The following is a 127,611-nucleotide window of genomic DNA, read 5'->3' on the forward strand; positions in this document are numbered from 1 at the left end:
GCCTTATACTAGAGAGTCTGCCTGTGGGGGGGTGCTGCCTTATACTACGGAGTCTGCCTGTGGGGGGGTGCTGCCTTATACTACAGTCTGCTTGGGGGGGTGCTGCCTTATACTACAGAGTCTGCCTGTGGGGGGGATGCTGCCTTATACTACAGAGTATGCCTGTTAGGGGGGTCTGTCTTACACTACAGGGTCTGCCTGTGGGGGTGCTGCCTTATACTACAGAGTCTGCTTATGGGGGGTGCTGCCTTATACTGCAGATTCTGCCTGTGTGACGGTGTGCTGCCTAATACTACAGAGTCTGCCTGTGGGGGGTGCTGCCTTATACTACAGGGTCTGCCTATGGGGTGCTGTCTTATACTACAGGGTCTGCCTATGGGGTCCTGTCTTATACTACAGGGTCTGCCTATGGGGTGCTGCCTTATACTACATTGTCTGCCTATGGGGTGCTGCCTTATACTACAGACTCTGCCTATGGGGTGCTTCCATATACTAGAGGGTCTGCCTATGTGGGCTGTCTTATACTGCAGAGTCTGCCTATGGTGGTGCTGCATTATACTGCAGTTTACCTATGGGGTGCTGCCTTACGCTACAGAGTCTGCCTATGGGGTGCTGTCTTATACTACAGGGTCTGCCTTTGGGGTGCTGTCTTATATTACAGGGTCTGCCTATGGGAGCTGCCTTATGCTATATAGTCTGCCTATGGGGTGCATTGTACAATATAGAGTAGGCCTATGGGGAGTGCATTATACTATATAGAGGACTATCTGGTGCATTATACTATATGGAGGCTATCTAGTGGACCATCATACAGTGTGGAGATTACAGTGAGGGGGTCATCTTACAGTGTTGGAGCCATCAAACAGTTTGGGGGCTACTAAGGGGTGAGTATACTGTGTGGATGGTACTATACAGTGAGGGGGCATTATACTGTGGATAAAAGAGCATCATACTGTGTATAGGGGAGCTGTACAGGGGGGGAGACTCGGGACATTATTAAATGTTACGGGGCACTTATTGTTATGGGGAACTCAGGGCTTACTGTGACTGTCAAAGGGGCACACAGGGCATTATTTTCTAGGGGGCAAAATGTGGGCACTGTTTTCTAGGGCACTTGCACCCGGCATTATTATATTATAGAGGGGTGCTTTAGAATTTAGAAGGCACAGTGAACTGCACAGTAGGTGCAGTAATAGGGACACATAAGGGAGCAACAGCTTCGTGTTGGTGTATCAGGTGCAGTAATAGGGACACATACGGCAGCAGAGTCTCAGTATCGGGGTATCAGGTGCAGTAATAGGAACACATACGGCAGCAGAGTCTCAGTATCGGGGTATCAGGTGCAGTAATAGGGACACATACGGCAGCAGCGGCTCAGTATCGGGGTATCAGGTGCAGTAATAGGGACACATACGGCAGCAGCGGCTCAGTATTGGGGTATCAGGGGCAGTAATAGGGACACATACGGCAGCAGCGGCTCAGTATTGGGGTATCAGGGGCAGTAATAGGGACACATACGGCAGCAGCGGCTCAGTATTGGGGTATCAGGGGCAGTAATAGGGACACATACGGCAGCAGCGGCTCAGTATTGGGGTATCAGGTGCAGTAATAGGGACACATACGGCAGCAGTGGCTCAGTATTGGGGTATCAGGAGCAGTAATAGGGACACATACGGCAGCAGCGGCTCAGTATTGGGATATTAGGTGGAGTAATAGGGACACATACGGCAGCAGCGGCTCAGTATTGGGATATTAGGTGGAGTAATAGGGTCACATACGGCAGCAGCGGCTCAGTATTGGGGTATCAGCAGGATGAGGAGTTTGTGCAGGTTGAGAATAGATGGTGACATGCTGAAAATATGAGATGGGAAACGTGTCTTTGTTGTATTCTCTGCAGACAAGTCCTTGCTGGAAAAAGTTGTCATGGCGGTCTGTGCCAGATGGAAAAGTGACGACACCATCAGAAAGAATGTCAGCAGTAAGTCATTTTCTGTAACTGTGCTGTGATCTGTTATATGTTCTGCAGGGCTGGTTGTTCTGTCCTCACTAGCTGAGGCAGGCTCATACGTAGCTATACAGTCAGCTAAACCGCTATACCGGGGTCCAATAAGGAGACTGTGGTTGAGTCTGTGCTTTATTAAACGTAGTGGTATATTGATGCGGTGAAACTGTGAACAATGATATACATAGAATCAGTACATGGCATAGAACAGATACATAATACACATGATATACATTATGCATAACATTTAGAAAGCTAGTGACTAAACTGGGAGTACAACTGGTTAAACTAAGCTAATATAGAGCAGGAATATCTATATGAAGCATAAAGACATACCGGCAATGCAATCGCAAGGGGGATGAAGTGAAGCGTCTTTCCTTGAAGGCAAACTGAAGAAAGTGAAAGGAAAAATGGAGGGAAATGGAGGCTGAGCTACCATAATGCGTTGCAAAGGAGGAGGAGAATCAGACATGGATAATACAAAAACAAGATTGAACTGCCAACATAACTCTGACCGCTAGAGGGAGCCAAAGCATCACAGATGAATAAAGGCATGAATATATCAATACTGTATACTGAGGAAACTGCAATTATGCAAGCAAATAATCGGAGGTAGCAAATTGGATGGCGGAGACAGAACACTCCCCGTCTGGCATCAACGGATGTCACTACTCCTTTCTTCCGAAGGCAACAATAGGACCAGTTCAGATACCGGTCTGGAAAATGTCTTAGGTTCATTCCCTTTGGTCATCCTTAGCTCAACTTTGCGGACGTTGCCGTCCTTGCTCGGGAACGTTGTGGTAACTAGACCAAGTGGCCACTGGTTCCGGTGAATCTGACAGTCTTTCACAAGAACAAGGTCACCTATGTTCAGATTAGGTTTAGTAGATTGCCACTTCGTCCGTGGCTGCAGGGTAGACAAATATTATTTGCGCCACCTGTCCCAGAAAGTATTTGCAAGACTTTGTACCTGTCTCCATTGGCGCTTGTAGAGGTTCTTCGCGTAGAATCCTCCTGGAGGGGCACTGGACAGTCCTGTTTTCTGGGTAAGTAAAGTAGCTGGAGTCAATAACAAGGGCTCCTCAGGGTCGTTGGGAACTGGAACCAGGGGTCTTGCATTGATTATAGCTGCAGCTGCAGCCATGAAGGTGATTAGGCTTTCGTGGGTAAGCCTCGCTGCTCCATTAGATTTTTCCATGTCACGAGTTCTGGTGGTCCCGAATGAGCGAGCTATATGAGTCAGGCAGGTAATGGCTCGAGTAAGTGACTTCCAACTTGAGAATTTGTCGAACCTGCAAGATCCAAGCTGGATAACAGAGGTCATTGTATGTAGTGTAGACACCTGAGGGCGGATTTCAGCATCTGAGTCCTCTCCTACAAGTTCGAAGGTGTCTGGAAAACATTCCTCAATGTACAATAGTTTTGGTCCAGAGAGCCACGTTGTGCTTCCTAGTCGACTTGCGTCAACTGCTCTAGTTGCATGATCTGCGGGATTCTGGTCTGTGGGTATGTAATGCCACTGCTGTGGGTGAACTGATCTCCTGATTCGTAGCACTCTGTTATTGACATAAACGTAGAATCGCCTGGTTTCGTTGTGGATATATCCCAGGACTACTTTGCTGTCTGAGTAGAACTTGGCCTGTGTCAGGTCGATATCCATTTCGGATGCGATGAACTCCGCTAACTCAACGGCTAAGACTGCGGCACAAAGCTCTAACCTGGGTATAGTGTGCTCTGGTTGTGGTGCGAGTTTGGCCTTTCCCATGACGAAACCAATGTGGCACTGACATTTGGAGTCTACAGTTCTGAGGTAGGCAACAGCGGCAATTGCTTTGACAGAAGCATCTGCAAATACGTACAGTCTTTGGCTCTGTATCTCAGTAGATGGCACAGGGGTGTATGGTCTTGGCATATGCAAGTTGGAGAGTGCCGCTAACGAGTTCTTCCACTCTTCCCACTGGATCCTCTTATCAGGTGGCAGAGGTGCATCCCAGTCAGATGTTTCCCTAGTTAAGTCTCTTAGTAGGGCCTTGCCTTGTATAGTAACAGGAGCTGCGAAACCCAAGGGGTCGTACAGACTGTTGATGGTAGACAAGACGCCTCTACGTGTGAAAGGCCTTTCTTCCTGGCTGACCTGAAAGGTGAAAGTGTCTGATTGTAGATTCCAGAGAAGCCCGAGGCTGCGTTGCATTGGTGCGGGGTCTGACCCCAGGTCCAGGTCTCTGAGACCATTACATAGGTCTTGAGAAGGGAACGCTTCCATGAGTTCTTGGCTGTTTGAGGCTATTTTATGAAGCCTAAGGTTCGAGCAGGCAAGCATGTCCTGAGCTCTTCTGAGAAGACTGATGGCAGTCTCATTTGAAGGCATGGCTTTTAGACAGTCGTTGACATAAAAGTCCTTTTCTATGAATTGTCTGACATCTGCTCCGTATTCTGGTTCTCCTTCCTGAGCTGACCTTTTGAGTCCGTAAATGGCGACTGCAGGTGAAGGACTGTTGCCAAAGATGTGCACTCTCATGCGATACTCTGTGACTTCTTTAGTAGGATCATTGTCTCTGTACCAGAAGAATCTTAGGAAGTTCCTGTCTCTCTCTCTCACAAGGAAACAATGGAACATTTGCTGGATGTCAGCGATGAAGGCAATCAACTGCTCTAGTTGCATGATCTGCGGGATTCTGGTCTGTGGGTATGTAATGCCACTGCTGTGGGTGAACTGATCTCCTGATTCGTAGCACTCTGTTATTGACATAAACGTAGAATCGCCTGGTTTCGTTGTGGATATATCCCAGGACTACTTTGCTGTCTGAGTAGAACTTGGCCTGTGTCAGGTCGATATCCATTTCGGATGCGATGAACTCCGCTAACTCAACGGCTAAGACTGCGGCACAAAGCTCTAACCTGGGTATAGTGTGCTCTGGTTGTGGTGCGAGTTTGGCCTTTCCCATGACGAAACCAATGTGGCACTGACATTTGGAGTCTACAGTTTTGAGGTAGGCAACAGCGGCAATTGCTTTGACAGAAGCATCTGCAAATACGTACAGTCTTTGGCTCTGTATCTCAGTAGATGGCACAGGGGTGTATGGTCTTGGCATATGCAAGTTGGAGAGTGCCGCTAACGAGTTCTTCCACTCTTCCCACTGGATCCTCTTATCAGGTGGCAGAGGTGCATCCCAGTCAGATGTTTCCCTAGTTAAGTCTCTTAGTAGGGCCTTGCCTTGTATAGTAACAGGAGCTGCGAAACCCAAGGGGTCGTACAGACTGTTGATGGTAGACAGGACGCCTCTACGTGTGAAAGGCCTTTCTTCCTGGCTGACCTGAAAGGTGAAAGTGTCTGATTGTAGATTCCAGAGAAGCCCGAGGCTGCGTTGCATTGGTGCGGGGTCTGACCCCAGGTCCAGGTCTCTGAGACCATTACATAGGTCTTGAGAAGGGAACGCTTCCATGAGTTCTTGGCTGTTTGAGGCTATTTTATGAAGCCTAAGGTTCGAGCAGGCAAGCATGTCCTGAGCTCTTCTGAGAAGACTGATGGCAGTCTCATTTGAAGGCATGGCTTTTAGACAGTCGTTGACATAAAAGTCCTTTTCTATGAATTGTCTGACATCTGCTCCGTATTCTGGTTCTCCTTCCTGAGCTGACCTTTTGAGTCCGTAAATGGCGACTGCAGGTGAAGGACTGTTGCCAAAGATGTGCACTCTCATGCGATACTCTGTGACTTCTTTAGTAGGATCATTGTCTCTGTACCAGAAGAATCTTAGGAAGTTCCTGTCTCTCTCTCTCACAAGGAAACAATGGAACATTTGCTGGATGTCAGCGATGAAGGCAATGGAATCCTTACGGAAGCGCATAAGTACACCCAGTAGTTTGTTATTGAGGTCTGGTCCTGTCAGCAGAACGTCATTCAGGGAGACATCATTAAATTTAGCACTGGAATCAAACACGACTCTGATCTGGCCTGGTTTCTTAGGGTGGTATACTCCGAACATGGGTAGGAACCAGCATTCTTCAGAGTCTTTGAGAGTGGGAGCTAGTTCTGCGTGACGGTTTTCAAAAATCTTTGACATGAAGGAGAAAAAGTGATCTTTCATCTCTGGTTTCTTTTGCAGATTACGAATGAGAGAGGAGAAACGTTGTAATGCCTGATTTCTGTTGTTCGGTAGACGTGGTCTGTGGGTTTTGAAGGGAAGAGGTGCGACCCAGCTGTTGGTCTCATCTTTAACGAGTCCGTTGTCCATTACCTCTAAGAACAACTTGTCCTCTACCGACATTGCCACTTGGTTGTCCTGCTTAGTTCTCTGGAAGACTGTGCCCCCTAACTGATCCTCATAGCTTCCCGACACTATACTGCTGTCGTGAGTAAAGTCTATTAAATGATCAGGTAGTTGGATGCTGTGTGGCAGTTCCCTGACATGGAACTCATTGTTACAAGGTTGAAACAGAGATGGACGTCCTTTCTCCAATGTATTTGTCAGCATGCTTGTCACAGAAGATGGGGCGTGCATGCGTCCCAAGCATACGTTGCCAATTATGACCCATCCTAGGTCTAGCCTTTGGGCATAGGGAGCATTGTGGAGTCCGTTGATATGACGTCTCACTTTATGAACCTGTAGGATATCTCTCCCCAACAGTAGAATTATCTGGGCCTGATGGTCGAGTTCCGATATGAGGTGTGCTATTTGTTTTAAGTGAGCGTGATGGATTGCTACATCTGGCGTAGGGATTTCAGATCTGTTGTCTGGGATCTGGTTACATTCGAGATCGTAGGTAGTGGTAGGCAGAATTGTCCGTCTAAAGACTCGATCTGGTAGTCAGTAGCTTTCCTGCCTGCTGTTGTCACAGTACCTGCACACGTCTTTAAGGAGTAGGGAGTACTTGGCCCTTTGATGTTGAATAGGTCAAAGAACGTTGATCTAGCCAAGGATCGATTACTTTGGTCATCTAAGATAGCATACAGTCTTACAGCTTGGTCTCTATGGCCCTTCGGGTATACTTTGACGAGGCATATTTTTGAACAGGACCTACTGTCTATTGTCCCTTTGCAGACCTCGGTGCATTGTGAAGTGATCTCTGGCGTAGCTGTATCAGTGTTCCTTTCCTCCCCGCCATGCTCACTGTCAGCTGGCGTGTTTTGTGTACTCCATGGAGCTGGGCCAGGGTGTAGAGCGGTGTTATGATCTGTGGTGCCACATTCTGTGCATTTTACACTGACCTTGCAATCCTTGGCGATATGAGCTGTGGACGAGCAGCACTTGTAGCAGATACCGTTTTCTTTCAGGAAGCTTCTGCGATCTGGCATAGATTTTCCTCTAAAGGCTCTGCATTTCAGGAGAGGATGAGGCTTCTGATGAAGTGGGCACTGCTTGTCAGGGTCCTGCACCTTTGTCTCTGATTGGGAGCAGCCAGCAGACCTGTAATTAGAACCTGGAGAAGAAACATAAGTCTTGTGTACTTCCACAGATGTTCTGCGTGGATTTGCAGGTGGTGACGGTGTGGCATATGGTATTGCAAAGTCAAAGCTGGGATCGTTTCTAATTCTTGCTTGTTGGTGTATGAAGTCAACAAAAACGGAGAAGGGAGGGAATGGAACGCTGTGTTTGTATTTGTACGTGGAACCATGTGTGAGCCACCTCTCCTGTAGATTGTAGGGCAACTTCTGGACTATAGGGTTAACACCTCTGGCTGTGTCGAGAAATGCAAGTCCCTGTAGGTCGTCCTCGTATTTGGCAACTTGGACTTCCTTTAGCAAGTCGTTTAGCTCTCTAAGTTTCTGGAGACCTTTGTTAGATATTTTAGGAAAGTCATCGATTCTTTTGAACAAGGCTCTTTCTATTACTTCTGCTGAGCCGTAACACTCATCCAGCCTTTTCCAGATCTCTTTGAGGCCAGTCTCAGGGCGGTTTATATTAATGTCTCTGATCCTTACTGCGTGTTTGACTGACTCTTCTCCCAGGTATTTGACTAACAGGTCTATCTCTTCCCTGTGTTGTAGCCCCAAGTCTCTAATGACATTTTGGAAGGAAGCTTTCCAAGCTCTGTAACCTTCAGCTCGGTCAGTGAATTTCATGAGTCCCTTGGCAACCAGTTCACGTCGTGTGAAGAACTTGGCAAATTCTGTCGTGAACCGGTTGTCAGCAGAGTATACTGGTGATGGGTCGCCCTGATAGTGATGTGCGTTCGTACCTGTTAGTGTCCTCATGGTGGCGCCAGCCGGTGTCGTATTGCTTCGGCCTGATGTACGGTGTGTCAGCAGGGTGATCCACGTTGGTTACCTGATGAGGGGCAAGGTAGTTATTAGCAGAGTTGTTTTGCCTCACATTTTCGAGTTTGTTTCTGTCCTGAGCCTTGTGACGACTCTCGCTCACTTCGCTGGAGGTGTCATATTCTGGTTTTGGTACTGGTTCAGGGTTATAGTTTGGATCAGGAAGGTCATTAACATACTGAGATGTGCGTTGTGGTGAGTCTTGCAGTGGAAACTCCAGACTCGACATACTGCTTTGGCTATGCAGCTTGGGATTTTGCGCGGCTTCTAGCGATTCTGCTTCGGCGAGGGCTGCGGCAGCTTCCCTTTTTGCTGCTAGGCTTTCTAAGGCGGCATCCACACGTGCCTTCTCTAACTGCGTTCTTCTCTCTTGGTCGGCTCTCTCTAAGCGTGACCTTCTCTCTTGCTCGTCTCTCTCTAAGCGCGACCTTCTCTCTTGCTCGTCTCTCTCTAAGCGCGACCTTCTCTCTTGCTCGTCTCTCTCTAAGAGTGACCTTCTCTCTTCGTCATCTAGGCGTGCTTTTTCTAATTTAAGTTGCATCTCTTGGTCAGCAAAGCTCGCTCGTATTTTGGCGGCTTCAGCATTTGCGCGGGCAATGGCGACCGCGCTGCTGATGGATGTTGTCTGTGAGGAGACGGAAGTAACAGATCTTGTCCTATGTGATTTGTGAGACATGGTGTCTTGGGAGAGTGCTTGGCTGTGCAGAGATTGCTGCAGCTGTATTCAGTCTCTGTGTAGCCGGTGACTTGAATCCCACTAGTTGGATGGCTGCCGTTTCACTGTTCTGTCCTCACTAGCTGAGGCAGGCTCATATGTAGCTATACAGTCAGCTAAACCGCTATACCGGGGTCCAATAAGGAGACTGTGGTTGAGTCTGTGCTTTATTAAACGTAGTGGTATATTGATGCGGTGAAACTGTGAACAATGATATACATAGAATCAGTACATGGCATAGAACAGATACATAATACACATGATATACATTATGCATAACATTTAGAAAGCTAGTGACTAAACTGGGAGTACAACTGGTTAAACTAAGCTAATATAGAGCAGGAATATCTATATGAAGCATAAAGACATACCGGCAATGCAATCGCAAGGGGGATGAAGTGAAGCGTCTTTCCTTGAAGGCAAACTGAAGAAAGTGAAAGGAAAAATGGAGGGAAATGGAGGCTGAGCTACCATAATGCATTGCAAAGGAGGAGGAGAATCAGACATGGATAATACAAAAACAAGATTGAACTGCCAACATAACTCTGACCGCTAGAGGGAGCCAAAGCATCACAGATGAATAAAGGCATGACTATATCAATACTGTATACTGAGGAAACTGCAATTATGCAAGCAAATAATCGGAGGTAGCAAATTGGATGGCGGAGACAGAACACTGGTATCTACCACTGACCATATGGCGGTAATATCCATGTTGGTCGTTATATAGAGATTATCTTCAGTAACAGCGCGGTCATCTGCTGAGGTTCTCCTCCAATATTAGGGGGCGTCATCCAGCTGTAATCAAGGTTACCTGGTTAGGGGCCCACTGAGAAGCTTCGCCCCCCCCCCCCAACCAAAACCCTAGCTACGCCTCTGTGTCTCCCGTTTAAAGGGAACCTGTCACCCCCAAAATGGAAGGTGAGCTAAGCCCACCAGCATCAGGGGCTTATCTAAAGCATTCTATAATGCTGTAGATAAGCCCCCGATGTATCCTGAAAGATGAGAAAAAGAGGTTAGATTATACTCACCCAGGGGCGGTCCCGGTACGATGAGCGTCGCGGTCCGGGGCCTCCCATCTTCATACAATGACATCCTCTTCTTGTCTTCACGCTGCGGCTCTGGCGCAGGCGTACTTTGTCCTGTTTAGGGCAGAGCAAATTCTTGCAGTGCGCAGGCACCGGGCCTCTCTGACCTTTCCCAGCTCCTGCCCACTGCAAGAATTTGCTCTGCCCTCAACAGGACAAAGTACGCCTGCGCCAGAGCCGCAGCGTGAAGACAAGAAGAGGACGTCATTGTAAGAAGATGGGAGACCCTGGACCAGACCGCGACGCCCATCGGATCGGACCGCCCCTGGGTGAGTATAATCTAACCTCTTTTTCTCATCTTTCAGGATACATCAGGGGCTTATCTACAGCATTACAGAATGCTGTAGATAAGCCCCTGATGCCGGTGGGCTTACCTCACCCGCGATTTTCGGGGTGACAGGTTCCCTTTAAAGGGAACCTGTCACCCCGTTTTTTCAAGAAGAGCTAAAAATAGCATTAAATAGGGGCAGAGCTGTGCTTTACATTAGTGTATTTTGGAGCCATAATTCCCCACCTATGCTGCCGAAATACCTTTGTAAAGTCGCCGTTTTGGGCTGTCACTCACGCTGGTCAGGTCATATGGGCGTGGTGACAGCGCTGTTTCTCCCCCAGATCTCCGTTGGTGGCGTAGTGGTGTGCGCATGTCCAAGTGGCGAATCCACTGCGCAGCTTCAAGGAAAATAGCGCGATCTGCGCTATTCAGCCGTTTATCGGTGGGCGCAGCCATCTTTGTGAGGCCGCGCGTGCGCAGATGGTTCTTCTCGGCTTCCCGGGGCTTCAGGAAAATGGCCACGGGATGCCACGCGTGCGCAGATGGAGATCGCAGCGGCCATTTTCCTGCAGCTGAGATGCGAACTTGGCTTCAGGAAAATGGCCGTCGAGATCTCCATCTGCGCACGCGCGGCATCCCGCGGCCATTTTCCTGAAGCCCCAGGAAGCTGAGAAGAACCATCTGCGCACGCGCGGCCTCACAAAGATGGCTGCGCCCACCGATAAACGGCTGAATAGCGCTGATCGCGCTATTTTCCTTGAAGCTGCGCAGTGGATTCGCCACTTGGACATGCGCACACCACTACGCCACCAACGGAGATCTGGGGGAGAAACAGCGCTGTCACCACGCACATATGACCTGACCAGCGTGAGTGACAGCCCAAAACGGCGACTTTACAAAGGTATTTCGGCAGCATAGGTGGGGAATAAAGGCTCCAAAAATACACTAATGTAAAGCCCAGCTCTGCCCCTATTTAACGCTATTTTTAGCTCTTCTTGAAAAAACGGGGTGACGGGTTCCCTTTAAGAACATGCTGGGAGTTGTAGTGCTTTCAGACCACACTTTTTTGGCAGTAACATAAGCCTCCATCTATTGCAGGTCTTTTAACATTGTTATTTTCATAGGGACCCTAGGGAGCTTTGGGCCCCCCAGGCTCCGGGTGTGATTGGAGCCGCTGTACCCACGGTAGTTTTCCTGCTACTGGGCGGACAGTGGGTGTGTGAGGGAAGGACACTGGTGACCGGGGCATGCCGGGAAAGCGGACGCCGCCATCTTGGACTTCCTGTCAGCAGCTGAAGGAGACTGTGCGGTCATGACGCTCATCAGCGGCGCCCGGTTCCTCTCGGTAAGGACGGGGCTCCATGTTATCTGCCTGTACACTCTGCAGCCGGGGGCGGCCATGTCTGCTGCTTGTCACCTATGCTGGGGTGTGGGGAGAAGGGCTGGTGGTCGCTCGGACCTCCCGGTGTGTATGGGGAGTAGTGCCCGGTGACAGGCGGCTCTGCGGCCCCGGCCCTGTGTGTGACTGCGGCGGGGCCGGGGCGAAGGTGACCCCGCTGTCCTGTGTGACATTACACATGGCCTCCAGCGGAGCGGGGACTACTGCTCCCAGCGGAGCGGGGACTACTGCTCCCAGCGGAGCGGGGACTACTGCTCCCAGCGGAGCGGGGACTACTGCTCCCAGCGGAGCGGGGACTACTGCTCCCAGCGGAGCGGGGACTACTGCTCCCAGGTGATGGCGGGGACTACTGCTCCCAGGTGATGGCGGGGACTACTGCTCCCAGGTGATGGCGGGGACTACTGCTCCCAGGTGATGGCGGGGACTACTGCTCCCAGGTGATGGCGGGGACTACTGCTCCCAGGTGATGGCGGGGACTACTGCTCCCAGGTGATGGCGGTGACTACTGCTCCCAGGTGATGGCGGTGACTACTGCTCCCAGGTGATGGCGGTGACTACTGCTCCCAGGTGATGGCGGTGACTACTGCTCCCAGGTGATGGCGGGGACTACTGCTCCCAGGTGATGGCGGGGACTACTGCTCCCAGCGGAGCGGGGACTACTGCTCCCAGGTGATGGCGGGGACTACTGCTCCCAGGTGATGGCGGGGACTACTGCTCCCAGGTGATGGCGGGGACTACTGCTCCCAGGTGATGGCGGGGACTACTGCTCCCAGGTGATGGCGGGGACTACTGCTCCCAGGTGATGGCGGTGACTACTGCTCCCAGGTGATGGCGGTGACTACTGCTCCCAGGTGATGGCGGTGACTACTGCTCCCAGGTGATGGCGGTGACTACTGCTCCCAGGTGATGGCGGGGACTACTGCTCCCAGGTGATGGCGGGGACTACTGCTCCCAGGTGATGGCGGGGACTACTGCTCCCAGGTGATGGCGGGGACTACTGCTCCCAGGTGATGGCGGGGACTACTGCTCCCAGGTGATGGCGGGGACTACTGCTCCCAGGTGATGGCGGGGACTACTGCTCCCAGGTGATGGCGGGGACTACTGCTCCCAGGTGATGGCGGGGACTACTGCTCCCAGGTGATGGCGGGGACTACTGCTCCCAGGTGATGGCGGGGACTACTGCTCCCAGGTGATGGCGGGGACTACTGCTCCCAGGTGATGGCGGGGACTACTGGTCCCAGCAGAGCGGGGACTACTGGTCCCAGCAGAGCGGGGACTACTGGTCCCAGCAGAGCGGGGACTACTGGTCCCAGCAGAGCGGGGACTACTGGTCCCAGCAGAGCGGGGACTACTGGTCCCAGGTGATGGCGGTGAGCTGCATTAACAATGCTGCAGCCTCCGGAGCTGCAATCTCTCCTGGGGGCTGAATATTAGTGGTTGATCTCTACCATCAGACCTGTGTGCTCAGCTGCGCTATTGGTCACTGTTACTAACCAGACTCCATGCAGGTGGACGGAGGACCCTCACTCGGCTGATCGGGGGGCTCACTGGAAAACCAGCACTATTGTCACTTGCTTGATGGGAGAGCTGCGTACCATGGCGGCGGCGGCCCCCCAGATTGTTGCGCGATGTCACCTAGTTGTTAATAACCTGTTATTTTGATAGTAAAAGCTGCGCAGTACGGCCGGATTCACACTGGTGATGGCATCAGTCGCTCCACCTGGACTTTGTGTCTGTGGCGCTGTACGTTTGGGTCAGTCTGGGCATTGTGGTCCGTGTACGGCCCGGGATATACTGATGTGCACGAGCTCAGGCTTCTTCCATGTTCATTGCGGGGCGCAGGGTATATTCTGCTACCACTAAGCAAACTCTCTATGTTCCCCCATGTATAATAACTCCTCTCCAGTGCCGGTGTGGGGATCTTGCCATTGTTCCAGCGGGCGATCCCTGCGGCTTCATTCTTCCCATCTGCGGACAAATCCCAGACATCTAGAAGAAATAAGCGCTGCTGCTCTCCGCTTCCTCTTGGGTGTATGTGATCCGTCCGGAGACTGGAGAGTGGGATGTAATAATACTAGAAGCTTTCCAATGACGCCAAGTAACTATCGCTGCTCTTTCTTCTAGAGACGGCTGTATTCTGCAACAGCAGCCGCAAAGTCCGAAGCTGCCGTAGGAGCGCGTCTTCTGCCCGAGGAGCTGGAGGTAAGTCATTGGTGACGACGGGTCACCTGTATAGTGCCCCTATAAATACCCGGCCTCCAAGTGTCCGCCGAGTGTGTTCCCACGTACGCTAAATATGTCTTTAACTCTGTTGTTAAAGGGGTTGTACAACATATGAAATTTAATCCCCCCCCCCCCCCCCCAAATACATAGAATTGGAACTAACCCTTTGATTGCTGGGACCCCTACTGACACAGAGAATGGGACTTTGTAGAGCTCCCCTCTTAGGGTACCGTCACACTATACGATTTACCTACGATCACGACCAGCGATATGACCTGGCCGTGATCGTAGGTAAATCGTAGTGTGGGAGCTGTCACACAGACAGCTCTCCAGCGACCAACGATGCCGAGGTCCCTGGGTAACCAGGGTAAACATCGGGTAACTAAGCGCAGGGCCGCGCTTAGTTACCCGATGTTTACCCTGGTTACAAGCGTTAAACTAAAAAAAAACAAACAGCACATACTTACATTCTGGTGTCCGTCACGTCCCTTGCAGTCTGGTTCCCGCACTCAGTGACTGCCGGCCGTAAAGTGAAAGTGAAAGCACAGCCGCTGTGCTCTGCTTTCACTTTACGGCCGGCAGTCACAGTGCGGGAAGCAGACGGCAAGGGACCTGACGGACACCAGAATGTAAGTATGTGCTGTTTGTTTTTTTTTAGTTTAACGCTTGTAACCAGGGTAAACATCGGGTAACTAAGCGCGGTCCTGCGCTTAGTTACCCGATGTTTACCCTGGTTACAAGCGAACGCATCGCTGGATCGCATCGCTAGATCGCTAGATCGGTGTCACACACACCGATCTAGCGATGACAGCGGGAGATCCAGCGATGAAAGAAAGTTCTAAACGATCTGCTACGACGTACGATTCTCAGCAGGATCCCTGATCGCTGCTGCGTGTCAGACACAGCGATATCGTAACGATATCGCTGGAACGTCACGAATCGTACCGTCGTAGCGATCGAAATGTTATAGTGTGACGGTACCCTTAATAGAGCTGAAGTAAAACATGAGCACCTCCCTATTCGTTGTGCTGGAGATCGCCGAGCCTTGAACCCATAGACAGATATTGGAGAACAAGTGACCGCTGCTCCTTTTAGGTAGTGTTGTGCAGAACCCCGTTCACTGGATCTGTGGGGTCCCAAAGGACCCCCAGTGATCAATATGTTATCTCCTATTCTATGTATAGGGGATAATTTACAATCTTGGTACAACTCCTTAAATTCTACATTCTTCACGAAATTACATTTTCTTTAGGTGTAAAAAAAAAAAGCATTGGTGTAGGTGAGTGTTTCTCAAACTACAGTCCTCCCGGCCCCCCCCCCCCCCACAGGTCACGTTTGAGGGTTTCCATAGGTGAGAGATTTCCTGATGGCTCAATGATACTTCTATAACCTGTGTAATGCTAAGGATATCATGAGAACATGACCTGGTGGGGGCCGGAGATTGGGAAACGCGGATCTAGGTGAATATTGTTCATAGAGAACTTCCGTTTTAATGGAGAGCAAATTACTGTCGCAGCCAAAAGGACAACAACCAGTCTGTCCGCTACCTCTGTGCTTTATTATATACTCAGCATAGGGACTTGTGGTCCTCACGGGGACTAGTCAGGTCCCGAATGTTATTACATACTCATGTGTTACCGTGCTGCTTATGTATAAAGCTGTTTTACTTGGGATTTTTAGATCACAAAGTTGCCAAATGGGCTGGTAATCGCGTCTCTAGAAAACTACTCCCCGGCTTCTAAAATTGGAGTATTTGTGAAGGCTGGAAGCAGATATGAAAGTGGCAACAACTTGGGCGTTAATCACGTGCTCCGCCTGGCATCAAACCTGGTAAGGTCTACTTTAAATTGGCTTAGTGTGAAGCATTTTGGGCCGCATACATTACGATTTGTTTTATATTGCAATATATACAGAAGAACTTTGCAAACATAAAGTGGAACCATAATGCAAAAAATGCATTAAGATGGTGTGAAAGATCTTTTGCAACTTTTTATGAAAAAAAAATGACAGAGGAAGAGATTATTTAAAAAAAAAAAAGTGTAACTTATCTCTCCAAATCTGCTGCAGCGCCCCATGCCGGTGGTCTCTACCAGCACCTGAAGAGCTGGCTGCTTGGACCACTGGTTGGGAAATAGTGTATTGTTAATCTGTCCTATTTGCCAAATACAAGTCTGTAAGTTCAGTAATGTCCGTGCTCAGAAGAGGTGAGATATTGCGGGAATTTTGAGGTCTCACATTCAGAAAGGTTATTTGGCCTCTGTATAATTTTTTGTTCCATTTTTTTTTCTCCTTACAGACTACAAAGGGAGCCTCTTCTTTTAAAATAACCCGAGGCATAGAAGCTGCAGGCGCAGGATTAAGGTTTGTATTTAGAATTTGTATTTATTCCCAGCATTGCAAGTTATCACCTCTCTATAAGATAAATTAAAACTTTCTAATCGATGAAGGTCCAACTGCTGAGATCCCACCTCCACCAATTTTGACAGGGCTTTGAAAAGTTCAGACTACTTAAAGGTCTATTTCCACCGATCACAAAGCCGTCATCTGTCTTGTAGACAGTCCATGACGATCAATGTTGGGAGTAACCGTTACAGCTTTGGTGCAGAGGGGGGAAAAATGTCTGTGTAAGGCTGCCGTCACACTAGCAGTATTTGGTCAGTATTTTACATCAGTATTTGTAAGCCAAAACCAGGAGTGGAACAAATAGAGGAAAAGTATAATAGAAACATATGCACCACTTCTGTATTCATCACCCACTCACAAATACTGATGTAAAATACTGACCAAATACTGCTAGTGTGACGACAGCCTGATAAAAATGAAGGAAGTTACCTGCAACAATTATCAAGAGCCTTTCACATTAAGACCTGCACCATGCTGTGAACTGCGATTTACACATGTAAAGCCTTATTTACACTTTCCCCCCCTCTTCCTTAAGGTACCTTCACACTGAGCGACTTAACAACGATATCGCTAGCGATCCGTGACGTTGCAGCGTCCTGGATAGCGATATCGTTGTGTTTCAGACGCAGCAGCGATCTGGATCCTGCTGTGACATCGTTGGTCGGAGCAGAAAGGCCAGAACTTTATTTCGTCGCTGGACTTCCGCAGACATCGCTGAATCGGCATGTGTGACGCCGATCCAGCAATGTCTTCACTGGTAACCAGGGTAAACATCGGGTTACTAAGCGCAGGGCCGCGCTTAGTAACCCGATGTTTACCCTGGTTACCATTGTAAATGTAAAAAAACCAAACACTACATACTTCCGGTGTCTGTCCCCTCGCCGTCAGCTTCCCGCAGTGACTGTGAGCGCCGGCCGGCTGTAAAGCACAGCGGTGACGTCACCGCTCTGCTTTACGGCCGGCGCTGAGACAGTGCAGGGAAGCTGAGGCCGGGGGACAGACACCGGAATGTAAGTATGTAGTGTTTGTTTTTTTTTACATTTACAATGGTAACCAGGGTAAATATCGGGTTACTAAGTGCGGCCCTGCGCTTAGTAACCCGATGTTTACCCTGGTTACCAGGGGACTTCGGCATCGTTGGTCGCTGGAGAGCTGTCTGTGTGACAGGTCTCCAGCGACCACACAGCGACGAAACCGCGACGCTACAGCGATCGGCATCGTTGCCTACATCGCTGCAGCGTCGCTTAATGTGACGGTACCTTTAGTTTGCTGGATCTATTTTGTATCCCTGTGTCCATCCTTGCAGTCCGTGGGGATTCGTTATTTTTTTCCTTATGAAAAATTGTTAGGCAATCCCTGCATGTGTTGTGGCTGTCAAACATGCAGGTACGGGTACTGTAACATATTATTCGAGCATGCCAAAGACACTCGGTTAGCTCCTGAGCATGCTCTTGTGACACCTGTTCCGAGCACATTCGCTCATCCTTAGTAATGAGGCTTTCATAGAAGAAGCTATCACTTGGTGACAGATGCTGATAGTGTTAGGAATCACAGAATAATTGTTTTGGATGTCTGTTTTGCAGTGTAACATCTACGAGGGAAAACATGGTGTACACCGTGGAGTGTCTGAGGGACTATGTGTAAGTATCTCTTGCATTCCCTTTGCCGTGCCCTCCTGCCCCTGCTTCAGTGGTTCAGGGTAAGGGAGATGCATAGTAGGATATTTTATGTAGATATGTTACTTAGCATTCACTTTTAAAGGCTCACATTTGACACACAAATCTGTATTTGAAACAAATGCTAAATATTTGTCTTTATTTGCTCCAGTGATACCGTAATGGAATATCTGATTAATGTCACTACGGCCCCTGAATTTAGAAGATGGGAAGTGTCTGACCTCCAGGGCCGAGTGAAGAATGATAGACTTCTGGCTTATCAGAACCCACAAGTCGGTGAGTAATTGGTCTGCCTCTAATTAGAGAACATTTACCACAAATGTTGTAACAACTAGACCTCATTTACACATCATTTTTATCCTATCTAACAATATGAAAATCTGACCTTGATTTTTTTTTCACACACCTATAGACTTGCAGATGATTTTGAACCCACACTGAGATCAGTCAGACATGTATCAGCGATTTTTCCATGGACCGTTTGGTCTGCGGAAAATTATGGATATGAGAATGACCCCATTCACTATTACAGGTACAAGTGCTATCCTTGAAATATATGGATGGCGCTCGTAAACAAACAAAAAAAATTAGGTCTTAAAATTGGCACAACACTATGTAAAAACCTAGGAGACATCGTCTGTATGTTGTAACGTGAAGGGTAAGATATTTCTAACACTGAGGCAATTGAACCTTGCTGTAATTCCCATGTATTTATTGCACAGACATACTTGTACTAAGTTTCTGAATACATTTATTCTCAGGTGTCTTGGAAAACCTTCACGCTGCATCTTACCGCAATACACTTGCTAACTCCTTGTTTTGTCCTGACTACAGAATTGGAAAAGTGTCGCCCGATGAGGTAGTGATTTACACTAAATGTCTGTTTTTATATGTTGTGAATCTGGTGTAGATTTTTTTTTATGTAAATGGATTGCGGCGTCTAAGAACCCCAGAGATTATATTTTTTTGTGATATGAACCATTGCTGTACGGTAATTTAATTTATCATTTTAAATTTACAAAAAATGTTTTGTCTTTTAGCTACATCAGTTTGTACAGAATCACTTTACAAGTGCAAGAATGGCCCTGGTTGGACTAGGTGTGTATTAATGGACGTATGGCAGAAATCAGGTTATGGTTAGGTTCACATCTCAGTTCTTGCTGCTGTCTAAAGAAGTATTTCATCACCTACACTTCTGACAGAAACCTAATGTACAACATCGACTACCACGGAATCAAAATAATTATGTATGGCCAGGTGCTGCAAGCTGTGCTTTCCTATAGAGTGGGGAAAAAAAGGTGTACGGACCCTGCATATACCGAAAAGTGCCTTGTTGGCTCATGGTAGAGTCAAACCAATTCATGTGAAAAGCGATTTCCACATAAATGTGGAATCTAACAATATATCGGCTTTTCCCCTCTTACTGACATTGGATTAGGTTGCATAAAAGATATTACTTTTGCATTTGTCCCTCATTCTTCTAAGAGCACCAACTTTTAAGGTAGAGCAGCACAGGAGTACCAAAAACAGCAGCGACACAGGCCTTTAGTAAACTCCTCAGTGCCCTGCAATCGTGTCCCGGGGAGGGAGCTGGTGACCGTGAGCATCAATAACGGCTCCGTTTATACGGTTAACAAGAGCGATTGGAACTCAGTTCTGGCCCCTGCTGATGCAGATACCATGTAACAGCTCCTGGGCTCCCCCTACTCATGGATACCCCAGCACTGATGTACCCACACTAGATTTTCCATTAGTGGGTAAGCTTGGGAAATAAAGCAATATACCAGTTCCTGGGGTGTTTGCCTTTAAAGCAAAATCCAATTGTTGCCACTTGAATCAACTAGAAATACAATGACTCGTACACAAAAAAAGGCATCAAATAATTCACCAAAAACTTACATTTTCTGCTGAGAAAAGGGCCACAAAACTTTTGCAAAAAACTGTATGAACTTTTATAGTGCAAAACTGACAGTGTCCTGTTTTAGGTGTCAGCCATTCGGTCCTGAAACAAGTCGGAGAGCAGTTCCTGAACATCCGAAGTGGCGCTGGTGTTGCATCTGTGAAAGCTCAGTATCGCGGAGGTATGATTGTGCATGATGATGATTTACACTTATTTCCATTACGTCCCTCAGGCCAGCACCCTGGAGGACGTCCTTCCTTGACCTATAGCGGGACAGGATCATAGAGAGGTTAAAAGGACCCTCCCACCTCCACCCTCCAGTGTTTTTCCTGTCCCTACAGGGACGGTTGTATGAGAGGTTGCTCCTAGAGCAAAGATAGCCTGTGGATTCTCTTCCCCCTGTCAAGTGGTCCGTGGCTGACACCTCACTGGGTAGAGGTCCCTCAGCTATCAGTGCTGTACTAGATGGACTCAGAGTTTGGGGGTCTCAGCCTTCCCTTTTCCTGGTCAGACGGACCATGGCTGACTCCTCTTTGAGAGGTTCCTCAGCCAACAGCCTGTGTAATGGGCTTAGGGGGATCGTGCGGCAGGTCCAATCCTTCCCCCTGTCAAGTAGCCCAGGGTGGAAACTCCCCGGTGGGGAGTCTCTCAGCCCCAGAGACCAGTCGAGCGGACGGGCTCCTGGGTAGAGCCGCCTCCTCCCAGTGGGGGGCTCTCGGCTCGGACGCCGACCAGCAAAACACCGCTACTTCCGAAAGTCATGTGGTGGCGAAGGCCATTGCGCTTCCAGTGACCGACGTCAGAGAGGAGTGCCGGCACTTAGGATCGGCGTGCGTTCCACGATGGAACACGGAAGGGGGCACCGGCAGTAATGCAGCATTTCTGACGGGACGCCGCTTCCTACCACGGTAGGCTCTCCGCGTTACCAGCTCCCCCTGTCTTCTAGCAGGTATGGAGCCAGCACAGGTGAGTGCATGGTTTAATGTTGCATTGATGGCCTGGGCCTCTGGGCTGACTCTAGTCTCAGGCCTTGGTGCCAAAGCTGTACCTGGAACCCATTTGCAGCTAGGCCTTGGACCTCTAGGCTGTGGTGAGGCCATACGTCCAGGCTACATCTCATGACTGGACTTGAGTTTGTTGCAGGTCTTGTCTGCACAGAGCCTTATGACTGGGCTTCAGAGTGACTTTTTGGAAGCATGCTTTCCATTCTCTGGTTCAATAAGCAAGCGTTTCACTTTTCTTTGCAACTTAACTACTCCATCCATAGGAGGACACAGGGTTTTAAATTGGCACATTGTCTCCATGAAGACTGCCCTCCAGCTGCGGCTCATTAATTAGCTCCTTCGGGTGGAGTCAGTCTGACAAATGAGATGTACTGTTCAGAGTGGAGATTTATCTGGAACTCTGATAGATTGCTCTTTTGCTTAAAAGTGTAAGTCTGGTCTCTTGTTTGGCACCTTCAGGCATGGCCTAGTCATACTGCTTCTATGCATCGTATTGAGTGCCTCCGTGCATAATACTGCATAATAGTGCCTCTATGCATTATATTGAGTGCCTCTGTGCATAATACTGCATCATATTGAGTGCCTCCGTGCATAATACTGCATAATAGTGCCTCTATGCATCGTATTGAGTGCCTCTGTGCATAATACTGCATCATATTGAGTGCCTCCGTGCATAATACTGCATAATAGTGCCTCTATGCATCGTATTGAGTGCCTCTGTGCATAATACTGCATCATAGTGCCTCTATGCATCATATTGAGTGCCTCCGTGCATAATACTGCATAATAGTGCCTCTATGCATTATATTGAGTGCCTCCGTGCATAATACTGCATAATAGTGCCTCTATGCATCGTATTGAGTGCCTCTGTGCATAATACTGCATCATAGTGCCTCTATGCATCATATTGAGTGCCTCCGTGCATAATACTGCATAATAGTGCCTCTATGCATTATATTGAGTGCTTCTGTGCATAATACTGCATCATAGTGCCTCTATGCATCATATTGAGTGCCTCCGTGCATAATACTGCTTCATAGTGCCTCTATGCATTATATTGAGTGCCTCCGTGCATAGTACTGCATCATAGTGCCTCTATGCATCATATTGACTGCCTCTGTGCATGATTCTGCATCATAGCACATCTATGCATCATATTGAGTGCCTCTGTGACATCATACGGCATCATACTGTTTCATAGTCACTTCATGTATCATATTACATCGTATTTCTTCATTGTTCCTATATGCATCATAGCGCTTCATAGTTACTTCATGCATCATATGGCATTATATTGCTTCATGGTTCCTATATCCATCAGGGTGCTTCATTGTTCCTATATGCATCATAGTGTTTTATATTGCCTTTCTGCATCATATTGCTTCATGGTTCCTATGTGCATCATAGCGCTTCATAGTGACTCTGTGCATCATTTTGCATCACTGTTCCTATATGCATCATAGTGCTTCCGATTGCCTTTGTGCATTATATTACAGCATATTGCTTCATGGTTCCTGTATGCATCATAGCGCTTCATATTACCTTTGTGCATTATATTACAGCATATTGCTTCATGGTTCCTACATGCATCATATTGCTTCTTTGTTCCTATATGCATCATAGTGCTTCAAGTTGCCTTCGTGCATCATATTTCTCCATAGTTGCTATATGCATCATAGCACTTCTCCGTAATTTTGTGCATCATATTGCTTCATTGCCTCATAGTTCCTATATGCATCATTTTGCATCATAGGGTTTCGGTGCCCTTTGCAGAGCAGGGGGTATCATTAGTGTGCCGGGCTTGGTGCCTTTTTTCGCCTCTGGCTGTGAGCCACTGGGTCAGACCTTCTGTCTGGTGCCTTGTTGTGTGGCCACACATTGTATCTTCGGCCTACAACTTCACATTAGTGTCTTGGGCCTCAACTCCGGATATGGAGTCCTTGTGTTTTCGGACCCAGATCCAGCTTCTGTTACTTCTTTCTTTACAACAGGGCTTAGTCAAGCAAACAGATATGCTTGAATTGGCTTAGTAAAATTTGCATTTCTTCTGTCTGGAACAGATCTCTCAGGTAGGTTCTACCTTGAGTGCTAAAGGCAAGTCTATTACATAATTAGCTTTATAAGATGACATATGTCATTTTGGTACATCCTATAATCCTATAAAGGGACATACTTCTGTCCTGGGAGCGGAAGATCCCACGAGTTGAAAGTAAGGATTCCTTCCGCCTCGGAATGCTTTGCCCTAAGATATTAGGACCATCTACAATTTGCATAGTTTTAGGCGCTCCCTTAAGACACATTTGTTCAGAGCGGCCTATCACGTTCACTAATAACAGTCATTTTATGTTTGTGTGTGTGTAGCCCATTCACTATCTCCATCTATCCCCCACCTCCTGAAGATGGCTGGCCATCATTGTAAATAAAATATTGTTGATACACACCTGTACTTTGTATCTTCCCCGCCTCATTGTAGATTGTAAGCTTTCACGAGCAGGGTCGTTTTATTTTGCTTTAATTATTATGTGGTTGTTACTTATGACTGTTTGAAACTGTAAAGCACTGCGGAATATATTGACACTATATAAATAAAGTTTATTATTGTTGTTATTATTAATCCTTCCCCAAACTCCACATTTGGCAATCGGACAGATTCTTGTCCCATAAGTCTGTTGCGTTATGTTTACCAGGGACATCAGCACTGCCTTCTGTACCTTGTGGTGAAGCAGCAGCACTGTGTCCTGTGGCAGAGGATCCCAATCTCGAGGCTCTTACAGCAGTCACGGCTCCTAAGATAAATGAATCTGTATCCAGGGCTCTTAAGGCCCCGTCACACATAGCGACGCTGCAGCGATACCGACAACGATCCGGATCGCTGCAGCGTCGCTGTTTGGTCGCTGGAGAGCTGTCACACAGACCGCTCTCCAGCGACCAACGATCCCGAGGTCCCCGGTAACCAGGGTAAACATCGGGTAACTAAGCGCAGGGCCGCGCTTAGTAACCCGATGTTTACCCTGGTTACCATCGTTAAAGTAAAAAAAAACAAACGCTACATACTTACCTATCGCTGTCTGTCCTCGGCGCTCTGCTTCTCTGGTCTGGCTGTGAGCACAGCGGCCGGAAAGCAGAGCGGTGACGTCACCGCTCTGCTTTCTGGCTGCCCGGCGCTCACAGCCAGACCAGAGAAGCAAAGCGCCGAGGACAGACAGCGATAGGTAAGTATGTAGCGTTTGTTTTTTTACTTTTAGGATGGTAACCAGGGTAAACATCGGGTTACTAAGCGCCGCCCTGCGCTTAGTTACCCGATGTTTACCCTGGTTACCAGCGAAGACATCGCTGAATCGGTGTCACACACGCCGATTCAGCGATGTCAGCGGGACCTCAACGATCAAAAAATGGCCCAGGCCATTCCGACACGACCAGCGATCTCACAGCAGGGGCCTGATCGCTGGTACGTGTCACACATAGTGAGATCGCTACTGAGATCGCTGTTGCGTCACAAAACTTGTGACTCAGCAGCGATCTCGCTAGCGATCTCGCTATGTGTGACGGGGCCTTTACAGTTAAGACCCCATAGTCTCACTGCCTCACAGTAGATAATCTCCCTCTGTGTTGAGGAAGAAACCTACTTTTCTCTAGCCATGTGTTATGGTTACTCCCACAATGGCAGTCTGAGTGTATAAAGATCCCTGAGAAGATTGCCTCTTGGGATATGTATATGCAGATATGGACAAATAAGTTGACATACGGTACTTATAATGTCTGGACCAATGACTCGTATAAATGCAGTTTCGAATAATTTCAAGTGTCGGAAGATTTTACTAGCACCACCTTCACCACCACCTTCATCGATTCAGAGTCCAGACTCCCTGTGTCTAACATCAGTAAAACAGAAGTAATGATCCACGTTTCTTTCAGCGCTTCTAAAGAGAAGCCCGACGTTGGTAATGGCAGGAGATATTACCTGCCGGATGGGTATTCCTTAGTTTCAACAATATATAACCCTTACTTGGGGTTAGACATCTAAGGATTTGGAATAGACGTGATCTCCTGGATGAGTAATGTGCGTACATCCCAATGCTCTGCCATTATCCATGTACTAACTGTTATTGGTTTGATCTTCCCGCAGTCCAGGGCCTCTGTCCTGCAGGTCTCCTTGTAGTATGGTAAGCTGGTCTGTAACCAAGGTTTAACCTGAGCCCAGAAGGACCGATGAAGGAACAGTCCCGTTATAAGCACATGGAGCTTATTATTGGTCGGTACAGTCCTCATGGTGTGGTGGCTGGGACTTTCACCATATTTTGCTGGGCAATAAGGTTTTCTAACCCTATTCTGGGGCTGTGATGTCTATAAGTATCTATCACAATAAATAACTTGCTGTGGTTCATTATTGGTATTGGAGTACAATGGGTGTATTTCACTCTCTACTTCTGATGCTTATTTCGTTTACCACATTTCATACTGAAATTGGCCATTATAGATGTATATCAGACATTACTGTGATTCTCTTTGCGGATCTCTTTAGATATCTATGGTTTTTCTGATCTTTCAGATCATTTATATATTATCTAGTCCAGTTTTTGCCTTGGACTTTGATTCCTGGCTTCTGTACCCACCCTGGGAGAGTTGCTTTGGTATTCTCCAGGGTGCTGGCCTGAGGGACGTAATGGAAAAAGGGAATTACACTTACCGGTAATTCGGTTTCCAGGTAGTCCCTCAGGACAGCACCCATAGTTCCCTCCCTTATGTTCCCTTTTTAGGCTTGCACGGGATTAAGCTACCGGCAGATCGTTCATCCTTTGGGTCACCATGGCTCGAAATTAAGATGGAGGCGTTAAAGGGTTTACTACACACGTGTTTGTAAGGGCATGTATAGACCATTTATTTCCATCCTTCGGTGGTACTTTGAAACAACACTGGAGGGTGGAGGTGGGAGGGTCCTTTTTACCTCTCTATGATCCTGTCCCGCTAATAGGTCAAGGAAGGACGTCCTCCAGGGTGCTGTCCTGAGGGACTACCTGGAAACCGAATTACCGGTAAGTGTAATTCCCTTTTTTCTCACTCTTTGTTTAGTACTTTCTGAATAATGCATTTTGCCACCCTTGGTATTTTGCCTGGAGCACCATGCTGTATTGTCCATGTATGTATTCTCGAAGTGTCAAAAAGGAAGGAGTTGTTTAGCAGGCACTTATGTAATATTTGGGCCGACGTGAATTCATGTGACCAAGTCTGAAGCAAGTGATAAATGCGTTGATCATACACCGTAAGCCCCTCATGCACATGCGGACTCTGTATACGGCCTGTACTTACTGCTTCCCTGCTCAGTCAGCTGCTGTATGTATGGAGCTGTCTCCGACCAAGGAAGAATACTTTAATTAAATATGTGGCATCTGATGGAGCAAACCTTTTTTTCTTGCAGAATCGCTTCTATGACCTTAGAGTTGCCAATGTTATGTGCACTAGACCTAAGGCTCTTTTACAACAAAGTATTTTGCATTTATTATAGTTGTCAGCCATGACTAGGCGAAGAAGTTATGTAGCGGAAAACTTTTAATGGAAAGACTTGCACTTTTTCTATGTTAGACCCACTCCTGATTTTTGCTTGCAATGCTAAATACTGATGTTTTACAGAACCCTTAATCTGTGGCTGCGGGTCAAGAATATCGATCTGATTTTTTTTTTTTTTTCCACCAGGTGAGATCCGAGAGCAGAATGGAAACGATCTTGTCCACGCTGCAGTCGTTGTGGAAGGAGCAACTGTCGGAAGCCCTGAAGCCAATGCATTCAATGTCCTCCAGCACATCCTGGGTGCAGGACCCTACATCAAGCGGGGAAGCAACACCACCAGCAAATTGTCTCAAGCCGTATCCAAAGCTACTAATCAGCCCTTTGACGTAAGTATAAAACTGAAGACGTGGGAGCTGTAATGATTCACTTACTTTATATTTAATTTTTTTTACTATTTAAAAACTTAAGATGTTTTCATTATTGTACTTTTGTCTTTTCCTCCCTTTGTTACGTGAGCCATAACTTTCTTTTATATATATATATATATATATATATATATATATATATATATATATATATATATATATATATATATATATATTTGTCAACATAGGGCTTCTTTTTTTCTCCTGTGCACTAGCTGTACTTTTGAATGATACAATTCATTTTACCATACTATTTACTATGTACCATACTATGTATGTTTACCATTTAATTTAATGTTTGTTTTTTCTGTAGGTTTCTGCATTTAATGCCAACTATTCAGATTCTGGACTTTTTGGAGTTTATGCTGTATCTCAGGCAGCTACAACAACAGATGTAAGCAAAAGAACAAACATTAAGTGTTGATGCTTAAAGCGGTTGTCCAGGAGTTCAACATTGATGACCTATGCTAAAAACAAGCTATCAATGTCTGATCGGTGGGGTGGATGTGCAGGACTTGGCTGTGAAGTCTGTATAGTCGACTGAGCTGTGCTGAGCAGTTCTGTCCGACACCGGGAACGGCTTAATGTCGGGGGTGGTGGCTGTCGCATCTCCGCCAATCAAACATTGACCTATCCTATAGATAGGATAGAAGTATTAAAGGCCCGGACGACCACTTTAAAATGTGTTCTGTAAGACCATATTCCCACGATGAGTATTTGGTGAGTTTCAATGTTTTCAGAATTTCTGCATGTACCAGGTAAATTAAATCAGCTTGCACTCATTAAGTTTGAGTGCGTTTTATTTTTCCTTGTGTTTTTATCACATTTCTGACCCTGTCTTTGTCTTTTTTAGGCTACGTTCACATTTGCATTGTTGGGCGCAGCATCGGCGACGCAACCAACAACGCATGTGCACAACGCTGCGTTTTGCAACGCATGCGTTGTCATAAGAAAGCACAGAGCAGGTATTTTGGCGCAGGAAAAACGCTACAAGTAGCGTCCTCTGCGCCCTGTCTGTGCGTCTATATGACGCATGCGTCATAAAACGCAGTACAACGCATATCGGCACATGTCCATGTGCCCCCCATGTTAAAGATAGGGGCGCATGACGCATGCGTCGGTATGCGTCAACGACGCTGTGCCCAAAAGCGCAAATGTGAACGTAGCCTTAGGTATATCGTATTTAAAAAAAAAAATTATCTGCTTTCGGTTTTGATATTCCTAATATCTGACTTTATTGATAGTCATGTGCGGATTACATTATTATTTATTTATATAGCACCATTGATTCTATGGTGCTGTACATGAGAAGGGTTACATACAAATTACTGATATCGCTTACAGTAAGCAAACTAACAATTACAGACTGATACAGAGGGGCGAGGACCCTGCCCTTGCGGGCTTACATTCTACAGGATGGTGGGGAAGGAGACAGTAGGTTAAGGGTTGCAGGAGCTCCGGTGTTGGTGAGGCGGTAGCTCCGGTGTTGGTGAGGCGGTAGCTCCGGTGTTGGTGAGGCGGTAGCTTCGGTAGTGATGATGAGGCAGCGGGGTCAGTGCAGGCTGCAGGCTTTCCTGAAGAGATGGGTTTTCAGGTTCCATCTGAAGGATCCGAATGTGGTTGATAGTCGGACGTGTTGGGGCAAAGAATTCCAGAAGATGGGGATATTCGGGAGAAGTCGTGGAGGCGGTTGGGTGAGGAGCGGATAAGTGTGGAGGAGAGAAGGAGGTCTTGGGAGGACCAGAGATTATGCGAGGGAAGATATCGGGAGATTAGTTCAGAGATATATGGAGGAGACAGGTTGTGGATGGCTTTGTAGGTCAGTATTAGTAATTTAAACTGGATACGCTGAGGGAATGGGAGCCAGTGAAGAGATTTGCAGAAGGGGGAAGCGGAGGAGTAGCGAGGAGAGAGATGAATTAGTCGGGCAGCAGAGTTAAGGTAGGACTGGAGAGGTGCGAGAGTGTTAGCAGGGAGGCTACAGAAAAGGATGTTGCAGTAGTGAAGGCGGGAGATGATGAGGGCATGCACAAGCATTTTAGTAAATTGACTTTTGAGGAAAGGACGGACTCTGGAGATATTTTTGAGCTGGAGGCGACAGGAGGTGGACAGAGCTTGGATGTGCGATTTGAAGGACGGGGCAGAGTCAAGGGTTACTCCGAGCCAGCGGACTTCCGGTACTGGGGAAAGCGTGATGTCCTTTAATGCGATAGGTAAGGAAGATTTATGAGATGGAGGAAAGATGATGAGTTCAGATTTGTCCACATTGAGTGTGAGGAAGCGAGAGGAGAAGAAGGATATGGCAGATAGACACTCTGGGATTCTGTACAGCAGAGCGGTGACGTCTGGTCCAGAGAGGTAGATCTGAGTGTCATCAGCATAAAGGTGATACTGGAATCCATGGGACTTTATGAGTTGTCCCAGGCCAATTGTATAGATTGAGAAGAGGAGGGGTCCTAGAACAGAGCCTTGGGGGACTCCAACAGAGAGAGGGTGGGATGAGGAGGTAGAGTGGGAGTGGGAGACGCTGAATGTGCGATTGGAAGAAGAGTGAGGATTAGTGGACAACACTGTAAGGGCATATGTAAAGATAATGGAGTAAGATGGGTTAATAGAAAAGCTAGATCCAAGTAATAAGTGCTTATTCAGCAGTAAGTATTTAATACAATGCAACAAATGAATTTAGCAAACAATCAGCAGGCACATTAAAGGACTTGTTGCAGGATGGTAGGCAGCAGTTGACAGGAAGCAGAGATTGTACCATTAAAAGAATGCTTTACACAGCAGAAACGCACTAAAAACACATGGATTTTTACCTGTTTATTTTCAGCATCTAATGAAAAGCTTATGGGGAAATTCTGCACATAAAACTCGGCGTACCCACAACAGAAGTTAACCTGTTGTGGATTTGAAAAACACACCTCAGGTTAGTTTATTCAGTGTAGAAAAAAAATACACAGTGGGCATAAGATTTCTATATATCCCATCCACTTGCTGCCACTGTAATACGTTGCTTTTTTTGTGGAGCAAAAATATGCTTCATCGAAAACTCATTGCGGATACTTAACCTAAAGGGATATTTGCTGCAGACATTTCTGCAAATGAAAATCAGTTACATTTATCTGAAGTGGGTTGTATCGGCGGCGATAAATCTTCCATCTTGTGAATTGACCCGACGTTCATTAATTTATTTCCTCTGAGCTTAAACCTATACACGGTGGGAGGTCGGTACAGGTGGTGGATCATGCACTGTGTTTCTTGTAATATTAGTATACACTTGTTCCCAAACTACTGTAACCTTCTGTTTTTTTTAGGTGATTAAAGCTGCAGTGAATCAGGTGAAGGTTGTTGCACAAGGCAGTGTCACAGAGGCTGACATTACAAGGGCCAAGTAAGTAATAAGAGACCCTCTGGATTACATCGGTATAATATCGGATGGATAATTCTAGGATTATCTTGTAGAAGATTAGTCTAAAATTTCTCACAGCAGCCATTTGTTAAATTCTGATGTATATTTATACATACTGCCAAAACGTTTCCCACCCACTCAGGCCAAGGACGGTATGATTTTGAAACAAAATTATCTGGCTATTGATCACTGCGGTTGGAGGGCATGTCAGCTACCTGCGGCCAGCCTCAACTTGTGGTTTTAACCTGTGGATGTGCTATACATGTCTGGGTTGGGAGTACATTAGAATTTGTGCAGGACTCGGTCCATCGGCCACGTCAGTAGGCTCTGACCGCTGGACCGAAGCCCCTGAGACCTGTCTTCTACCTTTTGGCATCTGCTGCTCGGCTGATGAGAAGAGCCGAGAGTTAACTGGCAGGTCTCGAGGCGACCATCCAGCAATCAAAGCCTACTGACGTGGTCGATGGACCGAGTCCTGCATATTCATTTGCACCAATTCTAGAGAATAATATTTAAAATGCTCCTGACTGAAAGGATGTAAAAATATGCAAGGCAAATTTCACCTGGATGTAATTTTCATCAATATTTTTTCATTAACATTAGAACGCATATATCTGATGATTTCTACTGCTTTTCTGTGTTTTTGGCTAAGATGTGAAAAAGTCTGTGCAAAGGTCCCTTACTTAAAGCGTAAAAAGCGTAGTTGATAAATGGTGTCCGCTCTTTTATAGCCTAAACAAATCCCCATCAGAAAGTGGTGTGTGTTCAAAATGGTGAGAATAGTGACCATTGTTGTTTCAGGAACCAGCTAAAAGCACATTACCTGCTGTCTGTGGAGAATTCCTCTGGGATGTTTAATGAGATTGGCACCCAGGCGTTGGCGTCCGGCTCCTACTCATCACCAGCGGCTGTCATCCAGAACATAGATGCCGTCACCAGTGCCGATGTAGTAAATGTGAGTCTCCTAGGGGTGATTTTTTTTTTTCCCTTTATGAAATAAAAGGAAACAAGCCACACCGTATATAGTGTATGGGCTGAAGGTATTAATAGCCTGTAATGAGCAAGACATACTGTATTTAAAATGTCTTTCGGCTACTTTTAGGTTATTTGGTAATTTTATTCCTCGTCTCCGTATCGGGAGGTGAGCAGGGTCGGTGGAAAACGTCTACAGGTTTCTGCCGGCGCTAGTGCTCAAGCGGCAGGTATTGATCACTTGTGGTTTTGGAATCTGTGAGCCGGCAGGTATCTGAGGCCGGTTTCACACGTCAGTGGCTCCAGTACGTGAGGTGACAGTTTCCTCACGTACCGGAGACACTGACTCACGTAGACACATTAAAATCAATGTGTCTCTGCACATGTCATCGTGTTTTCACGGACCGTGTGTCCGTTTGGAAAACAAGGAGACATGTCAGTGTTCGCGGGAGCGCACGTATTACACGTACCCATTAAAGTCAATGGGTCCGTGTAAAACACGCACCGCACACGGATGTTGTCCGTGTGCCGTGCAGGAGACAGCGCTACTGTAAGCGCTGCGCCCGTCCCCCCCGCGTGTGGTGCTGAAACCCCAATCATTTCTTCTCTCCAGTGTTTGCTGGAAAGAAGGAATGAATAATCTTTTTTTTTATTATTATTTATTTTTTATTTTTAAAATAAAGTTGCCGGTAATCTGCCCCTCCCACCCCCTGTGCTGGCATTAAAATACTCACCCAGCTTCCTCGGAGCTTGCATCCTCTCAGGGTCGCTGCTTGTCCTGTATGAGCGGTCACGTGGTGCCGCACATTACAGTGATGAATATGCGGCTCCACCTCCCATAGGGGTGGAGCCGCATATTCATTACTGTAATAATGAATATTATTAGATTACCGGCAACTTTATTTTAAAAACAAAAATAAATTAAAAAAAAAAAAAGATTATTCATTCCTTCTCTCCAGCGAACGCTGCTGGAGAGAAGAAATGAATGGGACTTCAGCACCAGGTGCAGGGGACAGCGCTTAACTGTAGCGCTGTCTCCTGCACGGTGCGTGTGGTACCCAGTTGGCACATGGGCGGCACACGGATGCCGCACGTGTGCCACGTGAGCACACGGACACGAATAATTCCGGTACCGATTTTTCCGATACCGGAATTATCTGGACATGTGAGACTGGCCTAAAGGAGACGTCACTTACCCCGCTAACTTTCCTATGTGAAGATTGTAACCAAACTTATTTTTTATATATTTTCTTAATTTTGATTTATTTATTTTTTTTAGGCGGCAAAGAAGTTCATTTCTGGGAAGAAATCTTTAGCCGCTTCAGGAAACTTGGAAAATACTCCTTTTGCTTCTGATTTGTAATGTCTGAGGAAGTCACCTGTGGAGAAGCCAGATCTCTTGCTAAGGCCGGGATCACACATGCGAGAAACACGGCCGAGTCTCGCATGTTAATACCCGGCACTCTGGAGCGGAGCGTGCGGTTGCATGTATTGCTATGCGGCCGAGCACTACGCTCCTGAGTGCCAGCTTTAGTGCCGGGTGTTAACATGCGAGACTCCGCCGTGTTTCTCGCATGTGTGATCCCGGCCTAAGAATGACAAGTGGACCCTTTGATCCACACCATGTAGCTGAACTTATTTATGACATTAAGCCATACATGTAAAATGCTGACTTGGAATCAACAAAGGCTTCAGAACGTAATATATTGGGGGATAAGCTCACATGTCTGTGTTTGCAGCATAACATACAATAAAAGATTTTACTATTTCTATCATTTTGCTGAACTATGTTGATATCTTGGGTACGATGAGCCCTCTACAATGAGAAGCCTTATCTTATATACCTGTAGTAAGATAACATCAGCACTGCCTTGATGTATTGAGGGAGGTTTCCAATCTAGGCTGAAGTATGGACGAAATTAACACACTTCAGAAATTTGCCTAAAGGTACCTTCACACTGAACGATATCGCTAGCGATCCGTAACGTTGCAGCGTCCTGGCTAGCGATATCGTTCAGGATCCTGCTGTGCCATCGTTGGTCGGCGCAGAAAGTCCAGAACTTTATTTTGTCGCTGGACCTCCCGCAGACATCGTTGAATCGGCGTGTGTGACGCCGATTCAGCGATGTCTTCACTGGTAACCAGGGTAAACATCGGGTAACTAAGCGCAGGGCCGCGCTTAGTAACCCGATGTTTACCCTGGTTACCAGTGTAAATGTTAAAAAAAAAAAAAAAACACTACATACATTCCGGTGTCTGTCCTCTCCGGCGCTCTGCTTCTCTGCACTGTGTAAGGCTGGGTTCCCATTGCGTTATGGGAACGCGCTTAACGGACAGCGTTGCACGGCGAAATTAACGCCGTGCAATGCGTCCGTTAGCGCACCCATTCACGGCAATGGGAACGCGCAGCACTAGCGCGTGCCATGTTCGGCACGCACTAGCGACGCGCCGGTGCTCGCAGCGTCCGAGGCGCGCCCGCGGTCCGTTCCCCGCTCTCGCAGATCGGGGATCTGCGAGAGCGGGGACGTTACCGCGACCCCAGGACGCGGCCCCATTAAAAACATTGCGTTAGCGCAACCCGCTAGCGCTAAACGGGTTGCAGTAACGCAATGTGACCCTAGCCTAAGCGCAGCGGCCGGAAAGCACAGCGGTGACGTCACCGCTGTGCTCTGCTTTCCGGCTGGCGCTCACAGTCAGTGCAGAGAAGCACATCGCCGGAGAGGACAGACAACGGAATGTAAGTATGTAGTGTTTGGTTTTTTTTACGTTTACGCTGGTAACCAGGGTAAACATCGGGTTACTAAGCGCGGCCCTGCCAAGAACTATGGCCTACGAGCACAGAATAATCCAGTATAGAGCACTCAGTGCGCATCGTTTACTTTGGTCTGATATATAAACAGGCAGTCAAACGATCTTTGGTCATATTGTGCCGCCTGTCACTGTGTAAACAGACCCTTAGTCTTACAGCAAAGACAATTCTGAGAAGACATGGACCGTGTAGGAATTGTCGATCACATCCGGGGAAGACGGACTGCAACTATAGAACCCGACTAGTCCCGGTGAGTTGGGCTAGGTTCAGATTGCGTTAATGGGGCCGCGCTAACGAACAGCGTTGCATGGCGAAATTAACGCCGTGCAACGCGTTGGCAGCAATGGGAACGTGCATCGCTAGCGCGTGCCACTTTCGGCACGCGCTAGCGATGTGACGGTGTTTTGTGACGCGCCTCGGACGCTGCAAGCAGCGTCCGCGGGGCGCCCGAAGTCCGTTCCCCGCTCTCGCAGATCGGTGATCTGCGAGAGCGGGGACGTTAAACGTGACCCCGAAAAAGACATTGCGTTAGGGCAATCCGCTAGCGCTTAGCGCTAAACGGATTGCCCTAACGCAATCTGAACCTAGCCTTAGGGTATGTTTCTGCGGTCAGGATTGCATCAGGATTTGACGCAGGTAAAATCTGCACCTGAGGTCACTGGCAGGTCACATGCGTTTTCTCTGGTCACCTTACACGACAGCCACTTTAGAGGTTGTCTTCCCCGCCCTAATAGGGGGCAGGAACACAAAGAGGTTAAATACCCCTCCCCTTCCTGCAACCACCAGTGTTTTCCTCTCCCCTATGGGGCATGAAGAGGATATGAAGGGGCTGCCGTGGCCGGCGATCGGAGCTCCACACACCTGACAAGCCGGGCAGCTGAGGTTGGAATTCCCCTCCTCTGACGCTGCTCCCGTCTCCTCGCTTCGGCGGGACTCTGGACCTTCCCGCCCCTCCTGCGCCTCCTCTGGGGGTAATGCAGGGAGGTGACGTGCATACCGGGGGCCTCCTGCAGCCCCCCGGTTTCCTCCTCCCATGCTGCACGCCGGAGGTGGCGCGTCTCGGCTGTGGCGTCTGCGTCGCCATCACTTCTGTGTGAACGCGCGTCACTTCCGGGTCGTCCAGTCTGTTCAACAGTGGAGTGTGCGCCGGCCAGCGTTCTCTAGGGGATGGGTCGGCTGGCCCGCTAAAGCAGCAATACCGGGACGTTCCTGATAGGATCCCCCAAATCGGGCGAGGCGGGGAGGAGGAGCACAATGACGCTGGCCCACGATCCTATTTAAAACATCCGGGTGGCAAGGTAAGCTTGTCTGACATTACTGTAATGGACATGGACGATGGCAAACTCCCTTGCTCTGCATCTGCAGAACCCAGCGTACCCCCTCCTACCGTAAGTAGCAGGGGTTGGGCCTAGCTATCATATATATATATATATATATACTCATATAAACTATATATAGAAACTCTGCCAACCCTGTACAGATGAGGTTCTACGCGCTGCTGAGCAGCCCTCTCTTATGGATAGCATCAGATCCCTCATTGAAGAAGAGGTCCACTCTTCCAACAAACCCCAGATAAGCAATGACGATGCTCCGGGGGTCGACTCTTACTTTTTTCACCCAGTGGCAGGTCCATCTCCACAAATCAGTGGGTCCTTCGTACCATACGAGATGGACTAAAAATAGAATTCGAGAGACCTCCCCCACAATGCTTGAGGATAACCTCTCTACATACTCCGCACCTCCAAAACTCCTTGTTGAAGGATCTACAAAATCGACTACAATCAAATGTGATCTCGCAGGTACTGAAACTAGAGGAAGGACGTGGCCATTATTCACGTCTCTAATAACAAAACCGTCGGGGAAGAACAGAATCATCATAAACCTGAAACCATTAAAAGAATCAGTCCGGTACAGGAGATTGAAAATGGAAACAGTCAGGTCGGTAATCCCCCTCATCGGACAAAATTGGGTAATGGCGACTCTGGATCTGAGGGATGCGTACTACCACGCACCAATCCACCCAGAACACAGAAAATTCCTTAGATTCGCAGTCTCCCAGGGGCAGCAAATCAAACATTTCCAATTCAATGTCCTACCCTTCGGCATCTCATCGGCTCCATGGGTTTTTACAGAAATTATGGTGGAAGCAATAATTTTCATCCATCAACAGGGAATATCCATTGTCCCGTATTTGGATGACTTTCTTATTATGGCGCCATCTACCCCCCGTCTGGAAACAGATGTAACAAAAACCCTGGAGATATTACAGTTCCTGGGCTGGATCCCGAATCTGGAAAAATCAGAGATCCATCCCTCCACAAGGAGAAAATTCTTGGGAATCCTACTGGACTCAAAAGAAAGGACATCGTTTCTACCCAGAGATCATCAAATCAACCTTGTCCGCAAGATAACCAGATTCGGGGACGAGCGAGCGCCGACCCTCAGAGAGTCAATGTCTGTGCTAGGTTCCCTGACCGCATGCATCCAAGCGGTCTCCTGGGCTCAAGCTCACACGCGAACCCTTCAGACTTACGTGCTTCTGTATTCCAGGAGACGGCAGACTCCATTGAATCAAAGAATTCTTCTCCCAGGCCACGTAAAATCGGGCCTGAAATGTTGGTTGGATTACCAAAATCTTCAGAAGGGGGTCAGCTAGGATCAGTTTCCCCTAAAAACACTCCGCTCAGATGCCAGCAAGAGAGGCTGGGGTGCAGTGGTAGAGGGTTTCCACTTTCAGGGATGATGGAAATCAAGCATCAACAGCAGTTCCTCGAACCTAAGAGAACTAAAGGCTGTGGAAGAAGCCCTAAAAGCGTCATCTACGCTGATCAAAAATCATCACGTTCGTATCTACTCGGACAACATGACCATAGTAGCCTATCTACGACACCAGGGGGGAACGAAGTATGCCGGTCTGAAGGAAATGGCAGCAAGAATTTTCTTCTGGGCGGAGAAAAACCTGTCAGTCACAGCAGTACATCTAAGAGGGCTAGACAATACTCAGGTAGACTTCCTCAGCAGGAAGGACATACATCCAGGAGAGTGGTGTCTTGACCAAACAGTAATCCGGTCCCTAACCTCAAGATTGGGAACTCCAGAGGTGGATCTGTTTGCCAACAGGCAAAAATGCAAAAGTGGAAACATTCTTCTTCCTTTATCACACAGATGGAGCGCAGGGAATAGATGCCTTCTCACAACCGTGGAGGTTCTAACTCACATATGCATTTCCACCCATCCCCATGCTGGCAAAGACGCTACAAAAGATCAGGACAGACCGAGTTACCACAATCTTAATCGCCCCACTATGGCCCGGGAGGAGTTGGTACAGTGCCCTGATAGACATGGCCCTGGAAGGTCCCTACCGTCTACCTCAATAATCGATCTCCTTCACCAAGGTCCCCTAATGCAGCCGGACCTTCGCAGACTGAACCTGGCGGCATGGCTACTGAAGCCAGAATTTTTAGAGCCAAAGGACTCTCGGATGAAGTGACCCAGACCCTCCAAAAAAGCAGGAAGCCTGTAACCCATTCCATCTATGCTAAGGTCTGGAAAAAGTTTACGTCCTGGTGCTCCCCAGAAACTCCAGATCCCTTCAATCCCAATATAGCACGAATCTTAGATTTTTCACATAAAGGTTTAGAATTGGGCCTTACCCCTAGCACACTCAAAGTGCAAGTATAGGCCCTTAGCACCTTTTTTTATTTAAATTTAGCCAGCCACTGCTGGATCAAGCGCTTCATGACAGCAGCATCCAGAATTCGTCCTAGACTCCATATTAGGGTGCCTTCTTGGGACCTCAATACCGTGATTAACAGATCCATTTGAACCCCTGGAATCTATGAACATAAAAACCTAACTCTTAAAACAGTCTTTTTAGTAGCAATCACTACGGCTAGACGTATTGGAGAGTTGCAGGCCCTGTCAATACAGGAGCCTTATCTGACTCATTGTACTAAAACTAGATCAGTCCTTTCTACCTAAAGTGGTCTCAAATTTCCACAGGGATCAGGACATTGTACTGCCCTCATTTTGCCCAAACCCCTCCAACCCTAAAGAACAGACCTTCCACACCCTGGACGTCCGCAGGGTGGTCCTATCTTTCCAACGACAGACTGAAGCCTGGCGAATTGATCAAAATTTATTCATCCAGTTCTCAGGACGAAACAAAGGCAACAAGGCGGCAAAAAACACTATTGCAAATTGGATCAAACAGTCTATTTGCCTGGCTTATTCATCACAGGGAATTGATCTGCAGCGCCCCAGAGACCTGGTCGTTGCAGTATGGCCCCAAGGCGAGTAGCGGTACATCCGATGGCACTAAAGAGTTCTCCTGACCAGGTATCACCAGAACACATTACACTTCACACTCCGGCCACTAGGGGGAGCAAAAGGCTTTATTTATTGGGCCACTCCTCACACTGGTAAAACTAGGGGCTGGGGAGGAAGTTAGTCAGAAGCTGACTGGGTTGGAACCAGGCAACATCCCGTGGCAGGGGGTGTTGCAGGGAGAAGACACAGGGGGGTCCCTGTCAGGCGTGGGAACCTGGCAGGTGCCTAGCGACAGAACAGAACGTAACGGAACCGCGCCTGCACACCTTGCGGCGGTATCCTAAGAAAGAGACAAAAGGGGAAGAATATTGTGGAACAGTGTAAACGAGATCAGCACAAAGGAGAGCCAGTAAGAGTCGTGCCGAGAGAGGAAGGCAACATCTTACTGAGGCGCGTAGTCGGTGGCCGGATCACCGTAGGACTGACTTCAGGCCTTACTTCAAATTCCGCTGGACAGTTGATTATAGGTTGGCTGTCTACCTTTTACACCTACGAAGACATAGGGGGCAACATTGGGAGAGGGGTGTCTCTAGGGTCCCGGAAGACCTCCAAGCCTTCCCGTCAAACGGGTGGCGTCCTAGCCATACTTTATCTGGGGGACATTAGAAACTAGCAACATCTGGAACCAAAGAACGAGAGAGAGAGCTGTAGAGAACGAACGAAAGAGAACAGCAGTTGTGAGGACTATTCCGAATGCTCAGCAGGGTAGGACTACAACACACAGGCACTATTGGTAGGCAACGATTTCCATCTGCGAGGGAAACTCTGGATGTGCCCATCGGACCGGCCGGTCTCTGATAGCCCGGTTGAACGTGCTCTGGACTGAGTGTACTGAAGCCTTCAGTAAAAGGTATAGAGACTGCAACCCTGTGTCCTCGTTATTGCCTGCACCTCACACCATCTCCATCCACACTACTGGGAAGCCCTGGGGATTTACTTCACCTGTGGGAAGGTATACCATCCGGCTGCTATTCCATCACTCCAGCGGACCCCACAGCAGCGTCGGTCACCCTGACCGAACACCACAGGTGGCGTCACGAACCCCTGACAGACTGTACTACCACTTTCATTGGACGCCCCTTAGCAGGGTCACGACCGGGTCCAGCCACCGTGACAACCGCAGAACCAAAGGAGAAGGGACCGGTACCGAGTGACTTGTGGCCCTGTGTCTGGGGGCGCACTCTACCCGGGCAATGGCAGCATCATGGGCAGATTGGGGGAATGCTTCATCAGAGCAGATATGCAGAGCCGCCACCTGGTCGTCCATCCAGAGGAAATAGAATTAGGCTCACCGGTAATTCGGTTTCTAGGAACCTTCCACGACAGCACTAATTTCCCTCCCTATCTGATGTTCTTATTGGATAATTCCTGTACTTTTGTGGTAACTATACATGCTACTGTGTCCAGGAAAACACTGGTGGTTGCAGGAAGGGGAGGGGTATTTAACCTCTTTGTGTTCCTGTCCCCTATTAGGGCAGGGAAGACAACCTCCGAAGTGGCTGTCATCAGTAGCGTAGCTACCGGGGGGGCAGAGGGGGCCATCGCCCCGGGCCCCGCGCTCTGAGGGGGCCCTCCCGCAGCTATGCTACTGTAAATGCATCGCGATGATGCAGTTACATTCTGCGGCAGAGCGGGGAGAATTGATCTCCCTGCTCTGCCGCTATGGGGCCCCTGAGCAGGTGGGAGGGCCCGGTGCCAGCAGTGGGCCCCCCGCCCGTCATCGCACGGTGTGCTGTATCGGCAGCCGATACAGCTCACCGCAGTGATGAGGGACGGAGCGCTGCGCTCCTCCCATCATCCCCCACACCGTCTGACAGCAGGCGCGATGACGTCACCGCCCTGCGCCCGCTGTCAGATGAGCGGGACCAGGAGCAGGAAGCACCGCTGGAACAAGGAGAAAGAGAGGTGAGTATTTATTGTGTTTTTTATGGGAGCTGCCTTATTCTACAGGATCTGCCTGTAGGGGGGGAGTGCCGCCTTATATACAGGATCTGCCTATGTGGGGGGGGGAATCCTGCCTTATATACAGGATCTGCCTATAGGAGGGGAGTGCTGCCTTATATACAGGATCTGCCTATGGGGGAGTGTTGCCTTATTCTACAGTATCTGCCTATAGGGGGTGGAGTGCTGCCTTATATGCAGCGCCCCATTGTCCTGGTCGTTGCAGTAATGTCATTATTCCACCAGGGGGAGTGATGTTACGTTTGAAGGCAATAAAGGAGATCACTTTGCCAGGTATCACAATCCATTCAACACACTTCACACTCCAGTCCACCAGGGGGAGCTATGCTCCTATTTATTAGGGCACTCTTCATATTTAGGTAAAACTGGTGGTCTGGATAGGAAGTTAGGCAGAAGCTGACTGGGTTTCACCCAGGCAGCACCTGTCAGGCAGACAGAGGAAAGGAGTAAGATCTAGCAGTTGCCGACAGAGGGTCCCTGACAGGGGTGGGATCCTGTCAGAGGCCTAGACAGAAGGCCACTGAGCTGCGACTGCCTACCAATGCGGCAGCATCCTAAGGAAGGACACGAAAGAGAATTGTATTGTAGAGGGTGAGAAACAAAGTCATAGCTAAAGGAGATGAAAACCAGAAGGAGTTCTGCCCTGCACAGGCTGCCTCCTTCTGAGTCGCAGGATCTGGTAGCTGGAAGACCGAGGGAGCAATCGTCTCCATGCCTTGCTCCAGAGACAGGCAGGACAGATAATTCCACGTTACCTGCCCAAACGATAACCAGGAGGCACGGTGGCAACTTGTGGGGCTAGGGCGTGCTAGAGTCCCTGTAAAAAGCCTCAGGCCATCAGTTATACGGGTTGGTCCTATCCATCTGGGGGACAGAGAGAGAGAGACATAACATCTAGAACACCACCAACAGTTGTGAGGACCTTATGAGAGGCTCAGCAGTAAGGTACTTCAACACCCAGGTGCTAGAGGAAGGCTACTGATTTCCACCTGTATAAAGGGACTCTGGATTTGCCTTCAGACTGGCCGGACTCTGCCTGCCCTGTGATCTGGTGCTCTGGGCTGTGGATGCTGAAGCCTTCAGTAAAAAGGTAAAGAGACTGCACCCTTGTGTCCTCGTTCTTCACTGCGCCTCACACCATCCACCATCTACACTCTGGTAAGCCCTGGGGACATACTTCACCTGTGGGAAGGTATACCATCTAGCTGCCATAACATCACCCCAACGGACCCCTATGCAGACGCTGGTCACCCTGACCGAATACCACAGGTGGCATCACGAACATTATCCCTTTAAAGACCTTTCCCCCTTCTACAATGGACGTCCCTAGGGCTACGGACCGGGTCAGCCACCGTGACATCCCCCTTGAGAACCGAAGGGCCCGGTATCGAGTTCCCCTAGCCCTTGGGGGAGCTCCATATATACAGGATCTGCCTATAAGGGGGGGGTGCTGCCTTATATACAGGATCTGCCTATGGGGGGAGTGCTGACTTATTCTACAGTATCTGCCTATAGGGGGGAGTGCTGCCTTATTCTACAGGATCTGCCTATAAGGGGGAGGTGCTGCCTTATATACAGGATCTGCCTATAGGGGGAGTGCTGCCTTATTCTACAGTATCTGCCTATAGGGGGAGTGCTGCCTTATTCTACAGGATCTGCCTATGGGGGGGAGTGCTGCCTTATATACAGGATCTACTTATAGGGGGGGGCTGCCTTATTCTACAGTATCTGCCTATGGGGGGGAGTGCTGCCTTATATACAGGATTTGCCTATGGGGGGTGCTGCCTTATTCTACAGTATCTGCCTATAGGGGGGAGTGCTGCCTTATTCTACAGGATCTGCCTATAGGGGGGAGTGCTGCCTTATTCTACAGGATCTGCCTGTAGGGGGGGAATGCTGCCTTATATACAGGATCTGCCTATAGGTTGTGTGCTGTCTTCTTCTACAGTATCTGCCTATAGGGGAAGTGCTGCCTTATTCTACAGTATCTGCCTGTAGAGGGGAGTGCTGCCTTATATACAGGATCTGCCTATAAGGGGGGGGGGTGCTGCCTTATATACTGGATCTGCCTATAGGGGGGAGTGCTGCCTTATTTTACAGGATCTGCCAATAGGGGAGAGTGCTGCTTTATATACAGGATCTGCCTATGGGGGGAGTGCTGCCTTATATACAGGATCTACCTATAGGGGAGTGCTGCCTTATTCTACAGGATCTGCCTATGGGGGGGGAGTGCTGCCTTATTCTACAGGATCTGCCTATGGGGGAGTGCTGCCTTATATACAGGATCTGCCTATAGGGGGGAGTGCTGTCTTCTTCTACAGTATCTGCCTATGGGGGGGAGTGCTGCCTTATTCTACAGTATCTGCCTATGGGGGGGAGTGCTGCCTTATATACAGGATCTGCCTATGGGGGGGAGTGCTGCCTTATTCTACAGTATCTGCCTATAGGGGGGAGTGCTGCCTTATTCTACAGGATCTGCCTATGGGGAGAGTGCTGCCTTATACTACAGGATCTGCATATAGGGGGGAGTGCTGCCTTATATACAGGATCTGCCTATGGGGGGGGAGTGCTGCCTTATTCTACAGTATCTGCCTATAGGGGGGAGTGCTGCCTTATTCTACAGGATCTGCCTATAGGGGGGAGTGTTGCCTTATTCTGCAGGATCTGCCTATAGGGGGAGTGTTGCCTTATTCTGCAGGATCTGCCTATGGGGGGGAGTGCTGCTTTATTTTACAGGATCTGCCAATAGGGGGGAGTGCTGCTTTATATACAGGATCTGCCTATGGGGGGAGTGCTGCCTTATTCTACAAGATCTGCCTATAGGGTGGAGTGCTGCCTTATTCTACAGGATCTGCCTATAGGGGGGAGTGCTGCCTTATATACAGGATCTGCCTATGTGGGGGAGTGCTGCCTTATTCTACAGTATCTGCCTATAGGGGGGAGTGCTGCCTTATTCTACAGGATCTGCCTATGGGGGGAGTGGTCAGGGCCGGCGTCAGCACCCGGCACAGCGGGCAAATGCCGGGGCCCTGGGGAGAGGGGGGGGGGCCCACTCATGCTGTCATAGATACAGCTGGGAGAGCAGAGCAGGAGATAACATGCTCTCTCCCCCCACAAAGTCACTGCTGGCTGCGTTCTCTTAACCCCTATGTGCCAGCTCTGACACAAGCATCTTCTCACTCAGTCAGTGCAGCCAGGCAGGCACACATAGGGGTTAACAGAAGGCAGCCAGTGTGACATTGTGGGCGGAGAGAGCACTTCTCTGCTCTCCCCCCTGGGTGGCTGCAGACAGTGCTGAAGTTTATCAGGCAGATTCCGGAGGAGCTCAGTCCTACCAGTGCCTGAGTGAGTGCAAAGGTATCCAGCAGTGGTTGCAGATGGACTTGTGGCTCAGTCTGCTGCTGTCTGTCTCCGCTGCCTAAAAATGTGGGTGATGTCTGGAGGAGCAGCTGGTGGGGTGCAGCCTGTAGCCGCCCAGCTCACCCAGAATACATGCATGCTGCACCAAACCTGCACCAGTGGGGTAGGAAGAAGCTTAACCCCTTCCCATCTGTATGAAGGTTATTGCTGAACCTTAAAGATAACAATCCGACCCGCATAAATGGGGTTAACCAGATGCCAGGAGGAAGGGGAGCTGCTGCCATGGATAAAACTGAGCTGTGGGCTGTACGTTGGGGCCCCGTGGCCCCAGGCTGGTGACTGGAGGGACTCTGCCCAGTGCTGGCATGTGGGTGATTTCTGCTCCGGAGTCTCAGCTTCTCTCCTCCACATCACACTGTGCAGTCACAGCAACATTGGTTGTCTCTGTCCAGGTCCCATCAGCTGCCACTGCTCCCACCAAGGACATGGCATCACTTAACCCTTCCCCTGCAGCCACCGGCAACAAATCCACATTATTCCTTGATTAAATCAGGTTCCAACCCAATAGAGGAGCAGACATTTCCTGCTGCCATTAGGGTCCGGGAGGGGGTGACATTGGCTGCCCTGCTACTCTGTAGTGGGGGGTGACAAGTGTAACATGGGGTAACGATGATGGAGAAATGCACAGGATAATAGTGAGCGCGACAGAGGGCAGTGTATGGTATGGAGCAGTCAGGGGGTGGGCTGCAGGATCCCCCCATACTGTACATGACTGCTCGGGACAGGGAGGCGTTTAATGAGCTTCTAATGACAGGGCACTAATTGGGTCATTAGGGTTTGTGGAAAGGATTCAGCATCAGGTCCCTCATTAATGCCCGAGCCGCCTGTTACTTTGTAGCACAGATCTGTTGGGGCCGCAAAACCAAACAACGTTGTTTATGTAGAAAAGTCTTTGTTTCATAGAAAAACTCAAAACAGAAAAGCACCTCTCCTGTATATATACACTGCACAGCACCTTTCCTCCTGTATATATACACTGCACAGCACCTCTCCTGTATATATACAACGCACAGCACCTTTCCTCCTGTATATATACACTGCAGAATCTACAATAGCTGTCACTCATGTAAGAAGTGAAATCTGGCATTGTACTATACATTTCTCTGCCGTATCTGTGCATCATAAATCGGGGTATGTGTTAAAGGGGGGGGCCCACTGAGACTCTTTCGCCCGGGGCCCTCGAAAACCTGGAGCCGCCCTGGGAGTGGTGCCTTATTCTACAGGATCTGCCTATGGGGGGGAGTGTTGCCTTATTCTGCAGGATCTGCCTATAGGGGGGAGTGCTGCTTTATTTTACAGGATCTGCCAATAGGGGGGGAGTGCTGTTTTGTATACAGGATCTGCCTATGGGGGGAGTGCTGCCTTATTCTACAGTATCTGCCTATAGGGGGGAGTGCTGCCTTATTCTACAGGATCTGCCTATGGGGGGAGTGCTGCCTTATATACAGGATCTGCCTATAGGGGGGGGGGGTGCTGCCTTATTCTACAGGATCTGCCTATGGGGGGAGGGCTGCCTTATTCTACAGGATCTGCCTATGGGGGGTGCTGCCTTATACTACAGGGTCTGCCTATGGGGGGGTGCTTTAAACTACAGGGTCTGCCTATAGGGGTGCTGCCTTGTGCTATATTGAGGACTATCTGACACATTATACTATATGGAGCTTATCTATGGGGCCATCATACAGTGTGGGGATTATAGTGTTGGAGCCATCAAACACTTTGAAGGCTACTAAGGGGTCAGTATACTGTGTGTGGGTGGAACTATACAGTTAGGGGGCATTATACTGTTTATAGGGGAGCTGTACGGGGGGGAACTCGGGACATTATTAAATGTAAAGTGGGCACTTATTGTAATAGGGGAACTCAGGTTACTGTGACTATCAAAGGGGCACACAGAGGGCATTATTACTTTCTAGGGGGCAAAATGTGGGCTCTGTTTTCTAGGGCACTTGCACCCGGCATTACTATATTATAGAGGGTTGCTTTAGAATTTAGAGGGTACAGAGAACCACAGAGTAGGTGCAGTAATAGGGTCACATACGGCAGCAGCGGCTCAGTATTGGAGTATCAGGTGCAGTAATAGGGTCACATACAGCAGCAGAGGCTCCGTATTGGGGTATCAGGTGGAGTAATAAGGACACATACGGCAGCAGCGGCTCAGTATTGGGGTATCAGGTGCAGTAATAGGGTCACATACGGCAGCAGAGGCTCTGTATTGGGTATCAGGTGCAGTAATAGGGACACATATGGCAGCAGCGGCTCAGTATTGGGGTATCAGGTGCAGTAATAGGGACACATACGGCAGCAGCGGCTCAGTATTGGGATATCAGGTGCAGTAATAGGGACACATACGGCAGCAGCGGCTCAGTATTGGGATATCAGGTGCAGTAATAGGGACACATATGGCAGCAGTGGCTCAGTATTGGGATATCAGGTGCAGTAATAGGGACACATACGGCAGCAGCGGCTCAGTATTGGGGTATCAGGTGCAGTAATATGGACACATACGGCAGCAGCGGCTCAGTATTGGTATATGAGGTGCAGTTATAGGGACACATACGGCAGCAGCGGCTCAGTATTGCGGTATCAGGTGCAGTAAGGCTACGTTCACACTAGCGTTATGCTAGTTTGCGTCGGGTTTGCGTCGGGCGACGCAGCGGCGACGCATGCGTCATGCGCCCCTATATTTAACATGGGGGACGCATGCGTTTTTGTTTGTTGCGTTGTGCGACGCATGCGTCTTTTTTGCCGCAAGCGTCGGACCAAGAAAACGCAACAAGTTGCATTTTTCTTGCGTCCAAATTTCGGCAAAAAACGACGCATGCGTAGCAAAACGCAGCATTTTGCGTGCGTTTTGGCGTGCGTTGTGCGTTGCGTCGCCGACGCAGCGGCGCACAACGCTAATGTGAACGTAGCCTAATAGGGACACATACGGCAGCAGCGGCTCAGTATTGGGGTATCAGGAGCAGTAATAGGGACACATACGGCAGCAGCGGCTCAGTATTGTGGCATCAGGGGCAGAAATAGGGACACTTACGGCAGCAGGGGCTCAGTATTGGGGTATCAGGTGCAGTAATAGGGACACATACGGCAGCAGCAGCTCAGTATTGGGGTATCAGGTGCAGTAATAGGGACACATACGGCAGCAGCGGCTCAGTATTGTGGTATCAGGGGCAGAAATAGGGACACTTACGGCAGCAGGGGCTCAGTATTGGGGTATCAGGTGCAGTAATAGGGACACATACGGCAGCAGCGGCTCAGTATTGGGGTATCAGGTGCAGTAATAGGGACACATACGGCAGCAGCGGCTCAGTATTGGGGTATCAGGTGCAGTAATAGGGACACATACGGCAGCAGCGGCTCGGTATTGGGGTATCAGGTGTAGTAATAGGGACACATACGGCAGCAGCGGCTCAGTATTGGGGTATCAGGTGCAGTAATAGGGACACATTCGCCAGCAGTGGCTTAGTATTGGGGTATCAGGTGTAGTAATAGGGACACATGCGGCAGCAGCGGCTCAGTATTGGGGTATCAGGTGCAGTAATAGGGACACATTCGCCAGCAGTGGCTCAGTATTGGGGTATCAGGTGCAGTAAAAGGGACACATACGGCAGCAGCGGCTCAGTATTGGGGTATCAGCAGGATGAGGGGTTTGTGCAGTTTGGGAATAGATGGTGATGGCTGGAATGTGAGAAGTGAAACGTGTCTTTGTTGTTTTCTCTGCAGACGAGTTGTAGCTGGAAGAAGTTGTTATGTCGGTCTGGGCTACATGGAAAAGACGGGTAAAGTGACGATTCCATCATAAAGGACGTCAACGGTAAGACATTATCTGTAACTGTGCTGTGATCTCTTATATATTCTGTAGGGCTGGTATTTACCACTGACCATATGGCGGTAATATCCATGTTGGTCGTTATATAGAGATTATGTTCAGTAACAGCGCGGTCATCTGCTAAGGTTCTCCTCCACTATTAGGGGGCGTCATTGAGTTGTAATCAAGGTTACCTGGTTAGGGGCCCACTGAGAAGCTTTGCCCCCCGTACCAAAACCCTAGCTACGCCTCTGGCTGTCATGGAAGGTTCCTAGAAACCGAATGACCGGTAAGCCTAATTCTATTTTTCATGCGGATTTGTGTGTGTTTTTGTAAGCTAAATAAAGTTATACAAAAAAAAAAAGAATTGTGATGTCATTTTTTGTCCAACCTCTTCATTTACATACTCCATTGAAGAATCATGTTTAGACACACAGATAGATACGATAGATAGAGCTATCTATCGTATCTATCTATCTATCTATTGCATCTATCTATTATCTATCGATATATCTATCTAGCTATCTATAGATATATCTATCTTTAGATAGATATATTTATAGACTGATAGATATATCGGTAGAGAATAGGTAGATAGACAATAGATAGATACAATAGATAGATAATAGATGATAGATACAATTGATAGATAGATAATACCAAGCCCGATGTTTAGTAATAAATATAATAAAATGTTAATAAAGAGTTAGGCCGGGATCACACATGCGAGAAACAGTGTGCTGTTGCATGTATTTCTATGTAGCTGAACGCTCCGGTCCGAGTGCCGGCAGCAGTGTCGGGTATTGAGGCGAGAGACTCATGTGAGTTTCTCGCAAGTGTGACTCCGGCCTTAAAAGTAATATTTGTTTAATTTAAAAAAAAATGTGAAAAAAAATGGCGTGGGCTCCTGTGCAATTTTCTGCGCCAGAGAGGGAAAGCCAACGACTGGGGGACTGATGTTTGTAGCCTGGGAAGGGGGTAATACCCATGGATCTTCCCAGGCTATGAATATCAACCCGCAGCTGTATATTTAGCCTTTACTGGCTATAAAAATAGGGGGACCCCCCAAAAAAATGACGTGGGGCCTCCTATAATTTATAGCCAGAAAGGCTACGCAGACAGCTGTGGGCTGATTTTCATAGCTTAGAGAGGGACCATGGATATTGGCCCCCCTCCGGCTACAAATACCAGTCCGCAGCCGCCCCAGAAATGGCGCATATGTAAGATGCGCCAATTCCGGTGCTTAGCCCCTCTCTTCCCACTCCCCTGTAGCGGTGGGATAAGGGGTAATAAGGGCGTGACATTAAGCCAGCTTAATAATGGAGACGCGTCAATAAGATACCTACCATTACTAATCCTATACTTGTGAAAGGGTTAATAAAACATACACACACATGCAGACTAAAGTATTTTAACCCCTTTACCCCCAAGGGTGGTTTGCACGTTAATGACCAGGCCAATTTTTACAATTCTCTCCACTGTCCCTTTATGAGGTTATAACTCTGGAACGCTTCAACGGATCCTGATGATTCTGACACTGTTTTCTCGTGACATATTGTACTTCAATTTAGTGGTAACATTTATTTGATATTACCTGCGTTTTTATTTGTGAAAAAAACTGAAATTTGGCAAAAATTTTTAAAATTTCCCAATTTTACAACTTTGAATTTTTATGCCCTTAAAGATATGCTCACAGATATATGTCACACAAAATACTTAAGAAGTAACATTTACCACATGTCTACTTTACATCAGCACAATTTTGGAACCAAATTTTTTTATTTTTGTTAGGGAGTTATAAGGGTTAAAAGTTGACCAGCAATTTCTCATTTTTACAACACCATTTTTTTTTAGGGACTACATCACATTTGAAGTCACTTTGAGGGGTCTGTATGATAGAAAATACCCAAGTGTGACACCATTCTAAAAACTGCACCCCTCAAGGTGCTCAAAACCACATTCAAGAGGATTATTAACCCTTTGGGTGTTTCACAGGAATTTTTGGAATGTTTAAAAAAAATGAACATTTAATTTTTTTTCACAAAAAATTTACTTCAGCTCCAATTTGTTTTATTTTACCAAGGGTAACAGGACAAATTGGACCCCAAAAGTTGTTGTGCAGTTTGTCCTGAGTACGCTGATACCCCATATATGGGGGTAAACCACTGTTTGGGTGCATGGCAGAGCTCAGAAGGGAAGGAGCGACGTTTGACTTTTCAATGCAAAATTGACTGGAATTGAGATGGGAAGCCATGTCGCGTTTGGAGAGCCCCTGATGTGCCTAAACATTGAAACCCCCCACAAGTGACACCATTTTTTAAAGTAGACCCCCTAAGGAACTTATCTAGATGTGTGGTGAGCACTTTGAACCACCAGGTGCTTCACAGAAGTTTATAATGCAGAGCCGTAAAAATAAAAAAATCATATTTTTTCACAAAAATGATCTTTTCGCCCCCAATTTTTTATTTTCCCAAGGGTAACAGAAGAAATCGGACCCCAAAACTTGTTGAGCAATTTGTCATGAGTACGCAGATACCCCATATGTGGGGGTAAACCACTGTTTTGGCGCACAGCAGAGCTCGGAAGGGAAGTAGCGCCATTTGACTTTTCAATGCAAAATTGACTGGAATTGAGATGGGACGCCATGTTGCGTTTGGAGAGCCCCTGATGTGCCTAAACATTGAAGCCCCCCACAAGTGACACCATTTTGGAAAGTAGACCCCCTAAGGAACTTATCTAGATGTGTGGCCGTGAAAATAAAAAAATCCTTTTTTTTCCACAACAATTATATTTTATCCCCCAGTTTTGTATTTTCCCAAGGGTAACAGGAGAAATTGGACACCAAAAGTTGTTGTCCAATGTGTCCTGAGTACGCTGATACCCCATATGTTGAGGTTAACCCCTGTTTGGGCGCAGGGGAGAGCTCGGAAGGGAAGGAGCACTGTTTTACTTTTTCAACGCAGAATTGGCTGGAATTGAGATCGGATGCCATGTCGCATTTGGAGAGCCCCTGATGTGCCTAAGCAGTGGAAACCCCCCAATTCTAACTGAAACCCTAATCCAAACACACCCCTAACCCTAATCCCAACGGTAACCCTAACCACCCCCCTAACCCTGACACACCTCTAACCCTAATCCCAATCGTAAATGTAATCCAAACCCTAACCTTAACTTTAGCCCCAACCCTAACTTTATCCTCAATCCTAACCCTAAGGGGAAAATAGAAATAAATACATTTTTTTAATTTTATTATTTTTCCCTAACTAAGGGGGTGATGAAGGGGGGTTTGATTTACTATTTATAGCGGGTATTTTAGCGGATTTTTATGATTGGCAGCTGTCACACACTAAAAGACGCTTTTTAATGCAAATATAGTTTTTGCGTCCCCACGTTTTGAGAGCTATAATTTTTCCATATTTTGGTCCACAGAGTCATCTGAGGTCTTGTTTTTTGCGGGACGAGTTGACGTTTTTATTGGAATCATCTTTGGGCACGTGACAGTTTTTGATCGCTTTTTATTCCGATTTTTGTGAGGCAGAATGAATAAAAACCAGCTATTCATGCATTTCTTTTGTGGGCGGGCGTTTATACCGTTCCGCGTTTGGTAAAATGGATAAAGCAGTTTTATTCTTCGGGTCAGTGCGATTACAGCGATACCTCATTTATATCATTTTTTTATGTTTTGGCGCTTTTATACGATAAAAACTATTTTATATAAAAAATAATTATTTTTGCATCGCTTTATTCTGAGGACTACAACTTTTTTATTTTTTCGCTGATGACGCTGTTTGGCGGCTCATTTTTTGTGGGACCAGATAACGTTTTCAGTGGTACCATGGTTATTTATATCCTTTTTTTTGATCGCGTCTTATTCCACTTTTTATTTGGCGGTATGATCATAAAGCGTTGTTTTTTACCGTGTTCACTGAAGGGGTTAGCTAGTGGGACAGTTTTATATGTCGGGTCGTTATGGACGCGGAGATACTAAATATGTGTACTTTTATTGTTTTTTTTATTTCGATAAAGAAATTAATAAGCGCCCCCCCAAAAGAAATTCATGAATAGCTGTTTTTTGTTCATTCTACCTCACAAAAATCGGAATAAAAAGCGATCAAAATATGTCATGTGAACGAAAATGGTACCAATGAAAACGACAACTCATCCCACAAAAAAGCAAGACCTCACATGACTCTGTGGATCAAAATATAAAAAAAAATCAGCTCTCAAAATGTGGAGACACAAAAACTATTTTTTGCAATAAAAAGCGTCTTTTAGTGTGTGACGGCTGCCAATCATAAAAATCCGCTAAAAAACCCGCTATAAAAGTAAATCAAACCCCCCTTTAAAAAATGTATTTATTTCCATTTTCCCATTAGGGTTAGGGTTGGGGCTAAAGTTAGGGTTTGGATTACATTTACGGTTGGGATTAGGGTTGGGATTAGGGTTAGGGGTGTGGTTAGGGTTATGGTTGGGATTAGGGTTAGGGGTGTGTTTGGATTAGGGTTTCAGTTAGAATTGGGAGGTTTCCACTGTTTAGGCACATCAGGGGCTCTCCAAACGCGACATGGCGTCCGATCTCAATTCCAGCCAATTCTGCGTTGAAAAAGTAAAAAACAGTGCTCCTTCCCTTCCGAGCTCTCCTGTGCGCCCAAACGGGTTTACCCCAACATATAGGGTATCGGCGTACTCAGGACAAATTGGACAACAACTATTGGGGTACAATTTCTCCTGTTACCCTTGGGAAAATACAAAACCGGGGGCTAAAAAATAATGTTTGTGGAAAAAAAAGATTTTTTATTTTCATGGCTTTGTGTTATAAACTGTAGTGAAACACTTGGGGGTTCAAAGTTATCACAACACATCTAGATAAGTTCCTTGGGGGGTCTAGTTTCCAAAATGGGGTCACTTGTGGGGGGTTTCTACTGTTTAGGTACATCGGTGGCTCTGCATATGCAACGTGACGCCTGCAGACCAATCCATCTAAGTCTGCATTCCAAACGGCGCTCCTTCCCTTCCGAGCTCTGCCATGCGCCCAAACGGTGGTTCCCCCCCACATATAGGGTATTAGCGTACTCAGGACAAATTGGACAACAACTTTTGGGGTCCAATTTCTCCTGTTACCTTTGGGAAAATACAAAACTGGGGGCTAAAAAATAATTTTTGTGGAAAAAAAAGAATTTGTATTTTCACTGGTCTGGGTTATAAACTGTAGTGAAACACTTGGAGGTTCAAAGTTTTCACAACACATCTAGATAAGGTCCTTAAGGGGTCTTCTTTCCAAAATGGTGTCACTTGTGGGGGGGTTTCAATGTTTAGGCACATCAGGGGCTCTCCAAACGCAACATGGCGTCCCATCTCTATTCCAGTCAATTTTGCATTGAAAAGTCAAATGGCGCTCCTTCCCTTCCGAGCTCTGCCATGCGCCCAAACAGTGGTTTACCCCCACAAATGGGGTATCAGCATGCTCAGAACAAATTGCACAACAAGTTTTGTGGTCCAGTTTCTTCTGTTACCCTTGGGAAAATAAAAAATTGGGGACGAAAAAATCATTTTTGTGAGAAAATATGATTTTCTATTTTTACGGCTCTACATTATAAACTTCTGTGAAGCACTTGGTGGGTCAAAGTGCTCTCCACACATCTAGATAAGTTCCTTAGGGGGTCTACTTTAAAAAATGGTGTCACTTGTGGGGGGTTTCAATGTTTAGGCACATCAGGGGCTCTCCAAACGCGACATGGCTTCCCATCTCAATTCCAGTCAATTTTGCATTGAAAAGTCAAACGTCGCTCCTTCCATTCCGAGCCCTGCCATGCGCCCAAACAGTGGTTTACCCCCATGTATGGGGTATCAGCGTACTCAGGACAAACTGCACAACAACTTTTGTGGTCCAATTTGTCCTGTTACCCTTGGTAAAATAAAACATATTGGAGCTGAAGTAAATTTTTTGTGAAAAAAAATTAAATGTTCATTTTTTTTAAACATTCCAAAAATTCCTGTGAGACACATGAAGGGTTAATAATCTTCTTGAATGTGGTTTTGAGCACCTTGAGATGTGCAGTTTTTAGAATGGTGTCACACTTGGGTATTTTCTATCATATGACCCCTCAAAATGACTTCAAATGAGATGTGGTCCCAAAAAAAAATTGTTTTGGAAAAATTAGAAATTGCTGATCAACTTTTAACCCTTATAACTCCCTAACAAAAAAATTTTGGTTCCAAAATTGTGCTGATATAAAGTTGACATGTGGGAAATGTTACTTATTAAGTATTTTGTGTGACATATCTCTGTGATTTAAGGGCATAAAAATTCAAAGTTGGAAAATTGCGAAATGTTCGCCAAATTTCCGTTTTTTTTCCCCACAAATAAACGCAGGTAATATGTTAGAAATTTTACCACTATCATGAAGTACAATATGTCACGAGAAAACAGTGTCAGAATCATTAGGATCCGTTGAAGCCGATCAGCTGATCGTGAGAAACAGACTAGTGACCGGAGATAACCCCCGGTCATGTGCACGGCAGTTCTCGCGGTAAGCCAAGATATCGCGAGAACTTAGCTTACCGCGAGAACTGCAGTGGACACGGGACTTCCGGCAGCGGGACAAGAGCTTATTTAAATTAGGAGACATGCGTAGTAAGCTGCCTTTACGCAGTTACTACTCATGTGACTATTCATTAGATGCGGTTTTACCTCATCTAATGATTATCTATGGGGACATTTATGGTGCCGCAACGCATTGACATGCTGCGTTCTGAAAAGACGCGCCGTATGTCCTTTTACGCGGGTCTGCCGCCTGCGTGCTTTAACGCATAGTGGAGACGGGATTTCATGAAATCCCCTCCACTATGCTCTAACATCTGGATGCTGCGTGTTTGACGCTGCGGCTCTACGCAGCGTCAAACACGCAGCGTTTCCTGAACGTGGAAACATACCCTTAAGGGTATGTGCACACGTTGCGTATTCTCTGCGGATCCGCAGCGTTTTTTGCAGTGCAGAAACGCTGCAGATCCGCAATTGATTTACAGTACAATGTAAATCAATGAGAAAAAAAAATGCTGTGCACACTTTGCGGAAAATCCGCTGCGGCAATGCTGCGGTTTAAAAGAAGTAGCATGTCACTTATTTTTTGAGAATCTGCAGTGTTTTTGTACCCATTCCATAATAGAAAACTGCAGGGGTAAAAACCACAGCAAATCCGCAAGAAAACCGCAGCAAAAATGCACAAAAAACGCTGCTGAACCGCACAAAAAACACAACAAATGAGCAGGTGCGTTTTCTGCCAGGAGAGGCAGAATCCGCACCAGAAATTCCTAAGCCTAATCCGCAATGTGTGCACATAGCCTAAATGCGTTGCCAGATTAGTCTGGTTTTTGGTAAGTGGCCCCATAAAAGTTCATTTTTCACAAATGTGTATTCACTCATTACTGGAATGCCGGAATAAAGTTCTAAAAGCTCACAAGGTGGTTGTGTTGGTGAACCTGTCCAGTTTCTTTTTAAAGTGTGATAATTGGTATCAGCGCGCCAATACAGTTAAACTCTGTTACAGAGAGGGGAGATATTATCTCCCTGATCTACCTGCAGCTTCGGTTCCAGGCCTCCTCACCCGTCACCCTTAGGCCGGCTTCACACTCAGCGTATGAAAATATTACGGTACGTTTTTTACGGCCGTAATACGCTGAAAAGTCCCCAAAATAGTGATCCGTAGCTCCTCCGTAGGCAGGGTGTTTCAGCGTTTTTTGCGCATGGCATCCTCCGTATGTAATCCGTATGTCATCCGTACTGCGTGTTTTTATCGCAGGCTTGCAAAACCAACATACGGCTATACAAGGGATCCATGTGTTAAAAAAAAAAAAACATATATACTGTCTATATATATATATGTCAGTAGACACATATATGTATATATATTAATATTTCATCCAGCGCGATATAGCAGAAAGCCGGTAATTCAATTACCGGCTTTTGCTTTCTCCTTCCTAAACCCGACATGATTTGAGATGGTTTGCATACAGTAAACCATCTCATATCCCCATTTTGTTTGCATATTCCACACTACTAATGTTAGTAGTGTGTCTATGCAAAATTTGGCCATTCTAGCTAGTAAATTAAGGGGTTAAATGGCGGAAAAAATTGGCGTGGGCTCCCGCACAATTTTCTCCGCCACAGTAGTAAAGCCAGTGACTGAGGGCAGATATTAATAGCCTGGACAGGGTCCATGGTTATTGCCCCCCCCCCCCTGGCTAAAAACATCTGCCCCCAGCCACCCCAGAAAAGGCACATCTGGAAGATGCGCCTATTCTGGCACTTGGCCACTCTCTTCCCATTCCCGTGTAGCGGTGGGATATGGGGTAATGAAGGGTTAATGTCACCTTGCTATTGTAAGGTGACATTAAGCCAAATTAATAATGAAGAGGCGTCAATTATGACACCTATCCATTATTAATCCAATACTAGTAAAGGGTTAAAAAAAAAACACACACATTATTAAAAATTAATTTAATGAAAAGATCACAAAGGTTGTTGTATTAATTTATTCTACTCTCAATCCACTCACTGAAGACCCTCGATCTGTAATTAAAAAAAAAAATAATAAACCAACAATATACATACCTTCTGAGGATCTGTCACGTCCAACGATGTAAATCCATCTGAAGGGGTTAAAATATTTTGCAGCCACGAGCTTTGCTAATGCAACGTTGCTCATGTCTGCAAAACCCCGGAGAATGTAGGTAAAGTAGGTCAATGACCTATATTTACCTTCATTTGCGGTGAGGCGCCCTCTGCTGGCTGTTCTTAGATCGTGGGAACTTTCCTAGAAAGCTCCCAGGCTCGAGATCATAAGAGGGCGCCCTCTGCTGGTTGTCCTCATATGAACTCGAGCCAGGGAGCTTTCTAGGAAAGTTCCCACGATCTAGGAACAGCCAGCAGAGGGCGCCTCACCGCAAATGCAGGTAAATATAGGTCAATGACCTACTTTACCTACATTTTCCGGGGTTTTGCAGACATGAGCAACGTTGCATTAGCAAAGCTCGTGGCTGCAAAATATTTTAACCCCTTCAGATGGATTTACATCGTTGGACGTGACAGATCCTCGGAAGGTATGTATATTGTTGGTTTATTATGTTTTTTTTTTTTTAATTACAGATCGAGTGTCTTCAGTGAGTGGATTGAGAGTAGAATAAATGAATACAACAACCTTTGTGATTTTTTCATTAAATTAATTTTTAATAATGTGTGTGTGTTTTTTTTTAACCCTTTACTAGTATTGGATTAATAATGGATAGGTGTCATAATTGACGCCTCTCCATTATTAATTTGGCTTAATGTCACCTTACAATAGCAAGGTGGCATTAACCCTTCATTACTCTATATTCCACCGCTACACGGGAATGGGAAGAGAGTGGCCTAGTGCCAGAATAGGCGCATCTTCCAGATGTGCCTTTTCTGGGGTGGCTGGGGGCAGATGTTTTTAGCCGGGGGGGGGGGGGGGGGCAATAACCGTGGACCCTCTCCAGGCTATTAATATCTGCCCTCAGTCACTGGCTTTACTACTCTGGCGGAGAAAATTGTGCGGGAGCCCACGCCAATTTTTTCCGCCATTTAACCCTTTAATTTTATAGCTAGAACGGCCAAATTTTGCATAGACACACTACTAACATTAGTAGTGTGGAATATGCAAAAAAAATGGGGATATGAGATGGTTTACTGGATGTAAACCAGGTCTCATATCATGTCGGGTTTAGGAAGGAGATAGCAAAAGCCGGTAATTGAATTACCGGCTTTCTGCTATATCGCGCTGGATGAAGTAATAATATATATATACATATATGTGTCTCAATGACATATATATATATATATATATATATACCTATTCTATGTGTACACATTTATTCTACCTATTCTAATGTAAGCTGTCAGTGTGATTTTTCTGTACACCGCACTGAATTGCCGGCTTTTCTCTCTAACACCGCTGCGTATTCCTCGCAAGTCACACTGCTGGTCCGTGTGTGATCCGTATTTTTCTGGCTTCCATAGACTTTCATTGACGTTTTATTTGCGCAATACGGTGACAAACGCAGCATGCTGCGATTTTTCTACAGCCGTAGAAAGCCGTATAATACTGATCAGTAAAATACGGCAGATAGGAGCAGGGGCATAGAGAATAATTGTGCTGTATTTTATGCGAGTTTTACGGACGTAGTTTCTGCGCTCTTACGTCCGTAAAACTCGCTAGTGTGAGGCCGGCCTTACAGTTGAAAGCAATGATGAAAGAGGGAACGTCAGCTGATGCTTCCTCCTCCATCATTCTTCCTCAGTGTCTGACGCCTCAGCTCAGCAGATGTGATAACATCACTACATGGTGCTCGGTACGCTGAGGTGTGCAGTGCTTCATATGAACGCTCGCTGCAGAGACTGGAGCAGCGGTGGAACAAGGAGGAGGCGTGAGGATTGTTTTTTTTTTTGGTCTGTGAGAAAATTGTGGTGGCCAGAATACTGTATAGAGGACTATGGGGAATGAATTATACTGTATGGAGGACTATGGGGAATGAATTATACTGTATAGAGGACTATGGGGAATGAATTATACTGTATAGAGGACTATGGGGAATGAATTATACTGTATAGAGGACTATGGGGGATGAATTATACTGTATAGAGGACTATGGGGGATGAATTATACTGTACAGAGGACTATGGGGTGCATTACACTGTATAGAGAACTATGTGGTGCATTATACTGTATGGAGGACTATGGGGTGTATTATACTGTATGGAGGACTAGGGGGAATGAATTATACTGTATGGAGGCCTAGGGGGAATGAATTATACTGTATGGAGGCCTAGGGGGAATGAATTATACTGTATAGAGGACTATGGGGAATGAATTATACTGTATAGAGGACTATGGGGAATGAATTATACTGTATAGAGGACTATGGGGAATGAATTATACTGTATAGAGGACTATGGGGGATGAATTATACTGTACAGAGGACTATGGGGTGCATTACACTGTATAGAGAACTATGTGGTGCATTATACTGTATGGAGGACTATGGGGTGTATTATACTGTATGGAGGACTAGGGGGAATGAATTATACTGTATGGAGGCCTAGGGGCAATGAATTATACTGTATGGAGGACTATGGGGAATGAATTATACTATATAGAGCAGGGGTCCCCAACTCCAGTCCTCAAGGCCCACCAACATGTCATGTTTTCAGGATTTCCTTAGTCTTGCCCGGGTAATAATTGCATCACCTGTGCAATGCAAAGGAAATCCTGAAAACATGACCTGTTGGTGGGCCTTGAGGACTGGAGTTGGGGACCCCTGATATAAAGGACTATAGGGAATGAATTATACTGTACAGAGGACTATGGGGTGCATTACACTGTATAGAGAACTATGGGGTGCATTATACTGTATAGAGGACTATGGGGTGTATTATACTGTATGGAGGACTAGGGGGAATGAATTATACTGTATGGAGGCCTAGGGGGAATGAATTATACTGTATAGAGGACTAGAGGGAATGAATTATACTATATAGAGGACTATATGGAATTAATTATACTGTACAGAGGACTATGGGGTGCATTACACTGTATAGAGAACTATGGGGTGCATTATACTGTATGGAGGACTATGGGGTGTATTATACTGTATGGAGGACTGGGGGAATGAATTATACTGTATGGAGGCCTAGGGGGAATGAATTATACTGTATGGAGGACTATGGGGAATTATATTATATGGACTATGGGGCACATTATGCAGTATGGAGGACTAGGGGGAGCACATTATAGAATATACAAGGCTACGTGGGGGCTAATATTTGGAGGGCTATGTGGCAGTCTTTAAACTGTATGCAAGCAATTATACAATGTGGAGTTTATGTGGGGTCCATCATATTAAGGCTGCTTCCAGACATCAGTTTTTTGCCGTCAGTCACAATCCGGGGAATTTTGAAAAAAACGGATCCTGCAAAAGTTGCCACCGGATCAGTTTTTTTTTCTCAGACTTGTATTAGCGATGGATGGTCTCACCTTTGATCCGTTTTTGCCGGATCCGTCAAAAATTTGTTTTCCAGCGGCCAGAGAAAACGGACATGCTAACGTTTTTGTGTGTGTCGAAAAAACGGACAGCGACGGATCCAGTGGCGTCCGGCGTTAGCTATAATAGAAGACTATGGCGCCTGATCTGTAAAATGACGAATCCGGCGATGGATTCCTTTTTTCTTTTTAAAGTAAGCATGCTTAGCGTTTTCCATTCTGGTTTCTCTCTCCCTCTCCGGATCAGCTAGTCGGATCCGGCGAAAATACTGATCCGTCGCATCAGGTTTTCACAATGTGCAACGGATCCGGGTTTTTTTCAAAGTTCTCCGGATTGAGTCTGACAGCAAAAAACTGATGTGCGAAAGTAGCCTTAGTGGAGGCCATTATATACAGTAGGGTGGAGAGGTTTAGGGGCAATTATACTGCATGGAGGCTTGTGTGGGGGTCACAGTTGGGGGGAATCATACTGCAGTGCGCAGGCGCCGAGAAAGGTCAGATAGGCCCGGCGCCTGCGCACTGCAGTACTTTGCTCTGTATACTGGGAATGAATTATACTGTATAGAGGACTATAGGGAATGAATTATACTGTACAGAGGACTCTGGGGTGCATTTATACTGTATGGAGGACTATGGGGAATGAATTATACTGTATAGAGGACTATAGGGAATGAATTATACTGTATAGAGGACTATGGGGTGGATTATACTGTATGGAGGACTATGGGGAATGAATAATACTGTATGGAGGACCATGGGGGTGCATTATACTGTATAGAGGACTATGGGGTGCATTATACTGCATGGAGGACTATGGGGTACATTATACTATATGGAGGACTATGGGGAATGAATTATACTGTATAGAGGACTATGGGGTGCATTATACTGTATGGAGGACTATGGGGAATGAAATACTGTATAGAGGACTATGGGGTGCATTATACTGTATGGAGGACTATGGGGTGTATTATACTGTATGGAGGACTAGGGGGAATGAATTATACTGTATGGAGGCCTAGGGGGAATGAATTATACTGTATAGAGGACTAGAGGGAATGAATTATACTATATAGAGGACTATATGGAATTAATTATACTGTACAGAGGACTATGGGGTGCATTACACTGTATAGAGAACTATGGGGTGCATTATACTGTATGGAGGACTATGGGGTGTATTATACAGTATGGAGGACTGGGGGAATGAATTATACTGTATGGAGGCCTAGGGGGAATGAATTATACTGTATGGAGGACTATGGGGAATTATACTATATGGACTATGGGTCACATTATGCAGTATGGAGGACTAGGGGGAGCACATTATAGAATATACAAGGCTACGTGGGGGCTAATATTTGGAGGGCTATGTGGCAGTCTTTAAACTGTATGCAAGCAATTATACAATGTGGAGTTTATGTGGGGTCCATCATATTAAGGCTGCTTCCAGACATCAGTTTTTTGCCGTCAGTCACAATCCGGGGAATTTTGAAAAAAACGGATCCTGCAAAAGTTGCCACCGGATCAGTTTTTTTTTCTCAGACTTGTATTAGCGATGGATGGTCTCACCTTTGATCCGTTTTTGCCGGATCCGTCGAAAATTTGTTTTCCAGCGGCCAGAGAAAACGGACATGCTAACGTTTTTGTGTGTGTCGAAAAAACGGACAGCGACGGATCCAGTGGCGTCCGGCGTTAGCTATAATAGAAGACTATGGCGCCTGATCTATAAAATGACGAATCCAGCGACGGATTCCTTTTTTCTTTTTAAAGTAAGCATGCTTAGCGTTTTCCATTCTGGTTTCTCTCTCCCTCTCCGGATCAGCTAGTCGGATCCGGCGAAAATACTGATCCGTCGCATCAGGTTTTCACAATGTGCGACGGATCCGGGTTTTTTTCAAAGTTCTTCGGATTGAGTCTGACAGCAAAAAACTGATGTGCGAAAGTAGCCTTAGTGGAGGCCATTATATACAGTAGGGTGGAGAGGTTTAGGGGCAATTATACTGCATGGAGGCTTGTGTGGGGGTCACAGTTGGGGGGAATCATACTGCAGTGCGCAGGCGCCGGGAAAGGTCAGATAGGCCCGGCGCCTGCGCACTGCAGTACTTTGCTCTGTATACTGGGAATGAATTATACTGTATAGAGGACTATAGGGAATGAATTATACTGTACAGAGGACTCTGGGGTGCATTTATACTGTATGGAGGACTATGGGGAATGAATTATACTGTATAGAGGACTATAGGGAATGAATTATACTGTATAGAGGACTATGGGGTGGATTATACTGTATGGAGGACTATGGGGAATGAATAATACTGTATGGAGGACCATGGGGGTGCATTATACTGTATAGAGGACTATGGGGTGCATTATACTGTATGGAGGACTATGGGGTACATTATACTATATGGAGGACTATGGGGAATGAATTATACTGTATAGAGGACTATGGGGTGCATTATACTGTATGGAGGACTATGGGGAATGAAATACTGTATAGAGGACTATGGGGTGCATTATACTGTATGGAGGACTATGGGGAATGAATTATACTGTATAGAGGACTATAGGGAATGAATTATACTGTATAGAGGACTATGGGGTGCATTATACTGTATGGAGGACTATGGGGAATGAATAATACTGTATGGAGGACCATGGGGGTGCATTATACTGTATAGAGGACTATGGGGTGCATTATACTGTATGGAGGACTATGGGGTACATTATACTATATGGAGGACTATGGGGAATGAATTATACTGTATAGAGGACTATGGGGTGCATTATACTGTATGGAGGACTATGGGGAATGAATTATACTGTATAGAGGACTATGGGGTGCATTATACTGTATGGAGGACTATGGGGAATGAATTATACTGTATAGAGGACTATGGGGTGCATTATACTGTATGGAGGACTATGGGGAATGAATTATACTGTATAGAGGACTATGGGGTGCATTATACTGTATGGAGGACTATGGGGTGCATTATACTGTATGGAGGACTATGGGCAATGAATTATACTGTATAGAGCACTATGGGGTGCATTATACTGTATGGAGGACTATGGGGAATGAATTATACTGTATGGAGGACTATGGGGTGCATTATACTGTATGGAGGACTATGGGGTACGTTATACTGTATGGAGGACTATGGGGTGCATTATACTGTATGGAGGACTATGGGGTGCATTATACTGTATGGAGGACTATGGGGTGCATTATACTGTATGGAGTACTATGGGGTGCATTATACTGTATGGAGGACCATGGGGGTGCATTATACTGTATAGAGGACTATGGGGTGCATTATACTGTATGGAGGACTATGGGGTACCTTATACTGTATGGAGGACTATGGGGAATGAATTATACTGTATGGAGGACTATGGGGTGCATTATACTGTATGGAGGACTATGGGGAATGAATTATACTGTATGGAGGACTATGGGGTGCATTATACTGTATGGAGGACTATGGGGTACATTATACTGTATGGAGGACTATGGGGAATGAATTATACTGTATGGAGGACTATGGGGTGCATTATACTGAATGGAGGACTATGGGGAATGAATTATACTGTATAGAGGACTATGGGGTGCATTATACTGTATGGAGGACTATGGGGAATGAATTATACTGTATGGAGGACTATGGGGTGCATTATACTGTATGGAGGACTATGGGGTGCATTATGCTGTATGGAGGACTATGGGGTGCATTATACTGTATGGAGGACTATGGGGAATGAATTATACTGTATCGAGGACTGCGGATCCGCAGCAAAATCCGCAGCGTGTGCACATACTCTAAATGTTTCACAGAATGTTTTGGTTCAACCCGTTCAAGACCTCTGCCGTACATGTATGGCACAATTTGGAAGCGGGTGTATGGAGCGGGCTCATGGGGTGAGCTCGCCCCATACCTGGCAGATCATGGTTGTAGATCACAGCCAGGACCTACCTCTAATTATTGCAGGTGGAGCGGATTATTAACCTGTTAAAGGCTGCTGTCAAACTCTGACAGAAAATTTGACACACTGCCATGGGGATACGTCATTCTGTGCGTGCGTGCGTGCGTTGACTGGGTCATGTCGACAATGTAAATTTTTCTTTCGTATGCACCATATTTTCTTTTGAAAATTAAAAAGAAACGGAAAATCCAGTCCTGTTGAGCAGGACTCCAATTTTTTTCTATTTTTCATTTAAAAAATGCAAAAAAATTTTTTATAAACATTTGTGCTTCTGAAAAAGAAATTGATGACACAAATTTATAGGACTGTGTAAAAGACAATAAAAAAAAATCAACCAATTAGATGTCAGTTCTCACTTTTCAACCGCTGTTTGGAAAATGAGAGCAGCAGCCTGATTGGTTGCTAAAGACAGCTCCTCCCCATTTCCTTAGCGTTACTATGTGAGGGAGAACAGCTGCACCGTGCAGCCAATCCCCCCTGTATCACGTGACACGGTCGTTGTTGCTAGGGAGAGGTTGTCCTGCGCCAGCTTCCGTAGTAACAAGGCGAGGGCGGAGCGGTCAGTATCGGTGGGAGGAACACTGCCCGCTGTTTACTTCCGGGGGTCTCAGGAGAGGGGGGTTTGAGTTCCGGGGCAGAATCCGGCCCGGTCCCAGCGCTGGGTTGGTGGTTTACGCGGAGGGATCGCCCCCCTCCGTCTGAGAGGGGAGCGGGCACCGGGAGGCCCAGCGGCGGCGGGGGGGAAAGATATGGATAAACTGACCATCATTTCAGGATGTCTGTTTCTGGCTGCGGATATCTTTGCCATCGCCAGCATCGCCAACCCGGACTGGATAAACACCGGGGAGTCCGCGGGTGAGTGAGGGCAGCGCCCGGTGAGAGGAGCGCACAGCGGAGGAGGGTGCGGGATACCGGGAGGCTGAGCCGGGAATTCCGGGAGGAAATCTCCCGGTAATTGTATCATTAGGGCAAATGACATTGTATGACCAGAAATCTAGAGAGATCACACCTCACCCCTGGCAGGATAGTACGGAGACACTAGGGGGCGACGTGGTGGAGATGTAGGGGGGGACGTGGTGGAGATGTAGGGGGGGACGTGGTGGAGATGTAGGGGGCGACGTGGTGGAGATGTAGGGGGGGACGTGGTGGAGATGTAGGGGGGGACGTGGTGGAGATGTAGGGGGGGACGTGGTGGAGATGTAGGGGGGGACGTGGTGGAGATGTAGGGGGGGACGTGGTGGAGATGTAGGGGGCGACGTGGTGGAGATGTAGGGGGGCGACGTGGTGGAGATGTAGGGGGGGACGTGGTGGAGATGTAGGGGGCGACGTGGTGGAGATGTAGGGGGGCGACGTGGTGGAGATGTAGGGGGGGACGTGGTGGAGATGTAGGGGGGGACGTGGTGGAGATGTAGGGGGCGACGTGGTGGAGATGTAGGGGGGGACGTGGTGGAGATGTAGGGGGGGACGTGGTGGAGATGTAGGGGGGGACGTGGTGGAGATGTAGGGGGCGACGTGGTGGAGATGTAGGGGGCGACGTGGTGGAGATGTAGGGGGCGACGTGGTGGAGATGTAGGGGGGCGACGTGGTGGAGATGTAGGGGGGGACGTGGTGGAGATGTAGGGGGGGACGTGGTGGAGATGTAGGGGGCGACGTGGTGGAGATGTAGGGGGGGACGTGGTGGAGATGTAGGGGGGGACGTGGTGGAGATGTAGGGGGGGACGTGGTGGAGATGTAGGGGGCGACGTGGTGGAGATGTAGGGGGGGACGTGGTGGAGATGTAGGGGGCGACGTGGTGGAGATGTAGGGGGGGACGTGGTGGAGATGTAGGGGGGGACGTGGTGGAGATGTAGGGGGGCGACGTGGTGGAGATGTAGGGGGGGACGTGGTGGAGATGTAGGGGGGGACGTGGTGGAGATGTAGGGGGCGACGTGGTGGAGATGTAGGGGGCGACGTGGTGGAGATGTAGGGGGGGACGTGGTGGAGATGTAGGGGGGGACGTGGTGGAGATGTAGGGGGGGACGTGGTGGAGATGTAGGGGGCGACGTGGTGGAGATGTAGGGGGGGACGTGGTGGAGATGTAGGGGGGCGACGTGGTGGAGATGTAGGGGGCGACGTGGTGGAGATGTAGTGGGGGACGTGGTGGAGATGTAGGGGGGGACGTGGTGGAGATGTAGGGGGGCGACGTGGTGGAGATGTAGGGGGGGACGTGGTGGAGATGTAGGGGGGCGACGTGGTGGAGATGTAGGGGACGATGTGGTGATGTATTGGGGCAGCTGTAGGGGGTGACGTGGAAATGTAGGGGCGATGTGGTGGAGAAGTAGGGGGTGACGTGGTGGAGATGTAGGGGGCAGCTGTAGGGGACGACGTGATGGAGATGTAGGGGACGACGTGGATATGTAGGGGACGACGTGATGAAGATGTGGGGGGCAGCTGTAGGCGACAACACAGTGGTGTAGTAGGTGGCAGCTGTAGGTGTTGACACGGTGGCGTAGTAGGGGATGGCTGTAGGTCATGACATGGAGACGTTACGGGATGGCTGCAGTTGACTACATGGTGGAGATGTAGTGGACGGCTGTCTGCAACCACGTGGTTTGGATGGCTGCATGTGACGAGATAGAGATGTAGGCGACGGCTGTAGGTGATGACACGGTGGTGTAGTAGGGGGTGATTGTAGGTCTCGACATGGTGGAGATCTTACGGGATGGCTGCAGGTCATTGTGTCATAGTGGAGGCGGCTTTAGGCGACATCATTATGGACGTGTATGTGGATGGCTGTGGAGAATGTCTGGCTCCATGAGATCACTACCGATCCATTCACAAAGTGGATCTTGGCTCCCCTATGTCATGATCAGTGGAGATTCCTGCAGTAAGCATACATTTATCACTGTGTATATATAGAATATAAATAATGTGTGTATATGGTTTCTTGTTGCATTGGGAGTTTTAGTTTGGCAATGACACTATGACTTGGGGGGCCGCTGTCACTGATCTATGATTCTCAATCATCAGACCCCTCTTCCCACTTTCAGTGATTGTTGTTGCCAAAATGTCCAGAAGGGCAAGTTGTTGAGGCAGTTTTGGAGGCAGCGTATGGTGGTACCTGCTGCCTGCACCCACTGATGACATCTGATGGATCTACTATATAATTGTCTAAGGGTCACTTCCGTCTGTCTGTCACGGATATTCATTGGTCGCGGCCTCTGTCTGTCATGGAAATCCAAGTCGCTGATTGGTCGTGGCAAAGCAGCCACGACCAATCAGCGATGGGCACAGTCCGGTGGAAAAATGGCCGCTCCTTCCGCCCCGCAGTTAGTGCCCGCTCCGTACTCCCCTCTAGTCAGCGCTCACACAGGGTTAATGGCAGCATTGACCGCGGTGTAACGCACTTGGTTAACCCTGTTTGACCAACTTTTTACTATTCATGCTGCCTATGCCGCATCAATAGTAAAAAGATCTAATGTTAAAAATAATAATAATAAAAAATAGTTATATACTCACCGTCTTTCAGATCAGGAACAGGCCTTCCCCGCTCCTCGCGACGCCCCGGTGACCGCTCCATGCGTTGCGGTCTTGCGAGATGATGATGTGCTGTCTCGCGAGACCGCTACGTCATCATCTCGCGAGACCGCAATGCACTCTTCAGACAGGAGCGTTGGTAACCGCTTCGATCCGGGGCAAATGGAGGATGAGTATATAACTATTTTTTATTTTAATTCTTTTTTTTTTTTAACAGGAATATGGTGTCCACATTGCTATATACTGCGTAGGCTGTATTATATACTACTACGTGGCTGGGCAATATACTACGTGGGCTGTATAATATACTACTACGAGACTGTGCAATATACTACGTGGGCTGTGCAATATACTACGTGGGCTGTGCAATATACTACGTGGGCTGTGCAATATACTACGTGGGCTGTGCAATATACTACGTGGGCTGTGCAATATACTACGTGGGCTGTGCAATATACTACGAGGGCTGTGCAATATACTACGAGGGCTGTGCAATATACTACGAGACTGTGCAATATACTACGTGGGCTGTGCAATATACTACGTGGGCTGTGCAATATACTACGTGGGCTGTGCAATATACTACGTGGGCTGTGCAATATACTACGTGGGCTGTGCAATATACTACGTGGGCTGTGCAATATACTACGTGGGCTGTGCAATATACTACGTGGGCTGTGCAATATACTACGAGGGCTGTGCAATATACTACGAGGGCTGTGCAATATACTACGAGGGCTGTGCAATATACTACGTGGGCTGTGCAATATACTACGTGGGCTGTGCAATATACTACGTGGGCTGTGCAATATACTACGTGGGCTGTGCAATATACTACGTGGGCTGTGCAATATAGTACGCGGGCTGGGCAATATAGTACGCGGGCTGGGCAATATAGTACGCGGGCTGGGCAATATACTACGTGGACATGCATATTCTGGAATACCCGATGCGTTACAATCGGGCCACCATCTAGTACTTGTATATTACAGCACGGCTATCAGCACTTTATACTCTACAGGGAGGTTTTCTTTTTCTTCCGAGCAGCCATAATTAGAAGTGAGGTGGTCTACACAGCGCTGGCAGCGGACCACCGCCTGCTCTCACATCATTCATGGCTGCAGTCTATGTGCGTTGCTTTTCCAGAGCGGCTTTTTTCTTTCTTGTAACCAAAGAATTAAAATTGATTTTGTATAGGAACTGAGTTATTTTGTTTGTTTCTCAGGCTTGGTATCGACCGGCCGGCTGCACCATTAGTGGATTGTTTAGACATCGCCTTTGTAAATGGAGATGGGAATTGTACCTGACTTTAGAACGTGGTTGATTTCCAAGTAAATGTCCGAACTTGATTTTTGCACATGTTCCTATGTATCCTGCTGGTGAGTCTGTGTGGCCTTAGCAGAAGGGGCCGGAGCCTCTAGGAGTCCGATAAAGTGGCTTTAATTTGTACCATTAATTGGCGTAAATAAGGGTTCTGGCGTAAGTCTAAGACTCTGTCTAAATAAAAAGGATTTTTAACTGTTTTGATGTTACTTCAGCGTCTATAGTGCGATAACAAAATAAACCTGCTCATGGTATTGTAGATCATTTCTTTTCCATTACAATATTAGTACAGTTTTTTTTTGTTTTTTTTTAATTTTTTTTAGGAGAGACTTTATTACGGATTACAACTTTTTACAAACCCCTATGAACGATGTATCCTAAGCCAGAATAAGAGACCCCATAGAGGCGATTTCCTGATCGCCATCCTCATTATATTGATAGGGTTTCAATAACTCTGTTCACATGTAACGGCAAATGTCTACGTGGAATTTTGGTGCTGCTGCGGCAATGGGTATTGTACACTGTACATTGACAGAAATCTGTTATTCAGTGGTGGGAGCAGGGTTACATGGAGCAGTTGACTAGGAGGCATGAGACATCTAGTCCTGTAGTGATAATCAGGGCTGTGGAGTCAGTCGGAGCCCATTTTGGTGGAGTCGGTGTTATGGAAATTGAGGAGTCGGAGGTTTGGCTTACCGTCTCCACAGCCCTGGTGATAATCTCCTGCTGATAAAACACTGATTTTTGTTGAAACAGCAGCAGAAGTGACACATCACTGGAATCGGGGTCTCTGCCTCAAAATTAGGCTGTTCCCAGATTACATAATAAAAATGTGCTGACAGACTCCCTTTACAATGCCTATACACTAGCTGTCGGGAATGCAAAAGGATGCATTTGCTCTGCTCTTTTTTTTGGCCACAATCACAGTAGAGCAACAACGTTTTTGCCGCAATTTTGGATAAATTGCTGCAATAATATGTATTGATTATGGGGAAAAACTGGAGCGCAGCCACATACAAATATGAATACAAATGAATGCTCGGCCTTGCTGTTCTGTCAAATGTTGTCAACAGAGAAAGCTCTGAATGGAGAACAAGAGGATGGGGGTTATTGAGTTAACTCCCCCATCAGCAACTGTCGGGGGCAGGTAGCATCTTTCTTTTTTTCCCCACATTGAATAAACGTACCTTTATAGTGGGATTATATGATGGCACCCGATGGGCTTGTACCATCTAACTCCGATGCTACCTTAGAATCTCGTAAAAAATAAGAACTTTTTAAGACTTTTAAATTAGATGTCTAATTTAATTATCTAAATCGGTTTGCATTTATTCCTCTGTTAACTGATCAGAATAGTACAGCCCAGTGGTATCCGCTGGACTGCAGCATTAATTGGATAAGCCAGGTCTGCCTGGCACCTCCAGCCTGACCAGAGTACCTCGCGGCATTGATCAGAAGACTGGAAAACGTCCAGATCTCCGACACTACAGATTGATTGTATTTTTGTCTAGGCCTTTTTAATTAATAGTCGCTTTGTGGGCGATGTATCTTGTCTTAATCATCGAAATTAAGCTTGATGCCGGGTGGCAGTCCGGAACATCAACCCATCTGGGTCCGAACAGATGAATATATTCATATCCCAACCTATTAAACCACAGAAATGCACATTTTTCAAAGATCAAAAGTCGTGTTATTTTGGCAATCTTGACATGGTTATTATGTGGACATATCAGAAGTTAACATGAACTGGAGCTTTTGAGCGAGGAGGATACTCATTGTTTTGCAGACTAATGGCAGGCCATCAGCGAGGAGGATACTCATTGTTTTGCAGACTAATGGCAGGCCATCAGCGAGGAGGATACCCATTGTTTTGCAGTCTAATGGCAGGCCATCAGCAAGGAGGATACCCATTGTTTTGCAGACTAATGGCAGGCCATCACTTGAGCGAGGAGAATACTCATTGTTTTCCAGACTAATGGCAGGCCATCAGCAAGGAGGATACCCATTGTTTTGCAGACTAATGGCAGGCCATCACTTGAGCGAGGAGGATACCCATTGTTTTGCAGACTAATGGCAGGCCATCACATGAGCGAGGAGGATACCCATTCTTTTGCAGTCTAATGGCAGGCCATCACTTGAGCGAGGAGGATACCCATTCTTTTGCAGTCTAATGGCAGGCCATCACTTGAGCGAGGAGGATACCCATTGTTTTGCAGACTAATGGCAGGCCATCACTTGAGCGAGGAGGATACCCATTGTTTTGCAGACTAATGGCAGGCCATCACTTCAGCGAGGAGGATACCCATTCTTTTGCAGTCTAATGGCAGGCCATCACTTGAGCGAGGAGGATACCCATTGTTTTGCAGACTAATGGCAGGCCATCACTTGAGAGAGGAGGATACCCATTGTTTTGCAGACTAATGGCAGGCCATCACTTGAGAGAGGAGGATACCCATTGTTTTGCAGACTAATGGCAGGCCATCACTTCAGCGAGGAGGATACCCATTGTTTTGCAGACTAATGGTAGGCCATCACTTGAGAGAGGAGGATACCCATTGTTTTGCAGACTAATGGCAGGCCATCACTTGAGCGAGGAGGATACCCATTGTTTTGCAGACTAATGGCAGGCCATCACTTGAGAGAGGAGGATACCCATTGTTTTGCAGACTAATGGCAGGCCATCACTTCAGCGAGGAGGATACCCATTGTTTTGCAGACTAATGGTAGGCCATCACTTGAGAGAGGAGGATACCCATTGTTTTGCAGACTAATGGCAGGCCATCACTTGAGAGAGGAGGATACCCATTGTTTTGCAGACTAATGGCAGGCCATCACTTGAGAGAGGAGGATACCCATTGTTTTGCAGACTAATGGCAGGCCATCACTTCAGCGAGGAGGATACCCATTGTTTTGCAGACTAATGGTAGGCCATCACTTGAGAGAGGAGGATACCCATTGTTTTGCAGACTAATGGCAGGCCATCACTTGAGCGAGGAGGATACCCATTGTTTTTCAGATTTGCAGTCCTGTTGATCTTCTAGTATGGCATTTACAATCACATTGATGGCAGGCCATCACTACTTTCCAACATGAACTGAATCGCTTCTATTCCTTTAACACTGCTCAGACATTTCAGTAACTAGATTGGACACGACATTACATTCCTACTATTTCACGTTGTAATGTGAGTACATGTAGGGAACTAACACTACTTCTGGCCATTATAAGACCTGTATCCTTCATTTTTTTTTTTACCAGTTCTTTAATTAGTAGTTGTCTCTGAGCTAGTGGGTTAAGACTCTCTGCTATGAGATCTTCCATATACAGCACTCGCATACCTGAGGGTTTTCTTGCTTTCCTGTCTTTATGTAGCATATGTTCAGCAGCAGTATGGAGAATATTTTACAACAGTACTGAGCAGTGCAGCTGTGAATCCATTGCTGGTGTGAGAAGAGAGGCTTGCTAGAAAGGAGCAGCACAATCTGTGAGTCTATGCCTCTGTCACTATGTTCCTTCCAGAACAATGGTAGTATAAGAAGGACAGCCGTAGAGCCTAGATCAGATGAGCAGGGCTGGTGAAACCACTTGCCAGTTTCTGTCCACCCACTTCTTTCTGGAATTGGGGTGGGCAGTTTGCATTTGTGACTGGCCCAATTATAACAAAGGCCGTTTGTGCTCCTCATCCTTAGAAGAACGTCTGCAGATTCAGATCGGACTGGTTGAATGTCTGATATATATGGGCGCTTTCCTATTCATCTATGAGGGATGATATGGGGGGTGGGGGGTGGTCAAGCAGTTGAAATGTAACCCTTTTTGGTATCCAAACAAATTTTTCAAATCTGACATGTTGCTAAGGGGTAACGTTTTTTCTTGTGAAGTGACAAGCCGCCAGGCCTGGCATGTCAGAGTGAGGAGACTTTTACGCCATGTATGCTCGCCTGGCTCAGAAAAGGCAATTTGCATACTTTGTATGATAAAGCGAAATGTGTCATGAAATTTTGTTAGTTGTAAATGTAGGTCGCCACGTTTTGCATTTATGTACGAAAGTCTTGGAAATTTGACAAACATTTAGAAAAATGAACAATTTTCAAACGGTGAATGTCTGTACTCTTAAGCCAGATAGTGATCCATGATAAGTTAATAAATAACATTTCCCATATTTCTATTTTACATCGGCATCGTTCTTCTAATATCTTTTTATCTTGTTAGGATATTAGATAGTTTAAAAGTTTAGCAGCAACTTTAACGAAAAAAAAAAATGTTTCATTCAGAGAAATTTACCAAACTTAATGTTTTGTTTTTAGAGGTCTCCTCCGTTTCAGTTGAAGTGGAACGAATCCAAATTTTTTTTTTTTTATTCTTTCCGATAAAATGTTGCTAACATCCTAATGGCGCAGTATAAATCGGAGCAAAATCGGAACGCAGCTGTATAGAAACGCATGAAGCTGTCATGCTTGGGTCAGGAAAGCTGCCGGCCAGCCCATGCACTGCGTTTCCGATTTGTGTGACCATCTGGCTGCCCTAACGGGACGTCATGGCTGGCTGACCCATGGCAAACATTGGGAAAACACAATCCTGATGTAGTGTGCAGCTGCTGCGCACGAGGTCTGCTGTAGCACGCAGCTGCTGAGTGCAGCGTCTGCTGTAGCGCAAAGCTGCTGAGTGCAGCGTCTGCTGTAGCGTGCTGCATTTTCACCCATTGGGGATGCTGTAATTTTAATTAAAAAGGTGTATTGGCGGTGATTAAGGGGTTAAACACCCGATCTCTTTGCTTACAGAGAGGGACCAGCATCTCTTTCCTCTCTGCTTATTGAAAACACATGAACGCTCGGCTGAGCTGATCATGCATCTGTATGGTGGAGTCAGGAGATTATTGGCTGCCAGCTGATATTTTATGTCTATGGCAGCTTCTGGGCTTTCTTCTCCAAGAGATGGGAACTAATGCTTTGTGATAAGGAACCCGTACCGGCGTGGTTTTGGCCGGCGTGGTTTTGGCTGGCGCTCTTTCTATCGATTCCCTGTTAGTTTTTTGCCGTTTTGTTCCTTTTGCACATTTTCTCCAGGAAGCAGCTGATGGCGTGAATCTCATTCGTGATCACAACCAGTTTGGGGGAAAAAAAAAAAGAAACTTTGAAAGACTTCCCCGGAGGACAACAGCGGCAGGATTAACACTTTGTCTTTCTAGTGTTCTTACCGTTAGATTTATCATCGGGGAATCTAATTAAGCTTCAGAGGAAAGGAGGCCAGAGGTAATGTTTAGCCCGGCTTCCTGTAAACAGCCGGAATATGGATTGTGGAGCGAGGCGAAACGTTAGAGGAGAGCGCCCCCGTCATCTGCCGCAGGTTTCCTAATAGACAGGATGATGGGAGCGTTAATGAAAGCCTCCATACCTCACTGTTATCTGTAGGAAACGGTGCGAACTGGCGTCAGAATCGAATAGAATTGGCAGCTTCCAATAGAAGTGAAATATTAATGCGGGGAACACACTGATAAAACCTGAATTATTAAAACATAGAAATTAAGCTTTTATTGCCTATTGACCACTGATGTGTGTGGGTTTTTTTTTTTTGGTCTTCCAAACGGTAAATTACACTGTGTGCAGAATTATTAGGCAAGTTGTATTTTAGAGGATTATTTTTATTATTGATCAACATCTATGTTTTCAATCAACCCAAAAGACTCATAAATATCAAAGCTTAATATTTTTGGAAGTTGGAGTGGGTTTTTTTAGAGTTGGCAATCTTAGGAGGATATCTGTTTGTGCAGGTAACGATTACTGTGCAGAATTATTAGGCAACTTAATAAAAACCAAATATATTCCCATCTCACTTGTTTATTTTCACCAGGTAAACCAATATAACTGCACACAATTTAGAAATTAAAATTTCTGACACGCAAAAACAAAACCCCCCAAAATGAGTGACCAATATAGCCACCTTTCTTTATGATGACACTCGACAGTCTTCATCCATAGATTCTGTCAGTTGCTTGATCTGTTTACGACCAACATTGCGTGCAGCAGCCACCACAGCCTCCAGACACTGTTCCGAGAGGTGGACTGTTCTCCCACCCTGTACATCTCACATTTTATGAGGGACCACAGGTTCTCTATGGGGTTCAGATCAGGTGAACAAGGGGGCCATGTCATTATTTTTTCTTCTTTGAGACCATTACTGGCCAGCCACACTGTGGAGTAGTAGGAGGCATGTGATGGAGAATTGTCCTGCATGAAAATCATGGTTTTCTTGAACGATACCGACTTCTTCCTGTCTGTACCACTGCTTGAAGAAGTTGTCTTCCAGAAACTGGCAGTAGGTCTGGGAGTTGAGCTTCACTCCATCCTCAACCCGAAAAGGTCCCACAAGTTCATCTTTGATGATACCAGCCCATACCAGTACCCCACCTCCACCTTGCTGGTGTCTGAGTCGGAGTGGAGCTCTCTGCCCTTTACTGATCCAGCCTCTGGCCCATCCATCTGGCCCATCAAGAGTCACTCTCATTTCATCAGTCCATAAAACCTTTGAGAAGTCAGTCTTAAGATATTTCTTGGCCCAGGCTTGACGTTTTATCTTATGTTTCTTGTTCAAAGGTGGTCGTTTTTCAGCCTTCCTTACCTTGGCCATGTCCCTGAGTATCGCACACCTTGTGCTTTTTGTTACTCCAGTAATGTTGCAGCTCTGAAATATGGCAAAACTGGTGGCAAATGGCTTCTTGGCAGCTTCACGCTTGATTTTCCTCAATTCATGGGCAGTTACTTTGCGTCTTTTTTGCCCAACATGCTTCTTGCGACCCTGTTGGCTATTTGCCATTAAACGCTTGATTGTTCGGTGATCACGCTTCAAAAGTTTGGCAATTTCAAGACTGCTGCATCCCTCTGCAAAACATCTCACTTTGGACTTTTCAGAGCCCGTCTCTCTTCTGACCCATTTTGCAAAATGAAAGAAAGTTGCCTAATAATTAAGCACACCTTATATAGGGTTCTGATGTAATTAGAGAACACCCCTCCTCATTACAGAGATGCACATCACCTGATTTACTTAATTGGTAGCTGGCTCTCAAGCCTGAACAGCTTGGAGTAGGACAATATGTATAAAAAGTATCATGTGATCAAAATACAACTTGCCGAATAATTCTGCACACAGTGTATAAGCATTAAAGCAATATCCTATCTGTGGCATATGCCGTCACTTAAGTGGAGCCTGCCGCCCTAAAAATGCATATTAAACTACAGTGCATGAGAAATGAGGAGGCTTCAGTGCACCATTACATCCCCTCAATTAGCGATTTGGGGACTTTCCTCATTTCTGATTGACAATGTTGGATTGCCCAGAGCGAGTGCTGTCTGATCTCGGCCGACGTGTCTTGCACACTGACACTGCCTGAGCCCAGCTGTGCCTGCAGGATCAATGATGGCAGTCAGACAGTGTGGGCAGGCGCGATCTCCACCCTGGTTCCCCTCTGTAGCGGCTGCATTGAGACACCTGTAAGCAGGGCTGTGGAGTCAGTGTCATTGAAAATGAGGGGTCAGAGGTTTGGCTTGCCCACTCCACAGCCCTCCACGAAGCGCCATCCCACACTATGTACTCGACAGGGATCAGGCAGTGTGTGTTGGAATGATCCTGCAGTCGTTCCTCCATACATCTGTCTTTCAATTCTTGCAAATAATGATACCAGGTGAAGGCCGCTCCCACAATCGCAGATGTAATCAAATTATCAAAAAAGTAACAGAAAAATAAAAATGTATTTAAAAACAACGCATTTCGGCTGTATGCAGCCTTCTACAGTGATCCAAACACCTGAAGAAGGCTGGATACAGCTGAAACACATTTTTTAATACTTTTTATTTATTTTATTCTTTCTTCTGCGATAGTGGGAGGACCCTTCACCTTGTATCTTCCTCTCTTGGGGGAATTTCCATCAGCACACCAGGTCGGCTGCACCTATTGGATTTATTTCATACATTTTTAGGAGTTGTGAACAAATTCCGTTTTGTTTTGTTTTTTTCATTTTTTTTTTTTTTATCTTTGCTCAGAAAGCCGCATTCTTTTTGTTTCCCATTAGTGGATTTTCACTGTTTTGCTAATATACATTTGAAAATTTGCAAAAAGTAGAGGAAAGATTGCTACTACGACCATACTCTTACCCATCTACTCAGGGTTTGTTTGTAGTCTGTTACCATGGAGATGCATGGATACTCTTACCCATCTACTCAGGGTTTGTTTGTAGTCTGTTACCATGGAGATGCTCTTAACCATCTACTCAGGGTTTGTTTGTAGTTTGTTACCATGGAGATGCATAGATACTCTTATCCATCTACTCAGGGTTTGTAGTCTGTTACCATGGAGATGCATAGATGCTCTTATCCATCTACTCAGGGTTTGTTTGTAGTTTACCATGGAGATGCATGGATACTCTTATCCATCTATTCAGGGTTTGTTTGTAGTTTGTTACCATGGAGATGCATAGATACTCTTATCCATCTACTCAGGGTTTGTAGTATGTTACCATGGAGATGCATGGATACTCTTATCCATCTACTCAGGGTTTGTAGTTTGTTACCATGGAGATGTATAGATACTCTTATCCATCTACTCAGGGTTTGTAGTTTGTTACCATGGAGATGTATAGATACTCTTATCCATCTACTCAGGGTTTGTTTGTAGTCTGTTGCCATGGAGATGCATAGACCTTCATCGGAGCTGTAGATGTAAAACGAGCAAAAATGGCTTTGTTTTAGATGCGCTACAGCAGTTAAATAAATAATTTGCTAAGGTGGTCCGTCATCTGCAAAATGACTGACTCCCCACAACCTACTCCTCAGGAATTGGCTTGGAATGACAGTCCCATGAGACGTGATGCTATGCGGTGCTAAATGCCATAGGTTTACCTTAAGGGAACGTGTCCTATGCATATGTATGAGCCCCATTTCCGTGCTGCCGTGTTACTAGCACACAATTAATCTGTGCGCACTCTAATAGAAAGGAAATGTCATTTGTATCCCTTCAGGGTTGGAGCAAGGAGACGAAAAAAAATGGCAAACGCAGTTTGTGTGTTGCTGATTTTTGTCTGCAGAGCGAAGTGTGATGACTGCAGGCTATTGGTTCTGGAAGCCGTCTTCTGTTTTATTCCAATATGTGCAGACACCCGGAATATTGGGCGTAGGGGCCAGCTTGGGAGAAGAGTATGACGGGCACATCTGTGCAGCCGGAGTCCCCGTCTGATATGAACGTACTCGCCCAGACCCGCTCCTGTGCAGTGGAATCGGTGGGCGACTCAGTGGCTGGACCACCACCGATCAAGAAGTTATCTTCTAGTCCAGTGGTCCCCAACCTTCCTGACCTAGAGAGCCACATTCCGCTTTGAGAGGGCGTCGCAAGCCACGTCTACCTCCCTCCCCCTCACAGTAGTGGCAACCACAGCCCCCATTAGGGGTATGATAACCAAAGCTTTTCCACAGAAATCACCCCGAGATCCAGCGATCCCCACAATATTCCCATTCGGTATTGTCCCACCACACTGTCCCATCCAGCTTCAGGCACCTCCTCTGACCGATGGTATCATCCTGTCTCCAGCATACCATACTTAAATTATCTCTATACCCTAAAGGTACCTTCACACTGAACTATATCGCTAGCGATGCGTGACATTGCAGCGTCCTGGCTAGCGATATCGTTCAGTTTGACACGCAGTAGCGATCAGCATCCTGCTGTGCCATCGTTGGTCGGAGCAGAAAGTCCAGAACTTTATTTCGTCGCTGGACTCTCGCAGACATCGCTGAATCGGCGTGTGTGACGCCGATTCAGCGATGTCTTCACTGGTAACCAGGGTAAACATCGGGTTACTAAGCGCGGCCCTGCGCTTAGTAACCCGATGTTTACCCTGGTTACCAGCGTAAACATAAAAAAAAAAAAAACACTACATACTTACATTCCGGTGTCTGTCCCCCGGCGCTGTGCTTCTCTGCACTGTGTAAGCGCCGGCCAGAAAGCAGAGAACAGCGGTGACGTCACCGCTGTGCTTTCCGGCTGGCGCTCACAGTCAGTGCAGAGAAGCAGAGCGCCGGGGGACAGACACCGGAATGTAAGTATGTAGTGTTTGGTTTTTTTTTACGTTTACGCTGGTAACCAGGGCGCGGCCCTGCGCTTAGTAACCCGATGTTTACCCTGGTTACCAGGGGACTTCGCATAGTTGGTCGCTGGAGAGCTGTCTGTGTGACTGCTCTCCAGCGACCACACAGCGACGCTGCAGCGATTGGGATCGTTGTCTAGATCGCTGCAGCGTCGCTAAATGTGACGGTACCTTAAGACCAGTATATCTGCATCCAGATCTGCTCTTCTCTGCAAGGCTATGCACAAAATTCACCATTTTTCGATTTTTCTCATATCTGTTTGCTAGACCTGCAGCTAATGCACCAAGCTGGCAGACAGCCGCGAGCCACAATTCATGGGACCATTAGCCACATGCGGCAGGCCAATGGGCGTTTTTGCCGGCGCTCCATTTAAATGTTGGTGTCAGAAGTTTATCTCCGGCTGCTCCTGCTTGAGACAGATGTTGGGTGTGCGACATGTCCGGAGCAGATCCTGAACCCAGACCATACAAGCAGACAACTACTAATAAAATCTCAGGCACTCAAAACAAGAAATAGTTCATTTATGCAAGAAAAAATTTTTATTTCAAAAAAACCTCCTTACTGAACGGTCACTGCCTCCCGGACCTCCACACCGGACACTCCTGCGGCGTTTATTCTTAAGTGGGAGTTCCACTACTGCTCCATAGGCGGATAAACAGTAATCTCTTGAAAAAGGCTTCACCAGCCGAAACGTTGAGCATTGTACATATACTGTTTACTACCAACCTACAGAGGATTTACATGTGGATTCCCACCATTTTTTTGAAATAAAAATTTTTTCTTGCATAAATGAACTATTTCTTGTTTTGAGTGCCTGAGATTTTATTAGTAGTTATATTGGACATTTTTCTCTTGGCACCTATACTCAGCAGTTGAGCACCCCCTTAATCGCTGTTATCATACAAGCAGACAGATATTTACGTATTTCTGCACAAAGGCGTTAAGGGAAGATGTCAGGCCACATTCACAAGTTCCTTTTTATCCTGAGGGTTCTCCCGCAGCGGATTTGATAAATCTGCAGGGCAAACCCGCTGCGGTTATCCCTGCAGATTTATCGCGGTTTGTCCTGCGGGTTCCGCTGCGGGATTTACTCCTACTATTGATGCTGCATATGCAGCAATATGCAGCATCAATAGTAGTGTTAAAAATAATAAAATCATGGTATACTCAGCCTCTGACGTCCCGATCTCCTCGGCGCTGCAGGCGGCGGTCCGGTTCCAAAGATGCTGTGCGACCAGGACCTTCGGTGACGTCACGGTCATGTGACCGCGACATCACCGAAGGTCCTGGTAGCATAGCAAACCTGAGACCGGACGGCCGCGTGCAGCGCTGAGACTTCAGAGGTGAGTATATCATGATTTTTTATTTTAATTCTTTTTTTTTTTTAATACAAATATGGTTCCCGGGGCCTGGAGGAGAGTCTCCTCTCCTCCACCCCGGGTATAACCCGCACATTATCCGCATTACTTCCCGCATGGTGGGCACAGCCCCATGCGGGAAGTAAGCGGATCAATGCATTTCTATGTGTGCAGAATCGCTGCGATTCTGCACAAAGAAGTGACATGGTCCTTCTTTTTTTCCGCAGCAATTCAGCGCGGTTTTTTTCGGGTTTTTCCGCATCATGTGCACTGCGGTTTCTGTTTTCCATAGGGTAACATTGTACTGAACCCTGCATGGAAAACAGCTGCGGACCCGCAGCGGCAAAATCGTGGCGGTTCCGCAGTAAAAACCGCATAGTGTGAACATGGCCTCATACTAACCATTGAAACTGACCAACACAACTTAATGTGTCTCATTGGAAGTGACACTCTAGCCTAGGGTTACTCCCACCCCTCTGTAGAGATATCGGGGGGCTCACTTGCTCTTCCAGATCATGAAGTCATTATCTTCCACTCAGACCAGTTTTCCTATGGGTAAAGTTGTTCCGGTCACTGCCAAGACCATCCCTATCCTATTAGAAGAGAAAGCCGCCAAGTTAGCCAGTGGTTATCGAACACTAAATGAACCTCTAGAGACCAAAAATAATTAAACCTCTCCCAGCAGATAGAAAGGCTTTGGTTGCAGCCATTTGTTTTGTCAGGTGAGACATCATGGTTAATATTCCCACAGCTCCTGAATGGTCGGATTTGCCAAAGTTTTGACACTTTGGTGGCAATATTTGCACAAATTTAAGATTATTTTGAATTTCATCTGATAATCTATATATTTCATTATGTTCGTGTGTGTATGCATGTAGATAGAAGTGTGTGTGTGCGTGTGTATATGTAGAGATATATGTATATTTGTGTGTGTATATAGTATGTGTACACACACACACACACACACACACACACTACAGACCAAAAGTTTGACACACCTTCTCAATTAAAGATTTCTCTGTATTTTCATGACTATGAAAATTGTACATTCACACTGAAGGCATCAAAACAATGAATTAACACATGTTGAATTATATATTTAACAAAAACTTGTGAAACAACTGAAATTGTGTCTTATATTCCAGGTTCTTCAAAGTAGCCACCTTTTGCTTTGATGACTGCTTTGCACACTCTTGGCATTCTCTTGATGAGCTTCAAGAGGTAGTCACCGGGAATGGTTTTCACTTCACAGGTGTGCCCTGTCAGGGTTAGTAAGTGGGATTTCTTGCCTTATAAATGGGGTTGGGACCATCACTTGTGTTGTGCAGAAGTCTGGTGGATACACAGCTGATAGTCCTACTGAATAGACTGTTAGCTGCTCTTTTCTTGCCATAATACAAATTCTAAGTAAAGAAAAACGAGTGGCCATCATTACTTTAAGAAATGAAGGTCAGTCAGTCCGAAAAATTGGGCAAACTTTGAAAGTGTCTCCAAGTGCAATGGCAAAAACCATCAAGTGCTACAAAGAAACTAGCTCACATGAGGACTGCCCCAGGAAAGGAAGACCAAGAGTCACCTCTGCTTCTGAGGATACATTTATCCGAGTCACCAGCCTCAAAAATCGCAGGTTAACAGCAGCTCAGATTAGAGACCAGGTCAATGCCACACAGAGTTCTAGCAGCAGACACATCTCTACAACAACTGTTAAGAGGAGACTCTGTGCAGCAGGCCTTCATGGTAAAATAGCTGCTAGGAAACCACTGCTAAGGACAGGCAACAAGCAGAAGAGACTTGTTTGGGCTAAAGAACACAAGGAATGGACATTAGACCAGTGGAAATCCGTGCTTTGGTCTGATGAGTCCAAATTTGAGATCTTTGGTTCCAACCACCGTGGCTTTGTGCAAAGCAGAAAAGGTGAACGGATGGACTCTACATGCCTGGTTCCCACCGTGAAGCATGGAGGAGGAGGTGTGATGGTGTGGGGGTGCTCTGCTGATGACACTGTTGAAGGCATAATGAACCAGCATGGCTACCACAGCATCTTTCAGCGGCATGCTATTCCATCCGGTTTGCGTTTAGTTGGACCATCATTTATTTTTCAACAGGACAATGACCCCAAACACACCTCCAGGCTGTGTAAGGGCTATTTGACCAAGGAGGAGAGTGATGGGGTGCTACACCAGATGACCTGGCCTCCACAGTCATCAGACCTGAACCCAATCGAGATGGTTTGGGGTGAGCTGGACCGCAGAGTGAAGGCAAAAGGGCCAACAAGTGCTAAGCATCTCTGGGAACTCCTTCAAGATTGTTGGAAAACCATTCCCGGTGACTACCTCTTGAAGCTCATCAAGAGAATGCCAAGAGTGTGCAAAGCGGTCATCAAAGCAGAAGGTGGCTACCTTGAAGAACCTAGAATATAAGACATATTTTCAGTTGTTTCACACTTTTTTGTTAAGTATATAATCCCACATGTGTTAATTCATAGTTTTGATGCCTTCAGTGTGAATGTAGTCATGAAAATACAGAAAAATCTTTAAATGAGGTGTGTCCAAACTTTTGGTCTTACTATTTATTGTTGGGCTTTTTTTTTTTAACCTGCCTCTTATATTTGCTTATTTCTGCAGTAACGGACTTGTGGTTTGGGAAAATGTCTGTTTTAAAGGTGTCGTTCCATATGAGACATTTATGGCCTATTCAGAGGACATGGTGTAGATGTGGGTCCCTTGCATCACAAGCCACAGTCAGTGGAGAGGTGGCCACGCGTGCGCTCAACACAGTAGCCACAATCCTCTTCTTCTCTCTCTGTACACTTGGCACATCCAGTCGTCCCAAAGGCAATAAATACAAATCAGTGGGGGTCTCGAATGCCTGACCCCCACTTATCTGGTACTGATAACCTATCCTGTGAATGGGTCATTAATAACATACACCTTTAATATTGATTGCCCTCCTTTACTCATTAGACTCAATGTTGAATCGTTGAATGAACCATCTATCGTACATTGTGAAGTTTCAGCCGACGAATATTCGTTACGGGTGAAATCGCCCCTTTGGATGTAATGTCTGTGGCCTGTAGACTTTAGAGGGTGCAATTAATTTCCGAAAATACAACCCAAGTCCGATATTTACTTGTCAGATGTTATTTTTTCTTCCTTCTACTTTAGCGCAGCCGTGTCACATTCCAGCGTTGCATCTCCCATTGCGGTTAGAACTGAAGACGTATAATGAATTTCTTTGTGTCTGCGAATTAATAGGAAGCTCTTTATTCTGCCGACTGAGGAACGATTACTGGCTACCAGCTCCATGCAAAATTCAGATCTCCTCCTAATATTTTATATTCTGCACTGTGTCGTCTTTGTCTCTTCGTTTTCGTCTTAATAGTGTCTGGGGATTTGAGGGGAAAAAAATAGTTTGGCACAATTCATCAAAACAGCAGTGATACTGAAGGACAGATGCTGGGGAGAGATGTGCCGCCTGTGACGGGGATGCAGACGTTGGGTTATAGCTTCGTACGAGCAGAGATAAATGATAGAATATGCACATTCGATGCATCGGAGCAGCCATACGAGTCTCTGATTTTACCCTTTAGAATTTTTTTCAGAGGAAAGGAGGCCAGAGGTAATGTTTAGCCCGGCTTCCTGTAAACAGCCGGAATATGGATTGTGGAGCGAGGCGAAACGTTAGAGGAGAGCGCCCCCGTCATCTGCCGCAGGTTTCCTAATAGACAGGATGATGGGAGCGTTAATGAAAGCCTCCATACCTCACTGTTATCTGTAGGAAACGGTGCGAACTGGCGTCAGAATCGAATAGAATTGGCAGCTTCCAATAGAAGTGAAATATTAATGCGGGGAACACACTGATAAAACCTGAATTATTAAAACATAGAAATTAAGCTTTTATTGCCTATTGACCACTGATGTGTGTGGGTTTTTTTTTTTTGGTCTTCCAAACGGTAAATTACACTGTGTGCAGAATTATTAGGCAAGTTGTATTTTAGAGGATTATTTTTATTATTGATCAACATCTATGTTTTCAATCAACCCAAAAGACTCATAAATATCAAAGCTTAATATTTTTGGAAGTTGGAGTGGGTTTTTTTAGAGTTGGCAATCTTAGGAGGATATCTGTTTGTGCAGGTAACGATTACTGTGCAGAATTATTAGGCAACTTAATAAAAACCAAATATATTCCCATCTCACTTGTTTATTTTCACCAGGTAAACCAATATAACTGCACACAATTTAGAAATTAAAATTTCTGACACGCAAAAACAAAACCCCCCAAAATGAGTGACCAATATAGCCACCTTTCTTTATGATGACACTCGACAGTCTTCATCCATAGATTCTGTCAGTTGCTTGATCTGTTTACGACCAACATTGCGTGCAGCAGCCACCACAGCCTCCAGACACTGTTCCGAGAGGTGGACTGTTCTCCCACCCTGTACATCTCACATTTTATGAGGGACCACAGGTTCTCTATGGGGTTCAGATCAGGTGAACAAGGGGGCCATGTCATTATTTTTTCTTCTTTGAGACCATTACTGGCCAGCCACACTGTGGAGTAGTAGGAGGCATGTGATGGAGAATTGTCCTGCATGAAAATCATGGTTTTCTTGAACGATACCGACTTCTTCCTGTCTGTACCACTGCTTGAAGAAGTTGTCTTCCAGAAACTGGCAGTAGGTCTGGGAGTTGAGCTTCACTCCATCCTCAACCCGAAAAGGTCCCACAAGTTCATCTTTGATGATACCAGCCCATACCAGTACCCCACCTCCACCTTGCTGGTGTCTGAGTCGGAGTGGAGCTCTCTGCCCTTTACTGATCCAGCCTCTGGCCCATCCATCTGGCCCATCAAGAGTCACTCTCATTTCATCAGTCCATAAAACCTTTGAGAAGTCAGTCTTAAGATATTTCTTGGCCCAGGCTTGACGTTTTATCTTATGTTTCTTGTTCAAAGGTGGTCGTTTTTCAGCCTTCCTTACCTTGGCCATGTCCCTGAGTATCGCACACCTTGTGCTTTTTGTTACTCCAGTAATGTTGCAGCTCTGAAATATGGCAAAACTGGTGGCAAATGGCTTCTTGGCAGCTTCACGCTTGATTTTCCTCAATTCATGGGCAGTTACTTTGCGTCTTTTTTGCCCAACATGCTTCTTGCGACCCTGTTGGCTATTTGCCATTAAACGCTTGATTGTTCGGTGATCACGCTTCAAAAGTTTGGCAATTTCAAGACTGCTGCATCCCTCTGCAAAACATCTCACTTTGGACTTTTCAGAGCCCGTCTCTCTTCTGACCCATTTTGCAAAATGAAAGAAAGTTGCCTAATAATTAAGCACACCTTATATAGGGTTCTGATGTAATTAGAGAACACCCCTCCTCATTACAGAGATGCACATCACCTGATTTACTTAATTGGTAGCTGGCTCTCAAGCCTGAACAGCTTGGAGTAGGACAATATGTATAAAAAGTATCATGTGATCAAAATACAACTTGCCGAATAATTCTGCACACAGTGTATAAGCATTAAAGCAATATCCTATCTGTGGCATATGCCGTCACTTAAGTGGAGCCTGCCGCCCTAAAAATGCATATTAAACTACAGTGCATGAGAAATGAGGAGGCTTCAGTGCACCATTACATCCCCTCAATTAGCGATTTGGGGACTTTCCTCATTTCTGATTGACAATGTTGGATTGCCCAGAGCGAGTGCTGTCTGATCTCGGCCGACGTGTCTTGCACACTGACACTGCCTGAGCCCAGCTGTGCCTGCAGGATCAATGATGGCAGTCAGACAGTGTGGGCAGGCGCGATCTCCACCCTGGTTCCCCTCTGTAGCGGCTGCATTGAGACACCTGTAAGCAGGGCTGTGGAGTCAGTGTCATTGAAAATGAGGGGTCAGAGGTTTGGCTTGCCCACTCCACAGCCCTCCACGAAGCGCCATCCCACACTATGTACTCGACAGGGATCAGGCAGTGTGTGTTGGAATGATCCTGCAGTCGTTCCTCCATACATCTGTCTTTCAATTCTTGCAAATAATGATACCAGGTGAAGGCCGCTCCCACAATCGCAGATGTAATCAAATTATCAAAAAAGTAACAGAAAAATAAAAATGTATTTAAAAACAACGCATTTCGGCTGTATGCAGCCTTCTACAGTGATCCAAACACCTGAAGAAGGCTGGATACAGCTGAAACACATTTTTTAATACTTTTTATTTATTTTATTCTTTCTTCTGCGATAGTGGGAGGACCCTTCACCTTGTATCTTCCTCTCTTGGGGGAATTTCCATCAGCACACCAGGTCGGCTGCACCTATTGGATTTATTTCATACATTTTTAGGAGTTGTGAACAAATTCCGTTTTGTTTTGTTTTTTTCATTTTTTTTTTTTTTATCTTTGCTCAGAAAGCCGCATTCTTTTTGTTTCCCATTAGTGGATTTTCACTGTTTTGCTAATATACATTTGAAAATTTGCAAAAAGTAGAGGAAAGATTGCTACTACGACCATACTCTTACCCATCTACTCAGGGTTTGTTTGTAGTCTGTTACCATGGAGATGCATGGATACTCTTACCCATCTACTCAGGGTTTGTTTGTAGTCTGTTACCATGGAGATGCTCTTAACCATCTACTCAGGGTTTGTTTGTAGTTTGTTACCATGGAGATGCATAGATACTCTTATCCATCTACTCAGGGTTTGTAGTCTGTTACCATGGAGATGCATAGATGCTCTTATCCATCTACTCAGGGTTTGTAGTCTGTTACCATGGAGATGCATAGATGCTCTTATCCATCTATTCAGGGTTTGTTTGTAGTTTGTTACCATGGAGATGCATAGATACTCTTATCCATCTACTCAGGGTTTGTAGTATGTTACCATGGAGATGCATGGATACTCTTATCCATCTACTCAGGGTTTGTAGTTTGTTACCATGGAGATGTATAGATACTCTTATCCATCTACTCAGGGTTTGTAGTTTGTTACCATGGAGATGTATAGATACTCTTATCCATCTACTCAGGGTTTGTTTGTAGTCTGTTGCCATGGAGATGCATAGACCTTCATCGGAGCTGTAGATGTAAAACGAGCAAAAATGGCTTTGTTTTAGATGCGCTACAGCAGTTAAATAAATAATTTGCTAAGGTGGTCCGTCATCTGCAAAATGACTGACTCCCCACAACCTACTCCTCAGGAATTGGCTTGGAATGACAGTCCCATGAGACGTGATGCTATGCGGTGCTAAATGCCATAGGTTTACCTTAAGGGAACGTGTCCTATGCATATGTATGAGCCCCATTTCCGTGCTGCCGTGTTACTAGCACACAATTAATCTGTGCGCACTCTAATAGAAAGGAAATGTCATTTGTATCCCTTCAGGGTTGGAGCAAGGAGACGAAAAAAAATGGCAAACGCAGTTTGTGTGTTGCTGATTTTTGTCTGCAGAGCGAAGTGTGATGACTGCAGGCTATTGGTTCTGGAAGCCGTCTTCTGTTTTATTCCAATATGTGCAGACACCCGGAATATTGGGCGTAGGGGCCAGCTTGGGAGAAGAGTATGACGGGCACATCTGTGCAGCCGGAGTCCCCGTCTGATATGAACGTACTCGCCCAGACCCGCTCCTGTGCAGTGGAATCGGTGGGCGACTCAGTGGCTGGACCACCACCGATCAAGAAGTTATCTTCTAGTCCAGTGGTCCCCAACCTTCCTGACCTAGAGAGCCACATTCCGCTTTGAGAGGGCGTCGCAAGCCACGTCTACCTCCCTCCCCCTCACAGTAGTGGCAACCACAGCCCCCATTAGGGGTATGATAACCAAAGCTTTTCCACAGAAATCACCCCGAGATCCAGCGATCCCCACAATATTCCCATTCGGTATTGTCCCACCACACTGTCCCATCCAGCTTCAGGCACCTCCTCTGACCGATGGTATCATCCTGTCTCCAGCATACCATACTTAAATTATCTCTATACCCTAAAGGTACCTTCACACTGAACTATATCGCTAGCGATGCGTGACATTGCAGCGTCCTGGCTAGCGATATCGTTCAGTTTGACACGCAGTAGCGATCAGCATCCTGCTGTGCCATCGTTGGTCGGAGCAGAAAGTCCAGAACTTTATTTCGTCGCTGGACTCTCGCAGACATCGCTGAATCGGCGTGTGTGACGCCGATTCAGCGATGTCTTCACTGGTAACCAGGGTAAACATCGGGTTACTAAGCGCGGCCCTGCGCTTAGTAACCCGATGTTTACCCTGGTTACCAGCGTAAACATAAAAAAAAAAAAAAAAACACTACATACTTACATTCCGGTGTCTGTCCCCCGGCGCTGTGCTTCTCTGCACTGTGTAAGCGCCGGCCAGAAAGCAGAGAACAGCGGTGACGTCACCGCTGTGCTTTCCGGCTGGCGCTCACAGTCAGTGCAGAGAAGCAGAGCGCCGGGGGACAGACACCGGAATGTAAGTATGTAGTGTTTGGTTTTTTTTTACGTTTACGCTGGTAACCAGGGCGCGGCCCTGCGCTTAGTAACCCGATGTTTACCCTGGTTACCAGGGGACTTCGCATAGTTGGTCGCTGGAGAGCTGTCTGTGTGACTGCTCTCCAGCGACCACACAGCGACGCTGCAGCGATTGGGATCGTTGTCTAGATCGCTGCAGCGTCGCTAAATGTGACGGTACCTTAAGACCAGTATATCTGCATCCAGATCTGCTCTTCTCTGCAAGGCTATGCACAAAATTCACCATTTTTCGATTTTTCTCATATCTGTTTGCTAGACCTGCAGCTAATGCACCAAGCTGGCAGACAGCCGCGAGCCACAATTCATGGGACCATTAGCCACATGCGGCAGGCCAATGGGCGTTTTTGCCGGCGCTCCATTTAAATGTTGGTGTCAGAAGTTTATCTCCGGCTGCTCCTGCTTGAGACAGATGTTGGGTGTGCGACATGTCCGGAGCAGATCCTGAACCCAGACCATACAAGCAGACAACTACTAATAAAATCTCAGGCACTCAAAACAAGAAATAGTTCATTTATGCAAGAAAAAATTTTTATTTCAAAAAAACCTCCTTACTGAACGGTCACTGCCTCCCGGACCTCCACACCGGACACTCCTGCGGCGTTTATTCTTAAGTGGGAGTTCCACTACTGCTCCATAGGCGGATAAACAGTAATCTCTTGAAAAAGGCTTCACCAGCCGAAACGTTGAGCATTGTACATATACTGTTTACTACCAACCTACAGAGGATTTACATGTGGATTCCCACCATTTTTTTGAAATAAAAATTTTTTCTTGCATAAATGAACTATTTCTTGTTTTGAGTGCCTGAGATTTTATTAGTAGTTATATTGGACATTTTTCTCTTGGCACCTATACTCAGCAGTTGAGCACCCCCTTAATCGCTGTTATCATACAAGCAGACAGATATTTACGTATTTCTGCACAAAGGCGTTAAGGGAAGATGTCAGGCCACATTCACAAGTTCCTTTTTATCCTGAGGGTTCTCCCGCAGCGGATTTGATAAATCTGCAGGGCAAACCCGCTGCGGTTATCCCTGCAGATTTATCGCGGTTTGTCCTGCGGGTTCCGCTGCGGGATTTACTCCTACTATTGATGCTGCATATGCAGCAATATGCAGCATCAATAGTAGTGTTAAAAATAATAAAATCATGGTATACTCAGCCTCTGACGTCCCGATCTCCTCGGCGCTGCAGGCGGCGGTCCGGTTCCAAAGATGCTGTGCGACCAGGACCTTCGGTGACGTCACGGTCATGTGACCGCGACATCACCGAAGGTCCTGGTAGCATAGCAAACCTGAGACCGGACGGCCGCGTGCAGCGCTGAGACTTCAGAGGTGAGTATATCATGATTTTTTATTTTAATTCTTTTTTTTTTTTAATACAAATATGGTTCCCGGGGCCTGGAGGAGAGTCTCCTCTCCTCCACCCCGGGTATAACCCGCACATTATCCGCATTACTTCCCGCATGGTGGGCACAGCCCCATGCGGGAAGTAAGCGGATCAATGCATTTCTATGTGTGCAGAATCGCTGCGATTCTGCACAAAGAAGTGACATGGTCCTTCTTTTTTTCCGCAGCAATTCAGCGCGGTTTTTTTCGGGTTTTTCCGCATCATGTGCACTGCGGTTTCTGTTTTCCATAGGGTAACATTGTACTGAACCCTGCATGGAAAACAGCTGCGGACCCGCAGCGGCAAAATCGTGGCGGTTCCGCAGTAAAAACCGCATAGTGTGAACATGGCCTCATACTAACCATTGAAACTGACCAACACAACTTAATGTGTCTCATTGGAAGTGACACTCTAGCCTAGGGTTACTCCCACCCCTCTGTAGAGATATCGGGGGGCTCACTTGCTCTTCCAGATCATGAAGTCATTATCTTCCACTCAGACCAGTTTTCCTATGGGTAAAGTTGTTCCGGTCACTGCCAAGACCATCCCTATCCTATTAGAAGAGAAAGCCGCCAAGTTAGCCAGTGGTTATCGAACACTAAATGAACCTCTAGAGACCAAAAATAATTAAACCTCTCCCAGCAGATAGAAAGGCTTTGGTTGCAGCCATTTGTTTTGTCAGGTGAGACATCATGGTTAATATTCCCACAGCTCCTGAATGGTCGGATTTGCCAAAGTTTTGACACTTTGGTGGCAATATTTGCACAAATTTAAGATTATTTTGAATTTCATCTGATAATCTATATATTTCATTATGTTCGTGTGTGTATGCATGTAGATAGAAGTGTGTGTGTGCGTGTGTATATGTAGAGATATATGTATATTTGTGTGTGTATATAGTATGTGTACACACACACACACACACACACACACACACACTACAGACCAAAAGTTTGACACACCTTCTCAATTAAAGATTTCTCTGTATTTTCATGACTATGAAAATTGTACATTCACACTGAAGGCATCAAAACAATGAATTAACACATGTTGAATTATATATTTAACAAAAACTTGTGAAACAACTGAAATTGTGTCTTATATTCCAGGTTCTTCAAAGTAGCCACCTTTTGCTTTGATGACTGCTTTGCACACTCTTGGCATTCTCTTGATGAGCTTCAAGAGGTAGTCACCGGGAATGGTTTTCACTTCACAGGTGTGCCCTGTCAGGGTTAGTAAGTGGGATTTCTTGCCTTATAAATGGGGTTGGGACCATCACTTGTGTTGTGCAGAAGTCTGGTGGATACACAGCTGATAGTCCTACTGAATAGACTGTTAGCTGCTCTTTTCTTGCCATAATACAAATTCTAAGTAAAGAAAAACGAGTGGCCATCATTACTTTAAGAAATGAAGGTCAGTCAGTCCGAAAAATTGGGCAAACTTTGAAAGTGTCTCCAAGTGCAATGGCAAAAACCATCAAGTGCTACAAAGAAACTAGCTCACATGAGGACTGCCCCAGGAAAGGAAGACCAAGAGTCACCTCTGCTTCTGAGGATACATTTATCCGAGTCACCAGCCTCAAAAATCGCAGGTTAACAGCAGCTCAGATTAGAGACCAGGTCAATGCCACACAGAGTTCTAGCAGCAGACACATCTCTACAACAACTGTTAAGAGGAGACTCTGTGCAGCAGGCCTTCATGGTAAAATAGCTGCTAGGAAACCACTGCTAAGGACAGGCAACAAGCAGAAGAGACTTGTTTGGGCTAAAGAACACAAGGAATGGACATTAGACCAGTGGAAATCCGTGCTTTGGTCTGATGAGTCCAAATTTGAGATCTTTGGTTCCAACCACCGTGGCTTTGTGCAAAGCAGAAAAGGTGAACGGATGGACTCTACATGCCTGGTTCCCACCGTGAAGCATGGAGGAGGAGGTGTGATGGTGTGGGGGTGCTCTGCTGATGACACTGTTGAAGGCATAATGAACCAGCATGGCTACCACAGCATCTTTCAGCGGCATGCTATTCCATCCGGTTTGCGTTTAGTTGGACCATCATTTATTTTTCAACAGGACAATGACCCCAAACACACCTCCAGGCTGTGTAAGGGCTATTTGACCAAGGAGGAGAGTGATGGGGTGCTACACCAGATGACCTGGCCTCCACAGTCATCAGACCTGAACCCAATCGAGATGGTTTGGGGTGAGCTGGACCGCAGAGTGAAGGCAAAAGGGCCAACAAGTGCTAAGCATCTCTGGGAACTCCTTCAAGATTGTTGGAAAACCATTCCCGGTGACTACCTCTTGAAGCTCATCAAGAGAATGCCAAGAGTGTGCAAAGCGGTCATCAAAGCAGAAGGTGGCTACCTTGAAGAACCTAGAATATAAGACATATTTTCAGTTGTTTCACACTTTTTTGTTAAGTATATAATCCCACATGTGTTAATTCATAGTTTTGATGCCTTCAGTGTGAATGTAGTCATGAAAATACAGAAAAATCTTTAAATGAGGTGTGTCCAAACTTTTGGTCTTACTATTTATTGTTGGGCTTTTTTTTTTTAACCTGCCTCTTATATTTGCTTATTTCTGCAGTAACGGACTTGTGGTTTGGGAAAATGTCTGTTTTAAAGGTGTCGTTCCATATGAGACATTTATGGCCTATTCAGAGGACATGGTGTAGATGTGGGTCCCTTGCATCACAAGCCACAGTCAGTGGAGAGGTGGCCACGCGTGCGCTCAACACAGTAGCCACAATCCTCTTCTTCTCTCTCTGTACACTTGGCACATCCAGTCGTCCCAAAGGCAATAAATACAAATCAGTGGGGGTCTCGAATGCCTGACCCCCACTTATCTGGTACTGATAACCTATCCTGTGAATGGGTCATTAATAACATACACCTTTAATATTGATTGCCCTCCTTTACTCATTAGACTCAATGTTGAATCGTTGAATGAACCATCTATCGTACATTGTGAAGTTTCAGCCGACGAATATTCGTTACGGGTGAAATCGCCCCTTTGGATGTAATGTCTGTGGCCTGTAGACTTTAGAGGGTGCAATTAATTTCCGAAAATACAACCCAAGTCCGATATTTACTTGTCAGATGTTATTTTTTCTTCCTTCTACTTTAGCGCAGCCGTGTCACATTCCAGCGTTGCATCTCCCATTGCGGTTAGAACTGAAGACGTATAATGAATTTCTTTGTGTCTGCGAATTAATAGGAAGCTCTTTATTCTGCCGACTGAGGAACGATTACTGGCTACCAGCTCCATGCAAAATTCAGATCTCCTCCTAATATTTTATATTCTGCACTGTGTCGTCTTTGTCTCTTCGTTTTCGTCTTAATAGTGTCTGGGGATTTGAGGGGAAAAAAATAGTTTGGCACAATTCATCAAAACAGCAGTGATACTGAAGGACAGATGCTGGGGAGAGATGTGCCGCCTGTGACGGGGATGCAGACGTTGGGTTATAGCTTCGTACGAGCAGAGATAAATGATAGAATATGCACATTCGATGCATCGGAGCAGCCATACGAGTCTCTGATTTTACCCTTTAGAATTTTTTTCAGAGGAAAGGAGGCCAGAGGTAATGTTTAGCCCGGCTTCCTGTAAACAGCCGGAATATGGATTGTGGAGCGAGGCGAAACGTTAGAGGAGAGCGCCCCCGTCATCTGCCGCAGGTTTCCTAATAGACAGGATGATGGGAGCGTTAATGAAAGCCTCCATACCTCACTGTTATCTGTAGGAAACGGTGCGAACTGGCGTCAGAATCGAATAGAATTGGCAGCTTCCAATAGAAGTGAAATATTAATGCGGGGAACACACTGATAAAACCTGAATTATTAAAACATAGAAATTAAGCTTTTATTGCCTATTGACCACTGATGTGTGTGGGTTTTTTTTTTTTGGTCTTCCAAACGGTAAATTACACTGTGTGCAGAATTATTAGGCAAGTTGTATTTTAGAGGATTATTTTTATTATTGATCAACATCTATGTTTTCAATCAACCCAAAAGACTCATAAATATCAAAGCTTAATATTTTTGGAAGTTGGAGTGGGTTTTTTTAGAGTTGGCAATCTTAGGAGGATATCTGTTTGTGCAGGTAACGATTACTGTGCAGAATTATTAGGCAACTTAATAAAAACCAAATATATTCCCATCTCACTTGTTTATTTTCACCAGGTAAACCAATATAACTGCACACAATTTAGAAATTAAAATTTCTGACACGCAAAAACAAAACCCCCCAAAATGAGTGACCAATATAGCCACCTTTCTTTATGATGACACTCGACAGTCTTCATCCATAGATTCTGTCAGTTGCTTGATCTGTTTACGACCAACATTGCGTGCAGCAGCCACCACAGCCTCCAGACACTGTTCCGAGAGGTGGACTGTTCTCCCACCCTGTACATCTCACATTTTATGAGGGACCACAGGTTCTCTATGGGGTTCAGATCAGGTGAACAAGGGGGCCATGTCATTATTTTTTCTTCTTTGAGACCATTACTGGCCAGCCACACTGTGGAGTAGTAGGAGGCATGTGATGGAGAATTGTCCTGCATGAAAATCATGGTTTTCTTGAACGATACCGACTTCTTCCTGTCTGTACCACTGCTTGAAGAAGTTGTCTTCCAGAAACTGGCAGTAGGTCTGGGAGTTGAGCTTCACTCCATCCTCAACCCGAAAAGGTCCCACAAGTTCATCTTTGATGATACCAGCCCATACCAGTACCCCACCTCCACCTTGCTGGTGTCTGAGTCGGAGTGGAGCTCTCTGCCCTTTACTGATCCAGCCTCTGGCCCATCCATCTGGCCCATCAAGAGTCACTCTCATTTCATCAGTCCATAAAACCTTTGAGAAGTCAGTCTTAAGATATTTCTTGGCCCAGGCTTGACGTTTTATCTTATGTTTCTTGTTCAAAGGTGGTCGTTTTTCAGCCTTCCTTACCTTGGCCATGTCCCTGAGTATCGCACACCTTGTGCTTTTTGTTACTCCAGTAATGTTGCAGCTCTGAAATATGGCAAAACTGGTGGCAAATGGCTTCTTGGCAGCTTCACGCTTGATTTTCCTCAATTCATGGGCAGTTACTTTGCGTCTTTTTTGCCCAACATGCTTCTTGCGACCCTGTTGGCTATTTGCCATTAAACGCTTGATTGTTCGGTGATCACGCTTCAAAAGTTTGGCAATTTCAAGACTGCTGCATCCCTCTGCAAAACATCTCACTTTGGACTTTTCAGAGCCCGTCTCTCTTCTGACCCATTTTGCAAAATGAAAGAAAGTTGCCTAATAATTAAGCACACCTTATATAGGGTTCTGATGTAATTAGAGAACACCCCTCCTCATTACAGAGATGCACATCACCTGATTTACTTAATTGGTAGCTGGCTCTCAAGCCTGAACAGCTTGGAGTAGGACAATATGTATAAAAAGTATCATGTGATCAAAATACAACTTGCCGAATAATTCTGCACACAGTGTATAAGCATTAAAGCAATATCCTATCTGTGGCATATGCCGTCACTTAAGTGGAGCCTGCCGCCCTAAAAATGCATATTAAACTACAGTGCATGAGAAATGAGGAGGCTTCAGTGCACCATTACATCCCCTCAATTAGCGATTTGGGGACTTTCCTCATTTCTGATTGACAATGTTGGATTGCCCAGAGCGAGTGCTGTCTGATCTCGGCCGACGTGTCTTGCACACTGACACTGCCTGAGCCCAGCTGTGCCTGCAGGATCAATGATGGCAGTCAGACAGTGTGGGCAGGCGCGATCTCCACCCTGGTTCCCCTCTGTAGCGGCTGCATTGAGACACCTGTAAGCAGGGCTGTGGAGTCAGTGTCATTGAAAATGAGGGGTCAGAGGTTTGGCTTGCCCACTCCACAGCCCTCCACGAAGCGCCATCCCACACTATGTACTCGACAGGGATCAGGCAGTGTGTGTTGGAATGATCCTGCAGTCGTTCCTCCATACATCTGTCTTTCAATTCTTGCAAATAATGATACCAGGTGAAGGCCGCTCCCACAATCGCAGATGTAATCAAATTATCAAAAAAGTAACAGAAAAATAAAAATGTATTTAAAAACAACGCATTTCGGCTGTATGCAGCCTTCTACAGTGATCCAAACACCTGAAGAAGGCTGGATACAGCTGAAACACATTTTTTAATACTTTTTATTTATTTTATTCTTTCTTCTGCGATAGTGGGAGGACCCTTCACCTTGTATCTTCCTCTCTTGGGGGAATTTCCATCAGCACACCAGGTCGGCTGCACCTATTGGATTTATTTCATACATTTTTAGGAGTTGTGAACAAATTCCGTTTTGTTTTGTTTTTTTCATTTTTTTTTTTTTTATCTTTGCTCAGAAAGCCGCATTCTTTTTGTTTCCCATTAGTGGATTTTCACTGTTTTGCTAATATACATTTGAAAATTTGCAAAAAGTAGAGGAAAGATTGCTACTACGACCATACTCTTACCCATCTACTCAGGGTTTGTTTGTAGTCTGTTACCATGGAGATGCATGGATACTCTTACCCATCTACTCAGGGTTTGTTTGTAGTCTGTTACCATGGAGATGCTCTTAACCATCTACTCAGGGTTTGTTTGTAGTTTGTTACCATGGAGATGCATAGATACTCTTATCCATCTACTCAGGGTTTGTAGTCTGTTACCATGGAGATGCATAGATGCTCTTATCCATCTACTCAGGGTTTGTTTGTAGTTTACCATGGAGATGCATGGATACTCTTATCCATCTATTCAGGGTTTGTTTGTAGTTTGTTACCATGGAGATGCATAGATACTCTTATCCATCTACTCAGGGTTTGTAGTATGTTACCATGGAGATGCATGGATACTCTTATCCATCTACTCAGGGTTTGTAGTTTGTTACCATGGAGATGTATAGATACTCTTATCCATCTACTCAGGGTTTGTAGTTTGTTACCATGGAGATGTATAGATACTCTTATCCATCTACTCAGGGTTTGTTTGTAGTCTGTTGCCATGGAGATGCATAGACCTTCATCGGAGCTGTAGATGTAAAACGAGCAAAAATGGCTTTGTTTTAGATGCGCTACAGCAGTTAAATAAATAATTTGCTAAGGTGGTCCGTCATCTGCAAAATGACTGACTCCCCACAACCTACTCCTCAGGAATTGGCTTGGAATGACAGTCCCATGAGACGTGATGCTATGCGGTGCTAAATGCCATAGGTTTACCTTAAGGGAACGTGTCCTATGCATATGTATGAGCCCCATTTCCGTGCTGCCGTGTTACTAGCACACAATTAATCTGTGCGCACTCTAATAGAAAGGAAATGTCATTTGTATCCCTTCAGGGTTGGAGCAAGGAGACGAAAAAAAATGGCAAACGCAGTTTGTGTGTTGCTGATTTTTGTCTGCAGAGCGAAGTGTGATGACTGCAGGCTATTGGTTCTGGAAGCCGTCTTCTGTTTTATTCCAATATGTGCAGACACCCGGAATATTGGGCGTAGGGGCCAGCTTGGGAGAAGAGTATGACGGGCACATCTGTGCAGCCGGAGTCCCCGTCTGATATGAACGTACTCGCCCAGACCCGCTCCTGTGCAGTGGAATCGGTGGGCGACTCAGTGGCTGGACCACCACCGATCAAGAAGTTATCTTCTAGTCCAGTGGTCCCCAACCTTCCTGACCTAGAGAGCCACATTCCGCTTTGAGAGGGCGTCGCAAGCCACGTCTACCTCCCTCCCCCTCACAGTAGTGGCAACCACAGCCCCCATTAGGGGTATGATAACCAAAGCTTTTCCACAGAAATCACCCCGAGATCCAGCGATCCCCACAATATTCCCATTCGGTATTGTCCCACCACACTGTCCCATCCAGCTTCAGGCACCTCCTCTGACCGATGGTATCATCCTGTCTCCAGCATACCATACTTAAATTATCTCTATACCCTAAAGGTACCTTCACACTGAACTATATCGCTAGCGATGCGTGACATTGCAGCGTCCTGGCTAGCGATATCGTTCAGTTTGACACGCAGTAGCGATCAGCATCCTGCTGTGCCATCGTTGGTCGGAGCAGAAAGTCCAGAACTTTATTTCGTCGCTGGACTCTCGCAGACATCGCTGAATCGGCGTGTGTGACGCCGATTCAGCGATGTCTTCACTGGTAACCAGGGTAAACATCGGGTTACTAAGCGCGGCCCTGCGCTTAGTAACCCGATGTTTACCCTGGTTACCAGGGGACTTCGCATAGTTGGTCGCTGGAGAGCTGTCTGTGTGACTGCTCTCCAGCGACCACACAGCGACGCTGCAGCGATTGGGATCGTTGTCTAGATCGCTGCAGCGTCGCTAAATGTGACGGTACCTTAAGACCAGTATATCTGCATCCAGATCTGCTCTTCTCTGCAAGGCTATGCACAAAATTCACCATTTTTCGATTTTTCTCATATCTGTTTGCTAGACCTGCAGCTAATGCACCAAGCTGGCAGACAGCCGCGAGCCACAATTCATGGGACCATTAGCCACATGCGGCAGGCCAATGGGCGTTTTTGCCGGCGCTCCATTTAAATGTTGGTGTCAGAAGTTTATCTCCGGCTGCTCCTGCTTGAGACAGATGTTGGGTGTGCGACATGTCCGGAGCAGATCCTGAACCCAGACCATACAAGCAGACAACTACTAATAAAATCTCAGGCACTCAAAACAAGAAATAGTTCATTTATGCAAGAAAAAATTTTTATTTCAAAAAAACCTCCTTACTGAACGGTCACTGCCTCCCGGACCTCCACACCGGACACTCCTGCGGCGTTTATTCTTAAGTGGGAGTTCCACTACTGCTCCATAGGCGGATAAACAGTAATCTCTTGAAAAAGGCTTCACCAGCCGAAACGTTGAGCATTGTACATATACTGTTTACTACCAACCTACAGAGGATTTACATGTGGATTCCCACCATTTTTTTGAAATAAAAATTTTTTCTTGCATAAATGAACTATTTCTTGTTTTGAGTGCCTGAGATTTTATTAGTAGTTATATTGGACATTTTTCTCTTGGCACCTATACTCAGCAGTTGAGCACCCCCTTAATCGCTGTTATCATACAAGCAGACAGATATTTACGTATTTCTGCACAAAGGCGTTAAGGGAAGATGTCAGGCCACATTCACAAGTTCCTTTTTATCCTGAGGGTTCTCCCGCAGCGGATTTGATAAATCTGCAGGGCAAACCCGCTGCGGTTATCCCTGCAGATTTATCGCGGTTTGTCCTGCGGGTTCCGCTGCGGGATTTACTCCTACTATTGATGCTGCATATGCAGCAATATGCAGCATCAATAGTAGTGTTAAAAATAATAAAATCATGGTATACTCAGCCTCTGACGTCCCGATCTCCTCGGCGCTGCAGGCGGCGGTCCGGTTCCAAAGATGCTGTGCGACCAGGACCTTCGGTGACGTCACGGTCATGTGACCGCGACATCACCGAAGGTCCTGGTAGCATAGCAAACCTGAGACCGGACGGCCGCGTGCAGCGCTGAGACTTCAGAGGTGAGTATATCATGATTTTTTATTTTAATTCTTTTTTTTTTTTAATACAAATATGGTTCCCGGGGCCTGGAGGAGAGTCTCCTCTCCTCCACCCCGGGTATAACCCGCACATTATCCGCATTACTTCCCGCATGGTGGGCACAGCCCCATGCGGGAAGTAAGCGGATCAATGCATTTCTATGTGTGCAGAATCGCTGCGATTCTGCACAAAGAAGTGACATGGTCCTTCTTTTTTTCCGCAGCAATTCAGCGCGGTTTTTTTCGGGTTTTTCCGCATCATGTGCACTGCGGTTTCTGTTTTCCATAGGGTAACATTGTACTGAACCCTGCATGGAAAACAGCTGCGGACCCGCAGCGGCAAAATCGTGGCGGTTCCGCAGTAAAAACCGCATAGTGTGAACATGGCCTCATACTAACCATTGAAACTGACCAACACAACTTAATGTGTCTCATTGGAAGTGACACTCTAGCCTAGGGTTACTCCCACCCCTCTGTAGAGATATCGGGGGGCTCACTTGCTCTTCCAGATCATGAAGTCATTATCTTCCACTCAGACCAGTTTTCCTATGGGTAAAGTTGTTCCGGTCACTGCCAAGACCATCCCTATCCTATTAGAAGAGAAAGCCGCCAAGTTAGCCAGTGGTTATCGAACACTAAATGAACCTCTAGAGACCAAAAATAATTAAACCTCTCCCAGTAGATAGAAAGGCTTTGGTTGCAGCCATTTGTTTTGTCAGGTGAGACATCATGGTTAATATTCCCACAGCTCCTGAATGGTCGGATTTGCCAAAGTTTTGACACTTTGGTGGCAATATTTGCACAAATTTAAGATTATTTTGAATTTCATCTGATAATCTATATATTTCATTATGTTCGTGTGTGTATGCATGTAGATAGAAGTGTGTGTGTGCGTGTGTATATGTAGAGATATATGTATATTTGTGTGTGTATATAGTATGTGTACACACACACACACACACACACACACACTACAGACCAAAAGTTTGACACACCTTCTCAATTAAAGATTTCTCTGTATTTTCATGACTATGAAAATTGTACATTCACACTGAAGGCATCAAAACAATGAATTAACACATGTTGAATTATATATTTAACAAAAACTTGTGAAACAACTGAAATTGTGTCTTATATTCCAGGTTCTTCAAAGTAGCCACCTTTTGCTTTGATGACTGCTTTGCACACTCTTGGCATTCTCTTGATGAGCTTCAAGAGGTAGTCACCGGGAATGGTTTTCACTTCACAGGTGTGCCCTGTCAGGGTTAGTAAGTGGGATTTCTTGCCTTATAAATGGGGTTGGGACCATCACTTGTGTTGTGCAGAAGTCTGGTGGATACACAGCTGATAGTCCTACTGAATAGACTGTTAGCTGCTCTTTTCTTGCCATAATACAAATTCTAAGTAAAGAAAAACGAGTGGCCATCATTACTTTAAGAAATGAAGGTCAGTCAGTCCGAAAAATTGGGCAAACTTTGAAAGTGTCTCCAAGTGCAATGGCAAAAACCATCAAGTGCTACAAAGAAACTAGCTCACATGAGGACTGCCCCAGGAAAGGAAGACCAAGAGTCACCTCTGCTTCTGAGGATACATTTATCCGAGTCACCAGCCTCAAAAATCGCAGGTTAACAGCAGCTCAGATTAGAGACCAGGTCAATGCCACACAGAGTTCTAGCAGCAGACACATCTCTACAACAACTGTTAAGAGGAGACTCTGTGCAGCAGGCCTTCATGGTAAAATAGCTGCTAGGAAACCACTGCTAAGGACAGGCAACAAGCAGAAGAGACTTGTTTGGGCTAAAGAACACAAGGAATGGACATTAGACCAGTGGAAATCCGTGCTTTGGTCTGATGAGTCCAAATTTGAGATCTTTGGTTCCAACCACCGTGGCTTTGTGCAAAGCAGAAAAGGTGAACGGATGGACTCTACATGCCTGGTTCCCACCGTGAAGCATGGAGGAGGAGGTGTGATGGTGTGGGGGTGCTCTGCTGATGACACTGTTGAAGGCATAATGAACCAGCATGGCTACCACAGCATCTTTCAGCGGCATGCTATTCCATCCGGTTTGCGTTTAGTTGGACCATCATTTATTTTTCAACAGGACAATGACCCCAAACACACCTCCAGGCTGTGTAAGGGCTATTTGACCAAGGAGGAGAGTGATGGGGTGCTACACCAGATGACCTGGCCTCCACAGTCATCAGACCTGAACCCAATCGAGATGGTTTGGGGTGAGCTGGACCGCAGAGTGAAGGCAAAAGGGCCAACAAGTGCTAAGCATCTCTGGGAACTCCTTCAAGATTGTTGGAAAACCATTCCCGGTGACTACCTCTTGAAGCTCATCAAGAGAATGCCAAGAGTGTGCAAAGCGGTCATCAAAGCAGAAGGTGGCTACCTTGAAGAACCTAGAATATAAGACATATTTTCAGTTGTTTCACACTTTTTTGTTAAGTATATAATCCCACATGTGTTAATTCATAGTTTTGATGCCTTCAGTGTGAATGTAGTCATGAAAATACAGAAAAATCTTTAAATGAGGTGTGTCCAAACTTTTGGTCTTACTATTTATTGTTGGGCTTTTTTTTTTTAACCTGCCTCTTATATTTGCTTATTTCTGCAGTAACGGACTTGTGGTTTGGGAAAATGTCTGTTTTAAAGGTGTCGTTCCATATGAGACATTTATGGCCTATTCAGAGGACATGGTGTAGATGTGGGTCCCTTGCATCACAAGCCACAGTCAGTGGAGAGGTGGCCACGCGTGCGCTCAACACAGTAGCCACAATCCTCTTCTTCTCTCTCTGTACACTTGGCACATCCAGTCGTCCCAAAGGCAATAAATACAAATCAGTGGGGGTCTCGAATGCCTGACCCCCACTTATCTGGTACTGATAACCTATCCTGTGAATGGGTCATTAATAACATACACCTTTAATATTGATTGCCCTCCTTTACTCATTAGACTCAATGTTGAATCGTTGAATGAACCATCTATCGTACATTGTGAAGTTTCAGCCGACGAATATTCGTTACGGGTGAAATCGCCCCTTTGGATGTAATGTCTGTGGCCTGTAGACTTTAGAGGGTGCAATTAATTTCCGAAAATACAACCCAAGTCCGATATTTACTTGTCAGATGTTATTTTTTCTTCCTTCTACTTTAGCGCAGCCGTGTCACATTCCAGCGTTGCATCTCCCATTGCGGTTAGAACTGAAGACGTATAATGAATTTCTTTGTGTCTGCGAATTAATAGGAAGCTCTTTATTCTGCCGACTGAGGAACGATTACTGGCTACCAGCTCCATGCAAAATTCAGATCTCCTCCTAATATTTTATATTCTGCACTGTGTCGTCTTTGTCTCTTCGTTTTCGTCTTAATAGTGTCTGGGGATTTGAGGGGAAAAAAATAGTTTGGCACAATTCATCAAAACAGCAGTGATACTGAAGGACAGATGCTGGGGAGAGATGTGCTGCCTGTGACGGGGATGCAGACGTTGGGTTATAGCTTCGTACGAGCAGAGATAAATGATAGAATATGCACATTCGATGCATCGGAGCAGCCATACGAGTCTCTGATTTTACCCTTTAGAATTTTTCATATTTCAACATAAACGTGACCTAAAAGTACATCAGATTTTCGTTCAAGTCCTAAACATAAAAAAGGCTAAAAAAATAAAAATCATACAAATGAGTTGAAAATATCAAACTTTCTGGGGACATTGAAATCGGTGTCGCATTGCAGCATCGCATCTGATTTTTCACGGTGTTGGATTTTCTGCCAAAAGTGACTCACTTGCCGTAGACTTCAACACAAATCGCTCGCGACTTGTCGTAACCTGCCTGTTTTTAGTTTACTGCAAAATCGGAGCTCTAAAATAGTCGCAAGACAGCAAGTTGAGAATTGTTGTTGCGAAACAAATGTCGCCATGTTGCCCTAGCCTAAGGATTAGCAGAAAATTTGGTGAAATTGGAGGCTGTCATTAATTGAAAACACCAATGAGGTGCAAGTCACCGACCTCTTTAAATAAAGGAACTGGGATCTATCAAAGTCTCGTTATCACAACACTTTTGTGGATGTATATCATGGCAGGAACAAAGGAGAAGTAGAGTTGTTGATGCTCGTGAAGTCAGAGAAGGTTGCAAGTCAAAAGAGAGTTTAGGCTACTCCAATCCACAGTCTGGCTGAAATTCAAGACCATTATTACCTTCCCCCAAGTGTAGTCAACCGACAAAGATCACTCAAAAAAGACCAAAGTGTATAGTGGTCTGCAAGGTCACAAAGGAACCCAAGGAAAACTCTAAGCAACTAAAGGCCTTTCAAATTAGTTCATGTTAAAAGGATCCTGTCACTTTGAACATGCAAAGTGATCTGTGGACAGCATGGTATAGAGAAGGAGAAGTTGAGCAGAAGATCCAGCCTAACTTCTGTTTTGTTCATTGAAACCCCTGGTGTTTATATCCAGGAGTCCAGCGGGCGGTCCTAGTCAGTCATTGATAGCTAGTCATACAAGAGACTGTCAATCACTGAATAGGACTGCCAATGGACTCCTATGCATCCAAACACCAAGGATTTCTTTGAATAAAAGACTAGGATTTGTAGCACAGAAAAGTATTTCGACCTGATCGGCTGTCACTGCTCTGTAAGATCCTTCCTGCAGATCAGATACCATGTCCAACATGAATTCTTTGTGGAAAATGCACCAAATTTGACAAATAAAATTTTGTTGAGGATATTGTTTTTTTTTTTAACTAGGATCTGAGGCCAAAAACTCTGAACATACATGTGAATGAGGCCTCAGGGTATGTGAAAAACTGATGCTGGTGCCTTCAGTGTTTTCCATCCGTGTGCCCGTTTTACTATCAGTGTTTTCCGGTGTGGTTAAAGAATTAAATTATGAAGCTTCTCCAATACCTTGCAGTGTCAAACACGGACAGCACACTCATGCCATCCGTGTGCTGTACGTGATTTTACACAGACTCATAGACTTGCATTGACCCTTGTCATCAATAGGAGCAAACACCGGCCACATGTCATCCGGTGACAGGTCATCTTTAATAACAATCCCATAGAGGTGGGGCACTCACAATTAGTGATCTTTTGAGATAAGATCAGGTGAGTGACAAACCATAGAAACTTATAATATTTGGTTGGGATACAAGTAATTTTCCATATTTACTAATAATGTGATTTTTCTGTGTTTGGTTGCTGTCTGTGATGTCACGTTGTGATGTCACTGCTCCGAGTTCTGAAGGTTCTTTGTCTGCGAGTGATTTGGTTGGTTGGATCGTGCAACTGACTGCGTTTCTTGGATTACATTTTGGATAACGAAAATGTTCTGGCTGGAAAGGTTTATCCTAAAGTCAGCCACTGGCATTTCTGCAGAATATATTTTGATGAAGCTGAAAAGCCTCATTAATAACCAGGAGTATAGAGACAAAGTAAAGAGGCACCGAGAAGAATATAACAGAAAGAAGAACGAGTTCTTGGAAGTCCTCAGTGATGTGGTCTGCATGGACCGCGACGTGAGAGCAGCTCTTCATGTTCTGTTTCGTCTGCAAAATTACCAGTTTCATCACCATCCATCAATGTGAGGAAGACGTCTTCTCCATGTGCCTTTAACAACTGTGAGAAATCCCACCTGTCGTTATGACAGGACCTTTTTAGGCAGAAATACCGCAGTTGTCCTTACCATCATCATCAGACACCAGCCTAACAAACATCTCCATCTACCAGCAAGTACGCCGAGTACCGGATCTTCTTCATGCCATACATGAAGCGAGGCTGAGATGCCGGGGAGTCCCCAGCACGGACGTGGCCGAGGTGCCAGCGAGTCCCCAGCACGGACGTGGCCGAGGTGCCGGCGAGTCCCCAGCACGGACGTGGCCGAGGTGCCGGCGAGTCCCCAGCACGGACGTGGCCGAGGTGCCGGCGAGTCCCCAGCACGGACGTGGCCGAGGTGCCGGCGAGTCCCCAGCACGGACGTGGCCGAGGTGCCGGCGAGTCCCCAGCACGGACGTGGCCGAGGTGCCGGCGAGTCCCCAGCACGGACGTGGCCGAGGTGCCGGCGAGTCCCCAGCACGGACGTGGCCGAGGTGCCGGCGAGTCCCCAGCACGGACGTGGCCGAGGTGCCGGCGAGTCCCCAGCACGGACGTGGCCGAGGTGCCGGCGAGTCCCCAGCACGGACGTGGCCGAGGTGCCGGCGAGTCCCCAGCACGGACGTGGCCGAGGTGCCGGCGAGTCCCCAGCACGGACGTGGCCGAGGTGCCGGCGAGTCCCCAGCACGGACGTGGCCGAGGTGCCGGCGAGTCCCCAGCACGGACGTGGCCGAGGTGCCGGCGAGTCCCCAGCACGGACGTGGCCGAGGTGCCGGCGAGTCCCCAGCACGGACGTGGCCGAGGTGCCGGCGAGTCCCCAGCACGGACGTGGCCGAGGTGCCGGCGAGTCCCCAGCACGGACGTGGCCGAGGTGCCGGCGAGTCCCCAGCACGGACGTGGCCGAGGTGCCGGCGAGTCCCCAGCACGGACGTGGCCGAGGTGCCGGCGAGTCCCCAGCACGGACGTGGCCGAGGTGCCGGCGAGTCCCCAGCACGGACGTGGCCGAGGTGCCGGCGAGTCCCCAGCACGGACGTGGCCGAGGTGCCGGCGAGTCCCCAGCACGGACGTGGCCGAGGTGCCGGCGAGTCCCCAGCACGGACGTGGCCGAGGTGCCGGCGAGTCCCCAGCACGGACGTGGCCGAGGTGCCGGCGAGTCCCCAGCACGGACGTGGCCGAGGTGCCGGCGAGTCCCCAGCACGGACGTGGCCGAGGTGCCGGCGAGTCCCCAGCACGGACGTGGCCGAGGTGCCGGCGAGTCCCCAGCACGGACGTGGCCGAGGTGCCGGCGAGTCCCCAGCACGGACGTGGCCGAGGTGCCGGCGAGTCCCCAGCACGGACGTGGCCGAGGTGCCGGCGAGTCCCCAGCACGGACGTGGCCGAGGTGCCGGGTACAGATGATTCTGTGCATCACCTACAATGATAAAATACCAGTTACCCGGCTGAGAAGACAACTCCTTCCTGGCCTTGTACTGGTGATACTTCCCGGGAAGACCTCACCATGTAAAGGAATATTCCTCACCATAATCCTTAACCGGCAATGTGTGTGTTCTACAATGATTTAGTTGTTTTTGGAGTAAATAAAATAATGATAAAGTCCAGTCCTTCTTACTGCGTCATTTCAACTATCGTCAGATATTACAGAGGAGACATGATGTCAATCTTTTACTTGAACGTGCCGCCAGAAAAAAGCGGACATGTCTGTGTGCTTTACACGGACTGGGTACACATGGAAGGTGAGGGGCCCCATAGGTTATAATGGGTTCGTGTGGTTTATGTGGAAAAAACGGGACACCAAACGTCCTGGAGACCCTTAGAAGCCTTAGTGCTTCTTTGGCTGTGTTAGGGGCCAGGCACACGTACACCTTTCTGATAGAATTAACACAAATCCCAAAGTCATATCAGCAGTCAGGTATGGACATGTGATTAGGGTCAGGGGGGGGGGTTATTAGCAGGTCCTGGTTGCTCCATTCCATATCCCCTTGAAGAAGCGGCGTGGCAGAGCCACGAAACGCGCGTCGGGGCCATTTTTCCGGCGGGATCCTCCTCCTCTGTCTCCCCCCTGTGCTGGTAAGCTGACCCTGTACATAAGCCGTGGTCGTAGGGACTATTCACTGCTGCAAGTTGCCTGGATCACTTGATATCTTGCTGACTGTTTGGCTTATCTTGTTACAAGTAGTAAGCACATTGGGCTCTTTTGTATCCCCTCTGTGTGGCAACTGCTCAGCACGGGGGTCACTGAGGGGTGGGTTTCTCCCCCCTGTCTTTCTGTTGATTGGAATATGTGCACCTATTGTATTACTGATGCTGGGTTTTAACGTTTGTATCAATAAAGATGATGTTTATATATACCTTTACCATATGCTCCGTGTTCTCCTATTTTCATACCTTTCTGTTAGACCGGGTCTGATTGATGCTGAGCTGACCTGTGTCTGCTTATATAGAGGTGGTGTGGTGCACATACTGCATTCAGTGCAGATTTACCCCCCACCATGAACGTAATCTCCCTGCAGGAAGCCTGCTACACAGTGCTGACCACTGAGCCAGAGAGCTGCCCAGTTACTTGTTGATGTTGCTCTGTGTTTGGCTACCATAGGATGGAAATGCATCCATGTGATCAGCAGTAGATATACCGGTAGGTCAAATTTTGACAGCAAATGTGACCATCAAGCAGGGTATTTATGAGGCTAAATGCAGCGGCATTGAGGCTCAATTTACACAAAAAAAACCTGCTCTCCCTACCTGCCTTGCACGTAACGTATGTGTTTGACAACTTTTCAATTCTGTCGGGTGAGGTGCAGAGTCAAACTAGCTGACAAATTTTTGCCAAAATTTTGGTGCAAAAATATTGGTCTAAAGTCAGTCAACAGCTCAAAGAAAAGTGCCTAACATGTCTATTATGATGCCCCAGATCAACCTCTGGTTCTTTAATACTGCTTTTACCCAGACTAGTTTTATGCCTTGATGAGAAATGGGTTGCGCCAGCAAATGAGCGCAATAGTGTGTTATCCGGATAACGGCGTAAAGTGAGAGGCGGTGCTGCCCACCTGATGCAGGTGTGTGAGACCCGACACTATATAAAAAATCCATCTGCTGCAGGTTGGCAAGACCAGCGCTTAATTCAGGTATCTGGGATTTGCCGGGAACCTGCGCTGCCGGTAGTGGATCCAGTCCCGGATAGATGGAACAGTGCGGTTTATTCTCCACGCATTTCGAAATGTTCTCGCGTGTTCTTCATGAGATTGCAGGTTACCCACAAATCGTAAATGCCTGGATGGGCACACGTAACGTGGTATGAGATTATACCCCTACGATACTTTATAGGGTCAGACCAGTTCTCCCAGGGGCGATCCATGCAGAGCTCTCCTACGCTACCATTACCTGCATCCCGGAATTCATTCCATATTTTTCTTGTATTTCGGCTTGTTATTCACCAGGGATGAAAGGACTTTGCTGTCGGTTCCAGATGGATCTGTTTCTTGGCTCGTCTGCTTACTTTGCACTTAAGAATCAGAATAATGTGATGTATGAGGACTGTGACACCTGAGCGGGCGATCACACAGCGGGCGGGAGGCCAGTGCTTTTAGAGAATTAAAACCCACCATCGTGTCGGGGCTGATGTCATGGTGTGGACAGTCTTGCGGTTTTCTGGTGTTGTTAAGGAAATTATTTTTCTGCAAGTTTTACAGTGGTGGGCCCCATGCTTTTCCTTTCACACAATACCATTAAAAAACAATGTACTTACTACCCTCGTCCACCACAACTAATTAAAACTAGTAATATCTGTCTAGCAGTTCTCCATCTCTGTAACTCGGCAAATTTCTGTTGAACGGAGGAAGGTTCCTCTTCCTCAGCATTCTTTCAGCACATTGGGAGCTGGAACATTCTTTTCCTCAATTTCCAGCATGCATTGTGCCTGCTTTTGTCCAATGGCATGCTGACCTGAATTGAACTGCCAACTTTATGCAGTTTCACGGACAGGAGCAAAGACACAAAGACCCTTCCCTATTACTTGCAGTCCATTTTAACATCTCTGCTGCTAGTGAAGGATTACACTCGACAACAGGCAGTGGACGGCAAGTTAGAAGGGAAACAATTAATGGCCGATAATTTGGAGTCTTTTGGGGTTTTTTAGGGGGGGCAGTAAGACAAACGTTAAAATAAAGTTCTCTGTGTTGCCCCTGTGGCTTTGTGCCGCCCCTGTGGCGTTGTGCCGCCCCTGTGGCTCTGTGCTGCCCCTATTGCTTCTTGCCGCCCCCGTGGCTGTGTACCACAAAGAACTAGGCTCTCCAGTAGAAGCTGTGTGGTGGCAGTTGTGATTGTCTCTGCAGTATAGATGGTCCTTTTCCATAGATCCAAAATGTAGCATGTTGTGAAGAATCTGCTTGTCCAATAAAAAATGAAAATATGAGGCAGAAGAATTCCGCCACCTATAACTTCATTCTTAAGATATAGCACCTGCATGGCTTATTTTTACGCCACGAGTTTGATTTCCGTTAAATCTGAATCTGATCACGCCAGATTCGATTTGCAAATTGAAAAACTTCTGTAGTTCGTCCCGTAACACGTGAATTTTGTAAGAGATTCCAAAAATGCCCCACGAGTGGCCTTACCCTAATGCCTGATCAGGGGTGAGATGTGTCTGCTGAACCTTCTCCGCGACCCTTGCGCCTGGTAAAGCCGGCGTCGATCACCGCTAGTAGCGGGCGCTGACCACCTGCGGTGGTTCTGTGCTGCGCCTCCGCACTATACAAATAGACTTCAGTCATTTCTTCCCTTGTGGTGCACACGCTTTATATATTCCATTAGTTATTATGAAAATGTCAGGCTCCATAATGAAAGCTATTGAGCAGGCTGTTATGTGATGGCAGGCGCTCTGGGGTGATTGACGCTGCAGTTAAGTGGCGCTCGTGTTTTACTTCTCGCCTCGTGTATTCTGATCGGCCTCTGCCCATTTCTATACACATGAAAGAGAACAGTGTTAGTAAAAATCCCAACAATAGAACGTGCTGAACCCCCACCGCCACCTCTGCAGCAGACAGGCTGCAATTTACTGTGGCTCATTGTATGGCAGGAAATAAATGACAGCTGTCTATTATTTGCCTACCTATAACTTTTTGTACTTAAAGGGGTTGTCCCAGATTATAATCTTGGTGATTTCTCCTTTACCAGTCAGAGCCCGATATCTGACACCCCCACTGATCTGCTGTTTGCAGGTCCGCTCCATACACTGTGTAGTTGACCTGCAGTACCCAAAAACGGCCACTAGACAGGGCACCTCCGCTGATCAGCTGGGAGTTCTTGGATGTTGCCGGAAAGCTACAATGGCCGCGGCCGGCTCCTGTAGATCTCCCCTATTTATTATAATACAGGGTGGATCTGTAATACTCGGGCACTATAGAAATGACAAAACTGCTGTATTCCGGCAGCATCTGAGAACTTCAGTATCGGCAACATCTGGCACCCTCTTGCCCCCCGTTGGACTGATCATCTAGCCTAAAGATAGGCAGGTCTTAAAAAAAAAAAAAAAAAAAATAGTCGCCCCTCCTTTAATAAACCTATCAGAATGCTAAAGTTTAGTATCCTTAACCTTTGGGGCCCCATGACATCCTTAGGTGCCTTGTCTGAACCATGCATTATTTTCCACCATGCCTATGTTACATGTATACAGCTTCATAGGTTTAATACTTGTCAGCAGCAGAAGAGCTCTGTAATCCTGATAATGTCACAGGGTGATCTCATGGATCGTAAAACAAGCCTCGTGTGATCACGAGCCTTTCACTGACCGGACCACTATTGCATCCATTAAGACGATTGCAGCAGGAGATGGCTGTGAAAGAAGTGCAGCTTTGCAAATTGCTTTATGAACTCCCCGGTTTACATAAATGCATGACTTTTTTGGCAACAAAACAATAATTTGTAATGGGGTTTTAACAATGGAAGTTTTGGCTTCTGCAGCCTCTATGTATCATAGTACATAAACTATGGAATGATCAAAACGAGTAGTCACCTTGTTTCTTCAGGAGCACACTGCTTCTCAGCCTCCTGACTTCCTGCTTGTCTTAGTGACAGTAATCCCCCTGATTGACTGTTCGGACTAGCATCATGGCTGCACTGCTGGCCCAAACTGTGCGCTCTCCAATGCTGCAAGCAGAGGCAGCTGTGTCACTCCAGCTCTGTGGCACAGAGCTTGTAAGTGCTGTGATATGATCATTGCATAGGAAACTGACTACTGCTGATGGACTACAGCGGTGACTGGTAACATAGGCAACTAGTTGGAAATAGTAACATTAAAAATCACTCTGTTCTTGACAAAAGTGAGTATTTTTAATAAGTAAATTTGAAGTTTTGCTTTTACAAACACTTTGCATTTTTTCCCGTTATAAGGTGAAGGCACAAACCCTTAAACCGTAAATTTGTCATTGTCGAAAACCCTTAACTCTTGCCTTCTAAACTGTTCTATGGTGACGAAAGATTCATCTGGTCATAAATCAGATAATATATACACCCCACTTATTAAAATTCAGAAAAAAAACACAAAAATTGAGCTTGGTTTAAGTTGGTATACATGCAGCACATAAACGCATGTTCACATTGGCCATAAAACATACAAAACCTTAAGAGACAACATGAGCATAAACCCTGCTGTAACTAAATAAATAGAAAGCAAAAGTGCATTTAAATAACACAGGGTCCTTAGTAACACTTTTTTGATCAAAAATAGCATAAAAGCCATCCCACCGCCGACAAAGTGACTCTGATCGGGACGGTTCCTGCATTGTCTAATATTAAAAACCTTACCGTGTGTCAGAGTTTACCTCAGTGTGTGAATAAGGGCAGACAAAAGGACCGGGTCCAGCCAGTGGACTCCAGTCTGGGAAGCCTTTAAATGTAATTTCCAGCTCAGGAGAGGGAGGCCACACCCCGATTTGCACAGAATGCAAAAATTGAGCTAAAATTCAGCTCACTGAAGGATGCACTGTTAATGAAGCTGCCCGTACACATCGCATAGCGGTCGGATGAACAATCGTTCACTCGATGGTCACCTCTCTCAGGTCCCCCATACACGGGCACTGTCAGACGAGCACTCTTGTATAACTGAGCTCTCTTCTGGAAGTGGCTTAAATACCAGAGAAAAATATTATTACTCCAGCAAAATATGTAGTAGGTGTAATAATATTAGCAAATATCTCCAATTAGAAATGTAGTATAGTTCTTCTGATTAGCTATGTTACTTACCCCATGTGCAGGACATTGTAGTAGCTTAGGTATCCATGTTTATGACAGCTGTCACTATGTGAGTGGTTGTAACCATGGATACCCAAGGTCCTGCAATGCCTGCACATGGGGTAAGTGATGTAGCCAAGTCTCTAATCAGAAGTATTTTCTAATAATAATATTATTATTATTATTACACCTACTACATATTGGGACCGGATCTTGGAGATGGCAGTACCCTTTTAATTTTCTAACATGTAGAACAGTGCAGTTGCTTTGTTTGCAGTAGGATCCCTTTTTGTTATCCATTTTTTTCCCCTTTTTTTTTTTTTTTTTTTTTTTTTGTTTCATGTAGTTTTTGTCTAAAGTTCATCCTTAAGCAATCTCTGCGTCTGTGCTTTGTAAAATGAGCCTTTTGTTTCCTATAAGAGACGTGGAAGGCGAAGAACGGCTGCTATTAATTTAGATGAGCCGCGAGTTCAGCCGAGGACTGTACCCTTTTATTAAATATGAATGCTGCTTTAAAAGGAGAAGTTTAATTAGAATAATTGTGACTCCGCTCATAGCTGCTACGTGACTTTCCTTCCAAGGGTTTTTTTTTGTGTTTAATTAAACATTCATTAAGTAGCGTAGTCGCCGGCTCGTCTGTAGGTCACAGGGCTCGGACGGCAACGAAGCACGCCGCTTAAATTTACGCAAATGGTGTCGCTCTGCAGGTATTCGGCAACGAAGCACGAAATCTACGCAAATGGTGTCGCTCTGCAGGTATTTCGCTTTTCTTTTGCTTTCTTTTCTTTACTTTTTTTTTTTCTGATCTTTTCCGAGACCTATTCATACCTCTTTCATGGGAGGTACACGTTATACATCAGAAACATTCGCCAGCACCAGGGCTGTGGAGTTGGAGTCGTGGAGTCGGAGCCCATTTTGGTGGAGCCGGTGTCATGGAAATTGAGGAGTTGGAGGTTTGGCTTACCGACTCCACAGCCCTGGCAAGCACATTACCATGGAAGGTGGCAAGGCTTAAAAAAAAATACAGTATATGTTCTTTGAGACGGCATCCCGATCACACCTACCCAGAGGCCAAAACGGAGTCTCTGTTGAGTTTAGGCCCCGGGAACTGTCCCATTGCATATACCGATGTTCACATAGCGAGATGTCAGTGGAGTGGATGGAGATTGTGGGAGCTCCGCTGGTGGTCATACAGCTAGGACAAAGCTGAGCCAGAACATCAGCCTACCATCTGTCATGTGTGGGTATGTATAATATATACCATACTGTGCAAAGGTTTTGTGCCGGTGTGGAGAAAAATAGTGTTACCTCCTTTGCCGGTTTGATGGCCTCAAAGAATTAATACTTCCAGATACTCACTTGCACGCTGTTTGAGAAGGAACTTGTCAGGAGCTTGTTCCAAACATTTTGGATTACCTACCACAGATCTTCTGTGGATGTTGCTTGTGTGAATCCTTCCTTCTCTCGTAATCCCAGGAAGACTGCATGATGTTGAGATCAGGGCTTTGTGGAGGCCATATCATCACTGCAAGGACTCCTGTCCATGCATTTCTTTCTTGTAGGCCAGCTTCACACGATGTGAATAGGGATGATCTCAAAGACTTCTCGACCATATGGGGCTGCTGAGCACTTCACTTGGCTTTTCCAGCAACCCCATAGAAAAAGAATGGAGCGGCACACGGACACCCAATGATCAGCAATGATTGGTCATGAAGGGGTTGTCTGGTGAAAAGTAGTTATCTAAGTAAAGTTTAGGGGTTTGTGGAACACAAGACAAGCGCTCACTTCTTAGGAGGCTTGTCTGAGCAGGACCTTAGCGGTGGTCGCCATCCCTACCTTTTTGTTGCAGTCCCTATGATATTGATCATTTCCCAGACGTTTTGGAGCTTCTCACCACATAGCCAGATTCTGGGCTCGGTGAGACCTAACCAGAAGAATTGGCTTCTTTCTGATCCACAAAGTGCAAGGCCTCTTTAATTTCCCCTTAAAGAGCAATCGTCTTAACTTTCTTTGTTATTATTCCAAGACGGTGAAATGTTTTATTCATCCCGGTCTCGCATTCATCTACTCTGGACAAGTCTAGGCTTGCTGCTGCTTCTTCTGTGCACCCGAGCCGTTAACTAGCCCATCGTGAGCCGGGTTACGCGGCTTTTGATCACCCGCTGTTAATGATCATTCCTCATTGCAAAATATCGGGTCTATAGCCACTTAGTATGAAAAATGATGTAATGACGCATGAGATTAGAAAAGCATTGGGTGCTTTCTTCCAAACCCCATCCCATTCTTGTCCGTGGGCTTTGCGCATCACCGCTCCATTCAAGTGATTAAACCGAGCTGCCCATAAATGAGGATGGTGCTGGTTCTGGCAGAAAGTCATGTTCCTAATCTCGTGCAACACATTTATGGGCTAGCTTCACCAAATATCTCATACTGATCAGCCTGCTCATCTACCCTGATCGTCAGATATATCTTTTTACGAGCTTGTGTTTTGGGGAGCACAACTGATTCTTGTGATGCAAGATATCGGCTATCAGATGTTGAAACTTTAAAAAAAAAAAGTTGTCCACTACTTGGACAACTTCTTATCCCCCTCGCTTGGCCCAGATTAAAATAATAAAGCCTATACTCACCTCCCGTGCCGGCGCCGCACCCGTGGTGCCCTCCCTGGGGCTCTCATGCCGTGATGTGACATTGGCACCCAATCAGCGCTCGTCTCACGGTCTCCGCCTTTGGACAAATCCAACCCAAACTTCCTATTCCTGATCGATTTGTCCGAAGGCGGGGACAGTGACGCCAACGCTGATTGGGCGCAGCTATCACATGTCACAACACCGCATCCGTCTCGGCGAGAGCGAGGGCCAACACAGCGGGAGCGGGGCCGGCACAGGAGGGGAGTATAGGCTTTATTATTTTATGGGGGCCAAACATTTTGATGAATAAGGTGTTGTCCTAGTAGTGGACAATTCCTTTAATGGTAAATTTGGTGCCAATTCAGTATTTGTATTTGTTCCATGCCTTTTAAGACTGCTTTGATCTCTATTTAGTATATGCAACTTTTTTGCTGCTTTTATATGTAAATGCAATGATAAATATTATTCTTTACACCAAAAGATTAACCACGCATCCTTTTCTCATTATTTTTGTGTTTTCGGGTAGATCTTAAAAATGGTGTATTAAATCCCATAAAATATTAGTTAATTTGGCTCCCCAAACAATTAAATGTACCAGATTTCACAAACTTTTGCGCTCAAACATAGTAATAAATTTAGCCGAGTATGTTGTCTACCAATTTCTACTCCTCTAATACTCGGTAGTGGTGCAGGTCCTAGAGGACAGACCTCAACCAATCATAAACCGGTTACAAATATGCCGCTACTTTGGTTTGGGACTTCCCCTTTAAGAGTGCTATCCTTTCTGGACAACCACTTTAGTTGCTCTCCCTCTATTTCATTTACAAGTGGGGCTTGCTTTAATTAACACATTACTGCGCACAGTTTCATTTTTCGGGGGGTTTCCAGATAGTTTAACCTCTTCCATGATCAATAAAGGGGAAACAGATTTGTTTGTTCTTCCTATCCGTGATCTTCTGTCTGAGCTCTATAAGATGGTAACCCTAATTAGATAATTATCAACCGCACAAAAAAATATGCTTGTTCGGTTTGTCCAAGTCTGTATATTTAAGTTTAATGGGGAGAAAGGCATAAACTGCTCCTGGACTGTAGCCGTGGCTTTAACAAATGGTGGGGCATGTTAATGTCCAGCATGTCTGATCCTTCAGCCTCTCCTTTTTGAGGACGAGTCAAAATGTCTCCATACACACTAGATACGTGACCTTTTGAACTGAAAATTGGCGTACAGAAGTTAATGGTCACCATACACATTGATGAGACGCTGGGAAAGATCCCACTGGCTAGTCTCCCAAACATGGCGATATATCTGGTACTGTTGCTTTCAGCGTGGACACTTTGTGGTTTCTTTTTTTTCCCGAATTTATAAGAACATCTAGTACATTAAGTGACCTGTCACACTGGGGAAATGTGGTGTTGTTTTGTTTCTTTGTTGTTTTTATTTTTCATGCTTTCTATCATTTTCTCATCTTCAGGTTTTATTATTATTGCGTCGTCTGGCTGAGTTTATGATGGATTTTCTGTACTCTCCGGCGTTAATGCCATCTCTATTGTCCGCAGGTGCTCTCACAGTCGGCCTTGTCAGGCAATGTCAGACCATCCATGGACGTGACAGGACCTGCATTCCTCCGCGGCTCCCTCCGGAGTGGGTTACTACACTGTTTTTCATCATTATGGGAATTATATCATTGACTGTTACGTGCGGATTGCTAGTGGCTTCCCACTGGAGAAGAGAAGCTACAAAATATGCCCGCTGGATAGCATTCACTGGCAGTAAGTGTTAATGAGGATTCGGGGGGTACTTGCTGTAGATCCTTATAATACTGGATGACGCCACTTCTGAAATCATTGACCCTACTGTTCACCGCCGGCCATTTCATGTATTAGTTTATAACCATATTACGGTAATAGAAGTATAGATCATCGACTCCGTATACACTAGACATGACCGCCATCCTGTAATTTAATAACACAAATGCAAATATATGGAAGTAAAGGATCATAAATATTAAAATAGTGGGGTGTGTATAGATCATGTCCTCCTAAGATCTTCTCTATTGCATCAAGAACCTGATGAAGACCCCTGCTTCAAGTCAAAACGTATTTATTAATACACTCTAAGAATAAACCTGAAGCTCTTTATACCTGAGATCCGTCAGTCATTTCTCTGAATAGTGTTTTGGTGTATTTTTGTTACCTTCACGTTGGTGGTACAATATGTAAAACCACCCCAGCTATAACATAAAAACACTATTCAGAGCCAGGGTTGTGGAGTCTGAGTCGGAGCGCGTTTTGGTGGAGTCGGCGTCATGGAATTTGAGGAGTCGGAGGTTTGGCTTACCGACTCCACAGCCCTGTTCAGAGCAATGCCGTTGACAAATCTCAGGAATACAGGACTTCAGGTTTAGTCTTAGAGTGTATTAATAAATACGTTTTGACTCGAAGCAGGGGTCTTCATCAGATTCTTAATGCAATACTCCTCACAGTGTGACTGGAGAAGATCTTAAAGAGACATGACTGTAGACCGAGATTTATTCGCGTTTATCCATTTTAGATCTTTTATATCTGTAATAAAAAAGCTGAGAAACATTGCATTTATATGATTAGAGGCCGAGACTACACTACTGTGTGAGGCATAGGATTGTTCTGGAGATCATGTTTCTTAGCTTGGCTTTTAGTAGAGGTTGACATGTCAATAGAATATTTTAGGATCCCTAGACCTATACCCCATATTGAGTACTTTAAATTTTCTTTTCTTTTTTTTATGGTCACCCTAGGAGCAGGCCATACAGTAACATTGTGTACCATTTAATATACATTTATTGTATGGATGCTTTTCTAGAGCGTAGCATTGCATCATTTGTTGTCTCCATGTAGAGAAGCCCAACTAAGGCCTCAGTTAGGTGAACGTGACCTTGTGGATAATTAAGTAACCGACGAATTTCTTAGTAAAGTAAAATATAATCCTTTTTATTTTTTCTTGCAGTGATCCTCTTCTGTATGGCAGCATTAATATTCCCCATAGGATTTTACATCAATGAAGTTGGTGGACAGCCCTACAAATTACCCAACAATACTGTAGTTGGGTCATCCTATGTACTTTTTGTCTTATCCATTTTCTTTACTATAGTGGGACTATTATTTGCAGGCAAAGTATGTTTACCTGGCTGATATAAAGGAGAGAACGACAAGACTTTATTTTATTTTTTTCTCCTTGGAATGGATAATATAAATTTGTTGGGAAGGGTGGTGGGGAAATGGGGGGTTCCTTGAACACCTCTGAAGACCTTGCCTTCTCGGGAGAAGACCTGAAAGGGACAAAAGAACTGAGAAGCTAAAAGACATTGACTTGTTCTCACTATGCACTTTGGATCAAATGGAGAGCCTTTCTTTCCACAACCAAATACAAATATCATTGACTGATCTCCTGAGCATATTGATGCCGTCAGGTCTGCACTGTGACGTGGACTCGTGAAGAACGATGCTTTACACTGACAAGCAAAACCGACCTTCATTACTGTACCCAAATCCCATTTCATTGTCTGCTAACATAGGAACTGAAGAGGAAACGAATCTCAAGAGTATTTATGAATTTTTGGAATATGACCCTAGGATCCTTTCGAGGCCAAGTGAGGCTGGCCTCACTTAGGAGACGAAAAATTGGAGCAGTCGCGGACTAGAGACTCGGTGACTGAAAATTCTCCACGCGAAGGAGCAAAGAGATCAACCCCCCATGACCTCCTCCAACTCAAAGCTTGGTTTTGTGTGCTCCTGACAGCTTAGTATGTCGGTGGGCTCATTGTTGGAAATATGACTATATGGGAGGAAGTTGGTACTAAGCAAAGGGCGCGCAACAAAGGACGGTCATATTATTAAAAAAAAAAATTTAAAGAAAAAACTAATCGGAATGGTGCTTTGCTGATATGAGGGGAATATTGTATTCCTTTTCGAAGCATACAGGATACTGGAAACACTAATCCTATCCCCTCTTTACTGGGCCATTAGAAGAACACATTTTAGGACGGGGTTGTCTTTTTCATTTATATTTATATAAATATATATATATATATTTTTTGCTGACGCAGTATACAGTGTTATATACAGGCAGTTCTGGGAAAAGAAGGCTACAAATGCTTTGCTAGCGAAATCACTGTGGCGCGCAAACTGGAACCGGTAGATAACTAAAGCCATTTCCCTGAAGACTGCGTAGTGAATAGTCTTCAGATTACCTCATACGTTGTAGCAGCCCTCTTTTTTTGTTGTTTTTAATGGTAGAAACATTTCATATATCTTTTTTTTTTATTATTTTTAAAGCAACCAACTTCATCTTGAGGTTGACTTCTGTGATCTTTTCAATTCCTCGATGGTTAAGGGCATTTCATCCTACATTGGACCCCCTTTAAATTAGGTCTTCTAGAAGCGTCAATAATAAGGGTGAGAGAGTTCTTTTCTTCTTTTTTACCTAATATGTGGCCTCTCTATTCCGGATCTCTATAATGTTGTACGACCCCGTGGCCATACACCTGAGATCGTAATAGAAATGTTCCGGTGAATGATGTCCTGCCGATAAACGTTTTAGTCCACGTAGGACTGAAATCTCTCTGGGAACGTTTCTTCTTTGGAAAGATCTGTCGTGATCTAGTGACCAATGACCTAAAACTTTAAACACGACCAACTCCGTTCCAGGCGATGACTGCCTCTCCTAAAATGATCGTTTGTTTTGAAATTGACTCTTTTGGTTTTCTTTTGTTTTAGAGGGAATCCATCAAAAGGATCAACCCTCCTAATCGTCTACATGGACATACAGATTGTGGAGAGTTGAATAAAATAACACCTTGATATCTGCGATCAGATCTCTTATTCCAGAGAAATCCACATTTTGCTTAATATGTAAATGAGCTTTTAAAATCTATGGGTTGGACATAGGTCTCTCCCCGAGAACCTGCCTCAAGAGATTAGGGGGCATTACCAGTGTGAGACATGTAGTGACCGACAGTCTGCTCTCCGCTTCTCACTGCAGAGCTGTTTGTGATTACAAATAACACAGTACAGCAGAGCTGAAATTTGTCTCATTACAAACACATTTGCACCTTCTTCTGTCAGCTCATTTTTTGACGTGCTGTGCCTGACTACAGCTAACACTTCTTCAGTTTCTATCTCGCACCGCCAGCATCTGTAGAGGGCTGTATAAAAGAGCTAACAGCACTATGAGAGGGAAACTACGACTGTGGATGTGTTTGTAATGATATAAAGATCAGTTCTGCTGAGTGTGATTGTAACGATCAGTCATTACATGTCTCACACTAATAACTCCCCCTTTCATTTAAAATAAACTCTGGAGGCAGATTCTCAGGGAGATCTATGTCCGGCCCACAGATCTTAACAGCTCATTTACATATTCATAAAATCGTTGATTTCTCTGGAGTAAGACATCAGTTTTTAGGTATCAAGGTATCATTTTATTCAACTTTTTATACCTGCATGTCCAGATAAATGGCTCAGGAGGGTTGATCTTACTGACAGTTTCCTTTTAATGTGTATGGCCTCCCGGATAGTTAGATAAGGAAAAAAAAAAAACAACTTGTACTCTTTCCTTCTCCATAAAAAAGTGGCTTCTGACAGTTTTGCTGTCATTTTTTGTTTCGACCTCATCTTTTCCCTTTATTTTGAACTCTAATGACCCCACTGCTTCCAAATGAAGCCTCCCAAAGATCGAGCTTGTCACTCCTTTTAACCGCTTCCAAACCCTGAAAAGGTTAAAAATAAATAAATTAAAAAAGTTAGAAAAGACCGAATATGTGCGCATTGCTGTGCGTTCTATTCATTTTTTTTATGGTGATCTTGCGGCGCTTTTTCAGGTGGATTTTTGGTGGAAACCACCTGAAAAAGATATTTCTTGCACATTCACCAACAGAGGACACATATTGGAAAAATGCATTCACGCGAGTCAGATCTGTATTCTTCACTTGTCATAGGGGCAAACTTGAGGAACTCTGGGGTAGAGGAGGGATCAAGGTTGAATTCACACATGGATTATTTTTTAATAACTACATTTTTATCCTGATTAGACCATTTAAAATAAAATCTAAAGTAATACATGTGGCAGATCTGCTGGCACCGTCCTGTTCATCCAAACAAAAACCAGAAAAGCCCATACGTTACAATGTATAGAAGTGAGTGTCTGGATCCAGTCTCCCCCCTATGGCCCATATCATAGTTGCCCTAATTTAAAGGGATTTCTATATTTGACCCCATAACACCAGTCCTTTGTTTATTATTTATATACTGTTAGCTGATTGTTTTTTCCCCACATTCGTTTCGTTTCCCATTGAGGATTTTATTTTTTTTTCATCCTTTTGCGTTCTCTGATCTCATCTGCTACATGTAGCCGCATTTTTACCAGCGATTACTCCCAAGCACAGCTCCAGACTCTAACAAAAGTATGCTACAGGAGACGTCACTACTAGGTCAACACCGTGTAAATACCTTTGTTCTGTAATGTGTGTTACTTGTTATGACTAATTTATTATCAGTCAGATGGACATTCTTAAATTATTTTGTGAGATTTTTTTTTTAATCTTTACTTTTACCCTCCATCCCTCGCACCATTTTGTTTTCTCATGACATTTGCATTCTGTAGATAACTATTTCATTGTCACATGATTATATGGAAATATTTGCAGAAAAAAATACATATAAACGGGAATACAAAAACGAAACTTGGTATTCAGGTGTTTTGTTTTGGGTTGTTTTTTTTTTTTTTTTGCTTGTGTCCACCATTTATTATAAAGAAAGTCAAGTTCGAAAAGTTCAAAAGCTTCAGTGATCTGTGACATTGGGTATTGCAGAGGTCTGAAGGAAAAAACATCACTACTGTTTGGCAAAAAATGGATCCAACAGGAAGGCGAAGCATCCTATCCATTTTGTTGCAATATATATATATATATAGTGGCCCGATTGTAACGCATCGGGTATTCTAGAATATGCATGTCCACGTAGTATATTGCCCAGTCACGTAGCATATTGGCCAGTCACGTAGTATATTGCCCAGCTACATAATATATTGCCCAGCCAGGTTTGTCACAGTTTAAAAAATAATAAATAAACATATACTCACCTTTCCCAGGACCCCTTGTAGTCCACGGCAGCTTGCGGTCCCAGGGTTGGTATGAGCGCAGGACCTGTGATGACGTCACATGACCGTGACATCATGGCAGGTCTTTCTAGCGCAGGGCCTGTGATGATGTCGCGGTCACATGACCGTGACGTCATGGCAGGTCCTTCTCCCATACCATCTTTGCCACCGGAACCTGCAACGGAAGATGGCGGCCGGTGCGAGCGACTACGGAGGGTGAGTATAGCAGGTTTTTTTTTTATTATTATTTTTAACATTACATTTTTTACTATTGATGCCGCATAGGCAGCGTCAATAGTAAAAAGTTGGGGACACACAGGGTTAATAGTGGCGGTAACGGAGTGCGTTACCAGCGGCATAACGCGGTCCGTTACCGCCGGCATTAACCCTGTGTTAGCGGTGACCGGAGGGGAGTATGCGGGCGCCGGACACGACCGTGGAAGGGGACCCTCCCGCCTCCAGAACCGGCCTGCCGAGCCTGGGCACTGTCTTCAGTCTTCACAAAGCAAGTCTTTAGGGTCCCCTGTCAGGGACAGGAAACCAACTAATGCGGGAGAGAGGTGCCGCCCTTTTATCTCTGTAGGTTTCCTGTCCCTGAAGGGCGGATTCCCTCTCTCGTTAGTGCTGTCATGGGCTGTTGAAAAACACCGCTGCCTGGTAAGTAGCTTGAGTATTTTTTATATATATAATATTTATTTATATATATTAATTTATAATCTGCCATATAGAGAAGTTTCCCCCATGATCTATAGACTCATTAAATTCCATTGCATTACTATTAAGGTTTTTAGAATTCAAACTGTAAAAAATAATTGTGTGAAAACTATTTAAAAAAAAAAAAAAAAACACCAGTAGCATAAATACTTGTTGTTCTCATTCTAGCTGCATCTACTACTGGTTTTGGTTAAAAAAAAATTACATAAACTGGTTGTGGTGTTTTCCTTAAAAAGAAAAAGAAAGCATATTGCTGCATTCCCACATCCATGTGAGTATTACCATTTGAAAGAAACTGACCATTCGTTTTGTTTCGCGTTTTTTCTCTCATTCCTCCGGTGTCATCCTTGTTGCATCTATTTTTTTTTTACTAAGCAGGTAGACTAAACATTTTTTTTCTTTAGCCATTGATTCTTGGCAATCAGTCAGTTAAAAAAAAAAAAAATGGACTGAAACTCGAATGGAGTGCAGTGTCATCTGTTTTATTCGGAACACCCATAGACTGGTCTGCAACATGAGCGAGGATAGGACATGTTGTGAGTGTTACAGACCGGAGGTAAGGATGCGGTTTTCCGTTTTTATAACTGATGTGTCTATGGATCAAGGCAACTCTATGGGTCCGTGTGCTGTCGTGAGTGTTTTAAACGCATATGTTAAAAAAAATGGTATCGGCGTACGGTCCATGTGTGTCATCAGTGGTTTTTCTCATATCCTTTTCAGTGTTCAGTACGGATGGCACACAAAGCCATTGATGTGCTGTATGTGTTTTTCATAGACTTGTATTCTCCCTTTTCATCCATGATTCTGCAGGCAGACATGTCGCTATGTGTTTTGCACAGTGCTATATGGTCTGTGAAAACGGACATGTGAACAGTCCCATAGTTTATAATGGGTGCGTGTTTTATCCATGCAAAAACAGAACACATACATAGAACTCAGACATGTGAATGACGCCTAAAATGAATGAGGCCTTTACAGTTTAATTAGAATTTCCTAGAAAAGTTAAAGAAAATGAGTTTTCCAAGTTAGACAGCCCCCCTGTAAGACTTATTGAGGCTGCCATAACGTGTGTGCACACAGCCTCGCTACCACCCCGGGACCCTCGAGACAGCTTGTGAAGACACAAAATAAAAGCTAAATAAAAAAAATAAATAAAAAAAGCTCAAAAGGAATGACCTATTCTTTTAAATTTAGGTTTTTATGAAGTTTGTTTTTTTACTTTTCTTCAAAATTTGACCCTTATTTTAATCTAAATCACGATCTATATTCACCATTTAAAGGGACCCTGACAGGTCCCCAATGCCCCCCAAATTACCAGCATGTGTATATTCCTTTAGAAACTCCCCGCGTAATACGAATTTAATCCTGTTTGACACATTAGAAATCCTTTTTTCAAAGATCTGTTAAAGTCTGTTTTTAATATGCAAATTTAAGCTTTTGACAAGTCTATGGGGGTTTGTTTCTCCAGACGAGTCGTCCCACTTAGCATTTCATCACGCCACTGTGGGCTTCATAACATGATTTGCAAGAGGCGGCGTCATCGCCAGCAGTATAACGACCTCGCACATGAATGTGACTATCTTTCATACACGTCATCGTGCTTCTGAAGCCGGGTGTATACTTTCTGGCTTCAGAGGCGGACTGGACATTGCCCGGATTCAAAGAAGACTCTTGATCCTTGGCTCCTCCATTGACGTCCGGCCTCTCCTCTACTTTTGGACTTTCGCAGAGTGCGCCTCTGATGCCAGGAAGCATACACCCGTGTTACAGAGAGCTGGCGATAACCTGCTATAACTACGCCCCGGCACTGACTAACAGCCCCGCATTACAGTGGAGCAGTGCTGAGTCGGCTGTCAGTCAGTGCCGGGACATAGTTACAGCCGCCACTCATTATGTACCGAGTGGTGACTGAGGCTGTGCCATTTGTTTTTCAGACTGAAAGCCCAGGGCTGCCTGGTGGAATAAAGTTCATTTCCTACCGGCTGCCGGGCTTTCAGTGCAGCCGCCGCACAGTTTCAGAACCCTATTAACCACATATCTGAAGGTTAAGTGTTTTGGACTTGACAGGTTCCCTTTTAGCCTCTCTCATAATACACATTAGAATAATATCAGCAGGTTTTGATGACATCAATTGGCTCGGCCAAAAGTCTAATGTGGTCCCGAACCAGCGACGGACATTGATGCAACATGTGCAGTCGGAGAATGACCCAAGAAGTAAGAGGGCTAATTTCCACCTCCAAAGCGTCTAGTTGCTTCTGTTACAGACTCTTTAATGGGTGCATTATGATGATGTCTTGGATTACAAAGGGTCCATATACTCTTCTGGCACAGTATTGGCCCCTGTCCCCGGACAATTGACTATCAATCCTTTTGTTCTTCTGGAGTCAAGCCACCGCCAGAGGTGTTTGGCATGGACTCTCTCGGAGCACTCATCAGACCGAACGCCTCTGTGTATGGGAAAGATGGCTGTCGAGCGATGGTTTGTCTGACGGCCATCTAATGTGTATGGTGTTCTTTAGCTTAAAATTCTTTTTGTTTTTGGAGAATCACTTACACATTTCTAATAGCCTATTCTATAAAAAGAATGTCACCAAACACAGCATAAAATCTTGGGAAGTGGAGTATTGCATTTTCTTGTCAAGCTTCATTGCTTATAAGTGTCCTGTAGCTATACCCAGCACATGTATCTAATGAAAGAGCTCTGTATTGCGCTGTCTCAGGAGTGCTGAATAATGGGATTACGTTCCTGAGCCCACAATGTGTGAATGCAATTTAGCTAGAGAAGATAAATTGACGTTGGATCGTCACTCTGTTATATGAGGGCCTTTTCTTTTTTTTTTTTTCTTCATCTTCTTCTCTCTCCCTCTTCCACTTACTTTGAAACCTATCCACAAAGCCGTCATGAGACTCTTTCTGCTTATCAGAACTAAAATATGATTATTCCATTTTACGTTAAATTAGTATCTGCCAAGCATCCAACGTCCTGGGAGACGAGGTCAGAATTCTCCATTAGCACTTAATGAGATTTGTGTTAGATGAGAGCTAATTTATTTACCCAACAGTAACCGTTTTATATTGATGGAACGTAACTCGCGCCAATTCACGCAGTTGTGCATCCACGTTGTGAACTGATGTAGAAAATTGTGACCTCACGGGGAACATACCTGAAATAGTAACTGCTATTGCAATCAATGCAAAGTTAAAGTAAGGGTTGTTCTCTACACCTAAATTAATGGGCTAGGCTTCATTCACAAATCCATGTCAGTGTTACCATCCGGGAGGTGCCTCAGGTGTCCTCCTACTTGCATCCTAGTTGACTGTTTGTTTTTTTTCCTCGCTGAAGCAGGTAGATTATCTAAAATTATATCCATTGACTTTTTAGTAATGCATCAGTTAAAAAAGAGATTAAACCTTGATGGAACACTGAAGTACAACTTCATCTGTGTCCTATACAGACCTCTAAAGATTTTACTGGCCGAGCTTGATCTGCAAGACTGTTAAGAACAAGATATGGTCTGAGCCTCATGGACCAGAGACATGGATTGGCTTTTAAAATTGATGTGTACATGGATCTACTTCTTCCGCTGTATCAGGTTGACCAATCATAAGCAGCAGCAACATACAGGGGGGAAAGAACACGCCCCCACAGTAGCATGTAATGATAGACAGTCTGCTCTCCCCACTGATTTCCCTACAGAGCTGTGTGTGATTATAAATGTCTTTCAGCTTTCATTTCACCACAGTCAGTGGGGGGTTCAGTACAGCAGAGCTGAGCTTTGCCTCATTGCAGACTGTATTGCAGCTCTTCTCTCACAGTGCTGTCAGCTCAGCACTCCCAACACTCCCTGCTCTGAGACAACAATTAGAGGTGTTCTCCTGGCACTTGTAATCACCCACATCTCTACAGTAAGGAGAGCAGACTGTCTATTATTACATGTCTCATACTGAGAAACCTGCTTTATCCTTTTGTCTGGGTGTGTTCTTCCCTGCAGTATGTTGTTGCCTGCTTACGATTGGTCAATTTCATACAGGGGAAGAAATACACGGTCCCAGTGAAAACCGTTTTGGACTTGACTTCAAGAAATTTAACATCTATTACAATGTAAACGTCACAATCTAATCTCTCCGCAAGAAAGCTTATAAATAAAAGGGGAAAAAAATAAACCGCACATACAGGTCATATGTTGTATGTATCCTAAACAAGCACCAATAAAAACATCAGCTTTCTACGTAAAAAAAAAAAAACAAGCACCCATCCAGCTCCATCAAAGGAAAAATATAAACTTTATGGGCCTCAAAAAATGGCAACACAAACCTTTTTTTTTCACAAATGTATAAAATTATTTTTAACAAATAACAAAAAAAAGGTCCAAGTTTTGTATTGCCGTCATTGTACTGACCTAAACGTATTTTTCCAGGTCATTTTTACCGCATCATGAATACCAAGGACAAAATCCAAAGAACATCGGAATTTTGATTTTTTTTTTCTCATTTTCCAGTAGATTGGATGGTAAAATTAATAGCCTGATCCATCCTGCAGTTCTTGATAATGATGATGTTGTGTATCGTAGTGCTTCATTTAAATAGACCACCAAGACTTGAACAAGTCAGTAATTATGTTCTCAAATGGTTTATCCACAGGAAGCAGATTGAATAAAATAATTACTTCTATCAAACATTAATTAGATTAGCTATAGGCTATTAAAAAAAAATCCTTAATACTTTTTTATATATATATATATATATATATATATATATATATATAGATATATAGATATATATATATATAGATATATATATAGATAGATATATAGATAGATAGATATATAGATAGATAGATATATATATATATATATATAGATAGATATATATATATATATAGATAGATAGATAGATAGATAGATATATATACAGTGGGGCAAAAAAG

At 45.8% G+C, this 127,611-nt stretch overlaps 2 protein-coding genes across 2 annotated transcripts; both read left to right on the forward strand.

Moving 5' to 3' along the window:
- Positions 1-11,385: 11,385 nt before the first annotated feature.
- On the forward strand, positions 11,386-33,023 carry UQCRC2 (ubiquinol-cytochrome c reductase core protein 2). The gene is made up of 14 exons (XM_069734167.1): positions 11,386-11,677; positions 13,856-13,933; positions 15,635-15,784; positions 16,251-16,315; positions 17,941-17,997; positions 18,185-18,309; positions 18,795-18,892; positions 19,074-19,131; positions 20,019-20,114; positions 26,629-26,828; positions 27,181-27,261; positions 30,182-30,258; positions 31,078-31,231; positions 32,528-33,023. The coding sequence occupies exons 1-14, from the start codon at positions 11,645-11,647 to the stop codon at positions 32,609-32,611; spliced, it is 1,356 nt and encodes a 451-aa protein (XP_069590268.1). The 5' UTR covers positions 11,386-11,644; the 3' UTR covers positions 32,612-33,023.
- Positions 33,024-64,239: 31,216 nt separating this feature from the next.
- Positions 64,240-121,552, forward strand: MOSMO (modulator of smoothened). The gene is made up of 3 exons (XM_069734168.1): positions 64,240-64,480; positions 116,396-116,608; positions 117,822-121,552. Exons 1-3 carry the CDS (start codon positions 64,375-64,377, stop codon positions 118,004-118,006), a joined length of 504 nt encoding a protein of 167 aa, XP_069590269.1. The 5' UTR covers positions 64,240-64,374; the 3' UTR covers positions 118,007-121,552.
- The last annotated feature ends 6,059 nt before the right edge of the window (positions 121,553-127,611 follow it).

This window comes from Ranitomeya imitator, chromosome 7, assembly GCF_032444005.1.
Source record: "Ranitomeya imitator isolate aRanImi1 chromosome 7, aRanImi1.pri, whole genome shotgun sequence".
Classification (NCBI taxonomy): domain Eukaryota; kingdom Metazoa; phylum Chordata; class Amphibia; order Anura; family Dendrobatidae; genus Ranitomeya; species Ranitomeya imitator.

Excerpts from the sequence above, each read along its gene's own strand:
- UQCRC2 (XM_069734167.1), top strand. The coding sequence starts at position 11,645 with ATGACGCTCATCAGCGGCGCCCGGTTCCTCTCG. Across the intron at positions 16,316-17,940 it reads GCTGCAGGCGCAGGATTAAG|TGTAACATCTACGAGGGAAA; the intron begins GTTTGTATTTAG and ends TCTGTTTTGCAG. Across the intron at positions 20,115-26,628 it reads GAAAGCTCAGTATCGCGGAG|GTGAGATCCGAGAGCAGAAT; the intron begins GTATGATTGTGC and ends TTTTTCCACCAG.
- MOSMO (XM_069734168.1), top strand. The coding sequence starts at position 64,375 with ATGGATAAACTGACCATCATTTCAGGATGTCTGTTTCTGGCTGCGGAT. Across the intron at positions 64,481-116,395 it reads AAACACCGGGGAGTCCGCGG|GTGCTCTCACAGTCGGCCTT; the intron begins GTGAGTGAGGGC and ends TATTGTCCGCAG. Across the intron at positions 116,609-117,821 it reads CTGGATAGCATTCACTGGCA|TGATCCTCTTCTGTATGGCA; the intron begins GTAAGTGTTAAT and ends TTTTTCTTGCAG.